At 42.9% G+C, this 144,179-nt stretch overlaps 2 protein-coding genes across 15 annotated transcripts; both read right to left on the bottom strand.

Moving 5' to 3' along the window:
• Window positions 1-3,231: 3,231 nt before the first annotated feature.
• LOC117265035 (NACHT, LRR and PYD domains-containing protein 3-like) lies at window positions 3,232-29,524 on the bottom strand. Of its 13 annotated transcripts, XM_078162850.1 has the most exons (19): window positions 29,382-29,524; window positions 26,935-27,170; window positions 24,907-26,767; window positions 22,877-23,053; window positions 21,527-21,700; window positions 20,611-20,784; window positions 18,487-18,660; window positions 14,578-14,751; window positions 12,462-12,635; window positions 11,510-11,683; window positions 10,509-10,682; window positions 8,853-8,899; window positions 8,366-8,475; window positions 7,846-7,901; window positions 6,555-6,772; window positions 5,927-6,198; window positions 5,550-5,663; window positions 5,300-5,441; window positions 3,232-4,374 (listed from the first exon to the last, which is right to left on the bottom strand). In XM_078162850.1, coding segments are annotated over exons 2-19 (4,551 nt in total). In that variant the 5' UTR covers window positions 26,936-27,170; window positions 29,382-29,524; the 3' UTR covers window positions 3,232-4,039. The 13 variants fall into 13 exon arrangements, 11 of the variants coding, with proteins under 11 accessions (XP_078018976.1, XP_078018978.1, XP_078018977.1 ...); XM_078162852.1 differs by lacking the exon at window positions 11,510-11,683; XM_078162851.1 differs by lacking the exon at window positions 12,462-12,635.
• Window positions 29,525-35,306: 5,782 nt separating this feature from the next.
• On the bottom strand, window positions 35,307-127,697 carry palmdb (palmdelphin b). 2 transcript variants are annotated; one of them, XM_033638172.2, is made up of 8 exons: window positions 127,548-127,697; window positions 103,240-103,290; window positions 101,279-101,359; window positions 98,260-98,390; window positions 94,523-94,637; window positions 41,040-43,362; window positions 40,828-40,919; window positions 35,307-40,547 (listed from the first exon to the last, which is right to left on the bottom strand). In XM_033638172.2, exons 2-8 carry the CDS (start codon window positions 103,282-103,284, stop codon window positions 40,464-40,466), a joined length of 2,871 nt encoding a protein of 956 aa, XP_033494063.1. In that variant the 5' UTR covers window positions 103,285-103,290; window positions 127,548-127,697; the 3' UTR covers window positions 35,307-40,463. The 2 variants fall into 2 exon arrangements, with proteins under 2 accessions (XP_033494063.1, XP_033494062.1); XM_033638171.2 differs by lacking the exons at window positions 94,523-94,637; window positions 98,260-98,390; window positions 101,279-101,359; window positions 103,240-103,290; window positions 127,548-127,697 and adding an exon at window positions 66,825-67,030.
• Between the last annotated feature and the right edge of the window lie 16,482 nt (window positions 127,698-144,179).

The following is a 144,179-nucleotide window of genomic DNA, read 5'->3' as shown; positions in this document are numbered from 1 at the left end:
TGCTATACTATGACTTTTTTTCATGATTTTGGACGACATGCTATACTTTGACTTTTTTTCATGATTTTGGACGACATGCTACACTATGACTTTTATTCATGATTTTGGACGACATGCTATACTATGACTTGTTTTCATCATTTTGGACGACATGCTACACTGTGACTTTTTTTCATGATTATAGACGACATGCTATACTATGACTTTTATTCATGATTTTGCACGACATGCTATACTATGACTTTTATTCACGATTTTGGACGACATGCTACACTATGACGTTTTTTCACGATTTTAGATGAAATGCTACACTATGACGTTTATTCATGATTTTGGACGACATGCTACACTATGACTTTTTTCATTATTTTGGACGACATGCTATACTATGACTTTTATTCACGATTTTGGACGACATGCTACACTATGACTTTTTTCATGATTTTGGACGACATGCTATACTATGACTTTTTTTTCATGATTTTGGACGACATGCTATACTATGACTTTTATTCACGATTTTGGATGACATGCTATACTATGACTTTTTTTCACGATCTTGGACGACATGCTATACTATGACTTATTTTTATGATTTTGGACGACATGCTACACTATGACATTTATTCACAATTTTGGACGACATGCTATACTATGACTTTATTCACGATTTTGGACGACATGCTGTACTATGACATTTATTCATGATTTTGGACGACATGCTATACTATGACTTTTTTTTTCATGATTTTGGACGACATGCTATACTATGACTTTTTTTTATGATTTTGGACGACATAGTATACTATGACTTTTTTTTCGTGATTATAGACGACATGCTATACTATGACTTTTTTTCACGATTTTGGACGAGATGCTATATTATGACTTTTTTTCATGATTAGAGACGACATGCTATACTATGACTTTTTTTCACGATTTTGGATGACATGCTATACTATGACTTTTTTTTCATGATTTTGAATGACATGCTATAGTTTGACTTTTTTTCATTATTATAGACGACATGCTATACTATGACTTTTTTCATGATTATAGACGACATGCTATACTATGACTTTTATTCATGATTTTGGAGGACATACTATACTATGACTTTTTTTCATGATTTTGGACGACATGCTATACTATGACTTTTTTTCATGATTATAGACGACATGCTACACTATGACTTTTTTTCATGATTATAGACGACATACTATATTATGACTTTTTTTCATGATTATAGACGACATGCTACACTATGACTTTTATTCACGATTTTGGACGACATTTCTACACTATGACTATTTTTCAGGATTTTGGACGACATGCTATACTATGACTTTTTTTTCATGATTTTGGACGACATACTATACCATGACTTTTTTTTCATGATTATGGAAGACATGATATACCATGACTTTTTTTCACGATTTTGGACGACATGCTATACTATGACTTTTTTCATGATTATAGACAACATGCTATACTATGACTTTTTTCATGATTATAGACGACATACTATATTATGACTTTTTTTCACGATTTTGCACGACATTTCTACACTATGACTTTTTTTCATGATTATAGACGACATGCTACACTATGGCTTTTTTTCATGATTATAGACGACATACTATACCATGACTTTTATTCACGATTTTGGACGACATACTATACTATGACTTTTTTTCACGATTTTGGACGACATTTCTACACTATGACTTTTTTTCATGATTTTGGATGATATGCTACACTGACTTTTTTTTCATGATTTTGGACGACATGCTATACTATGACTTTGTTTTCGTGATTTTGGACGACATGCTATACTATGACCTTTTTTCACGATTTTGGATGACATGCTGTACTATGACTTTTTTTCATGATTTTGCACGACATGCTTTACTATGACTTTTTTTCATGCTTTTGGACGACATGCTACACTATCACTTTTATTCACGATTTTGGACGACATTTCTACACTATGACTTTTATTCACGATTTTGGACGACATACTATACCATGACTTTTTTTCATGATTTTGGATGACATGCTACACTATGACTTTTATTCACGATTTTGGACAACATGCTATACTATGACTTTTTTTCATGATTTTGGACGACATGCTACACTGTGACTTTTGTTCACGATTTTGGACGACATGCTATACTATGACTTTTTTTCACGATTTTGGACGCCATGCTACACTATGACTTTTATTCACGATTTTGGACGACATGCTATACTATGACTTTTTTTCACGATTTTGGATGCCATGCTACACTGACTTTTATGCATGATTTTGGACGACATGCTATACTATGCCTTTTATTCACAATTTTGGACAACATGCTACACTATGACTTTTATTCACGATTTTGGACGACATGCTATACTATGACTTTTTTTCACGATTTTGGACGACATGCTACACTGACTTTTATGCACGATTTTGGACGACATGCTACACTATGACTTTTATTCATGATTTTGGACGACATGCTACACTATGACTTTTATTCACGATTTTGGACGACATGGTATACTATGACTTTTTTTCACGATTGTGGACGACATGCTACACTGACTTTTATGCACGATTTTGGACGACATGCTACACTATGACTTTTATTCATGATTTTGGACGACATGCTATACTATGACTTTTTTTCATGATTTTGGACGACATGCTATACTATGACTTTTTTTCATGATTTTGGATGACATGCTACACAATGACTTTTATTCACGATTTTGGACGACATGCTACACTTTGACTTTTATTCGCGATTTTGGACGACATGCAATACTATGACTTTTTTTCACGATTTTGGACGCCATGCTACACTGACTTTTATTCACGATTTTGGACGACATGCTACACTATGACTTTTATTCACGATTTTGGACGACATGCTATACTATGACTTGGCCAAGACACAGGCAACATGACGGGACACAACAATGTGTCTGTAGCTGTGAGTAAACTTGTCTTATGAAGACAGTTATGTCTAGTCAGCTGTTAGCTATATTATCTTTCAGGTAACTACACTGAATAAGATATCGAGGATTTATTAGCTGTTAGGTGCGTCATCTGTCAGCCAGTTTCATCAGCTCTTGATGCTAACAGTGAATTATGTACGACCTGAAAAGAATGCAAACTGTACTCAACAAATTATCAGGAGAAAAGATGAATTCTTTCATTGTTGGCAGCTCATATTATTTTCTCCGTGAACTACAATCAGGAACTGTTTATTGTGAAACTGGTTTGCACATACACAGAATATGGTGCAGAACAATACACTGTGCAAAAGTCAAGAGACATCAAATATAAAAATATGACAAACAATAAGAAATACATGATGTTTTTAAAGTGAAGGAGCCATGCAGTTAAGACAGAAATATGTGGCTGTGCTTTGCCTCACTGACAGAGAATATTTACCCCCTCAGAATATCTGAGTGTCACATCACACAGTCTTCACACACAACTAGTGTGTGCTGAGAAATAATTACTGTATATAAAAGAATAAACACAAAACAAGAAGGAAACATTTCCAACTATCAACACACATAAATGTTTCAACACTTCCCCAGCTGATCATTCGAAACATTCAGCATCAGAAACAGGCAGCTTTCAGTCAAACCCAGCTATGAAGGTTTCTGTCACCCCAAGAAGAACGACACACGTTAAAGACAAAACACAACAATATGATACAGAACCAAGAGTCCTCAAGGCTGAAAAAGCCAAGCTGCATTAAACAATATTTGTTTCTCTTTTTATCATTGACATCAGAGGCTGTAAACATGTCAAAGGATGTGAAGCAGTATCTCTAAATATCAGGTGTATAAGCTCCACTCAGACATCTGCTGTTTTTCTGATTCTCACATCTGCCTGATGCTCCAGCTGCAGCTTCGAAAGCTTGAAAGTCCACTTATTAAAACCTTTCATTCAAAGATGACAATAAGTAAAGTGAAACAGTCAGCTCTTACAGAGATTCATCATCACACTCCTCAGTTTCTTGTTTTTGCTTCAGCTTAATTTCAGCACTCTGGAAAGATGTGGATCCACCTCACAGAGAGCAACGATCAGAAGTGAACTGGCTTCAGTTCCCTTGTTCCGCACCGTGTCGATCACATGTCGTGCTTTGTCTGCTCTGAGTTTTGCTCTGGCCGACTGCATTTCATCATCATTTATAACCTGACGCTCCAGGAGTTTATCCAGAAGCTGGTTCAGATTAGGATCAGACACTCTGTTTACAAACTGTGTCCGAACTGAGAACAGCCTCTGCTCTGCTGGGACCCTGTCCTCTGCTGGGACACTGTCCTCTGCTGGGACACTCCTCTGTAGAATTTGCCCTCTTAAACCTGGAAGATAATCGAGGAAAGACATTTGTTTAATTGTAAAGCTTCTTGAGACACATTGTGATTTGTGATGTTGAGCTATATAAATAAGATGGACTTGACTTGAAATGTGACTTCAGTCAGTTTAGATGCTGGTGTGGTCTGTACTCCTCAATAACACTAACAAGTGTTTCTGCCCGTGACATGGAGGCCAAGTTTGTTCACTCTGTCTCTCGTTCCCTACGATGTAACACTGGCACTCATGTGTTAGCTCATCCTGAAGCTTCATTAATCTGCCTCACAAACACAGAAAGAAGCTCTGAGTCCCTCTTACTATGAAACTGATAACTGTCCACAGGAAGGAAGTGAGACGTCAGGGATACATCAACTTCACAGCTTCAATGAGCTGAAATGTTTTTCTTCCCATTCAGAGGTGTAGTGCTGCTGGAGCGCAGCAGAAAGACGCTCTGACACCTTTTTTCTTCAAATAAGGAAACAGAATATTCACAGTTCATATAATCAGGCTGAAATTCAAGCACCTGCAGATTTAATCATCACTCAGTCATAAGGCACGATTCAACATTTTAAGAACGGCATCACGTGGCATAAAGTGTACAGACTTGATCTCAAGGTTTATAACCAAGAAACAAGAACACATGAACTGGATCCAAGAAGAAATATTTCACAGGAGCTCCACAGACAGTTCTCTCTGGAAATAGATACTAAGTCCTTCTTTGAACTGTTTTCATGGGGAAATATCTGGTGTTGTGTTCTACTGCCATGTTTCAGTCTACTAAAGCACAAATAAAGATGGCAAGTGTTAATCATGACCCACTGATCAGGGCTCATTTCCACTTCATACTAACATCATCTGTGTTGGGTCTACTTTATTCTTTTCCGTTGTATGTGTATCAGATGGAGTGATGCTGCAGGTGGACGAAGACTTTACCCATCAGATCAACGTCATGCTCCCAGACTCTTGTCTGTCTTTCGTCTTGGACTGTTACAGTCACTTCTGGTGTGTTTGTAGGCAGGCGGATCTCAAACGTTGGGTGATAATTTGGTCCAAACTCCAGGTCGAACTCTGCTTTCTGAAAACCAAAGTGTGAGTATCTCCACGGTATCCAAAGTGTGAAGGTTTGATGAATCGCACCAGCATGTTACGGCACTAACAAAGACTTGAATTAAAAAATCCTCACCTTAGGCTGTACTTTAATGGCCTGAGGACAGTGAGCAGTGTAACTTTGATCTTTGATGAGTTTACATGTGGAAGGAGCCTGGATGTTCTTGCAAAGTTGTTGTTGTGGGCTCACCTACAGAGACATCAGAACAGCTTCACATTAAATGAGTCATATAATACAAAGAAAAACAGGAAATCTGTTTGAGACGTTACAGCCAGAGAAAGTTTGAATTATTCTATTATCAAAACTTGACTGACTTTGTGACACTCAGAGTTTTAGTATAAACTGTTTCAGGGTTCATATGAACATCTGACTGTTGTTTTTAGACAGACTTGAAAAATTGTGAATGTGTCCTTTCACAAAAATCAGCTGACAGCTGTAACATGAAGCTTCACCTCCGTCAGAGGGATGTTTCTTGGCAGGAGAAGCACATTGAGTTTTTGCCTCTGTGTTTCTGGGATTGGTGGTCCGAGGAACAGCAGAACTTGGCCGCTGACTAGTTTTAGGTTGCTCAAAAACCTCGTGACAATATCCCAGACCAGGCCAAAGGCAGAGAGGTGAGGAACAGTGACAACCACATGAGTGTCTGTAATCTCCTGTGACTTGAGGACACTCATTCCATCGTCAGTGATGTGGACAACAGACAACAGGCCATCAGGGAGCGGAGCTGTGAACACACAGAGTTGTTAAACTTTTGTTTGGCTGATAACAACCTCAGGACAATGTTACTCCTAATTTTAATGTATTCAGTGAGTCTAGTCGTTGTGGAAGATAACTGTTGCCCAGGTTGAGCAATTGTTGGTGGATGGGAGCCAGAGAAGGAGGCGGAGAGAGAGGGCAAGAGAAAGAGCAGCGTTCCTGGCCGACCCCTTCATGTTCACTAAGCAGCTCCTTGGCCAGAGGAGGACCGGCCGCCATCAATGATCACCTCAGGTGCACCTACAGCGACACCAGGAGAGACCAACCACCAGGACTTCAGAGATTTATCATTGTTCTAACAAAACTCTCAAACTCATTTTTTACCATCCATAATTTCACAGTGTGGGAGGTGGAGCTGACAGACAGCAGCTTCCTCTGAACACTTGATTTCAAACAGCGGCCCTGCAGCCATCTTGCCAGCTGACTGGAGGACGATCTCGTCCCATTGGACAGTGTTGTACAGCAGCTCCGCCTCCTGAGCCATAACAAACACCAGTCCAGTCAAAGCACACTGGAACACACCTGGACCAGGACACCTGAACCTGTAGGACACAGAAGGACTGATTACAACAAGCTTTCAGTCTGTTGGTCAATGATGTGTTGAGTTAAGCCGTGCAGACGCTCTGTGTTTTTATTCATCTTGTACGTGGTGTTTAACATGATGTCATCTTCCTTTCTGTGAGGTCACAACCTGCGATCCATCCCATCGTCCTACAGACACATCATTGATTCTTTAGGTGATTGATCAGGTGTCCTGACCTCAACCTGAACATTAAACAAAAAACAATCTTGCTGATTCTAAAAAACCTCGGTGGAACAAATTTGGGACTAAAGTCAGGGTTAGTGCACACAGCATCTGCCAGGCAACACAAACACTAAATCCATCCAGCTTTTGTCCTGGTAAGAATTCAGAAAAACTACAGATGTGATTGTTGCATCACTTAAAAAGTTGGAGACCAAACTGACTTTGTGCACAATAGAGAGAAGCAGCAGCTGCAGAAGTATGAAGTGTATGAGTGTTCAAAGTGAACAGTATACAGCTGTTGGACCATCTGACTTGCAGTTCTGATGCAGTATACTGATGCTTTAAGCAGGGTTATCATAGTAAACTAAAACTAAAACTAAAATCAGCAGTGAAAATATTTGTAATAAACTGAAACTACATAAGAACTAAAACTAAACTGGAAACTAAAACTAAAACAGTTTGAACTGCTTCAAAAACTAATACATGTTAAATAGGTTAAATAGTAGTAGTTAGTAGGTTAAAGTGTGAGTGATAAAAGGAGATGAAGTGTAGGTTAAAGTGTGAGTGATGAAAGGAGGTGAAGTGTGGGTTAAAGTGTGAGTGATGAAAGGAGGTGAAGTGTAGGTTAAAGTGTGAGTGATGAAAGGAGATGAAGTGTAGGTTAAAGTGTGAGTGATGAAAGGAGGTGAAGTGAAGGTTAAAGTGTGAGTGATGAAAGGAGGTGAAGTGGACGTTAAAGTGTGAGTGATGAAAGGAGGTGAAGTGAAGGTTAAAGTTTAAGTGATGAAAGGAGGTGAAGTGGAGGTTAAAGTGTGAGTGATGAAAGGAGTTGATGAGGTTGAAGTATTGTGCATATTGTGATGTGGTCACCTGTATGAAGTCTTTCCAGACTCTGTCAGCAGTTCAGGTGTGAAACTTAACGTGTCCTAAAGTTTAAAAAGGAACAAACAGAGTTCATTAGAACACATTGAGACAGGAGCAGAAACTGGCCACCCAACTCTCCCAGTTATGTACAGGTGACAGGATCCTCACTGCTTCACTTTCTACTCTACGTTTACTCTTTACTATGTATTCATCACTTCACTGCTCTGTGTCAAAATGACTCCATTATTGTTATTATTCAGTGAAATGATCCTGCACAAGTGAAGCCTGCAGGACTCTGTTGGACAGCAGCTGCTGGTTTCATAGATGAGGAAGTAGAAATGAGTTTGGAGGAGTTTCTGATGGAAGAGGAAGGAGCAGAGAGTGAGAGGAAAAGGAGGATGAAGAAGAGAAGGAATATTAAACCCTGGAGGGGGTAAAACTAAGAAACCCCAGTCTGATCACTGACAAATTAATAAAACTGTTCAAGTGAAAAACTGATATTTGTGTTCAGATCCTCTTCACACACCAGCTGCTGCTGCTGCTGCTGCTTCAACCTCTCTGGATCCTCTTCATCCACACTGTCCTCTCTTCTGTCCTCAGACACATCCAGGTTTGTCTTTGACGTGGACGCATTAGCTGGGTGATTAAAGACATCAGATGGACAGAAGAAGACACACAGCACATGTCAAACTCACTTTTGGACATCCTGGAGACCAAACATTCAGAAACCTGAAACAGCAACGTCCCCAGTTCAAGACGAGCAGAGCCCTTTGTAGCATGTCTCTGTCCCCATGTTTCCTGTTGGTATCTACTGACAAACCCTCCAATAAAGTCCAAATGTAGAACAACATCATGTTTAAGTCAAGACCAAGTCTAAAGGGGGTCGATACCAAGGTAAGACAGAGATTCAAGACAGTGGTGCAACAAGACATCATGTTTCCCAACATGCAAAGCAGAACAGAACAAAGACAAAGACCTGCTGTGGTTACTGGGATTAACCAGCTTTTACTCACCTCCTTCATGTCTGACAGGTGTAGCTCTGTATACTCTGCCAGTTAGCCTGAAGGAACACAAATACAGCAGTTATCTTATGAGCAGAGGTCAAATCTTCCTCCTCATCTTCTGGACTCCAGTCAATGTGACAGACGAACCTTTAACAGTGAAGAACTGAGACGTATATACACCAACACATTTCAGATACACTAACGTCAGTGAAGTGACCATTTATAGCAAATATTCACACAGTTAGATCAGTCAGAAAAGGCTCTGCTGTCTGAGGGAGCTCTCAATGAATCTGAGCAGTGACGAGGAGAACCAATCCCCTCTTAACGAACATACATGAACATTCAATCTGAAATCAGCAAGACTAAAAACTTGGTGTGAGCGTATCAGAGTCAGAGCATCAGTGAGAAGTGTCAGGTTATAATGGAGACACTGTATGAATATGATTGGATGTTACTGGTCAGCTGGTAGCCAAGAAGCTGATGGATGAGTCACTGATGCTCAGCCTGAACCGACTCAGAGCTCCAATCTGCTCTCACACCTTCAACTCTTACTGAGCAACGTATCTCTGGACCTGAAGATACTGGATCTCTGATTGGATGCTCACTGTATCGTCCAAAAGACCACCTGAGAACAACAGACAGGGCTCTAGTTTCCCGGCACAGCGCAGGTGGCGCAGGGTGACAAACCCCACGCAGAGCTAGTTTCGAGCAGCGCAACCTGAGGCGCGCTCAGTTTGGTAGTTTGGCAGACCAAGGTGCACTGAGATGGGTGTGACGGCGCAGCAGGGGGAGGTGTCGACAGATCCAGCTTGGCGCAGTGACAGTTTCGTGCCAAAAGGCTTTGCCGAAGGTGCGCTAAAAGCGCACCATCTGAAACCAGGTCTACTGTCAGCGCAGGGGGAGCGCAGCCGGTGTAAGCCGAAGTTTGGCTGACCGGCGGACAGTGCGCACACGTCACCAAAACCCTCACAGGCAGGTTTCCAGAATATCAGGCACATTAACGATGCAATCAATACCCACAAAACCACTATTCAATGCAACTATCTGCAATCAGCACATAAATGTATCTCTATATCGACTGTCCCGTCACATCTGATGTCAGATCAAAGGGGATCAGATACAGCATCAGATAGGGAGTATATATTCAGCATCTGTCATCTTAGAAAAGTCAAAAGAAAAGAAACAGAGTGAGACTGCGAGAGAGAAAGAGAGAGAGCGCGCGCACACGAGAGAAACGTAACATTGATTTACAATTGTGGTGACCTCCTCCCAGGCTACCTTTGCATCATCAGCCCGTGGAGGTCTGCTCGCAGTTCCGTATATTCGGACACTGCGAGCAGACCTCCCGGACCAAAACATAAGTTTCCTCCTGGGAGGAGTTTGGCCGTCTGACGCTGCTGTTCTCTTCTGCCATGGCGAATTGAGTAAAGTCTCATTACACCTCAAAACCCACTCCACGCCTTCTCTCTTCCCTCTGTCCGACTTGCGCCGGTAGGAGGGACGGAGGTGGGAAAGAGGAGAAGCTGCGCCAGGGCGCACGGTGTGCCAAACTTACAAAATCCGCCTGGCCACACCCAGTTGGCAAAGCGCAGGTGCGCCGCGCCCCGTCTGCGAAACTAGAGCCCATAGGCTCATCAACACTGACTGACTGCACCATCTACTGACCTCAGAGTCTCCAGTCTACAGTGTGGACTCTCCAGAAATTCACACAGCAGCTTCACTCCTGAATCCTGCAGCTTGTTGTCACTCAGGTCCAGCTCTGTCAGATGGGAGGGGTTGGACTTCAGAGCTGAGGCCAGCGAAACACAGCTGATCTCTGACAACCTGCAGCCACTCAATCTGAATAAAGAATAAAAGATAAAACTCCATTAATAATCCAATCAGATGTGTTTAGGTTTTAAATGTGTAGCTCCTCCAAATGTTTGTTTATGCTCTCCGCCACCGTAAATCACTGTAGGCCTCGATGCTGCACTGATGGTCCTGCAGCGCACTCACTCACCTCAGCTTATTTGGATCGAGCAACTGGGTGATTTATTCATGCGTAGTAATGATTATGCCTACTGATTAAACGCATGCGTCATTTTCAATTTTTTATTTACAGAAATTAGGCTGATGTTTGTATCAAAATAGGCTATATATCATGGATTACTAGAAAACAAATACATTCTGTGTCAAATCAAAATGTTCAGCAGCAGTGAGCACTCCCATATAATCAGAATGGTACAGTCTTGTTTCATGACCACATTTTGCGACGATTCGACAACGAGACTGGCAGTCGAATCAGACTTCTCTGAATCGAATCACCGAATCATCGACTATTCGGGGTCACCCCTACTAATGTGTGTAAATGTTGTGTTCATTTCACACACAGTTGGTCCTGTGTGATTATTACTTTATTTGATTCTATTCTGTTGTTTAATCTTTGATATTCCACTTCTGTGTTTTCTCCTGTAAACTGCTGTGTTTGAGAAAGATTCAATAAATCAACTGTTAATTAAAGAAACACAAGTCTTTGTGACTGCAGACTACATTTATACAAGAAACATGAAAATATGAACAAAAGTTCATTCACAACTTTATAGATAGAAGTTATGTTTGCACATAAATTAGCTTCAATTGTTAAACATGTAAGATCTACAACAGTAACAGAGAGTCAGTGAACTGACCTCAGAGTCTCCAGTCTACAGTGTGGACTCTCCAGAAAATCACACAGCAGCTTCACTCCTGAATCCTGCAGGTTGTTTCCACCCAGGTCCAGCTCTGTCAGATGGGAGGGGTTGGACTTCAGAGCTGAGACCAGAGAAACACAGCTGATCTCTGACAACCTGCAGCCCCTCAATCTGAATGAAGAATAAAAGATGTAAGTTTAGAAGACAATGTTCCTGCTTGAAATCATTCAGTGTTTAATAATGTGTTCAGAGCTGAAGAAGGTTTAGAATGTAGAAGTTTAGAAAATGGAAACTCCAAACAGCTGAACTCAACAGGATGCAGCTTAAAAACTGTAAAATACAAAAAGTGAAAAAGAGCTCTCATTAACATTAATGACAACGTGCTGCTACTTCAATAAAGACGCAGTGACTTTGGAGTGAATGATTCAGTGTAGGATTTGATTTGTTATATTAAGGTTTTAAATCTGCTGCATTGACATGAATTAGAGGTGTTTATTAAATGTAATACATTTACAATAATTACACACAGTAAGAAGTGATTTGATTGAATGAAATGTGGGATTTTGACAGGTTAAACAGGATCAAGTCATTAAAGGCCAGTTTATTGTGATATATGAAGGAAGTGTAGGTTGTCTTCACTAACATCCTGATGTTTCACTTAGAGCTGAGGCTTCACTTAGTTCACTTACTGTACAGCTCAGTACAGCTCCACATTGGAAGTCTAAACTGTAAATGTGACACACAAATGTCATTTTCAAATGTTTAAATCCTGTTTTTCAGTTTTAAATTAGGAGTTGACATTTTAAAAACTCAATTTTAATGACTTAAATCTCAGTGTAAATGTCATAAGTTATGATCTGACCTCATAAATATCAGCCTTATGTCTTAAATTTAATGCCATTTTCACATCATATTAATCTCAGTACAGAAGTATGTGATGGTGTCTGACCTCAGAGTCTTCAGTCTACAGTGTGGACTCTCCAGAAAATCACACAGCAGCTTCACTCCTGAATCCTGCAGCTTGTTGTCACCCAGGTCCAGCTCTGTCAGATGGGAGGGGTTGGACTTCAGAGCTGAGGCCAGATAAACACAGCTGATCTCTGACAACCTGCAGTGACTTAATCTGAATACAGAATAAAAGATGAAGATGAAACTCCATTAATGATCCAATCAGATGTGTTCAGGTTTTAAATGTGTAGCTCAACATTACTATGTCCTAATCAATGAGCTTTTCCCTAAAATGAGTAGAGTGACTTTGTCATTGTGTTATTGTGGATCATCATAATGTCAGCCTTCTACAGACATCATCCAAATGTCACCACAACATTCATACACCTATTCATGTCAACACTGATTAATAACATGCTGCTGATCATTAGAGGATCAATACTGTATTGATCCTTTAAATCCTTTAACAACTAACAGTGGATATTTTTACCTCCGCCGAGGAAGTTATGTTTTCGCTGGCGTTGGTCTGTTGTCTGTTTGTTTGTCTGTTTGTTTGTCTTTAAAATAACTCAAAAAGTTCTAAAATGGATTTTGATGAAAGTTTCAGGAAAGGTTGATAATGGGACAAGAAACAGATGATAAAATTTTGGTGGTGATTGGTTGAAGCGAAGTGGATAAAATAATAAAATGGCGGGAAATCCGAGCTGCTTGGCGGAGGTCTGCACTCTCCAAGTGCTTTTCTAGTCTACACTTTCTTGAACAAACACAAGTCTTAAAAAACCCCAGAGACATTTTGTCTGTGAACTGTGTCCTATGTATTTCTTCATTTTAGTTAGATTATTTTTTCACTGACAACTCAGTGTGCTTCCTGTCGTCATTTATCTTTTGTTGTATTTTTCTGTTTAATGTTATTTTAGTTCTTTTGTCTATTTTTCTCCTGAAGTTGAGGGAAGGTCTGTTTCTATAAACCTGTGGCTTCTTCACCTCTCCTGATACATTTTTTTATTTATTTATTTTTTACTGTTTAGATTTAAAGCAGTTTTACGTGTGTGCAAGTAAAGAAATAAAATGAAATAAACTCATGAAAGAATTTCGGTCCTCACAGAGACTAAACTCCTAAACTTGAGGACCAAGTGGGAGCAGGAGCTGGAATGTACTTTTGAAGACAGTAGATGTGAATCAATATGTGAGGAAGCACTATCCTTCTCATAGAACAGCCGCCATAAGCTTTACAGTTCAACATTAGCCACAGAACCTATTTGACCCCACAAAGACTCTGTAGGATCAATGAATCCATTTCACATCTTTGCCCTCCATGTAAAACAGAGACAGGTAACCTTATTCACATCTTCTGGAAATGTCATAAATTCAGACTTTATTGGGGATCAATATTGGAGATTCTTAAAGAGATGATTGGCTTTGAGATCTGCCGTTCACCTAAACTAGCCTGACTAGGCAACATATCTGATATCCCTCTCTCCAAAAGAAACAAGCTTCACTTGATCAAACTGGCCATGATGGTTGCTAATAAATGTATTGCTGTATGATGGAAAAGTGCAGATCCTCCCCCTGTCTCCATGTGGCTCAAAGAAATGTCCTCGCACATGACATCAGAAAAAATCATCTTCAATCTCAAAAGAAAACCACATCTCTCTGATAAATGCTGCTCTGCTTTTAGGAGCTACATGGGAAATATTTCACAGTCTGTTGTGGGTTGATGACCACATATGTTTGACTAATGCACACATGCATCTGTGTAGACATGTGGAGTTGAACCTCTGTGTACTAATGTGTGTAAATGTTGTGTTTATTTCACACACAGTTGGTCCTGTGTGATTATTACTTTATTTGATTCTATTCTATTGTTTAATCTTTGATATTCCACTTCTGTGTTTTCTCCTGTAAACTGCTGTGTTTGACAAAGATTCAATAAATCAGCTGTTAATTAAAGAAACACAAGTCTTTGTGACTGCAGACTACATTTATACAAGAAACATGAAAATATGAACAAAAGTTCATTCACAACTTTATAGATAAAAGTTATGTTTGTACATAAATTAGCTTCAATTGTTAAACATGTAAGATCTACAACAGTAACAGAGAGTCAGTGAACTGACCTCAGAGTCTCCAGTCTACAGTGTGGACTCTCCAGAAAATCACACAGCAGCTTCACTCCTGAATCCTGCAGGTTGTTTCTACCCAGGTCCAGCTCTGTCAGATGGGAGGGGTTAGACTTCAGAGCTGTGGCCAGAGAAACACAGCTGATCTCTGACAAACTGCATTCCCACAATCTGAATGAAGAACAGAAGATTTAACTTTATGTTACGGGTCCAGGGATGTTAACCACAGTAACAAAATTGTAACACGTGTGAAGCAGGTAGAACAGAGGCAATGAGGATAAGGTATGCTGCATTTCCTTCCAGATTGCTTCTGCTTGTTGTTTTATTAACAAGCCACACGTAAATAACAGATTTCAGTTTCTTTTGTTCTTCTGAGTCTCCCCTATATTCAGTCCATCACTTTCAGTATCTCACGACTTTCACAGTTTCACTAAAGCATCCATTTCTGTGATAAACACAAAATGTTGACATTAATAATTAAAGTACATTTCTCACAGTATCCATCGATCCATTTTATAACCGCTTATCCTCTTGAGGGTCGCGGGGGGGTGGAGCCTATCCCAGCTGACACTGGGCGAGAGGCAGGGTTCACCCTGGACAGGTCACCAGACTATCACAGGACTGACACATAGACAGACAACCATTCACACTCACATTCACACCTACGGACAATTTAGAGTCACCAATTAACCTGCATGTCTTTGGACTGTGGGAGGAAGCTGGAGCACCTGGAGGAAACCCACGCTGACACAGGGAGAACATGTCGGAGCACCTGGAGGAAACCCACACTGACACAGGGAGAACATGTCAGAGCACCTGGAGGAAACCCACGCTGACACAGGGAGAACATGTCAGAGCACCTGGAGGAAACCCACGCTGACACGGGGAGAACATGCAAACTCCACACAGAAGGGCTCCCACACCCGGGATCGAATCAGGAACCCTCTTGCTGTGAGGCGACAGTGCTAACCACCACACCACTGTGGCGCCCTTCTCACAGTATACTACTGCTTAAATTATTTTTCACATTGAGTGTAACTCAGTGACATGAAATGTCCCCTTTAACACTGTATGCTGTACCTTTCATTAAACTTCTGTAATAATTACAGGCCACTGAAATGAATTACTATGAAATGCTTGTGTTACATGTTTTACCGATGTATGTTAAAAGGAAACACACTTCATCACATCATAAACAATCAACATTCAATGAACTATTTTAATCTTTAAATTTTAACCAATTGTATATTAAGTAAAGTGCATATTAATTACAAACAATATATTTTTGTAATATTCACAATGTGCAGGAGCTCTTAAACACTTGACACTTCCAGGTCACGTTTGCGGCACAAAATGGCGTCACCTCAATCTCCAATGAACTAACTTTTTTTTACAGCTGTTTTATGCATGTAAAAGTCACGATAAACACTCCATACTTCCAGCAAACAGTCACGTAAATAAAGCCTGACCTTATAACAGAGGTAGTTGGAGTTTATTTACAGTTTACCGACCTGTATGAAGCAGGTACAACAGAAGCAATGAGAACAAGGTGCATTGCGTTTCCTTTCAGATTGCCTCTGAGGATAACAGTGGAAAAACGCCCTCCATACAGGTTCCCCGGAACAACAAAACAAACACAAAAGTTCTGCCTCACTTCTGCCCAAAAAACGTATTCTTCACTCCATTAGTGCCATAACAATTAGCTTGGACCACAGTAATTTCAACAGATGAATATTAATATGAACATAAACGTGTACAATAAAATAAAATTATGAGAGTGGTAATTATGCTCACTTTTTCACCATACAAATGTGGTCACACTATTTCAGGCGCGCCACATTTAGAAGACAATGTTCCAACCTGAACAGAAATATGTGAAATGGCCGCGACCTCTTAACACTGCATTCCGTGGTGGCAGCACATAATGAGTTAAAATTACGTCCTGGTATGTGTGATGCTCTTACACTGAACAAAAATATAAACTCAACACTTTTGTTTTTGCTCCCATTTTTCATGAGCTCAACTCAAAGATCTAAAACATTTTTTATTTACACAAAAGACCATTTCCCTCAAATATTGTTCACAAATCTGTCTAAATCTGTGTTAGTGAGCACTTCTCCTTTGCCGAGATAATCCATCCCACCTCACAGGTGTGACATGTCAAGATGCTGTTTAGACAGCATGATTATTGCACAGGTGTGCCTTAGGCTGGCCACAATAAAAGGCCACTCTGAAATGTTCAGTTTTATCACACAGCACAATGCCACAGATGTCGCAAGTTTTGAGGGAGCGTGCAATTGGCATGCTGACTGCAGGAATGTCCACCAGAGCTGTTGCCCGTGAATTGAATGTTCATTTCTCTACCATAAGCCGTCTCCAAAGGCGTTTCAGACAATTTGGCAATACATCCAACCAGCCTCACAACCGCAGACCACGTGTAACCACACCAGCCCAGGACCTCCACATCCAGCATGTTCACCTCCAAGATCGTCTGAGACCAGCCACTCGGACAGCTGCTGCAACAATCGGTTTGCATAACCAAAGAATTTCTGCACAAACTGTCAGAAACTGTCTCAGGGAAGCTCATCTGCATGCTCATTGTCCTCATCGGGGTCTCGACCTGACTGCAGTTCGTGGTCGTAACCGACTTGAGTGGGCAAATGCTCACATTCGATGGCGTCTGGCACGTTGGAGAGGTGTTCTCTTCACGGATGAATCCCGGTTTTCACTGTTCAGGGCAGATGGCAGACAGCATGTGTGGCGTCGTGTGGGTGAGCGGTTTGCTGATGTCAACGTTGTGGATCGAGTGGCCCGTGGTGGCGGTGGGGTTATGGTATGGGCAGGCGTATGTTATGCACAACGAACACAGGTGCATTTTATTGATGGCATTTTGAATGCACAGAGATACCGTGACGAGATCCTGAGGCCCATTGTTGTGCCATTCATCCACGACCATCACCTCATGTTGCAGCATGATAATGCACGGCCCCATGTTGCAAGGATCTGTACACAATTCCTGGAAGCTGAAAACATCCCAGTTCTTGCATGGCCAGCATACTCACCGGACATGTCACCCATTGAGCATGTTTGGGATGCTCTGGATCGGCGTATACGACAGCATGTTCCAGTTCCTGCCAATATCCAGCAACTTTGCACAGCCATTGAAGAGGAGTGGACCAACATTCCACAGGCCACAATCAACAACCTGATCAACTCTATGCGAAGGAGATGTGTTGCACTGCGTGAGGCAAATGGTGGTCACGCCAGATACTGACTGGTTTTCTGACCCCCCCCAGACCCCCCAATAAAGCAAAACTGCACATTTCAGAGTGGCCTTTTATTGTGGCCAGCCTAAGGCACACCTGTGCAATATTCATGCTGTCTAATCAGCATCTTGATATGCCACACCTGTGAGGTGGGATGGATTATCTCGGCAAAGGACAAGTGCTCACTAACACAGATTTAGACAGATTTGTGAGCAATATTTGTGAGAAATGGTCTTTTGTGTGTATAGAAAATGTTTTAGATCTTTGAGTTGAGCTCATGAAAAATGGGAGCAAAAACAAAAGTGTTGCGTTTATATTTTTGTTAAGTGTAGGTCTCTCTTATTAAAGACACTTTATGAAAAAATGAAGTTGAACTAACTCAGTAACTTAAACTGAACATCGGAAGTCCAAACTGTAAATGTGACACACAAATGTCATTTTGAAATGTTTAAATCCTGTTTTTCAGTTTTAAATTTTAATTTGACATTTTAAAAACTCACTTTAAATTATTTAAATCTCAGTGTAAATGTCATCAGTTCTGATCTGACCTCATAAATATCAGTCTAATGTCTTAAACTCAGTGTAACATGCACATCATATTAATCTCAGTACAGAAGTACTGTATGTGATGGTGTCTGACCTCAGAGTCTTCAGTCTACAGTGTGGACTCTCCAGAAAATCACACAGCAGCTTCACTCCTGAATCCTGCAGTGTGTTGTCACCCAGGTCCAGCTCTGTCAGATGGGAGGGGTTGGACTTCAGAGCTGAGGCCAGAGAAACACAGCTGATCTCTGACAACCTGCAGCCCCTCAATCTGAATACAGAATAAATGATGAAGATAAAACTCCATTAATGATCCAATCAGATGTGTTCAGGTTTTAAATGTGTAGCTCAACATGAGTAGAGTGACTTTGTCACTGAGTTATTGTGGATCATCATAATGTCAGCCTTCTACAGACATCATCCAAATGTCACCACAACATTCATACACCTATTCATGTCAACACTGATTAATAACATGCTGCTGATCATTAGAGGATCAATACTGTATTGTTCCTTTAAATCCTTGAACTACTAACAGTGGACATTTTCTACACTTTCTTTAACAAACACAAGTCTTTAAAAACCACAGAGACATTTTGTCCTCAAAGCTCTTTATCATTGGAATTTATTAAAATTATCATTATAATTAATTCATGATGTCTAATTATTTATTTGATTGTATAGAAATGTACCCAATAAACAATATTTCCATATGCATATATACATTCACACACACACCACAGCAGGTTCAGTTACATAGGAACACAAGAATGGCATTTTTTAATGATACACCATTATAATACCGTCATTTACCACAACCTGAATCGATTCAATTAGATTACCAAATATAGCGTGACTTGAGTCCACCTTTGTTTAAAAGTGTCCATTTTCAGTTGCAGACTTGCTGTCATACGTTCCATTGCATAAACCTCTTCAAGTCTCTGTGTCCACTGGGTTATAGTTAGTGGTTTTGCGTCTTTGTCATTTATCTTTTGTTGTATTTTTCCTGTATATTTTCAGTTTAGCCCTGCTGTTTTTCTCCTGAAGTTGAGGGGAGGTCTGTTTGTATAAGCCTGTGGCTTCTTGACCTCTGCTGATACATTTCTTAAATATTCCTTTTATACTATTTAGATTTAAAGCAGTTTTACGTGTGTGCAAATAAAGAAATAAAATGAAATGAACTCATGAAAGAATTTTGGTCCTCACAGAGACTAAACTCCTAAACTTGAGGACCAAGTGGGAGCAGGAGCTGGAATGTACTTTTGAAGACAGTAGATGTGAATCAATATGTGAGGAAGCACTATCCTTCTCATAGAACAGCCGCCATAAGCTTTTACAGTTCAACATTAGCCACAGAACCTATTTGACCCCACAAAGACTCCGTAGGATCAATGAATCCATTTCACATCTTTGCCCTCCATGTAAAACAGAGACAGGTAACCTTATTCACATCTTCTGGAAATGTCATAAATTCAGACTTTATTGGGGATCAATATTGGAGATTCTTAAAGAGATGATTGGCTTTGAGATCTCCTGTTCACCTAAACTAGCCTGACTAGGCAACATATCTGATATCCCTCTCTCCAAAAGAAACAAGCTTCACTTGATCAAACTGGCCATGATGGCTGCTAATAAATGTATTGCTGTATGATGGAAAAGTGCAGATCCTCCCCCTGTCTCCATGTGGCTCAAAGAAATGTCCTCGTACATGACATCAGAAAAAATCATCTTCAGTCTCAAAAGAAAACCACATCTCTCTGATAAATGCTGCTCTGCTTTTAGGAGCTACATGGGAAATATTTCACAGTCTGTTGTGGGTTGATGACCACATATGTTTGACTAATGCACACATGCATCTGTGTAGACATGTGGAGTTGAATCTCTGTGTACTAATGTGTGTAAATGTTGTGTTTATTTCACACACAGTTGGTCCTGTGTGATTATTACTTTATTTGATTCTATTCTGTTGTTTAATCTTTGATATTCCACTTCTGTGTTTTCTCCTGTAAACTGCTGTGTTTGAGAAAGATTCAATAAATCAACTGTTAATTAAAGAAACACAAGTCTTTGTGACTGCAGACTACATTTATACAAGAAACATGAAAATATGAACAAAAGTTCATTCACAACTTTATAGATAAAAGTTATGTTTGTACATAAATTAGCTTCAATTGTTAAACATGTAAGATCTACAACAGTAACAGAGAGTCAGTGAACTGACCTCAGAGTCTTCAGTCTACAGTGTGGACTCTCCAGAAAATCACACAGCAGCTTCACTCCTGAATCCTGCAGGTTGTTTCCACCCAGGTCCAGCTCTGTCAGATGGGAGGGGTTGGACTTCAGAGCTGAGACCAGAGAAACACAGCTGATCTCTGACAAACTGCAGCCCCTCAATCTGAATGAAGAATAAAAGACGTAAGTTTAGAAGACAATGTTCCTGCTTGAAATCATTCAGTGTTTAATAATGTGTTCAGAGCTGAAGAAGGTTTAGAATGTAGAAGTTTAGAAAATGGAAACTCCAAACAGCTGAACTCAACAGGATGCAGCTTAAAAACTGTAAAATACAAAAAGTGAAAAAGAGCTCTCATTAATATTAATGACAACGTGCTGCTACTTCAATAAAGACGCAGTGACTTTGGAGTGAATGATTCAGTGTAGGATTTGATTTGTTATATTAAGGTTTTAAATCTGCTGCATTGACATGAATTAGAGGTGTTTATTAAATGTAATACATTTACAATAATTACACACAGTAAGAAGTGATTTGATTGAATGAAATGTGGGATTTTGACAGGTTAAACAGGATCAAGTCATTAAAGGCCAGTTTATTGTGATATATGAAGGAAGTGTAGGTTGTCTTCACTAACATCCTGATGTTTCACTTAGAGCTGAGGCTTCACTTAGTTCACTTACTGTACAGCTCAGTACAGCTCCACACTGGAAGTCTAAACTGTAAATGTGACACACAAATGTCATTTTCAAATGTTTAAATCCTGTTTTTCAGTTTTAAGTTTCAAGTTGAACCATTTAAATCTCAGTGTAAATGTCATCAGTTCTGATCTGACCTCATGTCTTAAATTTAGTGCCAATTTCACATCATATTAATCTCAGTACAGAAGTATGTGATGGTGTCTGACCTCAGAGTCTTCAGTCTACAGTGTGGACTCTCCAGAAAATCACACAGCAGCTTCACTCCTGAATCCTGCAGCTTGTTGAGGCTCAGGTCCAGCTCTGTCAGATGGGAGGGGTTGGACTTCAGAGCTGAGGCCAGAGAAACACAGCTGATCTCTGACAACCTGCAGCCCCTCAATCTGAATACAGAATAAAAGATGAAGATAAAACTCCATTAATAATCCAATCAGATGTGTTCAGGTTTTAAATGTGTAGCTCAACATTACTATGTCCTGATCAATGAGCTTTTCCCTAAAATGAGTAGAGTGACTTTGTCATTGTGTTATTGTGGATCATCATAACGTCAGCCTTCTACAGACATCATCCAAATGTCACCACAACATTCATACACCTATTCATGTCAACACTGATTAATAACATGCTGCTGATCATTAGAGGATCAATATCAAATCAGACATGTTGGACTACAAACTCTTCATTCTTTCATTTATTACATGAGCTTCTTCTTCCTGGATTTGGGAGCTCAGTAGGTTTATGTCATTTAAAGGAGAGCTCCACATTTGTTCCAGTGTGTCTTCAAACAACAGCCACATGTCATATGTACATTAACAGAGTCATTGGTGGACACAAGTTAGATGATTCTTAAATAGAGTTTGATTTGTTAGAGAACAGAAACTTTATAAAACTACATACAGTCTGTTGTTGCTCTGAATCACAAACACTATGACTGCTCTCACCTGACATCTTTTTGTCATCATTACAACAGAGAGTCTTTTTCTTCTGCAGCTTCTTTCTAAAGTCCTCAAACAGACCTTGGATGGTTCTTTGTTGGGACGTTTGGGCCTGTGTTAGGCTGCTGTTTATTACTCTGAGCTCTGCTTTAATGCACACCACACCACAGCAGCTGTAGCAGCCATATCAGCCTCTGACATCATCAACATCACCACACTTCATAACTTCACCTTTATTGAGCTTTGCATTCATGTCTTTCTTGTCTTTCTCTAACCTGTCGCTCTCTCTCTGTTTACACAGAAGCTCAAAGTGTCTGCAGCCTGTTTTTATCTGCTGTCATCAGATCTTCAACAACCTCATTCATATCCCTCACACACTCTACAGCCTCATCAGTACTGACATCATCTTCACTCACTGATGGACCACAAGCTGAAAAACTGTCCTGTCAAACTTTTCATCTCCCGAAATACCAAATATTCAGACATTTGGAAAAACTGAAAAGTCTTCAGATTTGTGTTCAAGCAAAATCCCCAAAATATATGAACCAAAAATATGAAGCTTCAGTCAGAGAGTTGTGTTGAATATATACAAAGAACATCATAAGCTACAGTCAGTGAACTGACCTCAGAGCCTCCAGTCTACAGTGTGGACTCTCCAGTCCAGCAGACAGCAGCTTCACTCCTGAATCCTTCAGGTCCCTGTTGTAACTCAGGTCCAGCTCTGTCAGATGGGAGGGGTTGGACTTCAGAGCTGAGGCCACGACTTCACAGTGAGTTTCTGAGAGTCGGTAGCCAGAAAGTCTGTCATAACACATTGATTACAGAATATGTTATTATGAAAGAGGACACTTTATATTGACTTCATGTATTTGATGATGAAACAGTTTGACAGATTGTGTTTTGATTAACATTTGCATGACGCCATCTTGATTAGAAAACCACGTTTTAAACTCAGTGAACAATTACAGTTGGAAAGATGATCTCTTTTTGTTAGCTAGCTGCTGCTGGCTAATGCTAATGTTAAACTTTACATAGATGTTGTTGTGTAACTGACGTTACTGATCAGTTCTCTGATCTGATGACTTTCTACACTTGTGCTGCCAAATCACTGTTAAAACATTCAACATTATCACATAAGTGTCACTTGTGGCCACAGTGGCTGATTCACTGACATATTCGATTCAATTAATAACAATAATAATGATGAAAATAACAAATAAACAACACTTTTCAAAAACAAGTTCACAAAGTGCTTTAAAGACAGAAAACAGAATAAACACATTTAAAATAGTTTCTAATAATAATCATAATAAAAAGAACATGAAGAATTCAAACTAATTAAAGCCAATTAATGAAGATTAGTCTGATGTTATTTAAACAATGTAAAGTCAAACCATTAATCTGAGCTGCATTTCTGCCGTGTGATATCGCCTAACATCCTCCATGTTCACTATGAAATGGCTCCAAAACCATCACCAAAAGAATCTAATGCACAAAAGTAATTCTCTAGACCTTCAGAAATCTCCTCTGGAAAATGATACAGATCTTATTTTATACTCTTCAAATAATCAGGTATCACCTGTATGTGTGATGATATCAGACACCTTGCAGAACCTACTCAGGTAATAATAACTTTACTGCATTCACTGATAACTGTAAAACACTGCTATATGTTGTGATGAAACCTCCAACACCACCTCTAAAGACCTTCATTAGTTTTATCAGGTTTGCACGTCGCCTCCATCACCCAAATAGGGATGGGTACCGAAACCCAGTATTAAACGGGCCAGGGCTGGAATTATTAAAGACCGTACTATTGATAAGCTCTGATGTTAACAGGTCTGCTTTTGGTATTGGAGAAATTCACAAGATATATTTCTTGTTCATTTAGGTCACATAAACGTTATCTTGTACCGTCTTTATCTCACCAACTCTGTTTCTCATTTGCAATAAGATTAAGACGTTCATCACTGATGCATTTTTTCTCTGATGTGGAGAAATGCAGCGTTTTCGACCTCCTACCTCGCAGTTCATCTCCCGTTACCCCGTCCACCTCAGGGATGTTATTGTCTATAATAGGAATTTATTCAGGTTTCTACCATTTTTCCCCCGTTAAAGGTTTTTTTGGGGAGTTTTTCCTTTTCTGCTGTGAGGGTCCGAGGACGGAGGGATGTTGTACGCTGTAAAGTCTCTGAGCCAAACTGTGATTTGTGATATTGGGCTCCATGAATTAAATTTAAAATTGGAATTAGGTTCTAAACAATGCTGTAGCAGAATGTTAATTTATACACTGTACTAATATACATAGAAAATGAAGCAATGTCAGTTCAGTTCTTCTGTTTGTTTTGAGAGACACAAAATAAGAACCGATAAGAGTTGTGTTAAAGTAGCGGATCAATAAGCAGTATGGGTAAGAGTGGTAGTAATGTTCAAACCTTGATGATAGCCATCCCTACACCCAAAGGAAGAGAAATAAGACGAAACTGACAAATGTAACAACTATTAGAAATAAATAGAATAACTGTGTTCAGTAACTTGACAGCTAGAAACACAACTAACTGAAACATCAACATTTGAAACAGTTCAGGAACATCTGTGAAGAACTGAACTACTAATCTACACTGATTTATAATGTTAATCACATCTGGACTTACTGAGCCTTTCTGCAGTTCCTCACAGCTGGAATCAGTCTGCGTCGTCCCTCCCATGATGTGTTGTACTTCTTCAGGTCCAACTCATCCAGAACCTCCTCTGACATCTGCAGCATGTAGGCCAGAGCTGAGCAGTGGATCACAGAGAGTTCCTTCACTGATCTGTTCTCTGACTTCAGGAACTCTTGGATCTCCTGATGAACTGAGTGGTCGTTCATCTCCGTCAGACAGTGGAAGATGTTGATGCTTCTGTCAGGAGAGATCTCATCATTGTTCATCTCCTTCAGGTTGTTGATGGCTCTCTGGATGATTTCTGGACTGTTGTCTGTCCGACCCAGCAGACCTCCTAACAGTCTGTGGTTGGACTCCAGAGAGAGGCCATGAAGGAAGCGAACAAACAGGTCCAGGTGACCATTTTCACTCTCCAGGGATTTCTCCATGGCTCTGCTCAGGAACTCATCCAGAGATGGGTAATGGTCTTCACTCTTTCCAAAAAACTTAGAAATCTTCTTGAAGAAAGACTCTGGCTTTGAGTCCCTTTGACTGAAGACTGTACCCAGGAAGTGCTCCAGTACCTCTGTCTTCCTGTTGGTGTAACAGTGGAACAGGTAGACTGCAGCCAGAAACTCCTGAACGCTCAGATGAACAAAGCAGTAGACTGTTTTCTGGAAGATCACACACTCTCTTTTGAAGATCTCTGTACAAACTCCTGAGTACACCGAGGCCTCTGTGACATCAAGACCACAGAGCTCCAGGTCTTCTTGGTAGAACATGATGTTTCCTTTCTCCAGCTGTTCAAACGCCAGCCTCCCCAGCTTCAGAAGAACGTCCCTGTCAGCCTCCGTCAGCTCCTGTGGACTCGTCTTGCGTCCCTTAACATACTTTTGCTTCTTCCTCTTTGTCTGAACCAGCAGGAAGTGTGAGTACAGGTCAGTCAGGGTCTTGGGCAGCTCTCCTCTCTGCTCTGTAGTCAACATGTGATCCAGAACTGTAGCAGTGATCCAGCAGAAGACTGGGATTAGACACATGATGTGGAGGCTCCTGGATGTCTTGATGTGTGAGATGATTCTGCTGGACCGCTCTTCATCACTGACTCTCCTCCTGAAGTACTCGTCCTTCTGGGCGTCAGTGAAGCCTCGTACTTCTGTTACCCTGTCAACACGTGCAGGAGGGATCTGATTGGCTGCTGCAGGTCGGGAAGTTATCCAGACCAGAGCCGAGGGAAGCAGATTCCCCTGGATGAGGTTTGTCAACAGCACGTTGACTGATGACTTCTGTGTGACATCAGACACGACCTCATTGTTGTGGAAATCCAGTGACAGTCTGCTTTCATCCAGGCCGTCAAAGATGAACAGAACTTTCCAGACAGCGAGCTCCTCTGCTGTGACCTTCTGTAATGTTGGATGGAAAACATGGAGCAGCTTGAGAAGACTGTACTGCTCATCTTTGATCAAGTTCAGCTCCCTGAACGAAAGCAGAATCACCAGACTGACATCTTGGTTTTCCAAACCCTCGGCCCAGTCCAGAGTGAACTTCAGCACTGAGAAGGTTTTTCCAACGCCAGCGACGCCGTTGGTCAGAACCACTCTGATGTGTCCCTGTTGGTCAGGTAAGGCTTTAAAGATGTGGTGACACTTGATTGGAGTGTCATGGAGGGTCTTCTTCTTGGAAGCTGTCTCCAGCTGCCTCACCTCATGTTGGGTATTAACCTCTTCACTCTGTCCCTCTGTGATGTAGAGCTCAGTGTAGATCCTGTTGAGGAGGGTTCCACTTCCTGTTTCATCACTTCCTTCAGTCACACGTTCACATCTCCTCTTCAGACTGATCTTATGTTCATCTAAAACCTCCTGCAGACCAGCGTCCACTGGAAGACAACAACAAGGCCTCATTATAAATAGTCTTAGTTATACATCATTAAAAAAGGAATGAAAATGGAAGCTGAGATTTTTTTTAAATGTAACGACTGTTACAACACAAGAAGAATCTTGTTTTCAGACATGAAGACATCAGCAGACAGATGGACAGTCTTACTTTGTACAGTGCTGGTCTGACTGTCTGTCTGCAGTCCAGTTCTTGTTCTGGATCTTTGTCCACACTGGGGACAGGAGGAGTCTCCTGATGAAGCAGACTGGTCCCAGTATGAGGTGATGCACTGTCTGCAGAACCAGTGTCCACAGCTGGTAGAGACTGGATCCTTCAGGACGTCCTGACACAAAGCACAGCAGGACAGCTGCTCCTCCACACAAACATCACTCCTCTTCTTCTCTCTGTGGACACAAAGACATCTCTTTATGACTAAAATGTTCACTGTAGGTTTTTTATTTTATTGACACAAACTCAACACTTTCTGCAGCTGCTTCACAGAACAAACCTTCCATTAAAGTGCTGATCATGCTCTTCACTGTTTTACAGTCACGTTGAGCAGCTTAGCTTCAGTTAGTTTGGATTGAACCGAGGTAAGAAGTGCTCTAAATAATAAGCAGCAGTCTGAAGGCCCAGACACACCAAACAGACATCAGAGAACTAGCAGCAATGAGACCGCCCTGCTGCGTCACATCACGGTGTCGTGTCTCAGCCAAAAAGTTGCACGTTAACACGCCAATCCGATGACCAACAAGCACGTATGTCCTGTGCCTGCATGAGAGGAAATAACTCTCTACACCAGCAGATGATGGACGTCTGTAATCGACATTCAAAACTAGAAACTGGAAGATGATGCTAGCTAGCCAGTTAGCACATGAACAACACAATCAGAGCATATTAACTGTACACCAGTGAACAACAACACAAACCATCAGGAAACGTTTCTGCTAAAGAGAAAAATAATCTGACTTGATGGAATAAGTTGGTTTTGGTCTCACTCCCTCTGGACTTTAGCTCTTTGTTCACATTCTTCACTTCCGTATTTTTTCTTGTGCGCTGAGCTGAACTGTCGATCAGAGTGATGTAATGTGCCAGTAGGCTCCACTGTGGGAGGCGGCGATTCAGGAAAAAAAGCACACTAGCGCCAACAAGGACCGAAGGTGCAGGACACACTGCAGCGACGAGGGCCATGAAAGCTCACCAAAGGCCCATCATTGATACACAGCTGACCGTCGGCTTGGTGTGTCAGGACCTTAAGACACAAAGTTTGTGACAGTCAAACGTGGCATGCCGATTCTTGGAGCAGACACCAACTGACCACTGTAGCAGGGCCCATGCTCACAGGTACCTGGGGGCACCAGAAGCTCAAAACAAAAGTCAGTAGCAACAGCAAAAAAAGCTGTTTGGCATTGGCAGAGAAGATCTGGCAAATTTTTCATGGGCGCAACCCACATACTCAGCTCTGCTGCTCATCCCACAAATGATCCTTACAAATTCTGCAGTCAACATAATCAAATCATGTCTTGTATGACTGTATGTATGATTTTCAGGTTTCTCTTGAGTCACATGTCCATGGTGTAAGCGTGTTGTGCCACAGTAAGAGTCATCACAATGCACTGTATATAGTTATATGGATGAGATGAAACTTCAGTACATATCTGAATCTGAATAATTTGTATCAGTGATTTTCAGTTTCAGTCCTAAATGCAACACAAAAAGATTCATAAAATCCTTCTTCCTATGTCGTAGCATTTGAGAGACTTTTGAGAGATTGATTTATTCTTAGATTAATGACAGTAATGCCTTTAAGACTTTTTAAGGATCCACAGGAACCCTGATTAAAGAAGGACTGAAGGAACAAATGTTGGACATTGAAAAAGTGTCTGAACGTGACAGAGTTGATGATGTTGTGGACGTTGTTTCTGGTGAAGAAACTCTGTGGTGCCAATGAAAGAGTTGTGTTTACTTCAGCTGGAGTTTATAGATGTATGTTAGGATCAGGGTTCTGCTGTCAGTCAAGCTGAGAGATGAACAGTAATGCCGTCTTATATATATAATATTATTAAAAGATTTTTTGTTGATGCTATGTGAGAGCAACATTTAACTTTGTATTGTTTTAGGTGATTTACAACAGTGTATATTGACCTTTACTGTGTAAGCTTCCTACACAAAGGGGGAAACATGTTGTGTGTTAGTTTCCAGGTTCATCACTAGAGGTCACTGTAGACCACAGGATGTTTGACTGCATGTGATGCACTGAAACTGAAAGAAGAAGCAGAACCTGGGTGAAGTTCATGGCAGCCTCTCTTTTTTGTTGTTGACATACAAACACAACATTTAAAAGACAAAAATCAGAAACACAGTCAGAGGAAACTGAAACTGAGTCAGTGGTTCTCTGAGAGGAAAACAGTAACACTGGCTGAGAGCTCAGGAAACATGTTTACAGAAGTTACACGCAAAACTCAGAGAACAGCAAGTAACACACACATACACACACACACACACACACACACACACACCCCACTGTCACATGTCTGTCCTCTACAGTCCACAGAGACAAAGCTGACTCACACACTTTGACAGTAACATCATATAAATGTTGGATCAACACTCACCCTGCCTCAGCCTTCACGTTTCCTCCTTCTGCTCCGTCCACTCAACATGGAGTCTGAACTGTCTGAACACGTCAGTGTCAGGGTTCCTCCCTGTCCTCATGTACCTGGATAACATGTTCAGTGTAGCCCCGCCCCTCTGCATTTACAGGAAACCAGCTGAGTTTATCTATGTGTGTGTGTGTGTGTGTGTGTGTGTGTGTGTGTGGTGCTTGCACAGATCAGGCCACGCCCCTGTTATGGTGCAAACATTGTGAAGACTGTACTGTACTGCTTGTGGGAGGTTTGCAGAACCGAAACAGTCCAGGAACTTAGTTAAAGTTAAGCTCAGTGTGAACAAATTGCTGATGGTGGTAATTACCTAAAATTAAATGATGTTGATTTAAATGTTGTGGTGGGGCTTTAACACCTGATGATGTTCACAGTGTGCAGATGTGATCCACTCCCTGAAAGCACCCTGATCAACCAGTGGGAGGACGAGAAGACTCATGACAGGTCATCTCACTATATAATGAAGAAAACTGTGTGTGTGTGTGTGTGTGTGTGTGTGTGTGTTCCACGTTTTTCTCCTCACTGACTTGGTCAATCCATGTGAAATTTGGCACAGTGGTAGAGGGTCATGGGAGGATGCCAATGAAGCAATATTACATCAATTGGCCAAACGGGGGCGCTATAGCAACCCATTGAAATGTCAAACTTTGAATGGGCATATCTCATGCCCCGTATGTGGTAGAGACATGAAACTTTGCACAGAGATGCCTCTCCTCATGAGGAACACATTTGCCTCAAGAACCCATAACTTCCGCTCATATAGATTTTCCGCCATTTTGAATTTTTTGAAAAACACTTCAAATGGATCTCTTCCTAGGAAGTTTGAGCGATCTGCATGAAACTGGGTGAACATAATCTAGGGACCAATATCTAAAGTTCCCTCTTGGCAAAAGTTGGAAAACTTACTAAAACTGAGCTTCTATAAGGCAATGAATATTGCGGAGGGCGTGGCTCATCACATAAAGGTGTATAACATCTCAAGGGTTTCAGCCATCACCACGCAACTTTGTAGGCATATGACCACACATAATCTGAGGGGACCCCTCCATTATTGAGCCCATCAAACAAAATGGGGGCGCTAGAGAGCTCATTTCTTATCTAGGCCTAACCGCCATATGGATTTTTACTAAACTTGGTAGATATGTAGAACAGGACGCCTCAAGGTGACTGGAGAAATTTAACTCTAATTGGCAACTGGGTGGCGCTATAACAACAGAAAAATGCTTCAAAATGGCTAAAATGCGACCGATCGCTGTGGCTCCCCCTGTGGACCAATGTTGGTGTTGTTTCTAATGTTTGGTATGACTAAGTCATGGTATGGTATGCTGTACATAATCATGGAAACTGTCAGTGTGTCATTCTGTCAGTCAGTCATTCTGTCTGTCCCACGTTTTTCTACTCACTGACGTGGTCAATCTATGTGAAACTGCACATAGGCATTGAGGACTGGCATAGGTAGAAGGTGACAAAGCTACCAATGGCTATGGACTAGTTATACATGATTTATTACCTTTTTCCCAACAGCCAATTATTTCCCCCAAGGAAAACTTGAGTTTTACGTGAGACAGTGTCTCCTGTCCTCTATCAGATAGTGTCCTGTTATAGTCACATATGAATCCACTGAGCTTGAAGTCCAGGCGTCACAAGTTAAATCCACCCTTCCTACTGTACTCAAAGGTTCCTCAGCTTTATGCTTCACTTCTCTGTAGAGCTTGGGTATGGCTTTGTTTTGATGAACTTCCTGCCAGACGCCACTGACTGAGACCTCTGCTGACCTCAGCAGAGAACAAACATTAGCACCATCTAGTGGAGTGAAAAGCAACTGATTTTATTATTCTGGCACCAAAAGTTGAAATAAAATGTGTATTTGCAGAAATCAATAATGCAAATTAAAAAGATCAATACTTGCCGTTTGTGTATCGATAGACTATCGGCATGTAAACTATTGTAACACTGTGCTGTATGTCTTTTTTCCCTCAGCCCTAATCACTGGTGCAGGAGAATGCACTTCTGCTGTGTTTGTCGAACGCACCCCTGCCATCGGTGCCGTTGTGTTTCCAAAAACTATGATGATGAACATTTGTAAACATCCTTGTTTCTATGATGAAGATGAGATGTTGACGAGCTAAAATTAATTCACTGATGATAAAAACGAAGACAAAATGTATGTTTTGTCTTTGCTGGCACGCAGGATGAGACTGATCATTTTCTTTAATGCAACATATCAGAAAAATGTTTCAAACTAGGAGGCCAAGATCAGCCGTGTTTGCAAGTCTAATACTGTTTGAGACTGTGAAATCTGCCTCATCTATAATAAGTTATTTACACTCTTTGAAATAACTGAAACTAATAAGCACCTTTGTCTTAAGACTGAATCTAAAATATCTGCCAAACTGACCACGGCCCCGGCACACTCTTCAGTACAGACTGTTATGTTGTCTTGTGTTAGCTGTGGATTAGTTATTAATGGCTGGACCTAACAGTTGGTATTACGTGTTTGTTTCAATTAGCGCTGAAAGCTGCTGCAGCCTGCAGTGAGAAATCAGTTGTTCTGTTCCAACGCATTAAGACTGAAGCCAAAATTGATTACAGCATGCGTTTGTGTGTGTGTGTCTCAGAGGTGGGTGTATTTATGTGGGTGTGTGAATGCTAAATAGCTTGGAAATGTCAACTCTCTTTTAATGACAGATCTAATATGAACCCTGCCATCATTTAAAAGGGACTGTGTTCTGTCACTGCGCAGTGACAAACAGGCTTCTGTACTGTGATGCTGCTGGTTATTTGAACTAAAACTAAATGTGCTGTGTGGTATGTTTATATTCTCTACGCGTCAAACATATGTGACTAAATATTGCATATGTATCCACAGCAAACAACAACAGTGACAATGAAGAGAACTTTAATGTGCTCAGTGCGACAGGCAGCAGCATGGAGAGGTGAGACTTTTTATTGCTTAATTCAGGGTTGATTTAATGCTCTTCCTCTTTTATTAATTCTTTAAAGTAATTGTGGTCTAAGTGTTTGTGGTCTTCCTGAAAAGCTTTACCAAATGTATATCTATCACAGATTACATATGATAATATCCTGAAATACAGAGACTTTTTTCAGTGTTCGTATTACTTGATCCAAATAGTTAATTTCAATAATAATTATTCAGTTAGCCCCGATGTATCATTCTATAATGCGTGGCAATATTCAAATGCGTAGCCAAGCTAATCTAAGTTTAGCAGTTGATGATTCTGGTTTCAGATTATTTTGCAGTTTTGTTCATCATTCCAATCAGAAATGAAACATTAAAGAATTAGGGCTGCCAAACAAATTAATGTTGAATAATTAATGACATAAAAAATAACCTTGAAGCTTCCGTGGTGCCCTTTGACCCGGTGGGTCACTGAAGGCCGCAGTCTCTTCATCACATGATGGAGGCAGATGAGACGACGCTGCTTGGCCCCATGAACGGAACATTAACATTTTAAAAATCACCCAGACTAGTCCATAGCCATTGGTAGCTTTGTCACCTTCTACCTATGCCAGTCCTCAATGCCTATGTGCAGTTTCACATAGATTGACCACGTCAGTGAGTAGAAAAACGTGGGACAGACAGAATGACTGACTGACAGAATGACACACTGACAGTTTCTGTGATTATGTACAGCATACCATACCATGACTTAGTCATACCAAACATTAGAAACAACACCAACATTGGTCCACAGGGGGAGCCACAGCGATCGGTCGCATTTTAGCCATTTTGAAGCATTTTTCTGTTGTTATAGCGCCACCCAGTTGCCAATTAGAGTTAAATTTCTCCAGTCACCTTGAGGCGTCCTGTTCTACATATCTACCAAGTTTAGTAAAAATCCATATGGCGGTTAGGCCTAGATAAGAAATGAGCTCTCTAGCGCCCCCATTTTGTTTGATGGGCTCAATAATGGAGGGGTCCCCTCAGATTATGTGTGGTCATATGCCTACAAAGTTGCGTGGTGATGGGTGAAACCCTTGAGATGTTATACACCTTTATGTGATGAGCCACGCCCTCCGCAATATTCATTGCCTTATAGAAGCTCAGTTTTAGTAAGTTTTCCAACTTTTGCCAAGAGGGAACTTTAGATATTGGTCCCTAGATTATGTTCACCCAGTTTCATGCAGATCGCTCAAACTTCCTAGGAAGAGATCCATTTGAAGTGTTTTTCAAAAAATTCAAAATGGCGGAAAATCTATATAAGCGGAAGTTATGGGTTCTTGAGGCAAATGTGTTCCTCATGAGGAGAGGCATCTCTGTGCAAAGTTTCATGTCTCTACCATATACGGGGCATGAGATATGCCCATTCAAAGTTTGACATTTCAATGGGTTGCTATAGCGCCCCCCTTTGGCCAATTGATGTAATAGTGCTTCATTGGCATCCTCCCATGACCCTCTACCACTGTGCCAAATTTCACATGGATTGACCAAGTCAGTGAGGAGAAAAACGTGGAACACACACACACACACACACACAGAGTTTTCATCATTATATAGTAAGATGGAACTGTTGATAGGAGCAGCGCTCTCTGCAGGTTCTGCACGAAGGAGTTTTTGTACCATTGGAGAACTTCAGGTCTGAAATATCACATCATCACAAAGCATTTAGCAGTGAGGTCCAAGCTAGCACAGCCTCTGATGCTAACACTAGCAGCCAGCCTCATCAAGCCTCACTGGACCAGGTGTTCAGACTGAGTCAGTCTACCTGTGACTCAAAATCTCAACATATGAGTCAAATATATTCAGCAGGAAAAAAAGGTGAAAAGTAATGTTATTATCCAAGGTGTTGTTGACATTCATCACAGTTTCAAGCATGTCATTTAACATGTCTGAAGGACAAAGTTTTCACTAATAAATGAATGATTAACTTATTTTGAAAGAAACAGAAATGTTCTCGGTCCCAAGGAATTATTAAGAATTGTTTTTTACATAAGCAGCAGACCTAAATTTTTACTTGTACACAAAGTTATTAAAATTTTTTGTTAAAGTTAGTAAGCACGTCCATCAACTGCCACTTTATTAGGTACACCTTGCTGGTACCAGGTTGGACCCCCTTTTTAACTCTTGGTGTCACAGATTCAACAAGGTGCTGGAAACATTCCTCAGAGAGTTTGGTCCATATTGACATGATGACATCACACAGTTGCTGCAGATTTGGAGGCCATCTGAATGTGGCAGCAGGAATCCAGACTCATCAGACCAGGCAATGTCTTTCCAATCTTCTATTGTCCAGTTTTGGTGAATTGTAGCCTCAGTTTCCTGTTGTTAGCTGACAGGAGTGGCACCTGGTGTGGTCTTCTGCTGCTGTAGCCCATCTGCTTCAAGGTTGGACAAGGTGTTGTTGCTTCAGAGATGCTCTTCTGCACACCTTGGTTGGAACCAGTGCTTATTTGACTTCCTGTTGCCTTTCTATCATCTTGAACCAGTCTGGCCATTCTCCTCTGACCTCTGGCATCAACAAGGCATTTTGGCTCACTGGATATTTGCTCTTTTTGGGACCATCCTCTGTAAACCCTAGAGATGGTTGTGCTGAAAATCCCAGTAAATACTCAGACCAGCCCGTCTGGCACCAACAACCATGCCACGTTCAAAGTCTTCACCATGTCTACATGACTAAATGTTAATGAGCTGCTGACACCTGACTGGCTGATTAGATATGTGTGTTAACGAGCAGCTGAACAGGTGTACCTAATAAAGTGGCTGATGGGTGTATCCACTCCCCAGAAGATGAGCCATTTCCATTTAGGATAACTCTGCCATGTTCATGCCACCCTCAGGCTAAAATATTTCAGCATGTAATCTCTAATCATGAGCAGAACACGCTGATGTACCTAAACAAATAACGCTGGCCAACATTCTTCATATATATCTTTTATTGTTGCACTAATCTCTTCAATACTTGCACGAGGAATACAAAGTAAAAAGCCCCCGCACAAAGTCAGAAATAGCCCAGTAAACCCAGGAAACCATGGGAGGGACTTCTTCACAGAATGTTTAAACATCAACAAGCAATCCTTGAGATCTGTAAGCTATAATTTAACAATGAAGCATACAAACATAACATGTAAAACAATGCTGTTTAAGGTCAGTTGAATCAAAGGTCAAGAAAGTACCAAGCTCTTAGAAGCTGCTTTTCAGAGTAGCTGGAAATATCAAGGCTTTGTAAATAATGATCGTAATTTCTTTATTAAAACCATCAAATAGCAGTACAGGAAGCCACGAAGAAAAGTGCTTAAACATGAATTCTGCCCCATGATGCCCCGTTACGTACAATTTGAAAAAAAAAAAAATCTTGTTGGAAGATAAATTCAGAATTTGATTGGACATTAAGGTTTGTGTGAATGTATTGTGGCTTCACAGTAAACAAACATTCATTTTATGGTTTTATTGCATAAAAAATACAATATTATCATTTATGGAGTTTCATTTCATCCAAACAATGGATGTCCACTTTTCATATAGTGTTGTTGGTTCTGTAGGTTTGAGCTCTGTGACGGCACAGAAACACCTGCACTTATTGGATTGTCCTACTGTCGCTCATTCAGCATAACGTGACGCTAGTTCAGGGTTAACTTTTGTGTGCTGAAGTATCTCAGTCACTCAGGGAGTGACCAAATGAAAAATAAAATGCATATTTATATTCACTCTCAATAAAATGTTCCCTGTGTGAATTATTTTATGTTCTGTGGATGGTTGTTCCAGTGAAAGGCATGAATATATTATAGTTTGTATACTGTGCTGTTTTATCCCGTCCAGCTCACCTCAAATATTATTTTGCAGCAAAAAAGCATAGTACGAAAATACAATTAATATACACTTAGCAATGTAGCATTTGCTTTATCAAGACGTACAATAACATCAAAATATGTTTTCAAATCTGAATTACATTTATGTCAAGAAAAGCTTAGCAAAGAGTAGACTCAATGATACATTTGTCTAACATTCAGGCATCTCAGCAAAAAACGACTTGGAATTTATTGTCAGCAAATTATCATCTTGTACATAAAGGAAAGGTTCAGATATTTTTCATCTATTTTAATAAAATAGTCAAATGTCATATGTGTATTAAAAGACTTGACTGTAATCGTTCCTCCCATCCATAATGGCCTGAAACCATCTTTTCATAGTGGGACCACACTGTAACAGAGTCCTAATCTGAGGTCAGTCTCCTCTGGTCTGTGGCTGCAGCACAGGAATACTTCAGCAGTTGCAAGCAGATTTGCTGTTGGTGTTGTGTCCAAGTGTGCCTCCACCTTATTAGTTCTGTTCCATTTAAAGCAGCACTAATCATCCCTTTATATTTGAAATGGATCCAATGACTGAGTGATATTTAAAGTGTTGCTCGTTGTGGTAAATCCACAGAGAAAGGTCACCAGCTCTGCGGCTCACTTCAGCTGTACAGAATTTTTTTCATCTTTAAGCTCGTTGTTTTTTATTTTTTCCGGCCTGCTACTCATTAACCTCAGCGGGCAGCTGTTTTCAGTCAGAAGGCTTTGATAAACCCACTCTAAACTTCCTGCCAATCACCGAACACGCGACAGATAAAGTTAAATACCAGCTAACACCAGTCAAGTGTGTTTCTAATGATTCAGTGGAGACCAAACCAAAGCTAAAAAGAGTGAATGTTGGACTTCTGGGGCCGTATTCACAAAGTCCTCGTACTAAGAGTCACGCCTTGTGACACAATTCTAAGAAAATTCTTAGAATTGTGATGTTTTCTTAGAATTTCCCTTTAAAGTTAAGACTAGGTCCTTGTGAAGATAAAAGTTATTTACAAAGTGTCTTAGCTCTTAAAGGGTTCCTAAGGTGAAAAGGTGTTAGGAGTAGAGAGGAGGACTTTAAGAGGCTTAACAGTTTCTCAATCAGAGGAGAAAATGACAGAAAGACGAAGAGGTCGGAGAAACATTCTCCAAACACTGGATGACAGTGAATTAATAAATCATGCAGGGAGAATATTTGTGCAGCGCAGCAGTGATGAGTTGAGTCTGTCCCAACCTTCCATCAGCAGTGATCACACTGACACTGTCACAGTCAGCAGTTCATCTCATGTCCACTGGGTGTCCTCACCTTACAGGCTCACAAAGGGGCGTGTCTCTGACAACCAATCACATCTGTTAAAGAATGCATCACACCTAGCAACAGGGCCGACCACACCTCCTCACTGAGGTTCAAGTTTCTGTCCCTTCCTTGCTCAGAGTCGCTCTGAGAACTTTCCTAAATCACTCCTAAGCGAGGACACCTCACTAAAAGTCTTTAGGCTGAGTTAGGAGCTCTGTGAGAGTGTTCTCAGGATGTTTGTGAATACGACCCCTGGTGGACACAAACACAACTTCAAACTGATGATACTGTTGATCTGTTTCTGCCAACCCAGTCATCTAATAAATGTTGGCATTATTCATTCTCCAAAGCCCACGTGTGTAACACTTGTACCTTGTGGATGTGATGACACCATACGTTTCTCTATATTTCAGCAGCAGTGTGGTTAATGTGGTTATGTTCACAAAAAACACTTTATTATGGTTAGGAAAAGATCATGTTCTAGCTTATAATAAACGGTTTTGGTGCCACAATCACCGCTGGAAATGTCATGGTGTGTGCCTAAAAAAAGCACTGAGTTTTGGTGCCACCAACGCCGCAGCAATGTGCCGCCAATTAACATCCGCTTTTGTTATTTATTGGTGTCAAATAGTGGTCCGATGCTTGGCAGCAGTCTCGTGTGAGTAGCTATAGCTAGTGATGGCCAAATGAAGCCTCATGAAGCATTTTCTTTATTTTCTGAGCCCACTAGATGGCACTCATGGTTTAAAGAGAGCGGCTCAAAGAATGGCAATTCAGTGTGCTTTCAACCTTTTGTTGAGCAAAAAGTGCCATCTAGTGGGCTCAGAAAATAAAGAAAATGCTTCATGAGGCTTCATTTGGCCATCACTAGCTATAGCTGCAGCTGGGGCAGCTACATGACCCACGCACTGTGACCACCACATCAGTCCACGAGAAGCCCCGTTCGCTCCTCGGCACAGAAGCTGAAGCCATAATGAAAATGCTAAGTTAGCAATTAGCTAGCTATAGAGTGTAAGGTTAAGAGAGAGGTGGTTAAGGGTAGGGTAAGGGTAATGGGAAGGTAACTTCACATTACATATAAAGTCACCACATCTTCATTACAATGGATTATAAAGTAGATTATTACTACTGCAGTTACACAGTCTCGTCTCATGGTTTTCACAAATCACCATCCCTACCTCCTCTGGATAGTGGAGCGGCATAGCTATAACATCGTTCATATTTGTGATAATAGCACCAAATTTGCCAGATGTACTGACAAATATCTTTAAAACAATTCTGGATATTGAGGCATCAGAATCTCGCCCCCTGGTGGCCAGAGCAGGCAATTGAATCCTACCTGCCCATGGACCCGTCCCGTTAATTGGATCCACTCCAAAATGTGATGGCTTCTAAGTTGGACTATGCTACGTGCCTCCACCAAGTTTTGTGAAAATCGGTCAGACAGTTTTCACGTAATCCTCACCCAAAAAATAAATGGAAGTGAATGGGCGGCCCGTGGACACGCCCCCTGAGTTGGATCAACACCAAATGTGTTTGAACATATGATATCTAACTAGTGCAGCCATCTGCAGCAATGTGGAACCTTAATAATAGAGTTGACAGAATGATTTCACATTGCTGCAGATGCAACTTAGAAGCCATCACTTTTTGGAGTGGATCCAATTAATGGGACGGGTCCATGGGCAGGTAGGATTCAATTGCCTGCTCTGGCCACCAGGGGGCGAGTTTCTGATGCCCCAATATTCAGATTTGTTCTAAATATATTTGTCAACACATCTGACAAATTTGGTGCTTTTATCACAAAATTGAACGATTCTAGAAAAATATTGAGCTCTGCTGCCGCACTAGGATGAACTCAGCCCATCTGCATGTAATCTGAGAAGCATCTGTTTAGAAAGGTTGATTTGATGCATTTGAATTGTGCAAATCTAACATCTCTGGTGACCTGGTGACCAGGCTGGTGTCTGCTGGATGTGTGAATAGGTAACCATTTACTGCGTAAGGTGATAAGGTGTTAATGTTTTGTTACTAGGTTGTTTCTGCTGAATCAATTCATGCAGCTTTAATATCAGCACAATCTTAGCCCTAACTCCAACACGCCATCTAGTGATAATTTCAACTCTGCCTGATCCTCAACCTCAGAGGGAAGAAACACAAAGGAGAAACACACTTTAACACAAGACCAACACACAACACGACCAGCAGCATTACACTAGTGACTGATTTCTTCTGACTCACTGCTGAAGCCTACATATGACATTTGAGTAATGTGTTAAGATAGGCCTGTCCTTTCCTAGTATCGTCATAAAAAAGGCCAAATGCTGTTTTCTTCCTCTGGCATTTTTTGAGTTTCAGTGATTGTGGATAAGATCTTTTAAACAGTTCCTCAGTAGGCAAGTAATAATCCACACAGAGGCATGAAGTTATAGAAAATTATTGCATGACACAAAAGCTGATAACCTGGCTTTGCCTCTCTTTTATACCATCACCACCTGCCACAGTTAAAAATATCAGTATTGTTTATTCATAATGAATTTAAATGGAAACTGGGTGTTGGCACCGTCCGTGTCAATATTGTAATAAACCTTACTTTACTACTCCAGCAAGTTGTTAAAGCTGTAGCCTAGTAAGAGCTGAAACCAGCAGCCTTCCAGCTATGAGTGTCAATTCAAAAATGATGAGGACATTTCAGTGTTGTGTGGGCATCTAAAGATGTTACTAATGTCCACGGTACAGTCTAATTCTGTGTGTCTGAGTTCTCTATTGACTTATTCCAAAGTAATGTGGCCACAAACATTCTTATTGTCTTAGTTTTGCCCAAAGCATCACAGAAGCAGAGTTTAGGTTATGTCACAAGATGAAACAAACAATCGCAACACTGCATTTCACTTGAATGGGTATAACACTGACAATCAATGCCCTTAAATGGCAAACTTTTGACTTGATCCTCTTTAGTCGTTTTTTGTAAACTCGCCCGCCTCCCAGCGCAGAGCCATGGCACTCTTGCGTCTTCCTCCTGTGTAGACCTCTGGAAACTGAGAAAGACAGCTGATTGTTTACCTGCTTTCAAAGCACTTCCTCCACCTCCACCTCCACCTCCTTTACTTTCACCTCCTCTCTCAGGTTATTAGACTGAAGATGGGATAAGTAAATCAATGTCAGTGTTATGATAATATATGATAAAATAGATTTAACATCGGAATGAATGTTGTTTTTATTAGGCGTAATACAAAAATATTTTAAATGATCTTTTTTTGATGATTGTATCTGCAAACTAAGATTTTTACAAAAGGAAATATTTGAGCGAGAGCTTACTCTGTGATCACAGGATAGAGCGGAGCGATCCATCCTGTAGGCTGTTTTCATTGGTGATGATGGAGAGGACTTGCACTTCACTGGTACATCAACTAATAAAGACCAAAGATCACCGTTAGCTTAAACACAAAGAGGAAGAATGAGAAAAAAAGTACATGTACAGAGTGTTGTAAATAACGTAGTGTTCTGTGGTCATTACTTTGCTGACGTACCTGAATTGTCAAACGCCAAAGTGTCCATGTGATTTGACAATATCCTGTCTGTATTGAACCTGTCTTTGCCATATAGATTTGCCCTCTCCTTCCTCAGCTCATCCTCCCTCTGCTTCACCATCTTTATTTCTTCATCCACCAGTGACATTGTGCTCCTTGAACGCAGCTTGAAAAAGGGGTTGTTCAGGAACATTTTTTCCTGGGGCTGCTCACTGGCTTTATTGAGTGAGAACTCGGAGGTACTGCGAATAATCAGATTGGATGTCTCTAGGATGATGAGGTTGGAGCTGCTGTCCTCGGAGCACCACTCTCGGGACTGAGCTGCCACACTGTCTTTGTCACGTCTGGGGCTGGAGGTGAAATCATTGCTAGGGTCTAGAATGATAACATTGTTTGCTGATAATTCATGTTTCAGTGGTTCCTTAGTGGGTGAGGAGGTGATGATGAATGATGGTGTCAGTGGAGTGCTTATGGATCGAGGCATACTTCGTGATGGAACACAATCAGTTGATTTGCCCATCCTGGAGAGGCCCCTCTCTCTCTTGAAGTTTTCCTCCCTCTCCATTGATATGCGAATCTCCCTCTCTACTGGTGTTTCTGGGTCATCGTAAGGAGACCTGTAACTGGAATCATCCAGGCCAGAATCCTCTGAGCAGGGGCTGAATTGGGTGTGAGGATAATCGCCAACTAGATTCAAGTTCTCCAGATCGTGTGCTTTCTTGTGAGTCCTTTCAATGTTGCGGACAGGGGTGTACATGAAGCTGTGGCTGCCATGGAAGCTGGGCTGTTTGGTCGTAGGTAAGACAATCTTGTTCATGGTTTGCTCTTCCATTTCCCGCCACTGTTTACGAGCCAATTGGAAGTCCACATGCTCTGTGCTAACATTCTCGCTCATGGTCTCTTGTATCACACAGAAGTCTTTGGGTAGCTTCTTGTTAGAATCTGCACTGATGTGCTTTTGGTGGTTGGCTTGGTTATGATTGGCATCTCTGCCATTTTCACTGTCATCTTCAGAGATTTTGGACAAACCTTGAAGGCCTAAAGGGTTGTATTTAACCTCTTGTGGAGGGTTAGGAAAGGAAACTATGTCCTCAGGTTGTTCTAGAACTTCTTCCACTTGTGGAACCTCAAAACGGACCTCTTCAAAGTTGTTGTTGCCTTGTTCCTCAAAGTCTGTCACCTCAACTTTCTGCACAAAGAGCTCTTGGGCACTAAGCTGAAGACTGTCCAAATATGAGTCATCATCTTCTTTATTTATAGAAGAAGAGAATATTGTTCTCCATTTTTCATCCGTCTCACTGTCTGAGGAAGCTGCTGCAATCTCAACTCTTAGGCATTCATCCATTTCATCAGGCTCAAGGTCATGGCAGGATTCATTGGAAACATCTGACATTGCGTCTTCTCTAATACGCTGCTCCAACATAGACTCCTCTGTAATAGGAGGTTCGAACAGGATGTCATGGGCCTCTGGGTCCTCTTCTGTGTCTACTGTCACATTTTGATAATCATCATCTTTGAGATTCAGCTCATTATCCTCAGCCTCAGGCTCCGGCTCAGGGTATAACTCTAGCTCAGGGTATTGCTCCGGCTCAGGGTACTGGTCTGGTTCAAGGTCTTGTTCTGGCTCAGGGTAGTGCCCTAGCCCAAGGTCTTCGACTTGCTCAGGGTACTGCCCCAGATCAGGGTATTGCTCTGGTTCAGGGTCTTGTTCTGGGTCAGGACACTGCTCTGGTTCAGGGTACTGCCCCAGATCAGGGTCTTGTTCTTGGTCAGGACACTGCTCTGGTTCAGGGTCTTGTTCTGGGTCAGGACACTGCTCTGGTTCAGGGACTTGTTTTGGCTCAGAATCAGACATGTCCTGCCTCTTACGGTGAGCGTCATTCTCATAAACACTGTCAGCACTGGAGGGTGTGTCGGACACAGATGAGGCGATTGACTCATTCCTGTTGAGCTCTTCATGCCCTGATTCTAATATCAAAGCCTCCTTTTGATCTTGACAAGGCATTTCAGTGCAAACACTGGTCTCAGAGCAGTCAGGCCTGTCAATCTCAATTGTGCCGCTTGGCAGGTCAGTTAATAATTTGCCAGTTTCCCCCTGGAAATCTGATGAGTCCATCTCTAAACAAACTTGCTCATCATCTGCACTGAAATCCTTTCCCTGATCAAGTGAATCAGCCACAGCAACCTCTACTACACAGTCCATCGCCAGCTCTGATTGCTCAGTGGTTTCCATGGTTACGGAGAAGGAGTTGTTATTCTCAGTTGTGCTGCAACCTTCGTTCAGGTCTTTTCCATCTGCCTCTCTATCCATCAAGGTAGCTTTCTGAAAAGAAAAAAAAAGAGAGAATAAAGAAAACAGACGTTCATCTTCTGGGAGGGAGAGAGAGAACTGTACCTTAGGAAAATGCAGAGCTGAGCTGGGAATCAATAGCAGCATTTTCACAGCAGCCCTCACCCTGACATTATTTGCAGTTTCTTAAACCTTGTCTTCTCCCAGTGTCTCCTGGATATTAAAATGTCAGTAATGTCTGTAATGCACTACAAGCACATTATAATTCATTCATAAGGATTAATAAAAAAAGTGTTTCTAGTTATGCATGACAACTTATAGCAAGGTTTATAAAGTTACACAGCACATTATAGACCGAACCACAATGTTTACTGACAAAAACTTCCAGGCAGTAAATCTTGTACACTTTTTTAGAATATTTTCGCTGCTTTACGTCACTGTCAGACTTTAAAACTGAAGCCATTATATCAAAGCCACCAGACTCCACTGACAAAAACGGCTTTTTTGCATAGCAGACCATTGTTGCTGATCTACCGCGGCCTCACCTGGTTAATGTGTAAGGTAAAGCAGAGCAAATGTTAAATCATAGCACACGCTCACACTGATATTTATTTTTAGGTGGCTAAAACACATTTTGCTGCGGCACTGTCCATAACAGCACACTGTCTACCTGCCACGCTGGTAGATTTGGTTTATCAATCATGACAACAAAGCAACAAAGTAGATCAAATAAACACAGCCGAAACGTCAGACAGGTCAGACCACTGTGTTCTACTACATATCTTTGAATGTTACGTTACAGCTACAGCTGAAAATGACAGAAATCGACAAGTTTGCTGATTTTACACGCCTCCACAAATGTAATCAATTGGCAGCTTTCTACTCAGAAGTGACTGTTGTTAGAGTGACGTCACGGTAATTCTGTGGATAACTGACGGAACGTTTGCCAGTTATAAAGACACATAGAAACCTGTTCTAACATATCCTATCAGACGCTAAATACTACACTTGTGAAATGGAATAATGTCTAATAAACATCACTAATATGCTAATATGATAACCGCTCCGCTTGGTTCTGCGCATTCTTCGCTCTGCTCCACTCCATCATAAATTTTATCCCGCTCCACTCACTCACCACTCCGCTCAAAAAAACTGCGTCGTACTACCCTAACCTGTAATCTTCTATTCACAAATAAAACATGAGCTTGGTAGATTCTCCGGGGAAGCCCTCTCGCCTCTCCCCGCAGTTAGGGACCATTCTCCAAGGTACCGCTGCTTCTCTTCTCAGTTTCTTTTCTGAAGTACACCGTAAACTCCATAGTTTTGAAAGAAAATAGTGTGGGTGTGCGCAGGTACAAAGATGCATTCTGGGTGGGGCATGAGCGCCCGGAGCAACATTGGAGCGAGAGATAAGGCTCCGCTCCACCTTTAAAAAAAAATAGCCGCTCCTCGCTCAGCTCCACTCACATGCTCTGTCTCTCTCCCCCCTTCACACTTGGCTGTCCTATCCATTAAAGGCTAAAAATGCCCAAAAAATATCTTAAAAAAAAGAAAGAAATGCTGCCAGTAATGATATGACATGAGGAGCAGGGACGTCTGTAAAGGGTGGGCGGAAGGGGTGGCTGATGGCAAACCAATATGTTTTATTTTTTTAAACCTAACCATGTACTTTTGTTGACATCCTGGCGTTGTGTGGTAGCATCCTGAAATGTCAGCAGTAGACGGAGAAGGACACCTAGACTGTAACATGTAGATGTGAAAGGCCACTGTGGCAACATGTGACGGCACCGTGGCTCAGCCTCCCTACAGACGTAAATACAAGATTTAAAAAGAAAATCAGCGGAATCCCAGTTTAAGGCTTTTATCCACTGGAGAGGAACGTTTGCAAAGAGTTACCCAGGCTTTACTATGAACTATGAACAGCATATTTCCTACTGTCCTCCAACAGATAACATTTTTTATATATTTTTTATTTAACCCATACTCAACCAGGCGGGTCCGTCGAGACCAACAACATCTTTTACAAGGGAAACCTTTCCAAGACAGCAGCACACAAAAACTTACAGCCAAATGCACACAAAATAAAAACATTAAAGATCTACAGTAACATGTAGAAATATTTACAAGAACCAACCGATTCATTCATCATGGTACTTACGAGAGATTTAAAATCAGGCAGAGACCAGTCCACGTAGTTTCAACTCTTTCTGAAGGTTTTTACCAGGTGAGAGCAGCAGAGCACATAAAAGCTCTCTGTCCCAGCTCAGCATGAGAACCAGGAACAGACAACAAACCTAAGTGTTGAGATCTCAGACTGTAGCTACAGTCACATCTCTGTTATGATGGGAATTTACCCAGTATGGCTTTATAAATGAACAAATACCAGTGACTGAGCCTACGAAAGCTCAAAGATGGCCGACCAGCCCTGGACAAAAGCGCACAGCCATTCAACCACTAACATGAAATCTCTGTTCTGTGTTTACTGTCCATCCAGCCTTCAATCAGCCTTTACATCGAAATACTCTTTCACCTATCTGAGACCTCGTCCACATGTACATGGGTATAACTGAAAGTGTAACTTTTTTTTGTCAGGGGGGCAAAAGGTGACAAAGATACAAACCCTCTCGGGGTCTGTGGAAGATATATCTTAAAAAAACAGGTTTGTGTATTTCCAGTCAGTTTGAGCATGAACATATGGGATCATGTAATATTCATTTTACAAAAGTAACGTAAATGGGACACCAGTTCAGGGTTAAAAATACATAAATAAATAAAGAGTTGAGAGAGCGCAGAGCCAGATCCAAAATGATTTGAAAGTACACTGTGTTATGCTGCGTTCCCACCAAACGCGATTTCGCAAATTCGCGCGTCAAAATTACATACAAAGTCAATGCAAAGACGCGATTAGACGCGAAATCGCGCCGGGCGGGGCGTTGGACGCGTCTAGCGCGACGCGATGGACGCGTCTAACGCGGCGCGATAGATGCGAAAATCGCGTCCAACACCTCATCGCTCGAGTTGAAAATATTAGGCTCGTTGGAGATGAACTGCGCCTCGCCTGGAAAGTAGACGAGAGCAGGCGGCCGCAGCGGGGGGCGGTGACAGAAAGCTGCGGTGAAGTCGGACAGTTTCCCGACAGTTTCCAGCAGCCTTCAGTCCGTACAGGAAGTCACAGACACACTTACATCCTGTCTGGAATGATGTCAATTCATTAAAAAAGTGATCAGACCCATATATCAGTTTGTTTTCACCATCAGTCACACAACATGTTTTCTATTCACAGAATAAACCTTCAGATCAGACAAATACAATCTTAATCTCTAAAATTTAACAAAAATGAGTAGTTTATCTAAAACGTCATATTGTTGAGTCGGCATCTAAACCAATCAGCTGTTACATCAGGTGAGAGCCAGGCGGTGCAGTCGGTGGAGACCAACTGCAGCGCCTGGCTCTAAAAACTGCAGCCGCCTCGCTCTCGCGGCTTTATCGCCGTCCACTTTTGTAATACGTCAGAGCAAGTCGGGATGAAGTCGGACACAAAACTAACCGGCATGCATTGTGCGCCGATCGCCGGTGATCGAATCTGCGCAGGACTGGCTCATCTCGAACGAACCTAATATTGAACTTTTGAGGCGAATTCGCGTGACACTGTGCCGCGAAAGCCAATCAGCGTTGAGATTCTCCCGACGTCACTGGCGTGTGTCAACAACGTCCAGTTGTTGACACAACAATAAACTGCTACTCACCAGGGAGACAGATGGACAGACGCTCCGCAGCTGAAATGGAGCGCCTGTAGTTGGTGTCCTGCCGGGAGATCCTGGCGCCAACCCTCGCCAACAGGTCCTCAAACTGGGCCCCAGTCAGCCTGAAGTACCGCTGAAAGCGGCTATCATCCAGACGGAGTTCCTGGAGGAGGTGGTGAAACTCGCCGAGCTGGATGCGCTTCTGCAGGACAGGGTGAACCCAAAAACGACGGCGTTTGGCCCTCCGACGCATCTGGGACTTCCAGAGCAGGTACAATCAGCGATGGTGGATGGATATCTCAGCCATGGTCGTCAGTGGCTACCCGGAGCTATATGATACTGCGTGTCTACTCTACAGAGGCCGCAACAAAAAGGAGCAGGCTTTGGTGAAAGTCGCCGAGGAGACTGGTCTACTTGGTAAGTTCTGTTAATATGTGTCTTTAATTAGTTTGCAGAATGGTTGTACTATGAACGTTAGCACTAGCTTAGCTCCAGTTAGCACAGCCGGCTTCCCCGCTACTCGCGCGAATGACACGATAACGCGAATTAACAAAATGGTCAGGTGTCGAAATTCGGGCGTTATGGGCGGTGCGTTACTCGCGTTACGGGCGATTAAATCACGTTCATCGCGTTTGGTGGGAACACAGCTTTACACTGTAGAGAGTAAAAATGAATGAATGTTTTTGCTCTCTACAACTAATGCGACTGCTGTTCGGTCACTTCAAAGACGGGCCTATCCGCTGCGTGCTCCGCCGTCCGTCAACACCCACCGGCTGCGTTTGCTGTGTGGAGCGGTGCAGCTCAGCCGGACAGCGGGAGTCACGAGGACCGGCGAGATCTCGTGAATTCACGCATAATCTCGCGATATAACAAGATGTAGTTTCTATAAACAGAACCACAAAACCAGAGGAGTAGTAGGAAGACATCTGGGTGCACCTCCATGATTAACATCTCCTCGTCCATGGTGTCAACGGGGTGAAATGACGCCTGAAAACCTCTGACCTGTTGACTTCAGGCCTGCCTCCGCCCATTATGACATTTTCAAGGTGTAGTGCAGGGAAATATGATCCGCCGTGAACACTGTGTATTTTATTTTGAAAATTAACCAGATGTTTTATTTTGTTTCTGTGCACGACTTCCTGCCCCGCACGATCTGCTCTGTGCTGAATTGCTGCGTTGTGCTCCGGCGTCCGGCAAAAATAGAAGTCCTGCGTATCTGTTGCGGAGGGCTCCGGAGCGCCGCAGCTGTGACGGAGCTGGAACGCAGCACAGCCGCAGCCGGTGGAAACACACACATTGACTAGAATTGAAACGTATCAGCTCTGCTGCCGTTCTGGAGCGCAGACGCAATCAACACGCATCTGGTGGAGTTTGTGGGTTAGCAGGCGCCCAGGTGGTGTTCAAGCACCTGCTGTTTTGCCTTCTGACGAGATGGTCTCCCTTTTTAATATTTATAATATTTTAGTGTTTGAATTTGGCCCATGGCATTATTCTCCATTCAAAGTGTGTTCTAACACCTGACAACCACATTTAAGTTTTCATTCTGCCAGATCACAGGAGCCCTGCCCCTCCCTCATCAACATCCCTTGTCACAGTCACCACAGCTAACAGACTTAAATCGAGCATCCTGCAGAGCAGCATCACATCTCCCTGTGACCTGCCTTCATGGAGAGCCAGGTAACAAGTGTTTGCCCTCAGCCTCAGTATTGTTTGTAAGTGAAGTGAAATTAAACTATTTAAACATCTCATACAACCAGACTAATTTAGGCAATAACCCACCATTTAGTTTAACAACAAGCTAGCTAATCTGGCGTGAAATCACACCGTCTCCCTCAAACCCTCTGGCTGCCCGGTGCAGACGGGGGAGACAGACGCCAATTAGCTGTCCCACTTCCACATGTCTTTAGAAAACTACACTCAACTTGAAATCATGTTCATATCTCCCACACCGCGGCTCTGGTCATTCATTTAAATAAATCTGAAATGCGGTTTAGTGATGCACATCTCTTGTGCCAAGAGTGCAGAGGAGGAGCGCGGAGCTCCATGAATATTTAAAGCTCATTCAGAGGATCATTTCAAGTTTTAGTACATGACTATTTAATGAACTCCCTGTGTTTTTCTCATATACACAAACTTTATTGTTTACAAATTCTTACAAAAAAACACGGGAATTTAATTTTATTTCTGAACCAACAGGAAATAAAGCATTTAGCTGGATCACAGGTTAAATTAAAGGTTTCTGATAAGAAAGTAACAACAAGAGAAAATATAAAATCAGCCCTGCAGCATTTAAAGCCTGAAGAAAAGAGTCGTGTTTGTAAGAAGCTGAATTCGATGTAGCTGAATCAAACTACCCTCCAAAAGACTCTTTCCTCTTCAGCGCTCTGTGACCTTCATATTGAAGAACTCTGAGGTAGAGATCACTGTCCGTGTGTCGGAGCAGCTTCCACTCTGAACTTCCAGAACCATTTAAACCTCACTGCAGAACACACGCCCTCATTTATACACAGTAAAACACACACAGCAATGCTTGAAAACAAAATTACCTTGGTGTCTGCATTACTGTATGGGTAGTAACACAAAGATGTAAGTAAGCTAAATGTGTTCCTGTATATATGAGAGAGCACCTGCCGCCGGAAATGTCTGTGTGATGACTGGGGCCAAGACAAGATGTTCACAAACTGATTTCATAACCACAAGAACTAAAAGAAAAACTGACACGAGGTGATTTTAATTCAGCTTCTGTCCTTTTCAGGGAGCTCGACATTTGCGCCCTTCTCAGGTAACATCATGAGGCTAATTTAACAAGCCTCCTGCTGAACTACATCATAGTGCACGTCCCTTTTTTCATTGATTTTGAAAAGTTTCAACATTATAATGTGGTTTATAGGCCATATTTCGTATGGCATCCTGTCAATATTTAACAAAATAAATAAGACAAATATAGCCTAATGTAAGACTATGACCTGTCACTGCTGAACTGCAGCTTGTTAACACTGTCAGAAAACAAGAGTGTATCACAGCCTCTACAGGAGCGTTCAGTGCAGTGTGTGTGAGTGTGTGTGTGTGTGTGGCGAGGGATGAGAGGGAGACGGTGTGTCTGCACTCGGGACAGGCAGCTGAGCTGGTCGTCAGGTTAGCAGCAAACCATGAATGTAACAATGAGCGTTCAGTGTGAAGCGGTTTCATCAGTGCATACAGACACTGTGTGGTGTTTTAGGGGAAACACTGGTTAGTGTTCACTAAATCAACCTCATCAGGATGAAGAACAGTCCACAGCTTGACACAAGTTTATCATAATAACGCGTTATAGACATGAACTTGATAGACAGTGTTACAAAATCGCTCATGAGTTCAACCTTGACAAAAAGACCCTGACTTGTCAGATTCTCTGTTAGGACAGAGCTCATCATCATCCTCACTGCCATCATCATCCTCATTGCCATCATCAGCAGCACACACACGAACACTGGACCGGCTAAATAACACTCCATGATGTTATTGTGAATGTAATCACCACAGTGTGACTTTGGCAAATCCTCTTCAACAAGTCTCAAAGTGCAAACAGCAGACTAAAGTTGTCAGGTGGAGAAACACCTTCTGATGTCTCTGCAGAGGGTGGGGGTAGCAGTGGAGGGTGACGGTGGTGGGGGGTGCTTGCCATCGCTATGTTTCCCTGAGTCAAGTGGGTTATGTGCAGACAGAAAGAAGGCACATGAAAAGCAGCTGAATTAGATGGCATTATGTCTGTTCTTATGTAAGACTGCGGGGCTGGGTCTGCCTCCCACACACTGCCGAGTGTCCCTGCAAGATGATTGGCTGAGCGCCACAGTCCCCATGTTCACACTTGCACTCACGTACTCACAGACATTTAAATTACTATTGCTTTTCAGCGTGAGAACAATCACTGGCTACATTCATTCCTTGACATTTCAATTTCAAGATGCACTCTCTGAACGCCAACATCTGCCCAGTGACTGAATCAAACTCTGAACAAAAAACATACACACGAGGATGCTTATTACATGATTTATATCAGGACGTATTCTGACGGACACAGAAATATAGAAATACAAAACGATGCAGTTGCACACAGATGAAATAGTGGACTGGTGCCTCTGCTTGTTTCTCTGAGCAAAATGTAAATAATTAAATAATCACCCGAGTGAGTACGATGAAGGAGAAGAAGTCTCAGAGAAAAAAACACATCTTCTGACACCGCTGGGTGTAAACGTGCTCTGTGGATGGCAGCAGCTCCGCCTGGTGAGGTGCCGAGCGGCTCACCACCCTCTGTACAACTGCAACTGCAATATAATACCAGGCGACGATGCAGCGAGTCAGGACACTGACTGAGGTCTCTACGAGGCTGGTTCATCAAGGTGGTTAAAAGGCCGGTCTGAATACATATACATATCTAGAGAGTATTAAGCTCATGTCAACAGGGACGAGAAAACATGTCTGAGTCTACTTGCTGGAGCAGTAAACTAGCTGTCATTACATACAGCAGTCAATCTTTTCCAGCTGTTAGTCAGACCCTTTGTATTTCCATGGAAACAGAGACAAAAAGTTTTTTTTTTATTTTGAGCTTTAACTGCCCCTCAACATGAACACATTTTGGTTATGTATTTTATTTTGTTGGTAATAGTTGTATAATCACAATATCACACTCGAGGCTGAGCTTTGACGTCATTTCACTGTCATGCCACAAACGACATGAACGCACAGCCTTGAGTGTGATATTGCTTAAATTTAAAGTCAGTCCTGTATCTTTCAGTGTGGCTGCTTTTAATCAAGCTGACAAAATAATATCATTATTTATTTCCTCAACATTTTTATAGTGTTTTTATTATGCCAACATTTAACAGCTATAGATAATAATATATTAGAGACTGTACATGTATCATGTGTTTAAGATGTTTCTGTGACTGTCTCTTTATTTACTGAGGTGTCACACTTGAGGAAGGCTGTGTCAAGTTGCATTGAATTGCCTCTGCTGTAGTTTTTACATAACTTAGTTTTAAGTTAAGTTAGTTCATAGGTTAGCGGCAGGTTCGCCCTCTGCGGGCTGGGGGAGAGTTACTAAACAAAAGAATTGATGTGCTCGACTAACAGTCTGAAAAACGCTGAGGAAAGCCCAGTGCTGAAACGCGTCCGTTTTTGACACTGCTGTGTGTCATTAAAAGACTGATATATATGATATTTGTGAGTGCTGACCAGGGGTCACGTTAACCGGATATTCTCGGTCATTGACCAGTTTTTTACAACAACGAGCGGAAAATCTGAAGGCTGTCGGTCATTTTGACCGGTTGCAATTACCACCCCTGCCCTCTTGGTGGCAGAGTGCACAGTCAGTGGTTTTAGTGGCTGCCGTTTTCACACCGCAGATAGCGTTGTTGACATAACGCCCTGGACACACTGGATGCGGAACCGAAGTGCAGCGCCCAGCAGCGGAGGCAGTTTTCAGTCAGCGCCCATGTTAACCTATCTGACTGTCCACACAGGCCGCTGAGCAGAGCGGAGCGCCCGCGGAGGCAGCGCTTCAGTTCGGCGTCTGGTCTATTTTTCACGCGAGCGCTTCTGTCAAGCTGGATCGAGCGGATTGTACCAAACAGGAAGTCGGACACAGAAAAGACGAGAGAATCCGGCCAATTTTCAAAATAAAATAACCATAATCACTTCATTACAATTTTAATTTTGTGTCACCGAGCCTACAGACATAACTACTTAACGCTCTGGACACACCGGACGCGTTAGTGCCGTCCGGTGTGTCCAGGGCGAAGCCTAATGGCACGGGTGTGTGGATGTCTGTTCATCTTTTCGTTCATGTCCTTATTAATGCACACTTTATAACTTGCTTGTTTAATTTATTAAAAACGAACGAATGAAAACTAAATGTCTTTGAATATCTTTATTATCATTTAAAAACGAAAATTAAAATAACTGGTAAAAATAGATTATGACCGGATTTTTATGACCCTGGTGCTGACATTTTGATCTAGTCAGTGGGGGGGAGTTACTGCCCTGTCTTGTTCACGAGTGAGGGTAGAATGGAGCGTGAGATGGATCGGCGGGTCAGTGCAGCTTTTGCAATGATGCGGGCGCTGCGCCGGTACGTTGTAGTGAAGCTTTCAATTTGCTGGTCCATCTACGTCCCAACCCTCACCTATGGTCATGAGCTCTGGGTAGTGACCGTAAGAATGAGATCGCGGATACAAGTGGTGGAAATGAGTTTCCTCTGTAGGGTGTCTGGGCTCAGCCTTAGGAGTAGAGCTGCTGCTCCTTCGCGTCCAAAGGGGTCAGTTGAGGTGGTTCGGGCATCTGATCAGGATCCTCCTGGGCACTCCCACTGGTAGGAGGCCCCGGGGCAGAGCCAGAACACACTGGAGGGATTATATATCTCATCTGGCCTGGGAACGCCGGCACAAAAAAGTGGAAAGTGTTGCCAGGGAGAGGGACGTCTGGGGTGCTTTGCTCAGCCTGCTGCCCTGCGACCCGGCCCCGGATAAGCAGATGAAAATAGATGGATGGATGGATGGATGGATAGTTTTATGTCACAAGTTACACAACATTTGGGCACTAAACATGTACTTTGGCCACTAAATTTAGAGGCTCGTTGGCCTGTGGGGAAAAGTATCAGCGTGTATCCTTGTTGGTGTTTGATGCCTGCGTCACTGTCCCACTCTATGGAAGGCTCGAGCTGAATCCACCTCACCCTGCAGTTGAGGTCATGAGCTCCTGCTGCCAAGTGTCAAGGCAGCAGCTAACCACGGCCTGGCGGCTCTATTCACTCCAAAGCTGAGAGTATTTAACAGGATATCCACGGCTGCTGACTCCAAACATCAAACACAACCAGCACCCGTCCAGTCTGCACCAAGTTTCTAATCCTCTCGCTGTCCTCGTCCTCCACATCTCTTTTTGAAACAGCCACAGTCGGCACATTCCTCTCATCAAGCCAACTCTTGCGTCATGTGATTAAGCAGAGTCTAACCAGAGTCTGACATTAGTGTTTAGATGCAGTGGTAGTTATGATAATGCTTCAATCTCCCACAGATCAATATAATCATCTTAGTGTGTGAGTTCCTGCAGCAGAGCTCTAACAGTACAGAGCGTACCGCCCTCTGCTCAGGAGGACTTGGCAGCTTTAAAGCAGCACTAGGTGATATTTGAATATTAAAAACTAACATCGCTCCATGTTTTCACTGAGTACATCTTGTTCTCCACTAATTATAAGGCCAGATTCACTTTGTTGTCCCACATTTAATTCTATGGTCGGTTACTGGAGGAATCTCCAACCACAAAATACTACATCAAAAATATAAGTTGAGTTTCTTCTCGCAGCCTTTTCCAGATCCAAATCCATCCAAGGAACAAACAGCTGAGTAAATCCTCATCCTCAGTATCTGCCTGTTAGATGATGACTCATGATTGTAAACACGACATGTGTAAAACATCACCTGCTCACCAGGAGATGACTGTTTCTGACATTCTGACATCATCATTGTGCAACTATCATTCATGGACACACACACTATGTGTGTGTGTGTGAAAGATGATGTAATATTTTTATCCTATTCAGCACTCAGTCGCTTTTAACTTTTTCTCCTGCTTCTGACTTTTGACCTGCTGTCACATGTGAGTTTCCCTGCTGTGGGATTAATAAAGTCTAATCTTATCTTATCTTATTTTATCTTATCTTATGCGGCAGCCCTAAAAGTGCCATATAAGGCAACCTGTTGTGCTCTGTCTGTGGGTCAGTGTTAGTAAAAAGAGCTTCACATCTGACAGTCTGAGATCAGCAGACAAAAAGACAACATGTTTAGCTGTTCTATGAGAGGAGCCACAACAATTAATTAAACACAAATACATTTACCAACAGTTTGTCACCTGAGCAGCACTTTGCTGTGACAGGAGGAGAGATGTGACGATGTGACGTGAAGTTAGATGCTAAAAAACATCATCGTGGTCTGTGACTGATGTGACAGCAGTCAATGACTACGTTTACATGCACACCATATTCTAATTAAGGTCAATATTCTGGTTGAGGTAATGTTCCGAATAAGGTGTTCATATGTGCTGCAGCAACTGGAATATTCCGTTTACATGTTAATTGACATATTCCCGTGTTTCTGTGTATTCCATTAAAAACACCCCGGGCTACTGGCCCACCAGAAACGCTCTGATTTAATACAACACTCAACCTGTGGGGGGCAGCGATACGCCTATAGTGTCTGGTCTGCCAGAAATACAGAAGAAGAAGAAGAAGACGAAGTTGTGTTCACAATGAACAGAAGCTGTAATGTTTGTTTCCCACATACCCCTGTGTCGTCCTACTTGCGCTTTTGCACCACAACTTAACTACAACACTCTGCTGATCCATTTTGTCCTCAACAATGGAAGAAGAGAGCGAGAAGAAAAGGCGAACGAGTGTATGGACCTTTCCTTCCAGCTCATGCCGTTCACGCCAGCCAGAGCCCCCCCACAGTCTGTGGATGAAGGTGCGAAGCCAGTTCTGCTGTTCTCCCTGATCGCCGTAACCATAACAACACCGACAACCCAGGATTTCTTGCAAATCGAGCATGTGCAGACGTTACTGAATATTCCGGTACGGGACATTTTCCGATTAAGGCGTACACATGTCACAATATTCTGGTTAAAACAGGCATATGCCAGGGGTCGTATTTGGAATATTCTCCAACCGGAATATGACCATAATCAGGTTATGCACGTGTTGACAACGCAACAGGAATATTGAGGATATTCTGAATAATACAGGAATATGGTGTTCATGTAAACATACTTAATGGGACATGACAGTCTCAGGGATATTGACTGACTGATTCTTCTCTAGTTTGGTCTTCTGCTAGTGTCCTTGTCACTACTGGTAGCATGAGGCCGTACCTGCAGCCCAGTCAGGTTGCACAGGTTAGTCCAGCTCCTCCAGGATGACACCTGGTGCAGAGGGCCCTGGGTTCCTCCTGGTGCAGAGGGCCCTGGGTTCCTCTTGGTGCAGAGGGCCCTGGGTTCCTCTTGGTGCAGAGGGCCCTGGGTTCCTCTTGGTGCAGAGGACCCTGGGTTCCTCTTGGTGCAGAGGGCCCTGGGTTCCTCTTGGTGCAGAGGACCCTGGGTTCCTCCTGGTGCAGTGGGCCCTGGGTTCCTCCTGGTGCAGAGGGCCCTGGGTTCCTCTTGGTGCAGAGGACCCTGGGTTCCTCCTGGTGCAGTGGGCCCTGGGTTCTTCCTGGTGCAGAGGGCCCTGGGTTCCTCCTGGTGCAGAGGGTCCTGGGTTCCTCTTGGTGCAGAGGGCCCTGGGTTCCTCCTGGTGCAGAGGGCCCTGGGTTCCTCCTGGTGCAGAGGACCCTGGGTTCCTCCTGGTGCAGAGGGCCCTGGGTTCCTCCTGGTGCAGAGGGCCCTGGGTTCCTCCTGGTGCAGAGGGCCCTGGGTTCCTCCTGGTGCAGAGGGCCCTGGGTTCCTCCTGGTGCAGGACCCGGCTTCATGTGTCCAGAGTGTGTAGGCAGTTCCTGGATGATGAAGGCAGTGATGTCATTGACTGGCCCTCTCGTCCCCCTGACCTAAATCCAGCTGAGCACCTATGGCACGTTATGCATCGGTGCGTCCACCACAGACTGTCCGGGAGCTCACTGATGCCCTGATCCAGGTCTGGGAGGAGATCCCCCAGGACACCATCCTGCGACTCATCAGCAGCCCAGAGGTTGTCTGGAGGTCATACAGGCAGGCGGGGGCTGTGCACACTGCTGAGTCACATGATGAGCTGCTGTGATCAAATTCACACACGCTGAATCAGCCCTCAGTGGGTTGATGATTTTGGTTTCCATTGACCGCTGTTACGTCATTTTGTTCTCAATAAATTAACCAATGTACATCAGCATATTCAGAAACTGATTTTAAAAAAATGATAAAATGAACAAGGTAATTTGTTTATGGCGATGTATTTTCTTTGTCTCTTTTCATCCACGACCAACCAGTCACACGTCGGTGTTTGCCAGTGGAAGTTTTTATAACACACACACACACACACACACACACACACACACACACACACAAACGCCTACAAGGACACATGAAAGCGACAGACTGAGTGCCATGGTAACCATCAACAGGCCTGACACTTAGTCCACTGCTCAGCTGTCACCGCCTCCACCTCCCTCTCACCACCTCATCAGCACTGTTCAATGTGACTGGAGGCAGTGCTGCATTCATGCCGTGTGGGAAAAGGGGTAAATACAAACATCCTACTTTGAAAGTTCTCTTTGTCACATTAGCAACATCTTGGCCGTATGTTTAACACACTGGATCGACCACACACTGCACAGAAGTACCGGCGCTGCTGCCTGCCAGCCCTGTCGTCCTGCATTACATTTGTCTTTGATAACGGCCGTCAAGATTTTACAATAAAAGCCTTGTGTTAACAAATGAATGGATTCTCTCCACGGAAACACTTTGAGGCCTTTTAATCTTAAACAGAAACAAGAAGAATTAAAAATCTACATATATATTTTTTTCATGTCTGAGACATATTCTACAAATTGAAACTGTGGTAAAAGGTGTTGCTGGTATGATATCAATATAAATACCAACAGATCATTCCAACTTTTCTTTTGACATGTTTTTGCAAATTCCCGAGAGATGTTAAATTGTAGTCACCTAAAATTTTTTACCAGTGGATAAAATGACCAGCATGCACTGGGACAGTTTGCACCCGTGTGTGAAGCGGTCAGAGAGTCAGCACCTCCAACTCTGAGGGCACGTGTCATGGACTGTTTCCTCTGGGTTGGGAGAGAGTTACCGCCTCAAGCAAGGGAGTGAGGGTAAAATGAAGTCTGAGATGGATCGACGGTTTGGCATAACTGCAGTGATACAGTTGTGGTTCAGAGGGAGCTGAGCCAGAAGGCAAAGCTTTCAATTTCCTGGTCCATCTCCGTCCCAACCCTCACCTATGGTCATGAGCTCTGGGTAGTGACTGAAAGAATGAGGTCGCGGATACAAGTGGTCGAAATGAGTTTCATCTGTCGTGTGTCTGGGCTCAGCCTTGAGCCTCTTTCACACAGAGAGTGATTTTCGCGGCGCCCACTGCGGGGTAGGGCACAGAGCAAGTGGAGAGCGAGGCGCGCAGGACGGGATTGGGGGGGGTACAGGCTTGTTCAGGAGCTACAGCTCCATGGTGACCGCTTCCGGGTCTACTTCAGGCTCTTCTCTGCTATTGGACGCGCCGAGGTGTCGTCACAGCGTGTTGCAGTGAAATTAAAAAATTTTCAATTCGAGCACAGGCTGTCAACGCACAGACGCCGCAGCATGCGCCCTCTCTCGCACCACTCAACTCGGCAGCAGAGCGGTGCGCTCTTGCGCCGCGGTAGCACATACACAATGAATGGGTTCGTCGGCGGAGGTCTGCGCTTTGCGCGCTCTGTGTGAAAAGGGCTTTAGAGATAGGATAGGGAGCTTGGACATCCAGAGGGAGCTCGGAGTAGAGCCGCTGCTCCGAATAGAAAGGAGTCAGTTGAATTGGTTTGGGTATCTGACAAGGGTGCCTCTTGGGCGCCTCCCACTCGAGGTGTTTTGGGCATGACCCACTGGTAGGAGGCCCTCGGCTATAATCAAGGCCAGAAAATTAAATTTTGGAAAGGCCACACCGCTCACACCGTAATTCTGATTGACTTGAATTTCACACACAAGTCCAGCTTAATGTGTTCTTCAAAAAAAGTATTAAGAAGCATTAGGGTCCGCAGGACTTGATTTGCTGCAATTTTGAATAAAGAAAATATATATATTTAAATTCCATTTGTACAGAATTTTTCTGTGGTTCAGCATCAAAAGTTATGAACTTTGGGTAGCAATTTAGTGCATTTAGTGCAGTGGTGTGTCTGTGTCACTCTGCAGTTACACCTTCAAACACTAGTCGGCCGCAGAGGTTTCTGTGAAGTGCTGTAAAGTTTAGTTGATTCAAAACACACATTAAACACACATTAAACACACGTTAAACCCGCGTTAAACACACAAACACACGTTAAACAAACATTAAAAACACACTAAACACACATTAAACACATGTTAAACCCGCGTTAAACACACAAACACACGTTAAACACACATTAAACACACGTTAAACACACGTTAAACCCGCATTAAACACACATTAAACACATGTTAAACACGCATTAAACACACGTTAAACACACGTTAAACACACATTAAACACATGTTAAACACGCATTAAACACACGTTAAACACACGTTAAACACGCATTAAACACACATTAAACACACGTTAAACACTAAACACGTTAAACACACATTAAACACACATTAAACACATGTTAAACACATGTTAAACACATGTTAAACACACTAAACACACGTTAAACACACATTAAACACACGTTAAACACACATTAAACACATGTTAAACACACGTTAAACACGTTAAACACACGTTAAACATGCATTAAACACACGTTAAATGCACATTAAACACACGTTAAACACACATTAAACACACGTTAAACACACGTTAAACCCGCATTAAACACACATTAAACACATGTTAAACACGCATTAAACACACGTTAAACACACGTTAAACACACATTAAACACATGTTAAACACGCATTAAACACACGTTAAACACACGTTAAACACGCATTAAACACACATTAAACACACGTTAAACACTAAACACGTTAAACACACATTAAACACACATTAAACACACGTTAAACACATGTTAAACACATGTTAAACATACTAAACACACGTTAAACACACATTAAACACACGTTAAACACACATTAAACACATGTTAAACACACGTTAAACACGTTAAACACACGTTAAACATGCATTAAACACACGTTAAATGCACATTAAACACACGTTAAACACACATTAAACATACGTTAAACGCACATTAAACACGCATTAAACACATGTTAAACATACATTAAACGCACATTAAACACACGTTAAACACACATTAAACACACGTTAAACGCACATTAAACACACATTAAACACACGTTAAACACGCATTAAACACACGTTAAACATACGTTAAACACACATTAAACACACGTTAAACACGCATTAAACACACGTTAAACATACGTTAAACACACATTAAACACGTTAAACACACATTAAACACACGTTAAACACACATTAAACACACGTTAAACACACGTTAAACATACGTTAAACGCACATTAAACACATGTTAAACACACATTAAACACACGTTAAACACGCATTAAACACGTTAAACACACATTAAACACACGTTAAACACGCATTAAACACATGTTAAACACACATTAAACATACGTTAAACACACATTAAACACACGTTAAACACACATTAAACACACGTTAAACACACGTTAAACACGCATTAAACACACATTAAACACACATTAAACACACATTAAACACACGTTAAACACGCATTAAACACATGTTAAACACACATTAAACATACGTTAAACACACATTAAACACACGTTAAACACACATTAAACACACGTTAAACACACGTTAAACACACATTAAACACACATTAAACATGGCTTAATAGAGACAGTTTCAAACACAAATCAGCTTCACTATAACTCGCAGCATTCACAGACAAACACTTGTCTTTATCTGGACACATTTTCACCACAAATACAACATGCTAACGTTATTAGCACAAGCCTATGGCATTTTACATTGTATAAATTAGCCTAGCAGCTAGCAGAGATTTCCTCTGCTCATATTTCAGCCAGGATAAATCACACACAGTGTGTGGAGGCTTTATTGTCTTCACAATTTATTGTTTCTTATCTGTGAAATTAAAGTAAATCAAAGCTTTGTTTCCACTGAGGGAAATGGTGTCAGCTTACAGAGACAGACAGGAGGTCTGCGTCACTGCGACGTGTAGGTACATTTCTGGGAAGGTGCATGTCAGGCTTTGGTGTAGGGTATGGCGTAGGTACGGCGTTGATTCAACACAGAAGTATAAATTCCACCCTAGGCCAATCATGATGATACGTGCAGGAAATGACCACATAAGTACCTGAGACACACCCTGAAAGTTTCATGTAGAAGGACCTCTAATGGGTGCTACATATACAACAAAATGGACGTTGCATAACACAAATCAGACAGTGATTGAGAAACTGGTTGTCCAAATATTACAAATGTGGCCCGAGTGTCAGTAAGGTGACAAACACATGCATCTCCCTACGTGATGAACTCTTCCTCTTGTTACATCAAACAGAGTGCGAACACTTCTCTCAAAACACCTTGGCAACACTTCACCATGTCTGTGACGTTATTCACTTTGCTGTAAAACTTGGAAATATATAATGTCAAGCTCTTCCTACAAAGACTGAGAGAAAAATAAGCAGATAATTCAACACCAAATGTTTTGATATCAAGTTCCACTGCTGGTCCTGTGAGGTTTGTTATCAGCATTATACTCACTGTAATAGTTAGACGGGGGTGAGGCTCAAACTGCAGATATCTGACCGATTCTAATATCTTTAAAACAATGACTAGAGTATTTTGAGTGTAAACCAACCAAAAACCAATAACAAGACCAAAGTCAACAACGTATGTACCCTACAGACATGTTGACCAGACCAAAGCCTGATCTTCAGGCCTGAGCTGCACTGTTGTCCAAAAACAACTTAAAACACATCAATGAGCCACAGTGGTGCACAGGGCACAGACCATAATGCTAACCTGTACGTACCGTAAACAGGTAGGAGATCATCCACAAAGAAATCATGTCCAGGGAACAGCTTCCAAACAACACAGACAGACGAAACAAATTACACTGCTACTGTTCGATACTGCACATCTGGGAGGGTCGTGTCAGAGTAGGAACTGAGTGAAACCAAACTCTGGTGGCCTCGTGTACGGACAGTCGTGTTTAACACACACACACAGTATTGGTCGAACTGTCATTGAAGCCAAGTGACGAGATGAGGCTCCCTGAGGCTGTTTCCTATTGACACACACACACACACACACACACGCCCCTAATAAAGAGTGTATGTCCTGTCTGTGAAGTGAGAGCCGTGACAAAGGTTAAAAATTCAACGTTAGTGTTTTAAGTTTGTGTCATTGTGTTCAATTCCCAAACACTGGAGGACTGAACAGTGCACAGTACAGCAGTGGCCCGAGCACATTTGGTGACCTCGGCAAGCCTCCCTCCGTGTCCCTAAAATCTGTACAAGCTCAGCTCAAAGCTTACGTAAGGCTGTAAACCATAATAATACATTTTTTGTTGTAGACACATAACGTATTTCTCAACACTTTGTAAGTTATTTGAAGTTATTTTGCACCGCACCTTACGAAGAGCAACACACAGAAGACAACTCCTGACCTTGAACTAATCAGTAAGAAGAAATCTGGACCCCATGGCTGGACTAGTTCGCAGCATTAAGATTTACACACACTCTGAGGACAGTTTGGGAAGAACTTGATGGATGACACAAACATTATTTCAGCGAAGAGAGACGGTTGAACCAAAGAGAAAAGGATGCTTTTACAAATTAAACTGGGTTAGTGTGGATGTGCTCTTAGTGAAAGTCCTGAATACAAACTTGTGTCTTAAAGTCCTGGAGACAAACTTGTATCTTAAAGTCCTGAAGACAAACGCGTGTCTTAAAGTCCTGAAGACAAACTTGTGTCTTAAAGTCCTGGAGACAAACTTGTGTCTTAAAGTCCTGGAGACAAACTTGTGTCTTAAAGACAAATGTCTCCAAACAGCCATAAAATAACAGGATCATTTAAAACAAGTCTCAAACTCAGCTCAGTAACAACTGTCAGGGTTCACAGACACAACTGTTGTTTTATGCTGGTCACCCATTATTAGCTTTAGCATGTTTACATTACATAAATTAGCCTAGCGGCTAGCAGACTTTTCCTCTACAAACAAGTTGAACAGATGACATGTCTTATTTATACTTCTTCTTCCTCAGCGTTGGTTTCAGTCTCTGCGTCTCCTGACAGAACAGCTCGGTTGAATTTCAGCCTGCATGAATGTTTTTTAGCCGAACATTGTTGAAACAGCAGCTGATGTTGCTGCAGTGAGAAGTTAGCGGAGTGAGACGCTCGTCCAGGCAGGTAACGTCAGTGGAGTTTATCTCATAACGTCATTGTTCACATACACCATGTGTTCTGTCTGCTGACCTGGATGTTCTCTAAAATCCAAAATATTTCCACACTGCTGATTTATTCCTGAGTCAGTATGGATCTATGTTTTAACTTTGCATCGATGATACTGGGTCATTAATCATGAAATCGATATATCAATCCAGATTGATGGATCGTTACACCCTTACTGCGCAGACGCTGTTGTCAAATTGTGATTTATAAAAACTATTTGGTCAGAGTTAGACAGAACGTGTGGCCATGTTGACTGCCTCTAGATATCCACAGTGGCCTCCAGTGTCAAAGACCGACATCCATTCATCCATTTGTGCTGCTACACCATTATTATCTCATCATGAGATAAAAAAAATCCCGTCAGTGTCTTTATTACTGCAGCATGTGGGGCCAGTGTGTACACCAAATAAAAGATATCAAAATGAGGCAAAAACATGCAAAAACCTTGTGGATTTTCACTTGAATGCCCACTTCTTTAAAAATAAATATCTCCAAGCTCAGTGAGGAGCACGGAGACATTTAGCCCTTCATAAAATGTCACGTTGAAGTTGCGGTGTTGGACACGTGCCAGCATTATCAGGAGGTCTTTATCCTACAAACTGAAGGTCTGACAGGTTCAGGAGAACAATATGGATCTTGAAATGAAGTGTGTCTTGTGTCAGTGGTATGGAGTGTGTGTGCAGCATGTTGCATTACACACATACCTCTTTCAACGTTTTTATCTCAACTGGATGTGAAAGTCTTTTCACTAAGGAAAACAAAAGACAGTCCAGTCTGTGATCGTTAAAGGGAAAGGCACTTACGTCTGCTCCGAGTTCATTCCATCTAGATTTAGATATTTCAAGATTAAAACTAATGAATTAAGTGTGTGTTTACCCTCCATGGTTACACCGCCTGCTTTATTCTGAATCTATAACACTAAAGAAAAAGATGAGCGCTGTTGAGGCTTTCTTTGTCTTTAAAACAACAGACACTCACACTATTCTATTCTTCAGTCTGAAGTCCAGTTCAGACCAAAGATTCATGACGAGACGAAACCGTTTTACAACGTTGCACAGAAAAGTGTCGGCGGTGTGAACTGGCCGGTCTGAGCTCGACTCAAGCTGATGGTGTCACCTGACACTCAGCTGGTCAGATGATACGCCGTCTCATGGTGGTCACTTCCTGTCGACGTTACAGATCAGAAGCACAGAGAGTCGTTGACTAGAGATGATACGCCGTCTCACGGCGGTCACTTCCTGTCGACGTTACAGATCAGAAGCACAGAGAGTTGTTGACTAGAGATGATACGCCGTCTCACGGCGGTCACTTCCTGTCGACGTTACAGATCAGAAGCACAGAGAGTCGTTGACTAGAGATGATACGCCGTCTCACGGCGGTCACTTCCTGTCGACGTTACAGATCAGAAGCACAGAGAGTCGTTGACTAGAGATGATACGCCGTCTCACGGCGGTCACTTCCTGTCGACGTTACAGATCAGAAGCACAGAGAGTCGTTGACTAGAGATGATACGCCGACAGGTTTAGCAACATTGCAGAACAGCACGTTGCGAGTAGTTGTTTCAAATCTTTGGTCTGAACTGGGCTGAAAAGATGAGACAAAATGACAGAGGTGTTGGTGGTTTACTTAGAGTGATACAAATTTCTCTAAAAAGATACAGAGGCTCTGTGTGTGTGTGTGTGTGTGTGTGTGTGTGTGTGTGTGTGTGTGTGTGGCAGCGCATGGGTAAGTCTTTGTCGCAGCTACACACAGACACTGACACATTTCTGTTTGTGAAAGCCTTGAATACTCTGGCTCCATCCCCCTCCACACACTCCACACACTCCACACACTCCACACATGCAATCATTGCAGTGGACTGTGTAAGACAGCTGCAGGTTAAACTGAAAATATAGTGCCATAATTTATAATGTCTATTAAGAAACAGTCATCACTGAAAAACATATTGGGCACTTATTAAGTATTTATGGAGCGAGGGTGTCAATAATTTGTATTTCCCAAACTATGGAAAACCCATCAGTGAGCCACACTGTGTCAGTCACACATACATCATCTAGCTGCCCAAATACTCACAACAGCACCATCATGTAGATCAATCCGCCGATGAAAATAGTTCCCAACAAATGCACTATTTCTTTGTGTTTGAGTTGAGTTGAAACTGGAGAGCCACAGAGACAGTAGGAAGGCATGAAGCACTAAGAGACAGACAAACACATTGGTGGTTTGAGGCTCTTCATGATAATCACAGACAGTACAAAATATGGAATAACATTAGTCGTACCCTTTATGCACTTCACAACATACAAATGACTGACTGACTGCACTCCATGGTAAACACGGTCTCACACCAAAGTTGTTGAAGACTGCCGGCGACAGACACCGATAAAAGAAGCCATCCTTTCACATTGGCATAATATTTTAACGGTGCCCAGTAGCATCAGGGGGAAATGCGGCATGACAACAACAAAAGTAAAGGCAGCGGAAGTCCAAGTAGGGCAGGTGGGAGGGGTCGTGGATGGGTCCAACAACCACCGACTTTCATCCGGGAGGCTGATGTTCGCTTCCTGTACAACACAACCATGTGTGTGTGTTGTTGAAGGAAAAATAACGTGAATACGTGGTGTTGTACCAACGCAGTGCTTTTATTTTGAAAGAGACTGTATGCAAACTGTACATTTCCTGTGAAAACAGAAGTGTATTTTGAAAACAGACAATGCATGTAACAGGCTGAAGTTGACACGGCGTCCCAGAACGTCAACAACCAACACACCCAGGGTACCTTGGACGTCATATGTGGACGTGGAAAGTCCATGACCAAACGTGGACATGTGACGAGGTCACAGTGAGGATGTGTTGCCATGGTGCCCAGCCTAGATGAGCTTATGAGACATTGAGACAACTGAGATGATCACGTAACACATGATGATGATGATGATGATGATGATGGCATCTAGTTTCACCAGCAGTACAGAACAACGATGCCTCATTGATTGACACGTGATTGGACTTTGTATCTGGCAACCTCAGTTGCTCATCTGATCACTGAAGGGCTGGACAATACCTGCTGGAGTTTGTTTGGTGGATAATAATGTCTACACGCTTCTCACCGACAGATGTCTCCAAACCTGGACACATCCAACCAAAGCTATCTGCACGGCCAGGTGCCACTAGTGAGATAAAACATTTTCATTTGGCTCAACAAACGCTCTCAAAGTATTTTCTAATCAGCTAATATCAGCATCTTGGGTCAAAACTGAAAATGTTATCTAACCACAAATGTAAGCATCTATCCACTCCATGCAAGGACAGTCCAACCTCTCAGCTTATTCACACCATCCAAGCCTCGAACACACACACACACACACACAGACGACTGCAGCTAGTCGATACACAGCATATTGTCAACCCAATAACTCTGCTCTGCTGGGAGGCATGCAGCATCCCTCCGTCCGCGTCAATACCAAACACATGAGCTTATTTCCATTTTAGCAGCTGCAGCAGATAATGCAGTATGGATCTATACTCTGACACAAAGGAAAATCTTTGCAAACTTTTGGATGTGTGTGTGTGTGTGTTAATGGACCTACCTGAGACAGTGTAGCGTGCTAACGCAGAGGGCTCTGCTCTGTTTCTGAGTGCAGCCTCACACTGGCAGCTCTGCCTGGCTGATGCTGCCTCTGATTGGACAGTCAGTGGCAGGGGGGTGTACAGGAACGAGCCAATGCTTGAGCTTCCTCTCATGAACCCACACTCAGGCGGAGAGGAGCTCATCTTGTGCTCAAACACACTCTCTATCCCGTAGCGGGATTGATTTGAACCACAGCTTATTTCTCTCTGGATGGAAGAAAATGCTCAAACTACACATTTACATATTTAACTGAAGACACTGGGTTACTGCTGTGAAATCTGTTCTTTGTCTCCAGTTTCACTGCTGCCTACAACACACACACACACACACACACACACACACACACACACACACACACACACAGATATGTAGCTTCTGCCTCATCAGCAACCTGTTTGGCAGCACTTGTTAATGCATTTGGCAAGGACGTTGTGTACCCGCCATGTGTTTAAAAGCTGTGCTTCAGTTGGGATCACAAAATGTTGCTTTACATGTTTACATGCTTTATTCATTCATTCATTCATTTTCTGTAACAGCACAGGGTGATGGGGGGGTGGAGCCTGTCCCAGCTGACACCAGGTGAGAGGCGGGCTTCACCCTGGTCAGGTCACCAGACTGTCACAGTGCATTACTGTTGTTGCTCTTTGTTAGTTTGTGTTTGACTGACTGTCTTATCTGGTTTTGTAAAGTGTCCTTGTGTGACGCGAGAGGTGCTTATACACAAAAACATTTTTATTATTATTGTTGGAATTACCGTGGACGGACATTTACATGCCCACACCAAGCAATGATAGTCCCAGTGGGTCCATCATGCTGCTAACCATCACTCTACGTCCACTCTGCTGGTGAAGGCCTGAACTTAAGATAAGGTCAAATAAGACAGGACTTTGTTTATCCCAGAGGAACCGTCGTGCAGCTGCTGCAACAGGAAGTTAGAGGAGTGTAAATACTGCTTGGGCTGCCACCATGTCCCACTTACCTCAGTAAGATGTTTCTGATTCAAAATACATTTTTGGCCCCATATAATAGGGAGGATGCAAATCAACATATTTCTAATACAGAGTTTGGGACTGATGTGTTGCACAGAGAGTTTATCGCAGCTCTTGTCCCTAGTTGGGCTTTTTACATGTAGACCTAAAACATACAGTTTAAAAATGAATAATATAAAATAAAGTACAATAAAATCTGAATTATTGGCTTCTCTCTTTAGAAAATATCAACTTCAATCCATTTTTAATGTGAACACATGACAGACTAATGTATCATATATGGCCCTAAAATAATATCACAATATTTCAGGGTATTTCTGTGATAACGATATTTTTTTGACAGTATGAGAAATTAGTAAAAAAACATCATTTTTAATTTAAGAACGTAGAGTTGCAACAAAATCAGTGATAGTTTCACAGTTTGCTTCAAATCTTCAGTAAAAACTAAAATGATGTTTCATGTCTTCAGTTTGTGAACAACAACAGTAACTCAGAGTCAGATTCAGATCCTGTCACAATATTAAGAGTTCAACTAAATCAAATCTACCACTAATTACACATTTAAACAAATGTCCCCTGGGATCTATATATATATAAATCAACAGCTGATTTCCTTCTCTTTATTTATGCTCTGCCATTTCTCCTCTAACCATCAGGCTGTAACCTGTGACAGGCTGTTATGACACAGTCACATATATGGAGTTTATTCACGTAGGTTTCCATCAGCAAAGGTTTGTGACAGAATCAGAGAGGAGAGGGAGAGACGCTGTGCTGCTGCCAGAGGAGCCGCTGAATGAGTTCCCTCTGAGCGCTAAGAGAAGGAAAACATTCAGGACGTCACACTTTATTCCACACTACTGAAGCTGCTCCTCTTTTTACTGGAACCACAGAGGGAAACCCACACCGACACGGGGAGAACGTGGAGGAAACCCACACGTGCAAAACATCCAAACTCAACACAGAAGGGCTCCAGGCGGCCGGCAGGTTTGAACCTGGAACCCTCTTGCTGTGAGGCAACAGTACAGCTCACTGCAAGTGCCTTCAAAAAACATGTTGCCAGTTTGGATGATAAATAAAGTATGGTTGCATGGTAAATGGTGAATAGGCCTGCACCTGTATAGCACCTTTCTGGTCTTCTGACTACTCAAAGCTATTCTTACACTACCAGTTACATTCACACACTAGAGGCCGAGGCTACCACACAAGGTGCCACCTGCTCCTCAGTTTTTAACACACTCACACACCAGTGGAACAGCCATCAGGAGCAATCTGGGTTTCAGTATCTTGCTGAAGGATCTGTCTACATGCTGACTTGAGGAGCAGCGGATTGAACTGTCGATCTTCCGACTCGTCCTGCAGAGGAAGTGGTCATTGATGGTCTTTCTGGTGACCGTGGCCACAACGGCTCTGCTGGCTCTGACCCTTACTGTCCCGTCTCTGTTGCGTTTGAGATTTTGACTGTAAAATACCAGTGACATGCTGTCAGCAAGACATGTCCCTGGTATTTTACAGTGCATGTACTGTGGTTTATTTTAACAGTATTCACAGTATATTGGATCACAGTGAAAATTAAAAAGGACAAGAGAAGAGACGATCAAATATTGCTGTAGTTTAATATAAGTCATCGATCTTTTGTCCAGCTGACTGTGTTCGACTCATATTTGGAACATCTGTATCAAATCAATGAGAAGGAACTGTCTCCAGTAAATGACTGAATCATGAGCATAAGCTGAGAGAGAGGACACGTCTGCAGCTGACGAGTGTGAGGATCTGGTTTTAATGTCGCTCCTGGAAATAACACGCTGACACTTCTCCATCTGCTGAGAGACACACGTGAGTCGTCATTCTCTTTTCAGTATCTTCCCATCGCCCGTCTGCTGTCGTACAGTTGGCTCTCTCACAGCACAAGTAAACACATGTTGGCTACATCTTCACACTGTCAACTTCACTGCTTATTTTTGAGTCAAACGCGCGGGTTACACTCCCTGTGTAAGCAGTGTGTGTCAGCTATCTTGCTGAGCTGCTGTGGCTCGCCTGCGTGCGGTGTGCACACAGTGTTGCTGCTGCAGAGCTGCCTGTAACTACTGCGCCTCCAGGATTAAAAGCTCCACTCATTTGTGGAGCCGTGCTGCCACTGCATCGCCATCAACACGGACATGCAAATATTTCACAATAAAATGCCCTGTGTGAACAAATGAAGGAATTGCGTCCACAGAAATGTTGTCAGTGGGCTTTTATTTTGAAAGGGAAACTGGTCTGTGACAGATACAGAGATTGAAAAGGTGACATGATGTCAATATAATCATCAAAAGACCATTGTCACTGTGTGTTTCCGCTAAACCGTGTGCACCGAGCGGCAAAAAACACAAGGCTCCCATTCGCTAGATGTTGTGCAGCTGAGCAGAGCTGCTCACACACAGCTGGGTGGCTCTAACCTGTTGTGAAGAGGTTCTGCGGTACACGTGTGCTGCACATACAGGCAGTGCGGCCCGCGTGTGAGGACATGATGTTTAATGAGTGTGATGTTACTCAGAAGTGTGGACGTGAGGCACATGACTTGGATTTGAAGTCACAAATTTGATGACTTTAGCCTCGACTTTAACACCAGTGACGTGTGACTTCACTTGGACTTGAACCTTTTGACTTGAAAATACTTGATACCTTCCCAACAGATCAAAACGTCACGTCAAGTTATTTAAAAAGTGTGACACCAATCAAAGTATTTCCTGCAGTGTTTCCTGTATATGTAACTACAGCTGCTACGTGACATACATTAGCAGTGCAGCGACAGGATGTGAAAACATCTCCCCGTGCACAATTCACTCACTATCTCAGGCTGCCAGACGAGGTGACGAGCAAGGACTGAAAAATGATCGTTACCAGCAGGTATTTGTTATAAACTCTCTGAAGACCGATCAGATGAGGCACATGGAGCTGCCACCTGTCCCATGTAATACGGGATCGTCTCATATCAAAAGATAAAATGTCCCGTCCTTTACTGATTCAACACGGGACGCACTTTGTCCCGTGTTTCTGTGCACACTTTGCTCTACTGCATAAACTATGTTATCTCCATTGGCTTCCAGTCAAATACCGCATCACTTATAAAATCCTCCTTCTCACCTTCACGGCCATCAACAGCCTGCCCCTCAGTATCTTGCTGAGCTCCTTCACATTAACATACCCAGCCGTGCTCTCAGGTCCTCCTCCTCCATTCAACTCACCCTCCCACCTGCTCGCTCATCCACCATGAGGTCGAGAGCCTTCAGCCGCTCGGCCCCACGCCTCTGGAACTCTGTCACCTTCTTCAAGTCCCGCCTCAAAACTCACCTTTTCAGACAGGCACACTCCCTTTAATCTGGACTGGAATGACCTCACTGCTGCACGTTACTGCAGTTTCTTGACTGTCATGTTTTACTGATTGTTTTATTATTATTGTCTTTTGTACGGTGGCCTTGAGTGTCCTGAAAGGCGCCTATAAATACAATGTATTATTATTTTTATCATGAGCTCAGAATGACATGAGAAACATTAAAGCAGAGGAGCTTCACAAGACAAAGTGGAGAAATACTGAATCAGAGCTTGTGATGGAGAATGTCACAGAAAGACAGGTCTGTCACTCAGCTTCATCGTTGCCATGGTTACAGGGACTCTGACACTCTGACCCGCTGACTGGCTGCTTGTTAAAGTTATCTGAAGGTCCCATTACGTCTGAGTTTATGGATTCATAAAGTTCTACAGTGCGCTGGATCCTGTTTGACATACCTCTGTCACTGTGGAGCTGGGCGCACGTGCACGAGCTTTGTCTACTCTCCCACAGTGAGACATAAACTGATGCAGAAACACCCATCAGTCAGTTTGCTTAGTGATATCTGTGCCCGCTCCACCGCTCATCACACCTGTCACTTATAAATACGGCAGAGAAGGAGAAGAAGTGCAGTTTTACAGACTGTCTCACTCCGACAGAGCAGCTGTCATTACGCGCGACCATTACACACAGCTTTGGCTATTAATAGCGCCCACACCACTAATTCATCACATGCAGGCCCACCTGCAGACCATCACATTTCAGTCATTGTTATGAAACATCACACAGGTTACTGACGATTCATTTACAGCTCTCATGTTGAAACAAACTGCTGCACGATTAAGGATAAAATCAAAAGATTAAGAACATGCAAATAACGGTTTGAATGAAAGCTAATTTACACATGGGCAAACTAATTAATTAGCTTCAGCCTAATGAAGTTTATGAATGTGCCTACGAGCAATATTTTACACAACACTGTGTAGACTGCAAAATAATAACACCATCATTAATATCAGCACAGCTACAAACAGGCCTGACTCAAAGTCTCTCTCTGTGTAGTTCATGTCCACCTTATCCCACCCTGTCTATCTGAATCACGTTGCATGGACACAGCGGTTTGATGGCAGTACTAATCGTGTGGCTGCTGTAACCAATCAGAACTAGAAGTGGTGACAAGGTCTTAAAATGTAGGCTGTGAAAAGTTTCTTTAAAAAGTTCTTAAAAGGTTTGACTTCAGGGTTCCTGCTTAAAGCCTGCTGTGTCTGCTTCTGCTACATTTACCAGAGGGTACAGATGACCCTGGTCCAAGGTCAAGAGGGGGCCAATGATCTGATCTGTAGTTGACCCTCAAACTGGATCAGTTTACTTACTGACTTAAATCACTGACAAGACAAGTTCTACGTATTTACATGATAAATAAATGCATCTTGATCATTAAAACACGTCAACGTGCCATCTTTCAGTTTAGATTTCACAATTTACAAGGTACACCTGAATGCATCATGATCAGCCACTTCAGTGGGTCACTAGCCTTGACATGCTGGGTGGCAGCCTCGTGAGCTAATGGCCAGCCGATCCAGTGGGTCGCTCCGTTGCACTTGTGAGTTACCACCATGGCTGAAAGCAGAGGCGGCCTTTGGCATCAGGGGGCCCGTTTCAATACTTAATATGGGGCCCTACCACTTAAAACATAAACATAATTATGTTTGCCAGCTACGCGTCCTGCGTCCGTGACGTATTATAAGCTGAAAGAACGCAGTAAAGTCATCCATGCGTCCCAAGGACGCACATATTTTGCCATGTAAAACGATACATTGTGACCAAGTGTTAAAATCATAACCAGGACAAGAAACCGGGACTCAGCAGAAAAGGCGAGGATTCAGGTTGGTTTGCAACAAATAAGGATATGGATACTTTATTGTCCCTTACAATCCCCTCAAATTAAATTAACAACAAAAATAATGAGTGCTCCGCGTTATTTTTGTCCAGTTGTGGTCAGAGCACTCTCTCAGTCAGAGAAACGGAAATAAAAGAGAAACAACTTTCTACAGATTTGTTTTCAAAATTCAGCCAAAAAATCAAAAATTCAAAATTCTCAACTTAAATTAACAACAAAAATAATGAGTGCTCCGCGTCATTTCAGCACCGTGGACAGCTCACCACCTGCATGAAAAGACAGAGACAGACGGAGGAAAAAAAGAAAGGTTTCGTTCTGCAAGGTGACAGACTATTGCAATTATCCTTTTCATGACGTCGTTCCAGTGTTTTTTCTCCAGCATTTGTATTTCTTGGTATGTTTTGTCAATGGCACTGTGCGTTCTTACACGCGTCTCCAGCTTGCGCCAGCTGTCCATGTTGGAACGGTGTGCATTTGATTTCTCATGATCCTGGAGTGTGAGAGTGAATTGTTCCCACATTCTGAAACCCCCGTCAGTGAGACTGTGATTTCGCTTGCCACATAGGGTACAGCAGAAACAGAAAACTGAATCTGATGATTTTGAATACACTAACCATGACCTGCGTATTTTTTCTCCATTTTTCATCCTTATGAAATATCTGTCATTAGTAAAACGGCGGCATGTTTGGCTCTGTGGGAAGTTAAAGTCCTCTATCTGAACAGGACCTCTCCGAACAATATCCATCCGTTGGTCACTGGTAATATGCTCTGGCCAACATGCCGGGTCTGTCTCTGTGAACGGCAGTGGGACTTTCTCCCTGGCTGCAGTGCTGGTGGTGGCATCTCCCTCACCTGTCTCAGTTGTGGGACTATCATCATGTGGTGCTTCAAACGATAATGTTTGGTCATCATTATCACCAGCTGTTTCAGTAGAAAGGTCTTTATTTTCACCTTCTCCCGTATTTGGTGTTTGGCTGGCGTTATGTGAGTGGGCGGCAGCCGCTGCTGTAGTCGGTGCAGCTGTTATAGATGCAGGACCAAAGAAAGAGGTCACTTTTGGAAGACTACTCACAGCTTTCCTGTTGATGTCTGCTAGTTTTCGCTTTTCAGCACCACTCTGGTATGTGCGTTTCATTTTGTAACGTTAGGGATGTTAGCTAGCTAGTTAGGTGATGGCGGGCAGTGATTTATTATTGTGTCTTCCTTGCGGCATTTATTTTTTTGTCAGTCAGTTGGGGGCCCCCTGGTGGCCGGGGCCCGTTTCAACTGAAACGGTTGAAACATAGGTAAGGCCGCCTCAGCCGGCCTCTCAGGTCACCAGTGCCGGCTTGCCATTGGCCAGATCAGCAGCTGGCTTCGGCTTCTCAGTGGTCCTATGTTTGTCCCTTTCTCTGTCTGCTGCATTTGTTTGTGTCAGTGGTGCTGATCCACAACGTGTCACTGACTCTAGTCCAGGATGAGTAAATCATGAGTCAGCTTATCAAGCAAAAAACAGATCTCTCAGTTAACAAGGCACACCGTTCCTGTTAGAGGAGGACAGCAGAAAATATTCACACAGTGGCGAAGTCCTCTTCCAACAAACAGAGAGGCAGATACACTGTGAATACTGAATACTGGTGGTAGTGATAACGATGGCTGGCCCCGAGTTTCTCACTTTCCAGGTTTTTGTCTTACACGAAACTGCTGTTATGTAACTGAATGCTTTTATGTGTAATTAACTTCACTCAGCTGTCAGTCTTTGTCTCCGTGCAGGAGATTCAGAGCAAACCTGCTCCGCTGGCTTATTACAGGAGATCTTGTAGCTCACTGTGGAAATGAAGCTGTTCACTAGACTGGGAGCGTGTAGCGTATCTGCTACACACTGCGCTGCGCTGCAGTGATTGAAATGGGAATCTGGTGGGTACGCCAAGCAAGATGGCAGCACAGAGGACGAGCTCTGCTCACCAGTGTTGGGCAGCAATGCGCTACAGTAATAATCTGACTTTTCCCTGTAGTGTAATCGATTACTGATACAATGTCAGTAATAATATCACAGTATATTTTGCTTTGGAAAGCAGAGCTAGATGGTAAACAAACATGGCAGCACACCGGTAAGGTAAGACAACACGTTTACATGTCGTTTTCTATATGTTCTCTGACATTTATCCTAACGATATGAGGCGGTCTTTGTGGAAAAAAAGCTTGTTTAGTGGACTAACTTTGCACTTGAAGGTTGCCCGTTCACTTACGTTTTAACAGGTCTGACGCTACTATGCGCCCCGGCTGTATCTAGGCTAACGGCTAACATGCTAACTATTATTTTTATGTCACTAGTCACTTGAAACAAATTTAGGACGATAGGAGACAGGTTGAAATAAACTGAAATTTCCCTTTAATGTTATTACTTCATGTCATCTGGTGAAAATTCTTGTATTTATTAATATCGCAATATACTGCAAAATATATATATATATATATATATATATATATATATATATATACACAGTACAGGCCAAAAGTTTGGACACACCTTCTCATTCAATGCATTTTCTTTATTTTCATGACTATTTACATTGTAGATTCTCACTGAAGGCATCAAAACTATGAATGAACACATGTGGAGTTATGTACTTAACAAAAAAAGGTGAAATAACTGAAAACATGTTTTATATTCTAGTTTCTTCAAAATAGCCACCCTTTGCTGTGATTACTGCTTTGCACACTCTTGGCATTCTCTCCATGAGCTTCAAGAGGTAGTCACCTGAAATGGTTTCCACTTCACAGGTGTGCCTTATCAGGGTTAATTAGTGGAATTTCTTGCTTTATCAATGGGGTTGGGACCATCAGTTGTGTTGTGCAGAAGTCAGGTTAATACACAGCCGACAGCCCTATTGGACAACTGTTAAAATTCATATTATGGCAAGAACCAATCAGCTAACTAAAGAAAAACCAGTGGCCATCATTACTTTAAGAAATGAAGGTCAGTCAGTCCGGAAAATTGCAAAAACTTTAAATGTGTCCCCAAGTGGAGTCGCAAAAACCATCAAGCGCTACAACGAAACTGGCACACATGAGGACCGACCCAGGAAAGGAAGACCAAGAGTCACCTCTGCTTCTGAGAATAAGTTCATCCGAGTCACCAGCCTCAGAAATGGCAAGTTAACAGCAGCTCAGATCAGAGACCAGATGAATGCCACACAGAGTTCTAGCAGCAGACCCATCTCTAGAACAACTGTTAAGAGGAGACTGCGCCAATCAGGCCTTCATGGTCAAATAGCTGCTAGGAAACCACTGCTAAGGAGAGGCAACAAGCAGAAGAGATTTGTTTGGGCCAAGAAACACAAGGAATGGACATTAGACCAGTGGAAATCTGTGCTTTGGTCTGATGAGTCCAAATTTGAGATCTTTGGTTCCAACCGCCGTGTCTTTGTGAGACGCAGAAAAGGTGAACGGATGGATTCCACATGCCTGGTTCCCACTGTGAAGCATGGAGGAGGAGGTGTGATGGTGTGGGGGTGTTTTGCTGGTGACACTGTTGGGGATTTATTCAAAATTGAAGGCACACTGAACCAGCATGGCTACCACAGCATCCTGCAGCGACATGCCATCCCATCCGGTTTGCGTTTAGTTGGACGATCATTTATTTTTCAACAGGACAATGACCCCAAACACACCTCCAGGCTGTGTAAGGGCTATTTGACCAAGAAGGAGAGTGATGGAGTGCTGCGGCAGATGACCTGGCCTCCACAGTCACCGGACCTGAACCCAATCCAGATGGTTTGGGGTGAGCTGGACCGCAGAGTGAAGGCAAAGGGGCCAACAAGTGCTAAACACCTCTGGGAACTCCTTCAAGACTGTTGGAAAACCATTTCAGGTGACTACCTCTTGAAGCTCATGGAGAGAATGCCAAGAGTGTGCAAAGCAGTAATCAGAGCAAAGGGTGGCTATTTTGAAGAAACTAGAATATAAAACATGTTTTCAGTTATTTCACCTTTTTTTGTTAAGTACATAACTCCACATGTGTTCATTCATAGTTTTGATGCCTTCAGTGAGAATCTACAATGTAAATAGTCATGAAAATAAAGAAAACGCATTGAATGAGAAGGTGTGTCCAAACTTTTGGCCTGTACTGTATATATATATATATATATATATATATATATATATATAGATATATATACATATATATATATATATATATATATATATATATATAGTTATATAGCAATGTCAGTTTTTTCCTATTTCGTGCAGCCCTACATTCTACTGTAGCCTTTAAAATGTCTTTTTTACCAAATTGTGTGGCTGCACTTTAATCTGTGTCTTGATCTGTGTCAACACTGGATGATAATAATAATAATAATAATAAAGTTTTATGGCATTCATTCTACTATTATGTATTTATTTCTTAATATTTTACACAGAGTTTTAGGAGTTGAGACATACAACAATTCATATCCCATCCATTTTTATTTTACGCGCTGGTATCAGATCGATACTCGGTATCGGGAAGGAAAAAGTGGTATCGTTACATCTCTAGCTGCAATGCACCATCATATCAGAGGACTCGTTTGTGTAATTGTCGTGCTGTGCAGGCACACCATGAAGCAGCGAGCTAATCATGAAAACAGAAACACTTAAAATATTCCAATTGCTTTAATTTCATTGAAAGGAAAGACCATCTCTGAAGCAACAACACCTTGTCCAACCTTGAAGCAGATGGGCTACAGCAGCAGAAGACCACACCAGGTGCCACTCCTGTCAGCTAACAACAGGAAACTGAGGCTACAATTCACCAAAACTGGACAATAGAAGATTGGAAAAATGTTGCCTGGTCTGATGAGTCTAATCTGGTGGTGTGTGGACCTGACGTGTGCAGGTCTGTATTTAATGTCTGCTCCCTGTAAGATAACTGGCACCAGAGAAATGCAAAACATCAGTTCATGTGTTGGCATTGGGGAGTGCTTAGGTTGGAAGATAAAGACAGTATGATCGCTGTGGAGGCAGGGGGAGAGAGGTGCAGTGGTCTCTGCAAAAGATCATGATGGTCAGTGATGTGACGGCTGCAGACAAGCTTTACAGCTCAGACCTTTATATACTGAATAACAAGGCCAACATGTGGAAAATATTTACAGTTAAGGTATTATTCAGTATGATATATGTGTGTGTGTGTGTGTGTGTGTGTGAGATAGCCTGCAGGTCAACATGACATACAAAACATAGCAAAGCACTGTCCTCTGTGAATCACAGCTGTAGGCGGAGACTGATATTCTGAATAACTACTCGTACAACACAACCACAGAAGGGTTCGCTTTTAATGGTGTAAAATAATGTCAGTGACAGGGACCCACATGAAGATGATGCTTTCAGTTTCTTTAGCCATTTTCTCAGATGAAAGACAATCAGGTCCAGACATCTGGTCTCATTCATGAAATGTTCCTAAATCTGTGAGAAGATCTGGACTTAAAGAACCTGGGTACTAAAACCTACGCTGCATTCATGAACGCTGCAGATTTGATCGCAGGCACGTGTTTATGTTCATGAAATGAGGCTCAGTATAAAAGGGAGAAGGCAGGCTGTGCTCGTTAACTGCTGGTATGTTTTCCCACATAAAGCGATGCACCCAAATTCGTACATATTCCACATGATCATGGGCCAGTATTCCTGAATGGAAAGCTGTGATCACATGACCAGTGCACTGACGGGAACAAACAGTGGTCCCCAACAGTCTATAGTAAGGAGGTAGGTTGGGGTGGTGGACAGGCCACAACTTTCAGACTTCCCCCTAGGGTGACCATATTTTGATTTCCAACAAAGAGGACACTTGGCCACGACATAGCCTACTTAAATGATACTCGCAGTTTACTCAAAGATGCCTTATAACTTTAATATATTTAAAATTTATATGTATGGATAGAAAATTCAGTTATATTACAAAATAATCTCTCTCAAAGACAGAAATTCAGATAGGCCCCAATAGGGGACACATACACACACTAGAGTGTGGCGATCCGAGCCCGACGGTACCTGACGGGTCGGGCCGGGTTTGGTCAGAAATGTAGCTATAAATTGTATTCGGGCTCGGGTCGGATTCAGTCAGCTTTCAGTGAAAATGTAGTGTAAAAATAAATAAAATCCTATTGTCTGTCCTGTTTATTGCTTGGGCACTGTTATTTACGTGACAACACCTGAACATAACACACACAGACACACTTCAGGTTTGTTCGAGATGAGCCAGGCCTGCGCAGATTCGATCACCGGCGATCGGCGCACAATGCATGCCGGTTAGTTTTGTGTCCGACTTCATCCCGACTTGCTCTGATGTATTACAAAAGTGGACGGCGATAAAGCCGCGAGAGCGAGACGGCCGCAGTTTTTAGAGCCAGGCGCTGCAGTTGCTCTCCACCGACTGCACCGAAATGGTTTGTCTTATTGGCAGAAATCAGCACGTTTATATTATCGTGCATCTCTAGACGGAACCCAAACACACGACATATCAAATGACAAGTTCCTGTGATCACGGTAGGAAGTATATTAACTTAGCTGCTGGAGAACACCCACATGTCCAGAATTTAAAGAATGGACGAACACCAGGATAAAGACGGCTCAGACAAGCCTGTGCTTAATAAGTTACAGAATTAAGAGTAAGGAACCAGTCTGGGAACTAGTGTTTTGTATCCTGATACTAATCACTCTTGGCGTATGTTGCATGAATATACTATAATTTATTTTGTATTTATTATTTATTTATTGACACTGATGACCTCACTTTAAATAACAGCAGTTAGTTTTATTAACATGAAGGGAAGATGGTCAAATTAAGAGTCAGGGATCACTGCCAAAAACAACACCGTCACCGTTAGTTAATGGAGGAATATTTTTAATGGTAGAGAAAATAACAGCACACAGGCCCGTTAGTCGACAAAGTTAAATTAGAAATTCAGACAAAAGCAGGTCTTGTTTACTGCAGCATGATCCACACTTTGATTTGAATGAAAGGACCCCATACACATGGCTTCATTGATGCTAAATGACTGATTTACTTTTTATACTCAATAACAAAGTTCTGTGAGAGCACCTGAACATCCCTCATGTGATTCTGGCGCAGTGGGCATTAACGTGCTTCAATCATTCTTCTGGTTTCAGGCTTCCCACCACATTCTGGAAGCTGGCTTCAGGGACGTTCACCCATTCATAAACAAGAGCAACAGTGAGGTCCACTGCTGCTGCTGAGTGATAAGGCCCGGCTCACAGCTGGCGCTCCAGCTCATCCCAGAGGTGTCAGCTGGGATTGAGGTCAGAGCTCTGCGCGGGACAGTCACGTTGTTTTGCACCAAACTGGGAAACACTTCCTCTGTGAAGCTGGCGGGGGCACTGACACGCTGAAGCACAAACTGATCCTCTCTGTTCACTCTGTATGCTCATAAAAGTTCAGCTTGGACTCACCAGCGTTTGTTTTTCTCAGTATTTATAAATCAGGGACTATGTGCAGAAAAGGTTCGCTAACTTTCCAACTATCTCTCCATTGTCCTGCCTGGATTCTCTGTTGGGGGTCAATATGACAAACGACACAAACACTGAAATGAATCATGATGTTCATTTCTTCGTCACCACCCTGGGAACGTTTAAAAAACACAGATACTTTTTCCTGCTTTTCAGGTGGTTGACGCGACATACTTTCCCACGCACGCTCTCTGTCCGCTCTGTCCGCTGGTGGGACGGGTCGGGACGGGTTTGGATAACAAATCAAAAATTTGGCTCAGGTTCGGCCAATATGACATGCTGCTGTTTGTGCTATGGCCTATTCAAGTGCTGAAATTTGTTATTTATGTGACAACGCCTGAAGGCAACACAGACTCCGCTCCATTTGAGTGTGTGTCCAGAGCCGGCGTGTTTGTTGTTAGTCTCCAGTATCCTTTATTTTTTTGGACATAACTGCAACGTGTGACGACATCGTGTGATGATGTCTAGTATCTCTATAAATAAAGTGCTAAAATTAATGTCCACATACTTTTGGCCACATTGTGTAACTCAATAACATGGCATCAATAAATATGATGTTTGGTTTGCCTTCCACTGATTTATATCTTCCTGCAGCCTAACTTTCTCTGGTAAAGTGCCGCAGTCGCATCAAAATCAATTTAACATTTTATTAACACTTAAAATTACAGGCTTGATGAGTCGGCTGCCTGCTGGGCGCTTTTTTTTTTTTTTTCTAGAGTGCCGAGAGCTGAAAAATATTCAACTTGGAGCAAAAAACACGGCGCTCGTCACTGCCACTTCAGCTGCTCAATCACACGAATGCTGAACAGCAACAACGGAGGAGAAGTCTGTTAGTATGCGTCTCCTCTCATGAATTCACACAGACTGGTGAGTGTGTCCTCTCACCCAGCATGCTTCAGCCCTCCCCTCACCCAAAGCATGTACTCTGCCTTGTGCCAACACGCTCCGTATCATAGCAACGAGACGCAACCAACGCGTCTCAGCTGAAAAAGCGCCGCACCTCCAAAGCGCTCTGCAGTGCTCCCAGCTGGGCGTTTCCTGAGGAGCGTCTGGCCTTTAGTAGCTGGGTAAACACACTCAGGTGGACACAGGGCCTTAATGATCACAGATTTAACTACAAGGTTTGCCGTGAGGAGGCCACGGGTTACTCTCTGACCACAGTAATAAGCCATCAGGTCTGATTAAGTGAGCATTAGGAGGATCTACGTGTCTCTAACAGGTGTCTCTCTCATGAACTAAAGCGATTCTGCAGAAATATTAATAATATCTGAGTTAACAACCAAACAAAGTTCCCATGTGTGCTCCCTCAGAAGCTCCAGTGTTATTTATCGTGGTGTGACTCCATCCTCTTGGGCGAGAACGTGGAAGAGGGAGATAAGGCAGCAAAGTGTTGTTGTTTGTTTCCCATTTACACAGCCAGAGCTGAGTAATACATTGGATGCTTTTTTTTTCTCAGCATGCACACAGAACAGACAGCTAGCGGGCCATGAGGAGGTATTTGCTTTGACAACGTGTTTTGGATTAAACTGTTGACTGCACCTTTAATGTACTCCACCCCCACTTTGTAGCAAAAATGCCTAAAATGACATACCCAAATTAAAATGACTGTAGCTTCTGAACCGCTCTGACTACATGCATGCATGAGGTCTTGCCAGAAAGAAAACTCTCTGAAGTTTCTTGTGAAAGTGTCAGAAACACTCTAGGTGATACAGAGACAGAGTAATGGGCCTCTGAAGTCAGTAAAAAATTGAAGATTTTGCCTAAAATAAAATAAAAAATGTGTTTCAGGATGAATAACTGTCTGTGGCTTCATCTGAGCAGGTAAATGACACTGTGGGGCTGTAGGCACACTATCAATGAACACTTGTTTCAAATTTGAAGAAGACTGCTCAAAGTATGACCATTCTACAGTGTTTTTACCATGAAAAGATCCAGGCGGAGCTCCAAATGACAAGTGGGTCACTCTGCTTCAAAACAGTCCTATCAGTGATCAAACAACACTCAGCCAGCTTCAAACATTGTACCTTATTGAAATCAGGTGTGATTATGATAGCTGATGTTGTTTATGACACAGAAACACCATAAAATATCACCAAATAAAGCCATATGAAACGTGAAAGTTATGATCCCACTTTCTAGACGGTATATCTCAGCCAAAAATAGTGGTAGGAGTGAGACTCTTACCTTTTATAAAACAGCTAAGTGCTCACTAACAGCTCCACATAAGATCGCGAGTAATCCTTTAACTTTTCCCGTCAAAAAATGTCATGACATGACTTGACACCACTCATCGTGATTTTGGACTTTGTGTGTTTAGGCTGCTCTGGTGCGAAATAATTAATAAATAAAAGAAAAATGATGTTATGTTTGAAAAGTCGAGAGCTTCCTGAATCCGGCAATACCAAACATCATATGGTTTGATGACGTAGTGCGCCTGGGAGATACCATTTAACAGAGGAGGGGGGGGGGGGGCGAGGACGTTGCCGTCCTGGCGGAGTTAGAGAAGTTAAAGCAATAAAGCAGTTTGTTAACGACCAGGTTGAGAACACAACAGATCATTAAGCCAAAGCTCAGGCCCTCAGGGATTTTTTCCCCTAGTGGTGACTCGCGATGTCGCAGCGTAAAAATCCCCCCACAGAGCACCATCACAGGAGAGACGTCTGTGAAACTTAACAGGACACCTTGAACTGCAAACAAGGTCAACTACGGAACTTTGTAGTGTGAAGTTCTGAGCCATGGTGATTTTATATTTGTAAAACTTTCCCCAAGCTGAGAAAAGTGATTCAAATAGTCTGTCAGCCAACAGGAACTAGAGGGCGGGGCCAGCAGGAGAAACATGACTGCACATATTCACTGGGCCACATACTGCATAAACCACCATTGCTTGCACCAACACTGCAAAGTTAAATAAAGTCCTTATTTATCATTTATACATTTTCTCTGCACAGCCGATAAACCACTGATAAAGTTTATTATCTCAAACAGTGAAACAAATATTTCAAACTGCTCTGGTCAGGCTTTGACTTTCTCTGTGCCGATGTTGACATGACTGTCTGGTGAGAGGGCTCTTCAAATTCGAACAGACGTCCACTTGGACTGAAGAATGAACTGTTTAGAATTTGGTGGTCAAAGGTCAAAGGTCACCCTGACCTCACAAGACGTGTTTTTGGACATTACTCAAGACCTTATGAGCCAATCATGACCAAACTTGACACAAATGTCTAACAGGATAAAATAATGAAGGTCAAAAGGTCAAAGGTCATCTTGACTGTGACATCATCATGTTTTAATGTCAGAGACACTGGACTGGTGGGCGGAGTCAAACAAGCACAGGGTGGGCTGGTGGGCGGAGTCATACAACTGCAATAGGCGATACAGGCGAAAATTCAAGTTCTCAATCAGGACAAAGCACAGATGTGGCAAGGTGAGGCTCTCTGCAGTAAATGTAACGAGAGGAACCAGTCGTCACCTTCCTGTTGCATAAGAAAAACATCTGGAGAACAGCTGAGAAGCATGTTATGTTGGACTGGCAGCATGTTACACATCTACACACAGCTATTGTATGTTCAAACCCATGAGCCATGGCAGGACAAGAAAAGAATCACTTAATAAAGCACCTATCCTTACATTTCCTTTTCAAGACCCAGTTTCTCAGGAGGTGGTAAAGTTCCATCTTATCTTCCTGTTGCACAGAGCTTCATCTCCATGTTTATGCTGCCTGTGTTTGCAGACTCATCCCCCCGCTGTCCCTGCAGGTAGTGACTGTGCTTTCTAGTCTTGTGGATGAATGTTGGCTTGTGGAGCCCTAAGTCGTCCTGGTTTGTGTAGGTGTCTTCGATAATGTCTCTGCAGCCTGTAACCTTGGCTATACCCATCTTGGGTTGAAAGACTTTGCTCTTGTATCCCTCTGGATGGTATGACAGTTGCTCTCTTTCATATCTACCATGCTGGGCCTCGTCATCATTATCATCATCATCATTATCATCATCGCTGTAGCCTACGATCACTAGCTCAGCTTGGATGTCTTCTTCGTCCTCGTCCTCGGCATTTTCGTAGCCCATGAAGATCATGGTGACACTTTCTGATTCTAGCTCCTCTGGCAGGGCGTTGACGAGGTTCAGAGTGGCGACACTCTCTGCACTGAAGGGTGAATGTCTGTTAAAATCACCCAAGCTCTCTATCAAGGCATCGGGATCAACTACGGACTTGTGGCTGGCTAGCGAAGGACTACAACTATCTGCACCCCTGTAGACAGGCTGAATGGGTTCTGGCATTCCTTCAGATCTGGCTTTCACCGAGACAAGAGCTGCTGAGCTTGGACTGCTCACATCAGTCTCGCTGTTGGTGAGTCTTAGTGGAGTTTTAACAGCAAAGTGAGGCTGTGAAATGAAATGCCTCTCAGCTTTGGACTGCCCTGGAATGTGGAAGTAGGGCATCTTGGTTTCTTCTCGCAGTCTCTGCACCGTTGATGTGGACTCTTGTTGGATGAGGCTGGGGCTGGGTGTTTGGCTCGGGGTTTTCCACCCGTCCAGGTCTTGGCTGAGCTGGTTTTCCTCCCCAAGGATCTGAGCTTCATTTCTCGATGGGACTGAGCTCTGAAAGGGGCTGGAGCTGGGTGTGGGGGTTTGTCGCTGCGTTTTATTTGGTGTCCTGGGTGTTGAAGGCCTGCTGCTCCCCGTATATGGTACAGAGTAGACAGGCTGATGGTACTGCACCTCAGTGGGCACGTTCATATCTGTGGCCTGATGCAACAGCTCCTCTACCTCCGTGGGCGTCATCTCTCCAACTGCTCCACTGGGCATTTTCCCCCCTTCTGGGTGCAGTGCATATACAGACTTGTGCCCATCATCGTACACCTTTAACCCCCTCTCCTGGATGGTTTCTGGGGTGACGGTTGCTGTAGAGACCACCTGACTTTTGCCTGTTCTTTTATCGTGCTCCACACTGATCTCCATCGCAAATGTAGCTGGAATGGAGAAAAGACTTTAATGAAGGTCTCTGGTCAAAGACTAGAAACAAATATTGTTTAATGTCGCTGAAAACTTCCTCTAATTAAATTGTAATTCCACAAAAGGTCACGCTTGGAAAATGCCATCATGCTGTCTCACTCAAATACTTTTAATATTGATCAGTGTGATGCAGCAGCCTGTCACAGACTTTATACATTACATGATATTCTGCATCAAATTATATTATATTCTAGCAAAAAGGCAAACATCCACTGGTGCCAGCCTCTCAGTTATAAGGGTTTAGTTTTTCTTTGTCATATGTTACACTGAGCCGAATATTTTGGGGTTTCAGACTGTTTGGATTTTGAGAGAACAGGATCAGGGAGCTCAAGTGCTTCTTAGAATAATGACAACAAATTTCAGAGGGGAAAAAAAGACTGGAGCACAGTGACTGATTTGTCACTGGACAGCAGGCTGAACAGTATTTCAATCTGTTTTAATCTGCAGAATAACTGACCCTTTGCTGAGCCCCACCCCTTTTGGATGGTCCGTCAGACTGTCAGAGTAATCATGGAGCCCACACTGAAGAAATATGATCATATTTTGGTAAAATGAAACAGTGATTCCAGGGAGAAGCAGTCAGAGGGGTCTACAGTGTGCAGTTCTTTTTTTTTTTTTTAATAGAATTTCTTTGGATGCATAACCCCTGGTTGTTGGCTACCTCAAATTATGTGTCCATTCCTCGATTACCCTGTGAGTTATTCACATTCCTTCAGTCTGTAAGGGTCCTCAGATCAAAAGAACCAAAAGGGTTTTTCATTGACATTAATCCAAGTTGTGAGGATTGTTGTAAAGAATACAGAGGTGTTGTGTTGCTATGTTGGGTGCCATAACGCTCTCTTCTGATGTGCTGTCTGTCGGAGCTAGATCAAATAAAATGATTCATAATTGATAAATTACCTGAAGTAATATTCACATTGGTTTAAATAAATAGTCTGATTGATTATTATCATATTTCCTGGTCTTTGCTGAGCAACAGTTTTTGGGGAAAGGAATTAAAGGTCTGTTGATTTCAGTGATTTAAGCAAACAAAAGCCCGGGCTGTTTGACAGTGTGTAACTTTCTTCCTCGAATCCTCTGACTGAATATACCTCTTTATCTGGAAGCCTGTACCCCAGTTTATCTTTACCTATATGTATTTTCATTTATGTAGACCTACTTATGGAATATCCTGGTTTAAGTACTACTATTGATCTTACTATATAATGATGAAAACTCTGTGTGTGTGTCTGTTCCATGTTTTCCTCCTCACTGACTTGGTCAATCCATGTGAAATTTGGCACAGTGGTAGAGGGTCATGGGAGGATGCCAATGAAGCAATATTACATCAATTGGCCAAAGGGGGGCGCTATAGCAACCCACTGAAATGGCAAACTTTGAATGGGCATATCTCATGCCCCGTATGTGGTAGAGACATGAAACTTTGCACAGAGATGCCTCTCCTCATGAGGAACACATTTGCCTCAAGAACCCATAACTTCCACTTATATAGATTTTCCGCCATTTTGAATTTTTTGAAAAACACTTCAAATGGATCTCTTCCTAGGAAGTTTGAGCGATCTGCATGAAACTGGGTGAACATAATCTAGGGACCAATATCTAAAGTTCCCTCTTGGCAAAAGTTGGAAAACTTACTAAAACTGAGCTTCTATAAGGCAATGAATATTGCGGAGGGCGTGGCTCATCACATAAAGGTGTATAACATCTCAAGGGTTTCACCCATCACCACGCAACTTTGTAGGCATATGACCACACATAATCTGAGGGGACCCCTCCATTATTGACCCCATCAAACAAAATGGGGGCGCTAGAGAGCTCATTTCTTATCTAGGCCTAACCGCCATATGGATTTTTACTAAACTTGGTAGATATGTAGAACAGGACGCCTCAAGGTGACTGGAGAAATTTAACTCTAATTGACAACTGGGTGGCGCTATAACAACAGAAAAATGCTTCAAAATGGCTAAAATGTGACCGATCGCTGTGGCTCCCCCTGTGGACCAATGTTGGTGTTGTTTCTAATGTTTGGTATGACTAAGTCATGGTATGGTATGCTGTACATAATCACAGAAACTGTCAGTGTGTCATTCTGTCAGTCAGTCATTCTGTCTGTCCCACGTTTTTCTACTCACTGACGTGGTCAATCTATGTGAAACTGCACATAGGCATTGAGGACTGGCATAGGTAGAAGGTGACAAAGCTACCAATGGCTATGGACTAGTATATATTTATAAAGAATATTTACTTTAAAATCTGAAAAGCCCTCAGGAAAATAATTCACAGCCTTCTGTTTTACTGTGGTGGTTTAAATGGTCCCCAACTGGTCCAACACTGGGTCCAACAGAGGGGGGACCAAAATGGGGACAGTGAGGAACGCTTCTGTCGTACCATCCACAACTTTTCACTGTGGAAACAGACAAAAAGTGCACTGAACTGAACTGAACTGCTTGGTGGAAACAGGGCTTTTGTGTGTCTGCCTCAGGTCTTTGACCGTCTTGACTCTGATGCAAGTCAGTTTGGGGGCTCCAGTCTTTCCCCCTGATAGAAACATTGCTGTCTTTGATGTTTAACTTCTGCAAAGTTGCTTTATAATCTCCATCCTGGTGAAATGTAAAATTACAGCTTTCAAAAAGGCATTATAGAACCACGCAGCAGACAGCTATGTCTAAAGAGCACAAAATGGATGTCTGCGTAACTATGGAGCTGAGGGCTCTGTGAAATTACTGGTAAACATCAAAATCTGTCCACAGTTTAAATTACACTTATTTTGTATCCCATTATGTACCACTGTGTCTTATCATATTTAAAACAGATTATCCTGACAGCTGTGTGATCAATCAGCAAAGCTGGATCTCCAGTCTGTACCTTTCTTTGGTGCTTCACTAGCAAGCTCATGTGTAGGAGGTTTTTTTGGTGTCAGCAGGATGCATGATGGGATATCTGGGAGTGACAAGGGGTCATGATGTGTCACATCTGAGGAGAAAAATATTACCAGTGAAATACAAGAAAACACTGTAAATGCCAAGAAATGTCACGTTTAGTGAGACTTCAAAAGATGATCATTTAAGAATCGCTACTGAAGCTTTAAAGCATTATTATGGTATGGACTATGTCCTAGTTATGTGTAGATAACTATACACATCACATGATGGCTGTTATATTTTTTAAGCCCATTATCACAAGATCATTCAAGAGTATTGAGTAATATAGTTATTTGCTTTCTTTCTGAGACGTTCAGATGGAAGTCGTGTGTCTTAAAGGTCCAGTGTGTCAGACTTAGGGCGACATATTGGCAGAAATGGGAGGTAATAAAATATTTTCTTTAGTGTATAAACACCTGAAAATAAGATTCATTGTGTTCTCTGTTCCTAAGAATGAGCCGTTTATATCTACATAGGGAGCAGGTCCTCATCTACAGAGATCACCTTGTTACAGCACCATGGACAACAACATGGAGAAATCTACATCCAGAGCCGTGACTTTTTGGACGGACCAAATGTACAGAGCTGTAAAGTTGTCCACCATGGTAGCAGTTAGCTGCTAGCTAACCGTAGCTAACTTGTTTTTTCCATTGTTTGGTCTGTGACGTAACAGGTCAACAGGAAAAAGGTCCAGTACTAACAAGCTGAAAGGGGGCATATCTCCACCTATCGTAGAGGAGTCGCACATACTTGGCTCAATAAATGGATTCCCCTCCCGTGCTTGTATACTGGGACAAGGACAGTAGGCCAGTTAGATGTCCTCGTCCAGCTGGGACTGTAGAAACACTTCACTGTGACTGGAAACATACTAGCTGGCTTCACGTAGGACCTTTCGTGTTTTCAAGTAGGCCACCGTAGTAAAGATGCCGAACTGCAGTGAGCAGTGCTGGAGTAACACTGATCTGTGTGTCCAGCAGTTTAAATCAGGTTGTTGTTGTTCTTTGAGAGGAGGAGACCTCTGTGGATAATTGCATTAACTTTTTAGAGAAAAGGAGTGAGCACACAGTAGCATGTTGCGGGCGAGCCGCTCGTCTCCAAGATGCAGAAAAGTGTCGGAGATGCACCGGTTGGTAACGTGAAACTGCTTTATTTAGTGTTCAGTGTTTCTCTCTCTCTCTCATTGTGTCATACGGATTACTGTTAATTTATTATGCTGATCTGTTCTGTACGACATCTATTGCTCGTCTGTCCGTCCTGAAGAGGGATCCCTCCTCAGTTGCTCTTCCTGAGGTTTCTAACGTTTTTTTTCCTCCGTTGAAGGGTTTTTGGGGAGTTTTTCCTGATCAGCTGTGAGGGTCACACACTGAGCGAGCCGCCTGTTAATGACGCTGTGGGCTAATGGGCATGTAGCTACTTCCATGTTTCAGATGATACGTCATGTTTGTAGTCGACCAATGAAGATGAGTTTACATATCACCTTGGGTTCGTCCTTCACCTTCTCAAAATGATCCCACACTTTGGATTTCCTGCCCGACATGTTATTAACTAGCCTGTGGAATAACCGCAGGTACCAGCCCTGGAGATTAACCTGTTTAACTCTGGAGGAAGTTTCAGCCAGATGTAATCTGCGATTCATGGCTAGAAACCACTAAATTCTTTTAAATCTTACACGCTTCAAGTACGCTTTACATACGAGGACGTGGTTAGGCTAACTTAGCGAAAGGCTGGGAGCAGGAGGAAACAGGTACAACTACCAACACTTAGCTCACTGATTTACATGTTATCTTGTACATGAACAGAGCGGTACAGAGAAGACTTTATGCTAGGAGGAGCAAACTACAGTTCTGTCCATCAAATAATAAGTCTGATATTTAACTCCCACATTATGATGTATTCACATTCTTATATGAATTTAAAAAAATAAATAAAAATACATTATTAAATACATGAAATTATGATCTCGGGATAATGGACCTTAAAATGAACGACCAGTCATTGGTGTCTGACAAACAATAAAGGTCAGTAGTAGCCTACATGAACAATACATCATGTTCATTCTTGACATATGTCCAATACTGTCACATCTGTTAATACTGCGGTTGATGAGAGAATGAGACAAAAAACACTGTCACACAAAAGATGTTAGAAAAAGTGTTTACCTGGCTGGAACTCTGCGTTTAGCTCCTATGTGTGAAGACAGAGCAGTTGAGGGTCAAAGTGTGGAGAGAAGCACCAAGTCAACATCACAGCAGTGCTACACATTAATGGTGCATCACGAATAAGTCACGTTACTTCACTGTACCTTCCCGTCCAGATACACACAGCAACCAGAAAGCAAATTATGCAGATTAGTCCTTGCACACTGCACGCCCACCATGTCAGCAGCCCATTTACCTGCCTCCTTCCTCACTCAGAGCAGCCTCTAGTGAACCACAGCACACCCACACAGTCCTCAGTGAGTGCGTCTTGTTAGAAACGAGCACAGATTAGAGGAAGAGCCACAGGCAGCAGGGGGTGAGTGGAAAACAATGATATTTGAGTTCACAGACTGATTATAGATTAGACTCAAAGAAAATCTTAGAATCTGATTGGTCCTCCTGTGACCCGCACGTCAACTTTGTATAACCTCTAACAGTGTGACTGAGCTCCAGTGTGCACCCAGCTGAGCTGCAGCTGTGTGTGATATACACATGTAGCTGAAGTGATATCGTACCCTGCCGTGCTCTGGGTGAATACTCGATTCTGATTGGCTGCAGGGTGTCCCTAAATACCTAAAAATGGACACGTACCAACAGTTCCAGTGACACCGTCTGATCACTGTTCTAAATTCATGCACTGCCTACATAATAGTATGAGTAACCATAGCAACAGGCACGCAGCCTCATCCTCCGACCACCACAGGATGGAGACTGTGACACACAAGCTGCAAGAAGCAGACTGGCCCTCTGACGTTACCGACACTTGTGTCACATCAACGGCCATCTCCGGCCCGTTCTCACTCCAAAGTCGTCAAATATCGCCGCTTTGTCAGTGATTTGAGCTTCAGACTGACGCCAACAGCCACCTTTCCAGGAGGTACGCGGCTGCATGGCGTCAGTGCATAACGCCGCTGGACAGCACCTGTCACAGCAGGATGATACCCAGATGGAAGGTGTCAGGTTGAAACGCTGCCTGTAACAAGGTACTATAAGGAGCTGGAAAGTCCCTGTAGGGCGGACGGAAGGGGGCTTGAAGGATCCAACAAGCTGGGGCGGTAACGACTGTCCCAAGTATTAGATAAACCCTGAGTTGGTAACCGAGTTATGGCTTGTGAACAACTTAAGATTTGAATTACAAAAAGAATGAAAATGTAAATGAATATCCTTTTTTGTCTTTGTAACGTGATGATGGTATAAGCAGGACAATGCTCCTCCTTCACATCGGCCACTGATTCCTGATATTCAGGTCCTCAGGAGGCGCCAAGCTTTAAAGCCAGTTTTTGTAGTGGCCAGACGGAGGTACTGCAGTTTCTGGGGTCACTCATGTGATAAGAGATGTTTTTCCATTGCCCGACTTATACTGAGAAAGAGGCTTCTGTAAATCAGAGTCAATACCTCCACGAAATGACTCGTTTCACTATCAAGGTTTAATCCATTCAGTCTGGTAACTTTTGGAAACTGTACAAGAGCTACAAGATTAAATTATTTTATCCCCATTCAAATTAGCAGGCTCAGGCCATAAGTCTCTAGTCAATCTAAACTGATCTCTAGGATGTAACATCAACCTGCACTAACCAATCACATATGCACAAACTTAATTCTAAAAATACTTTCTCATGTAAACACCATGATTCTGCTTCATCACAGAGATCATGGAGACAGAAGATAAAATGATGCAACTGTCTCTAACTGTGCAGGGTTTTGGCGTCTGCTGACACTTTGAAAACGGACCTCCCATGGGCAGCCGTAGGGAGGTCATAGTTTGCACCATCCTGTTTATAAAATAAGAAGCATAAGAGTTGAAGCGTTCACTGTTTTGCAGCAGACAGCGAAGGCTCCTGTCGTCCCCGTCATCACGTCATGACCTTATCTTATCCTACATGCCATGCTAACGTGGTATTTTGCAGTAATTATGCTGCTATTTCCTCATAATGGCTGTGGGAGGTCATTGTTTGCATAATCCTGTATATATATCAATCTGTAATAAGAACCATGATAGCAAGAACATCCATTCAACAGTAAGCGGAGGCCTCTGTCCTCTGTGTCAACATGTTGAATGCTTGTAATGATATGACTGTGCTGCAGTATGTGTGCTCCAAACCTGAGCAAAAATGCACAGCGGTGGCAGAAAAATATATGACGAATATTTTACTTTCTTTTCACTCTGCTCATAAAAATTAGTGCATCTCCAAAACTAAATAATGTACCTGTTAAAGGGTTTTTTGGGGAGTTTTTCCTGATCAGCTGTGAGGGTCGTAAGGACAGAGGGATGTCGTATGCTGTGAAGCCCTGTGAGGCAAATTGTGATTTGTGATATTGGGCTTTATAAATAAAATTGATTGATTGATAGCAACAGAGGAGCACAAATGAAACGGCCCCTGGCCCTGATCACACAGAAAGTGTTTTAGCAGCTGAAGGCGGCTCTTTGTAATAGAGATTGGAGCTTTTTGCTCGTGGTTTTTGCATTGCTATGCTCCTGGCGTTTCTGCCGAAGCGCTCTGAACTCCTGGAGTTAAAAAAAAAACCTTCAACTCTGAGTGGAAAAGCGCACCACATCACCTCTGTGTTTGTCATCTTTTTTTCCCGTTGTCCAATCAGATGATTTCAGTGGTGGGCCATCCGTGATGGTCACGACAACTAGTTAACAGTTGGTAAATTATGGAGGGGAAAATGCTGGTAGAGGTTGCTGGATAGTAGTGACGGCCAAATGAAGCCTCGTGAAGCATTTTCTTTATTTCATGAGCCCATCAGGTGGCGCTTTTTGTTCAACAAAAGGATGAAAGCACACTGAATTGCCATTCTTTGAGCCTCTCTCTTTAAACCATGAGCGCCATCTAGTGGGCTCAGAAAATAAAGAAAATGCTTCATGAGGCCATCACTACTGGATACCCAGAGCTATACGGCCTGACGATAGACAGCAGGTTGTCAAACTGCCCCTGAGTCATCCTAAAATCTGCCTGTAAACGTCCATGATGGAGGAGAAGCTCCTGGACCAACTGGTGGTACTCCCCATGATCCAGCCTCTTTTTTAGGGTCTCATGTACCCACACAGATCTCTGTTTATCTGCTGACAGCCTCTCACCCTCAACCAGAGCTACAGACAGCACCCTCTGCCTCAACATGGCAGCAGCTACACACTGATTACTGTGAAATAAATAAAACTAGAAAAGCACTCGGAGAGCTCAGACCTCCGCCAAGCAGCTCGGATTTCCCGCCATTTTATTATTTTATCCACTTTGCTTCAACCGATCACCACCAAAATTTTATCATCTGTTCCTTGTCCCATTATCAACCTTTCTTGAAAATTTCATCAAAATCTGTTCAGAAATTTTTGAGTTATTTTGCAGACAACCAAACAGACAAACAGACCAACCCCCCATGAAAACATAACCTCCTCGGCAGAGGTAATAAATAAAAAGCCAACTGATTACACTAGAAGGTTAGGGTTCAGGGATGATAGTGTGGTTGCCTGGCGACAATAAAAAGGCGCAGCAAGCATACTTTTTCCCACTAGTGCCATTCAATAAAAAAAAAACCCTGCTGCCTGCAAAACACTTTCTGTGTGAGCAGGGCCTTTATGCGCCCAGCGCTTTGTGCCTCATTGTCTGTTCACTTCTTTATCTAACATCTATTAGGAGCAATGTTTCAAATACGAACCCTTCTATTCACATCAGGAGTTAGTGATTTATGTTAGATAAAAGCAAAAGGATTATCAGACATTATCGTGATTCATTGCCTGGAGGTTAAAAGTCGTACACAGCAGCAGAATTAATCAGTAAGCAACACACAGCAGTGTAAGAGCCAGAAAAGCAAGCACAGTACCCAAAGGAAGCCACTTTATGTGAGCCTACCTTGATGATGTCCTCAGCCGTCTTCTCCACCTCTTTCAACTGTTTCAGAACGACTTCTTCGTTGGCGGAGATGACGAGCTCCTGTGTTTCCAAGGCCTCAATCTCCTTTTCTATTCTGTACAAGAGAGTAATGAAGTGTGTTGATTACTGAAACAAGCACTCGGCTGAACAGACCTTTCAGCACTTCTTAACTAACAGAACTTGCTTTAGTTTGTTTTGGGTTTTTTCTCTTGTCAAACACGGCATTCTGGGTGATATTCAAGCAACATTACACAGGAAGGTGTGCTTAAATGTCATTTGGGTCACAACAGTGGTGATGTCAGCGCCGAGGTCCGTACGCATCACTGAAGCGCGAGTGTATACATTCTATAACAACCAACGCAAAATATATTCATGTTGAGGGGCACTTAGCTCTCAAAATAAAAAGCTTTTTGTCTCTGTTTCCATGGAAATACGTAGGGTCTGACTAATAAGGTTGACATGACAATGACATGTTTTCTCATCCCTGTTGAGTCCGCCAGCCAACAGCTTACTTTCTAGAGATCGTCAGGTTTCTCAAACTGAATAAATACCCCACACATTATCACAAATCTGCTCAGCTAGCTCAGTCTGGTCACGACTCAGATATCTGCTGAAAAAAAATATTTTTCCATAAACAGATTTAGCTCTGACATCACAAACGTCACATGTATTTATAAGCTAGTGGCGCCATGTTACTGGCACAGCTGATGGAGGATGCCAGAGGATGCCAGACGTTTCCAATCCCTTAAGAGTAGTGATGGCCAAATGAAGCCTCATGAAGCATTTCTTTATTTTCTGAGCCCACTAGATGGCGCTGTTTGTTCAACAAAAGGTTGAAAGCACACTGAATTGCCATTCTTTGAGCCTCTCTCTTTAAACCATGAGTGGGCTCAGGAAGTAAAGAAAATGCTTCATGAGGCTTCATTTGGCCGTCACTAGTTAAAAGCATTCGAAAGTCGAAATGAATTGAAAAAAAAAAAAAAAACTACATGTTATCATTTCCCAAATCCAAAACATGTTTTTATCTGACGACATATTCTGCTTCAGTCCATATCTGATAACATTCAGCCTTTCAGACACAACTTCTTCACCCAGTCAAACTCCAACTGCCTGCACTCAGGAAGGCTCCTGCACTGACGGGCGGCCGAGCAGAAAACAGACAGACAGGCTCTCTGACAGACAGACAGGCTCTCTGATTGTCTTCATAGTAACAGTCGATGAGGGAAATAACAGATTGTTTCTAATAAATGCAGAAAGTCGTTTGTCTCTTGTCTCGTTCAGATTTTGAACTCGATGAATCAGAAATCAAATATCAAACTTGTCAGTGACACATTGAGTTTAATCTCTTATGGGTCTTCACTCTGTACGAAACTGATGTTTCAGATCAGTCTGATCAGCTGTCTAATCAATAACTGATATCCAATCAGGGGGTAAAAGACCTCTGCTAAGGTTGTACTCGTGTAGCCTCCTCTCTCCTCGACTCCTCCCATCGCATTTAACAAATCAAGACGTCCTACAAGATGAGTCGAGGAGTCGAGGAGGGATGCTGGGATGAAGCCAGGGAGACAGCCCCTGGAGAGAAGATGAGGTGAACATGTGAGAGAGAGGCAGTAAAGAGACAGCAACAGGCGTGTGTGTGTGTGTGTGTGTGTGTGTGTGTGTGTGTGCTGAAGGAAGGGTGTTGGACTGTAACGGCTGATTCTCAGGATGAACGTTTGCTGTGGTAACATTTACAAAGGTTGCCAAAATCAAACAGACACACCAACATGATATGTAAATGCAACAGGCACCAATGAATATTAAACTGTGAGGCAAATCAAATGCTCCTTGCTGCCCTGTAATATTGGTAAAGTGCGCCCTCTAGTGGTGAAATCCACCATGACTTGGCACAGACCGATGACGCCGCCACCTTAAGAAACGGACTCTGAATTAACCTGAAATCAATTAGATGATGAATCTCCAGGGAACAGGGAAGCTGAAAATAAACTTATTAGGAGCTGGGTGGAGAAATGTCTTAATACAATCAGCATCATAGACTCATGAGTCATGAGTTATGGAGGGCTCAGACAGGAACACAGCATATGTTGTACATCAATATGAGAATGCAGTGAGAAGACACACTTCACCTGTCAAACTATGACGGGGGAATAACCCTTCCACGCTTACTTTATCATGGACGCACATGAACATAAATAAAGTCCACAGATTGTCCAAAAACCTGGGTCCACATTGCCTGTACGTCTTTCTGGAGAAGGTCCCACAATGTTCTGTGGCTGTGATGTCATCATTGTCTATCACAGGGCGGCAGCTTGTTATTTCTGGGCCTTTCTTTACAGTGTGTGTGTCGTGAGGAGAACTTACAATGAACATTTTCATCATGAAAAACAAGAATGTTTTGGCTGCTTTATCTTCCAGTTAGCATCTTTTCCTAAACATATCATGATGAAAATAATGTGGGTTGCACAAGGTAGTGTCCACAGTAAAATCAGACTATCAGTGTTTACATAGGTTACTTAGTGGCTTTGCAATCTTTGCAATAAGCTTCTGCCCCTGGGGGCAAAATTTCATGGAAAAAACCTGCTTTACGGCAGGAAACACGTCATGTGTTGTGAAACTGGTGGGTCAGCCAATCAGGGACTGGAGCTGGTCCTTATGAGGAGTTGGACATGAGATAGTTGAGTCACTAGCACAATGGCATAGAGGTATACTGGTATATGCAGTATATTAAGTAACTAAAGTTTGGCAGCTAAAACACTAACCTAATGTACACATTAAGGGGCCGTACACGTGCTGCCTCTTTAACCGCCTGCGACGGCACATTTCTGATTTCTGTCTCCGGTGCCTCCATCTTTGTTTTGATGAACCTCTGCTGACCGCACCAGAATAAAAACATCAGCACCATCTAGTTGAGCGAAAAAGCAACTGATTTTATTATTCTAGGACCAAAAGTTGGATTGAAATGTGTATTTGCAAAATAAATAATGTGTATAATAAAAAATCCACACATAGCGTCCATGTACGATTCCGCCACTCAAGATATCACACGATACTATGATGAATCATGTTTTGCCCTGATCCCTGTCAGACAGTAATGTTCAGGTGTATGATGATGTGAACATGTGAGAGGGGAGGAAGAGGATGTGGGAGGACAAATGTAAGACACAGGCAGAGTGCGGTGACAGGAAGGTACGAAAAGCAAATGCACTGGAGTCAAAGTACAAGATGTCTGTGCTTTAATAAACACCATATCATAGTCTGCCTGTGTCTGTCCTTTCAAATTAAAGTCCCACATGGTCCAGTCATATAGGTTTGGATTTATTCTGACAGGGTGCAGCTCCTGATAGAGTTTCACGTTTGTCTATTTCTTTATTTTTTCTGCAACAACACGACCAATGAAATCTTGCTGACTCATAAACTTTCTGGTCGACTAACGTTTGGTCGACTGTTCGGGGGCAGCCCTACTGTGTGTCACAATTTCTCCAGATGATGGATACTAAGAAAGTGGACTACGTGTGCAGAGTCTGTCACTACTGGCCCCTGCACCTACTGATTTCACTCGCTGGGATGACTGAAGTTTCAACAGTCTTGAAATGATTCAGTGCAGCTGAACCAAATATAAACGCCTTCACCCACATGCTGTGTTAGTTCTGCCAGCTCTCTGCCTGTTGTGTCCAGTGTGGGATGTACTGTGGGATTTACTGCAGTTTCCAGGTTACCTGAGGATGTTGCTCTGCAGCTCATCACTCTGCTGCTGTACGTCCTGAGCCTGAAGCCTCATGGCTTCCTGTTCCTCCTCCGACTGCTGACTCAGACCATCCATCAGCCACTGCTCCCTCAGGGCTTTCTTCTGTCAGTCAAACACACCAACACACAGGCATCTCAGTTTTAGCTGCCAATGTTATTTAGAGTCCCATTCATATTTCAGAAGTGCCCCCCCCCCCCCCCCCAACACCGTCACATCCCACCTCTCCACTAGATGCCCTCAGAGTTTTCCATCCTTCAGTGACAGAGCAGTTATACAACTCTAATCATTTCATCAGTTCATGAGTGTTCGTAAGGTTCACAGTTTATCACCATTTAACAGGTAAGTAAACTTTAGACCTCAGACGGATGGTTTCCAACTATCTGAAAAACTATCAGCATTCACTGTCTTCAAAGACGACATGAGGTCCGTCTTAGTGCTGCACGATTAATCTAATTGCAGTTGTAATCATGATGTCAGGCTGTGCGATTACATAACCGCACACAAGGCTGTGATTTGTGATTTAATGTAAATAAATGTTAACGTGTGTGCCTGTGAATATGTGACTACATCTGCTGTAGTGTGTGGAGTTTGTTGACATCACGCCCACAAGCTATCCTGGTGTGTGCAGCACGTGTGGTCAGGTGACCAGCCGACGTGCAGCAGTGACCAATACAGACGCTGAAGAAGAGCATGAGCACGACCATGAACAGGCTGAGTTGGTGGCAAAAACACGCAACATCTATCACAAGGCAATACTTTGGATTCAGGTACGGTGACGCTGAACATTAAGACGTGCTGTGTAAAAGTTTAAAAGTTAAAGTCGCCACGTCCAGCAGCAACACGACCAACCTATATCAGCACTTGAGACAGCACAGAGAAAAGTAGGAAGAACGCATGCGAGAGAAAGACAAGCCGAGTGACGATAAAGACAAAGAGACAACTGAAAGACACCAGAGCCTCATAAAACAACATCCAAGCACAGTTACACAAACATCTGTAAGTGTCACGCCATACAACAAGACCTCAAAGTGTCACGGGGAAATCACAGACTCCATAACAAACTATATAATAACAAATGAAAAACTGAGCAAAATTTGCTTGGGTTCAGCGCATCTGACATGCTGCTGTGTTGTGCTATGGCCTATTCACATGCTGGAAATTGTCATTTACGTGACTACGCCTGAACGCAACACAGGCGCTCCACTGTGTGTTCAGTGCCGTGCTGTGCTGCTTACACACTGTCCATAACAATAACTCAGTTCAGGTCAGTGCCCCCCTCATATAATGATGACCCCATTTATGTATTACATTGTAATCGCAATCGCACATTTTTCTCAAATCGTGCAGCACAAGTCTGTCTGTCTGTCTGTACACCTGGATAGTTCAGTCACTTGTACTCTTAAATGTGGGCGGGGTTGTTGTCACTCACTGCTCCGTCCAGCACTCGCTGTATTTCCTCATCAGCGGTGACACAGATGGAAGTCTGCACCTGGTTTATCGTCCACAGAACGAGGCTGCACGCCCACATTTTCACAACAAAATAGAACAGGCTGCAGTGAGAGTCTCTCTCCATGGGATATTTAAAAATAGCAGCTTTGTGCATTTAGTCCTTCTCAGGCAAGCTCAGGGGTTTAGTGTTGCTGTAGCCCACAGGAAGTGAGGATTAGAATATATGACCTTCACATAATCCGCTCCAAATTAATCTATATAAACTAGTGGTGGGACGTGATTAAAAAAATAATCTAACTAATCAGAGGCTTTGTAATTAATTAATCTAGATTAATCGCATTTTTATCAAATAGCAATATTTGAGAAAATAAGCAAAGTTTTTCAGTTCAAATACATTTTGGTTAACGACTGAATCAATAGCTTACCGCCTTCCCGACCCGGAGTGTGGATATCACCATGGAGAGAGGTGCGCTACGTCAGACTTAATTCGAACATAACTGTTTCCATCCCCCGTTTTGTGAATCAACATTTTTTCAAATCAACCAAAACCCGGCTAAAGCGAGCGTATTTTAGTTTGTGCGAATCAGGGGATTTTAATTCGAATTTTGGAGTTTCCATCATAATTTTCCGATGCGATACTTCTAGATGCGCATCTACACAGGCTGATGGAAACATGGCTACTGAACAGACGTGAACTTAAACAACAAAAATGTTTGTTTTTCATTTCATCAGAGAGTTTGTTAATTTGTCAGACGCAGACTTATTTTGGCTCTGAGCCCGTTATCTGGTCTACTGTGGGCTGGCTACACCGTTAGCCTGTAGCAGGACTGTCGTAGCTAACGTTAGCTCTGGTATCTGTGCTCGCAGCAACATGTTTTGCCTCGCTATGATACCGTAGGCTTGAAGTGCTGCGGTGATAAGAAAACTCTTTGTTGCACAACCATGCTCTCACCCAAGCTGCCATCCAGAAGTTTTTTTAAAAAAACTTTCCGCCCAACAAACCAAGCAATGCGGCCTCATCCTCCAGTACTGCTCACAAAACACTCTCGTGCACTGTGTCACTAGAGACATCCTGTGCATCTTCTTTGCAGCTGGCAAACAAACTTCAGGTGCATTACTGCTCAGTGGAAACGGGGCATAAGCTGCATGTGTGACGGGTTACCTTTGGCTCCAAAGGTACCACACTGAAAGTGTTGGGTGGAAACGGGCTTATTGTAAGTGTTGGAGTGAGACGGCTCTGGGTAGAGTCAGAACAATAAAGTTATGTAATGCTGGTGCAGAGGGCCTTCCTTCAGACTGTGTCAGAGGTTGTGCAGAAACAAAACAGAGGTCGCTGCAGTGTTATTAACACACTAGAATAGAAGTACATGAAATCACAACACCTTCGTCCCACAGTTCCTCCTGGGAGTCTGTTTGCTGGAGACACTTTTCTACTCTGTAGTGTTCTTTATTTAAATGCAGTGAGACAGTAGAACCACATCTCACACAGCCCCTGCAGTCCATTTGCTCCTGGATGTTCTTCTTATCGCAGCAAAGAGTACCTTTATGTACTGGAGTTTTAATTTCTCCTCTTCAATCTGTCTCCGTTTCTTTGCGATGTTCTCCTGGATTCTTCTTTTGTCCTGTGGGGGCAAATCAAACATGTTTACATCACATGTATGTCGCAGCATGGAAACTATTCCACCTGTTGTTCTTTAGTGCTGACACGTCAACCTTGAGCTGACAGCTGGACAGACAGAAATAGCTAAAAAGCAACACAGCCTTCACGACCTGTTCACCACAACCACTTTCCCTGCTAATAAGCAACTTCCTATCGAAAAGATAATTCATCTTCAATAAAGTCTCTTTATAATGGACACATATTTGTCACACGCGCACACACACACACACTGGTGGCTGAGGCGACCACACAAGGTGCCACCTGCTGCTCAGTAAGCACTCGCACACCAATGAAACAGCCATCAGGGACAATCTGGGGTTCAGTATCTTTCCTAAGGATACTCCGACAAGCTGACTGAAGGAGCCGGGGATCGAACCGTGGATCTTCGGATTAGTGGACGACCCGCTCTACCTCTGAGCCCCAGCCGCACACAGAGTACTTAATGCCTTTATGCCTTTGAACTCTTAAATCTGTAATCTTTCCCTCAACCCCAAACTTTCCCTGAAAAAGTACCTAGTAAGGGGGTAGGACTTTTCATATTCACCGTGACTTGAGGGGCGGAGCTGTGTGCTGAAGAACGCCCATTGGTGGAACACACACTTGGAGCGTTTCGCACTTCCGTGTCAGTGTGGCTCCAAACTTTATTTTATTTCTCTGAGCTTCACTTCGGTTGTGTTTTGATCATTTGGAAAACTGAGTGAAAGAAGAGACGCTACGAGAAGTGGACGGACGACGAGGTCCAGACTCTTTGAGAAATCATACGTCATCAGCCTGATTTGAAAAAAAATAGGGCTTTTGTGTCTGTGGTGCAGAAGTTCAGTCTGTTGTTGGAATCAGTGAAAAGTTTTGCGTCATCCAGCACATTTGAGCTGGCAGAGGGTGTTGGCAAGATGCAGAGAAGTTTACCAGAGTTCATTAACACATGCTACCTACACTGTTTTGATACAAAGCAGGTTGAAAACTGGCAAAGAGTCCCTTTAACTCAGCATGAAAACACAGGCCGTGGGTTGCTGGATGTCACACTGAGGGGGTCACTGTGGGCTAAGATTAGCTCCTGGATCTTGGATCAGACTAACGCTAAGCTCCAGTGAAACGGGATCTCCCTGATAACGTCTGCTGGTATTTATAGTGCTGTCTCTGTCTCTGTCTGACCGTCAAACTCAGAGACTCTGCAGCCATGAGAATTTCTCAAGATGTTTGTTTTCCACTCTCAGAAATCTGCAGTTTAAATGATGATGTTCTGAATCAGAATATCCAGGCAGATTTTCAGGACTTCTTAAATTCAACAAGTAAGGGACTGTTTGTTATTTACAAGGTGGGCGGTGCAGAGAGGGAGAGGCATGTCAAATACTTTAGTAAGCACTAGGGAGGAAACTGTTTCATATTTTGGCTTTAGGTGGGGCATACACATTTAAATGGTTGTGTTTGTGTTTATGTTACCAAAGATTTTTAAAGATGGTCACATCATGGACCCAAAATCGGAGCTTTAAACAAAAATATTTCACCAAAACCACTTTATTCTGCGTCTCATTTGAAATTTGGCCAAAAATAAACCCTTCGAACAAACTAACCACAACAGGAGAGAAAACCGCCGCTCGTTCTCATTCCAAAGTTGTCAAATACCGCCGCCCTAAATTGCTCCCGATGGCTGCTCCTGTGGTTGGTGGACCGATTTTATTGCAGCGTTCAAAGGCGTAACGCCATCAAGCACGATACAAGTGCAGGTCCAGTTACCATGTATGACTTTCAGGAAGACCACCACGGCAAAGCAGCACTCAACATGTGACAGAGACAGATTGTATACGTGTTTCCTACTGCCAGGAGCACGGGACTGGTTCTTACCGTTATCGCCTGGAGCCTCTCCTTCAGCAGGTCAGCCTCCTCCATGATGGTCTGCAGGAGAGACACATTATGACAGTGAATACATGAGGAGGAGGAAGTGCGCTCAGTGCGTTCACACGGCATAGTACGGGCTAATGCAGTGACGTCACAAACTTCTCAACTGGCAACAAGGAGTCTGTTATGTAAGTCATGAAACGGTGCCATGACTTGGCCGACAGACATGACACACTGCACCATGGTCCACACCAATCATCACTGAGCGTCTTTCACGACGTGTGTGATGTCATCAGGTTATTCTTGTCCTGTTTTATAACTAAAGTGCCTCTGCTGTTTCCTTTTTACTCTGTGTGCTAACGTCCCTACAGAAAATATCTAAAAGGCTGGGCTGTTGTTGTCCTACAGTTTCCATGGCAGCAGATCGCTCTGTGTTCCTGTTGGTCAAAGTGACGGCTGTAATGGGAGAAGTTGTGAACGACAAAAAGAAAATCAAACATGCTAGACTTTCAGTCGGGATGTCGTGAGGCCTCCTAGATGCTGCGTCGGTTGTCGTCTACTATGACACACTACAGGAGATGAAACAATGGATTATCGTGTACGACACTCATTGTCGTTCATGATTCCAAGCCGTCACCATACGACACTGCTGCCAACTATAGTCGGGCTGATATTGTGTAGTGTGAACCCAGCATTAGTTCGACATGTTTTTTGCACTAAGTAGCAAAACTGTTGTCGAATAGAAGCCGTCAGTAATGTTTGTTGGGTCTGTAATGATTTGAGAAACAATAATGCCAGTGCTAACGTTTGCTAGCTAGCTAACTTGCTCCCAGCTACAGCGACACATTTTAACCAGCACTGACGTTGTGGTATAAGTTTGGATAATGTCAGGGTGGAGACAGCGGTCAGATCTTGGTGATGGAGCAGCGGCTCTACTCCGAGCTCCCTCCAGATGTCTGACTCCTCCCCCTATCTCTAAGGCTGAGCCCAGACACCCCACAGAGGAAACTCATTTCAGACGCTTGTATCTGCGATCTCATTCTTTCAGTCACTACCCAGAGCTCATGACCACAGGTGAGGGTTGGGACGGAGATGGACCAGTGAATCAAAAGTTTCGCCAAAAACCAAGAAGGTCACAATAATAACGAAGCTTTGGGTAAGACGTTGAGCTATTCAGATCACTACAGAAGCTGCCATCAGCAGATGAGAAAACACTTCAAACTTTTTACTTCTTTTAAACTTTTACTGAAAGAGACATGGACACTGTTACAGTAAACAGTAGCTGCCCCCTCACAGCTGATCAAACGTTAGTCGACCAGAGAGGTCAGTAGTCGGCGAGATTTCATCACTTTGTTGCAGAAAAAAAGTGAAACTCTATTATGAGCTGCGCCTCGTCAAAATACATCAAATCCTATATAAGTGGACCATGTGAGGATTTAATTTGGAATTTGAATTTGGTGCTCCAGATCAGTGGTTCCAAAATGTTGTGCCGTGATGCCGATCCAGGTGTGCCGTGGGATTTTGTGATAACCACACATTATTATTATTATTGCAATATTCAACTGAGCCTTTACAATAAAGTATGAATACATTTTTAACTGACGATCAGTCTGTTGTGCACGCCCACTTCCTTATAAAGAAGCAAATTCTGCTAAAAATGAAGTGTACAAAAGCCGTTAATGCGACTTTTCCCTTTTTGATGTGTGTGCGTAATTAAGGTGCGAAGCCGCCTGTGTTTCTCCAACTGTAGGGCTTTAAGTTAACATGCCAACTTTTGTGTATTTTCCAGTTTGCCTTTGTTAATGAAGTGCTGCATCACATGTGCAACCTTACACGATCCTAGGTTATATAAATTAGATCTCTTAATTACTCCCACCACGTGTAATATTAACGTGAGTGGAGAGTCGTCATTTAGACTTATTTAAAGGAGTAAATGTGGATGAAATGATTTAAAAAAAATGTATATTCTATTCTGTATATATGTATATTCTATTGAGTTTAGAGATATTTTCCTTCATTAATTTTCAGAACCACACACTTCCTGTCAGTGTTGTAAACTTCCTGCGTTTGGAGATTAAAATATCCTCTCTAATCCGACTCTATGGCTTCAATCATTCACTCCATAGTTGACCAACTCAAACCAGTGTGTCCCTGAGGTCCCCGTCCTCACATGTAGTCTCATTTATTAAGCCCCGTTTGGCAGCCACTGTGAGGGATGACAGCATTTAAAAGGAGAAAGCCGTGAGTGGAACGATGGATCACTTTATTGTATGGGGCAAACTTTTCATTGCCTTACGTCTTGATGAGAGTGATAACACACGTTACAGAAGCCGTTGTGCACAGATACAAATACAGCTGTGCCTTCAGATTTTGGCTTGAAAGTTTGAACACCTCTGCTCCAGTGGGAATTTGTGGCAGCTGGATGGCGTATGTGTGACTGAGTCAGAATAAACCACAGTGTGTGTGTGTGTGTGTGTGTGTGTGTGTGTGTGTGTGTGTTTGTGTTCATGATAACGTAGGAACATGTCACCAAGTGCAGCAGTGTGGCTCAGTGATGTGTTTCTGGACACTGCTGCTCTGTTACATGGAGGCAGAAGATACTTCAGGCTTCGACACACTACCAGAGCGTGTCAGTTGGTACATTCATTGACAGAAAAATAAAGACAGTTGCCAGAATTATCCTTTAAGGGTGTGATGATTTTGACACTTTGCTGTAAAGCTGTTCATGCGATTCTCTTCTGTCCTCACACAGTGGCACAGCTGTTGTATACACAGTAAATTCACACAGACATGATGTGACATGGTGTACACACTTCCAGCTTGTGAAAATTTAACTTAACAGTTTGTGAGCCTGCAACCAGTAAATTAACTGCAGCCATGACAGTGTGGGGGACAGAGAGAGAAGTAGCAAGTCAGTGTCACATGTCAGATGAAGCCTGAGGAATGGCACGACGACACGGCACAGGGAATGTAACATGGCTGTGTTGGCACTCTGATTTACTGTCATGCATTATAACACGGAGGAGAACACTCAGGGTTGAGATGCACCTGACCCTCTGCAGAGAGAGGGCAGCGACCTCTCACAATGCTGCTTGAAAAGAGGGCGCTGGGGTCACGTCCACAGCCACGTGAGGCAGGACTCAGCTAGACAAGCGCTCTGCAATAATGTGCTGCAGGACGAAAGAGAAACAAGGGAAACTAGAAAGACGAAAAATTTTGTCAATGACCTCTTTGCCATGACGAAAAAAGGAGACCAGCGGCGCTTGTATCAGATGCCTGATTATCTTCAGATGCCCGATGAGCGAGAGGCTGGTAAACTCCAGTAAATAGTCTGCACCAGCATGTTTGGGTTGGTGCGAGTTGTGAGCTGTAACTCAGCAGTAAATAATCAGCCGTGTGTGTCTGACTGTGGATGGTGGAGCTGCTGAATGGATTTGTGGAGTTTGTTAGTTGCAGCGGTGGCTGTTAGCAGCTAGCTCCACTCGCAGAGCACACACTACTGGAGACATGACACACACATTATTTATACAACCTGTCACCTTGAGTCGTTTCTGATCCATGATTCAGCCTCACTGGATTAGTTTGAAGAGAAAAACACATACAGAAAACATCAGGACTAAAAACCGAACTCCAGACTAAAACTATGAAGAATAAAAAAGGGCCAAAATGTGAATAAAACTAATAAAGATTTTCATCTTCAGACGAAGACTGAATCTAAACTAGCTGTCAAAACCAACACTGGTACAACCATCAAGCTCCAAGGACCAGCTCTCTCTTTAACCCCTCAGGAATGCTGCTGAGATACCCTGCAGACACCAGTGATGGACATACGAAGAGCCCTATGCAAGTAAAAGAATCTGTTTATGTAATAATGGATCACCAAACACAGGCTGCTATATTTTAAACGAAAGAGAAAAATAAATCATGTGTTGGACTCAAACATTCTGATGCACTGATAATCGTTTTATTATCGAATCGTTCCCCTCTGAATCATGAGGTGCCTGGGGAGTCCCACCCCAACCACTGACCCAAACCACCTTCGGTCCTCAGAGACCTCCAAGATTCAAAGACCAACTCACACCCCTGGGATGAACTTTCAGAGCCACTTAGACAAACACATCCCCACTACTGGTCACCATGACTCACCTCTAAGAGCCAGTCCAACCTGATCTCACAGAAATACGTGAAATGACCACGACCTCTTAACACCGCATTCCGTGGTGGCAGCACGTAATGGGTTGAAATTACGTGCTGCCACCATGAAAACAATGCCAATGTAAAGTCAATTAGGATCCTCTCCCGTGGTGGACACACGGATTCCCTGATTCAATCACGTCACGTCAACCTCGTTTTCCTCAATGATATCTTTAACATTCCTGTATACACACAAAAACGCGGAAGTGTCCTTGATAACTCAACAATATGACAGGTTAATGTCAAGGCCATAAAATAAAATAAATGTATTTTGCCAGCTTTTGATAGTGTAGGGCTTTAAGAGCATTGTGCTGTGGGCGGATGGGGCGCGTTCCACTACTGTTTTGTAGCTGCTGTCCGCCGTCTGTGGGCTTCATTCCATTTCAGATTGCCATCCGTCTGCTGTAACTGAATCCAAACGGCAGTAATAAATAAATAAATAAGAAGATAAAAATAAGGCTGAGCACGGAAGAACCAGAGAGGAAACACCATCACATGGAGCCGTCTGCCCCTGGCAACCCGGCCACCCTCCACTCCACCAGGGGAGAGCGGACCCCAAGCCAGCGCCACAGAACCAGCGGCTGCCCCGCTGGTTATACCTCCGACCGTGGCAGCTGTCACACAAACCGCTGCTGAAAATTATACATTTTGATACAGGTAGGCTATATACATATTGCAAAACTCTGTGAAAGTACACCAACGCATATTTTCGTTTCCAAATATTTATTTGAAAACGAAACCATTCATACGGTCAATATAAAACATTTTGTTAGTAATAAAAAACAAATGTAATCTCAATGTGACCACGCCAGCCGGCGGGACTGTGGCTGAACCACTTCCAATGTTCATTCATTCATTCATTCATTCATTCATTCAATCGCGTGTTCAATGTGTGTGTGTGTGTGTGTGTGTGTGTCAGAGAGGGGTATCAATAAAAAAAAAGTAATTATTTCGGTGTTTATTTCTTTTATTCTTCCGTTTTTTTAATTAAAACTACTTAATCTAATTATTATTGTAGAATGTATTTAGCAAATCACCTCTCTCAACTGGAGACAGCAGCAAAAAAAAAAAAAAGGCATTATAAAAAGCCGACAAATCGTATTAATTAATTGACGTGAGACATTGAAGAGGTTGTCTCCTATAGTCTGTAATTTTTTTTTTTTTGTTATCATAACTTCTCGGAAATTACTCAAAAGTAGAACCTGCTAAAAGTAAATACAATAATAGGCTAAATAGTATCTAAGCAATAACAAAGTGTCTAAACAATAATAAATATTATCTAAGTTATCTATTAGGCTACCATTCCACTCTGTAAATAGATTTTAACATTTCAATATGATTTTAATATTATTTTTGCTTATTTCATTATTGTTATTATTGGTTTTACTTTTCAGTAGTATTGTATTGTCTGAGGATGACTCATGTTAGTAACTATCTACAGTAAAAAGAAACAAACAAAACTCATTTTATACACGGGGCCTTCAAAGTGCTCTCTGAAACTACACCTGGCATGGCTTGTGTCCAAAAAATGAAAAAATCTAAACTTTGTCGTAGAGCTAAACCAAATACATCATTGGAAAGGTCTCAACCTGGAGAGTGACATATGTCAGTATGAAGATTCTACATGGCTCCTGCTTTCAGCCATTGACCTTTGAACCTTGACCTCAGTGCATGTTTGAGGGCTTATAACTTAGCAACTAAAGGGGGTACAGACATGGGACCAACTGTTATAGAGAGCTCTTGACCTCAGCTATCATGTGAGTGTAGTCAACAACTGTGGGTGCTGTCAGATATGGATAAAATATGGATAAACTTAATTTTCACCCATTTAGAAATTAGATATTTAAAATCTGATTTCACAAATGTGTTTACCATCCCCTTAAAGTCCACAGTGTACTCTCAATTCAATATTTACAACTTCCAAATCTGGGAAAAACAGTTAGATTTTTAAAAAACTACAATTCCCTGGGACTGCGCCATGCAGTTTGATACATATCAGCAACATAGTTGTAGTTCTTCTGATTTGCAAAGTAGGGCTCTAAATAGGGTTGTAAAAAGATATATCTACTGAATATATCTAATATCAAGTAAAGCCGAACTAGTTATTACACTCCACCTAGATGAACTATGTTAAGAAAAAGTAAAGATGTCGGCTAATTTTCGATATTTTAGCTAATACACTAGAAACGGCGTTTTTGGGACAGTAGGTTCGTTTGCGGCTTGCTGTAAAATAGGGTTGTAAAAAGCTAGATCTACTGAATATATCAAATGTCTAGTAAAGCCGAAGTAGTTATTACACTGCACCTAGATGAACTATGTTAAGAAAAAAAGCAAGGATATTGGCTAATCGTAGTTATTTTAGATAGTACTCTAAAAACGGCGTTTTTGGGACTGTAGGTTTTTTGCGGCTTGTTGTAAAACAGGGTCGTGAAAAGATACATCTACTGAATATATCAAATGTCTAGTAAAGCTGAACTAGTAATGACACTGCACCTAGATGAAATATGTTAAGAAAAAGTAGGCATGATGGTTCATTTCAGATATTTTAGCAAGTTCTCTAGAAACGGCGTTTTTGTGATTGAATATTTGAATAGGCTATAACAAATATCTAGAACAGCCGAACTATCACGTTATTATCATTATTATTATTATTGGTGGGAAATTATAACAGAGGAATGTATTTGCCGTTTTAATATCAAGGACACTTCCGCGTTTTTGTGTGTATACAGGAATGTTAAAGATATCATTGAGGAAAACGAGGTTGACATGATGTGATTGAATCAGGGAATCCGTGTGTCCACCACGGGAGAGGACCCTAATTGACTTTACATTGGCATTGTTTTTGTGGTGGCAGCATGTAATTTCAACCCATTACGTGCTGCCACCATGGAATGCGGTGTTAAGAGGTCGTGGTCATTTCACGTATTTCTGTGAGATCAGGTTGAGCCAGTCACCCACAGACACTTTCATCCCACTGTGAACTCTAATCTGTGGTCTGGATTTAGTCACATTAGACATTTAATATAGTGTATACAGCGATATGTGTTTCCCTTGGATGGACGTTTGTTCCTCTACCTTTAAACCAGGACGTGTGTGACGAACATAATCTCACCATCTTTGATAACACTGTCGTGTTTCACTCTTCAAACACTGAAGCTGTTATCAGAAATGCAGGATCAGATTTAATATGAAGAGTGACAGCATTCAGGAGTCGACCCTGCATGAACCCTGATGCTTTTACAATGTGTAACCTGGCCAGCTGGAACTAAGCTGTTGTAACATTGATTTGACCTGCTGCCTCTCAGGTAACAGTCATCAGATGCCTGTACGACGAAGCCAGGTCACCTTACCCATCTTATCGTTATCTGGTCTGATTAACTCATCACGTCAGCCATCTGATAACCGGTGCTACAAAGCTGGTTATCAACCAGTTCACTCAACCAGCTTCGTAATACTGAAAACCCAAAACCCACCCTGAAGTTACTAGGGCTGTAGTCAACCAAAGAAAATCTTGGTCGACTAAAGTCGCACATAATCTTCAACTAATCGATTAGTCGTGGAAAAAAAATCTGCATGTTATTTTTACTTGTGCGATGGTGTGTCTGTGTCACTCTGCAGTTACACCTCCAAAACACTAGTCAGCGGTGGAGGACTGTGTTAAGAGCTGTAAAGTTTAGTTCAAATCAAACTTTATTTATATAGTTGATTCAAAACACACAGTAAACACACATTAAACACACATTAAACATGGCTTAATAGAGACAGTTTCAAACACAAATCAGCTTCACTATAACTCGCAGCATTCACAAACACTTGTCTTTATCTGGACACATTTTCCCCACAAATACAACATGCTAACGTTATTAGCACAAGCCTATGGCATTTTACATTGTATAAATTAGCCTAGTGATCTTTTCCTCTTCTCATATAAAACCAGGAACAACAGCAACATGTAACAAAGGTAACGGCACATAATTTGGCTCCATTTCAACTCACAACATTCACTGACAGAACAACTGTCTGATACTAAACACGTTTTCCAAACAAAGACAACATGCTAACGTTATTAGCACAAGCCTATGGCATTTTACATTGTATAAATTAGCCTAGCGATGAGCAGAGATTTCCTCTTCTCATATGAAGCCAGGATAAATCACACACACGTCTTAAAATGCTATTTTAGTGGAGGCTTTACTGTCTTCACAATTTATTGTTTCTTATCTGTGAAATACAGTAAATACAAGCTTTGTTTCCACTGAGGGAAATGGTGTCAGTTTACAGAGACAGACAGGAGGTCTGCGTCACTGCGACTCTGAGCGTGAGGGTGGGTGAGTTCAACTTTCTGTCAACAATGGGGGTGTTTTGAAAACACCCCCATTTTCACAGGTAACTTAGCCTGTCCCCCCGCTGCAGGAAATAATGGATTAATCCTGGAAAGCTGTTGATGTAGCACTTTTCTCCTTATGAAAGTAACACGGCGATTATTCAACCAATGAGAATTTGGTCGGACGAGAGCATAGGGACCAAATAATCGACTAGTCCATCAGGAGACTACAGCCCTAGAAGTTACCTCGCTAACATAAAAGAAATCTGCACCACATTTCGATCCAGCTACAGCCTTATGCACCGGTCCCTGCTTCCCCTCTCATGTCTTGTTTGTTTAGTTGTGCAGCTGTAGTTTTATAATAAATGTGCACTTGTTGCTGTTTTTCTTGTTTCGTCTCAGTCACTGCAACTTAAAAGCGCCGACACACCAAGCCGACAGTCGGCCGTCGGTTAACGTTGGGCCGTCGGTGAGCGTCTGAGCGCCGTCTAATCGCAGAGACGTCTAATCACGCATCCCTAATTAAAACATGACCAAACATACTGAAACAGAAATAAAGTTGTGTCTGTAATATAAACCCGACACCCTCTGCAGCTGAGGTAAATAAACAGTTCACACTGTCTCGCCTAATTGTTCGGAGAGAGCAAATGGAGGAACTGAGACACTCGAGGAGCAGCGATGTAACTTCATCGCTCTATCACTCGGTCAGGGACAGACTCACATTTACAGGGCTGACCCTGCTGAGCCAGAAACAGTGACGATGGTTAAAGGCAAAAACACTTTTACTGAACCATAACAACTATCATCAATAACCCGACTGTAGCTGCCACAGATGCTGAAGGAATAACTACTTAAAAATGTTGGCCATGAACTTTAACAGCAGCATTAAGTTTTCAACATGATTATTATTGAAAGAGACAATCAACATATTTCTCACAGAAGACTTTGTGCCATCTGATTTCAATCTTCAACACCTCCCAATAAAATAAAACAAAAAAGACGCAGATCCATCTGCTCCTCAGACGCTCGCATGCAGGACTGTTAGTTCCTGTCTGTAAACACACTTGCCAGAAAAGTGAAGGTAAAAGAAAACTCAAATCCACTCTCGTTTCACCTCGCTATACACACGTGTTTTTCGGCGCTGTGTCTCTTGGACGCCTGCTACTTACACCTCATTTCCACTGAGCAGTTCAGTTCAATTCAGTTCACTTTTTTTTTCATTCCCACAGTGAAAAGTTGTGGATGGTCCCAACAGAAGCGTTCCTTAGCGTCCCCATGTTTGGTCCCCCCTCTGTTGGGGTACCTAGCACACAGATCTGGTACTAAAAGGTGGAGCTAGAAACCCTGCAGTCTGATTGGTCAGTAGAGGACGCTCACTCTGGTTTTATGTAACCTCTGTTCATACATCAGTAAACTACAACTATAAAATGAAAGAGAAAAAAATAACTTCATTCACTGGGCCGACTGCCGGCAACTTTTAAGGTGGAACGTTAACTTGTAATGTTACTCAATGCATGAGTTGATGACGTGAATCCATCAGCACACCTTAAATTTCACTGTGACAACTTTGACCATCACTTTAGTTTTTATATGACACACACTTTTAGTAATGACTTTAAAAATATAGATTAATTTGGAGCGGATTATGTGAAGGTCATATATTCTAATCCTCACTTCCTGTGGGCTACAGCAACACTAAACCCCTGAGCTTGCCTGAGAAGGACTAAATGCACAAAGCTGCTATTTTTAAATATCCCATGGAGAGAGACTCTCACTGCAGCCTGTTCTATTTTGATGTGAAAATGTGGGCGTGCAGCCTCGTTCTGTGGACGATAAACCAGGTGCAGACTTCCATCTGTGTCACCGCTGATGAGGAAATACAGCGAGTGCTGGACGGAGCAGTGAGTGACAACAACCCCGCCCACATTTAAGAGGACTGTCTGAACACACCGAGGGTCTAGGTACCATGTCTGAAGGCTTACTGCTGGTTCCAAAGGTGGTGGACTGAAAGGGTTTGGTGGAGACGGGGCTTTACTGAGTGTTGTTGAAAGATAAGATGGGGTGTCCCAACTTAATCATAACGTGCTGCAGAATGAGTGTAGATTAACAAAAATCAAAAAAGCCTATCAGTTAAATATATTGTCTGTGGACTGTATGTAACTGACTATAGGTCAAGAAAAAGTTTTTAATAATCGTATTCAGTGATTAGTTGCCTGACCTTAAACATGCCTTGACTTTGGTTTGTTAGTTGTAAGTAAACTGAGTCATTCTCAGGTATTTTCACACCATGTTCGTCCTCTCCCAGCCCCCGTCACATATTTACAGCTCTCTTCATCGCTTGGGGAATACATTTTAACACTGTTTTATTGTTACAGGTATTCTATGACACTGATGCGACGTCTCTGAGAACAGAATTGGTTGCAGACAGGTGCACTGCAATCATCATGAAGTAAACACTGAGGTGAACTGTGTTTTCTAGAGAGATTTTAATAACATCAGTTATGAGTAGAACTCTCAGGTGCCAACATCTGCTGCTGGTGAACTTGTTTATTGAAATGGGATTTAATGTTTCTGGGTATAAATAAACCAGCGATGGGCTGATTCGTTTCACCGGCCTGTCGACACATCAGCAGCGAGCACAGAGTTTAGCTCTGCCATGACCTCGCCAACTGAGTGAGTACACACCTCCAGCTGCAGGAGTTTCCTTCACACAACCACTTTTCTGTGTTCTGCTACAAAATGGTGATCACTGCAGAAGAGTCAGCTCTGCACAGATCAGCTGTCTGGCAGGGTAAGGACAAGCTCCTGGAAATATACTGTGGGAGGTAACATGATCCTCAGAGATAAATAAGCAGGGACATGTTTATTTATGTGGTGCTGATGTTCACACTGCTCGTAGCACCTGAGCTGACTAAATGTCATCCTGTCCAATGTTCACGACTGCCGTCTTCCTCAGAGGAGACACGTGGGTTCATGTGCAGCACAGCTACAAAGGTGTTGGAGTTCATACTGACTTCATCAAAGGTGCTATCTGTGGCATTTTCAACATCTCCTTGTCAAGCTAAATGTAATGCATGAAGCTGTGGTGTAAAAATGACGGCCCCTGTCTCACAGCTGTGGGGGAGTTGGTCGGGATGTGCCCACACACAGCGGCCCTCATGTTAGAGTACGCATGTAATTCATGAGGAGTTCTTATCTCACTGATGTCAGTGTAGGAATGATTGGGCGTTGATACAGGTGGCAGCTGAAAACAATCCTCATTCAATTCTAATCTTGACACTGTGCTGATTGTATAGATCTTCTGTGTGTGAAGCATCCATGTTTTCACTGACATGGATGGAGACTGTCAGAGACACTGGACTTGGTGCATGGAGGCGTACGACCTCTAAATTTCCACCTGTTAAGCTGTCTTCAGGCACTAAGACTAAGTCACACGTGCAAGTCACAAGTCTTAACCTACATGTCCTCAGTAACTGGTGTGAGAATCAAGCAGGTCATGTTAAGTCCCTGCCATAAATCAAATAAGTCACAGGTGAGGTCGTGTGAAACTCTGATGTTTCAGTAAAAAGACACATTCACGTTACTTCCTCTGTGGGTTTTGTGGTGATGGATGAAGTTGGATGTTGTGGTACTGCTCTTCTCTTCTTACCACCATCACAAGGCTTTTCAGTGAAGGCTGGGACACGCTCCTTGACCCCATGACGGCGAAGGGGTATGACACATACAGTGTAAGGGCTCATTTATGCTCCCTTTACATACGAAAAAGTATACGTCCGTTTCAAACGATGTTACCGTCACTGCCCACATACATCCATGCATCCTTTACGTTGGCATGGATGTTAACCAATATATCCACCAGGAGGCAGCCCAGAGTCAAAAGTTTATGACAACAACAAACTCAAAAACAAACATGGCGACTGTGGAGGAGATATTGACAATGTACGTCCTGCATAAAAGACAAAAACAGAGGCAGCGTTGGCCGTTAAATACATCGCGACTGGAGGACGGAGAATTCTTTTCTCTAGTACTGCCGATGAGAGAAATTGAATTGTTATTTCTTCTTCGTGTCTCACTAGAGCTACGTATCGGATAGTGACAGCAACACTGCCCCCACGGTTCCCGGTGGTACTGCTCCGTTTGGCCCGTATCCGTAAGCTTTATGGAAACATGCAGAAAAACGGACGAAATGAACGCGGAGCACGGACAGAAGGCTCCGTCCATATCTGGATCCGTATTTAATGGGCCCTAACTGGAGCTGTGGTGTTGGAGAGAAATGAAGGGATGGTGTCAGATGCTGAGACGATAAAGTATCATTATACCCTGAAACACTGTAATTTAGGGCCATATCACCCATCCCTAATACGGCCAGGCAGAGAAACTGAGGAAGAAATGGGAATGCTGATGTCCCAGGTCCAGTTCAACCAATACTGTATATACAGTTGTGTTTGACAGCCTGAAAAGTTTCATCAGAGGAAGTCTGAAAAGAAAACACTGCTGCGGCCAGCAGGGTTGCAGTGGACAATCAAACTCAAGGTTAGAATATTTAATTCATACATCCATGATATGTACCAACTTATAGTCTACATATGTTAATAGTATTTATACTATATAATATTCATAACTGACCCAGTCTGGTCGCACCTATTAGATCTGCGCCACCTTTGCCCAAGCCGGACAGCAGTAAAAAAGTAATTATCCATAGGTTAAGACCGCCCTCTGGTTGTATGACTCCGCCCACCACTCCAGTGTCTCTGATTAGTGATGGCCAAATGAAGCCTCATGAAGCATTTTCTTTACTTTCTGAGCCCACTAGATGGCGCTTTTTGTCCAACAAAAGGTTGAAAGCACACTGAATTGCCATTCTTTGAGCCTCTCTCTTTAAACCATGAGCGCCATCTAGTGGGCTCAGAAAATAAAGGAAATGCTTCATGAGGCTTCATTTGGCCATCACTACCTCTGACAGTCTCCATCCATGTCAGTGAAAACATGGATGCTTCACACACAGAAGATCTATACAATCAGCACAGTTTCAAGATTAGAGTCACCAATTCAGTATCTGACCAAATGTCTCCCCTTCTGTTCCTGAGATATGACGTTAAAACATGATGATGTCACAGTCAAGCTGACCTTTGACCTTCATTATTTCATCCTGTTAGACATTTGTGTGTGAATTCTTTTCATCATAAGTGCAAAAATTCTTGAGTTCTGACCATGTGAAGTTACACTGACTTTAATCTCTCAATTCAGATTCTGCAATTTACATTCTAGAATCTGTCGGCAGCCCTGTGTGAAAGACGACTACGGGGGGGGGGGGCTTTGAGTTTGAACGATGCTGCGCTTTAGCCAATCACAATGGAGGGGGCGTGGCCGAGATGTGCAGGTGTCCCCAGGAAATGTGTACCTACAGAAACAGCAAGCTCCACGTCCATGGCGACCGCTCCACCCAAAATGCTGTCTCGTCAACATGAAAAAAAAATTTTTTTCCAGCGGATGTCTTAGTTACAACATGATTGAGCTAACTGGAGTAGTTTCATGTCGTATCCGACTACGGGAGGCTTTTAACAGACGACGTCCTGATGTCAGCTTTGCTAACTGTTCCTGTCAGCTGCAGCCACTGATGCTTTCTAGACATTGTGATTCCGTTAATCGATAAACTCCGGGCTGTGCCTCCAGAGGTAAAGGAAGAAAAAAAGGTTGTTGTTTTTTGTTTTGTTTTGTTTTTTACCGATGGATTTCCAGATTGCACTGACTTTGACCTTTGACTTTCGACCTTCAAGCACCAGATGCTGCTCAGTCGATCGTTGAGTCCGGGGGGACGTTTGTGCCAAATCAGAAGGAAGTGGACACAGGAAGTGGTACAGAGTGTGAAATTGCTCATTCCAGTGTCCACACTCTTTGAAGGATATAGCACCTCACTCCTGTGTGCTGTGTCCGACTTTCACAGAAATGAACAGCCGTTGTCCCACCAGGACCCCCGAGATGTGCAGAGGTGTGAGGGTCCATTCATGGCTGCTTGCAGCTTTAATTTTCTTCATATTGTCTGTGTTTGGGATGTTCATGGGCACGTGCCTCTGCTGTGCTTGGACCAGGGGTCTCATTTATAAAACAGTGTGTAGGACCCTAACCTTCTGCATTGCCAGTTTCTCTTCTCCAAAATGTTCATAAGCGTGGGTCAAAGTTTCTCCCATCAAGTCTGTTTTTATAGATCACAACGCAGATGTAGGATAACGAAACGCCAAACAAGAGTGAAACTGGACTTGGCTTTTACTTCCAATTTTGCTGGTGAGCGTGTTCACAAACACTATCTGCACAGAATACCTCTAACTGATTCAGATATTAAATATATAATGATTCAGTATGTTAAACTGACTCCTGGTTGCTTAAGGGTAAAGAAACTATTATACACTGAACACATGCAGACAGGATCGACTGACATGTCCTTGACAGTCCACAGTGTACGCTGTTAGCTGAGAGGGGAGCGGAGGGATCACATGAACTCCAGTCATGTCAGTATACATCTGTTCTAAATACCATATTGTCTGCAAGTAGGCGCTTATATTTTTACACGTTTGTGCTCAGCCCCCTCACACACCCACACACATAGCAACTGAAACCAGCCTCTCACCCACTCATGGCCCAGGCACAGTACTCATGTCACACAGGGAGAGACAGCAGATATTCATTTGTCAGCTTATAGTCAGAAAGTCCTTCTCAAATACAGCTGCAGAGAATGATGTCATTCGTGCTATAAAATACATAATCAAATATGACCGAGGCGTTTTTAGTCACAGCTCCTAAAACACCAGTGATATTAAAGCACATGACTGTGAGATTCATCACAGTCACATTAAGAACAGTCCATCCTGACCTCCTTTATGAAGCCTGCTGTGGTGTGGGCAGTACAGGCGAATACTTAGTGTGCCATCATCCATAGGGGGCGCCACATAGGAGAAGAAAAATCTAAGTGTTTATCTTTTAAGATCTTCATTTTTAGACTCCTATGTGGCCTACAGCCCTGTGGGGGAGAGGCAGCTTTACCTCTAGGTGATAACATGATGTCCTGTGCGAAGTTTGCATGTTCTCCCCGTGTCAGCGTGGGTTTCCTCCAGGTGCTCCGACATGTTCTCCCTGTGTCAGCGTGGGTTTCCTCCAGGTGCTCCGACATGTTCTCCCTGTGTCAGTGTGGGTTTCCTCCAGGTGCTCCCACATGTTCTCCCTGTGTCAGCGTGGGTTTCCTCCAGGTGCTCCCACATGTTCTCCCTGTGTCAGCGTGGGTTTCCTCCAGGTGCTCCCACATGTTCTCCCTGTGTCAGCGTGGGTTTCCTCCAGGTGCTCCCACATGTTCTCCCTGTGTCAGTGTGGGTTTCCTCCAGGTGCTCTGACATGTTCTCCCTGTGTCAGCGTGGGTTTCCTCCAGGTGCTCTGACATGTTCTCCCTGTGTCAGTGTGGGTTTCCTCCAGGTGCTCTGACATGTTCTCCCTGTGTCAATGTGGGTTTCCTCCAGGTGCTCCCACATGTTCTCCCTGTGTCAGTGTGGGTTTCCTCCAGGTGCTCTGACATGTTCTCCCTGTGTCAGCGTGGGTTTCCTCCAGGTGCTCTGACATGTTCTCCCTGTGTCAGCGTGGGTTTCCTCCAGGTGCTCTGACATGTTCTCCCTGTGTCAGTGTGGGTTTCCTCCAGGTGCTCTGACATGTTCTCCCTGTGTCAGCGTGGGTTTCCTCCAGGTGCTCTGACATGTTCTCCCTGTGTCAGCGTGGGTTTCCTCCAGGTGCTCTGACATGTTCTCCCTGTGTCAGCGTGGGTTTCCTCCAGGTGCTCTGACATGTTCTCCCTGTGTCAGCGTGGGTTTCCTCCAGGTGCTCCCACATGTTCTCCCTGTGTCAGTGTGGGTTTCCTCCAGGTGCTCTGACATGTTCTCCCTGTGTCAGCGTGGGTTTCCTCCAGGTGCTTTGACATGTTCTCCCCGTGTCAGCGTGGGTTTCCTCCAGGTGCTATGACATGTTCTCCCTGTGTCAGCGTGGGTTTCCTCCAGGTGCTCTGACATGTTCTCCCTGTGTCAGCGTGGGTTTCCTCCAGGTGCTCTGACATGTTCTCCCTGTGTCAGCGTGGGTTTCCTCCAGGTGCTCTGACATGTTCTCCCTGTGTCAGCGTGGGTTTCCTCCAGGTGCTCCGACATGTTCTCCCTGTGTCAGTGTGGGTTTCCTCCAGGTGCTCCCACATGTTCTCCCTGTGTCAGCGTGGGTTTCCTCCAGGTGCTCCCACATGTTCTCCCTGTGTCAGCGTGGGTTTCCTCCAGGTGCTCCCACATGTTCTCCCTGTGTCAGCGTGGGTTTCCTCCAGGTGCTCCCACATGTTCTCCCTGTGTCAGTGTGGGTTTCCTCCAGGTGCTCTGACATGTTCTCCCTGTGTCAGCGTGGGTTTCCTCCAGGTGCTCTGACATGTTCTCCCTGTGTCAGTGTGGGTTTCCTCCAGGTGCTCTGACATGTTCTCCCTGTGTCAATGTGGGTTTCCTCCAGGTGCTCCCACATGTTCTCCCTGTGTCAGTGTGGGTTTCCTCCAGGTGCTCTGACATGTTCTCCCTGTGTCAGCGTGGGTTTCCTCCAGGTGCTCTGACATGTTCTCCCTGTGTCAGCGTGGGTTTCCTCCAGGTGCTCTGACATGTTCTCCCTGTGTCAGTGTGGGTTTCCTCCAGGTGCTCTGACATGTTCTCCCTGTGTCAGCGTGGGTTTCCTCCAGGTGCTCTGACATGTTCTCCCTGTGTCAGCGTGGGTTTCCTCCAGGTGCTCTGACATGTTCTCCCTGTGTCAGCGTGGGTTTCCTCCAGGTGCTCTGACATGTTCTCCCTGTGTCAGCGTGGGTTTCCTCCAGGTGCTCCCACATGTTCTCCCTGTGTCAGTGTGGGTTTCCTCCAGGTGCTCTGACATGTTCTCCCTGTGTCAGCGTGGGTTTCCTCCAGGTGCTTTGACATGTTCTCCCCGTGTCAGCGTGGGTTTCCTCCAGGTGCTATGACATGTTCTCCCTGTGTCAGCGTGGGTTTCCTCCAGGTGCTCTGACATGTTCTCCCTGTGTCAGCGTGGGTTTCCTCCAGGTGCTCTGACATGTTCTCCCTGTGTCAGCGTGGGTTTCCTCCAGGTGCTCTGACATGTTCTCCCTGTGTCAGCGTGGGTTTCCTCCAGGTGCTCTGACATGTTCTCCCTGTGTCAGCGTGGGTTTCCTCCAGGTGCTCTGACATGTTCTCCCTGTGTCAGCGTGGGTTTCCTCCAGGTGCTCTGACATGTTCTCTCCGTGTCAGCGTGGGTTTCCTCCAGGTGCTATGACATGTTCTCCCTGTGTCAGCGTGGGTTTCCTCCAGGTGCTCTGACATTTTCTCCCTGTGTTAGCGTGGGTTTCCTCCAGGTGCTCTGACATGTTCTCCCCGTGTTAGTGTGGGTTTCCTCCAGGTGCTCTGACATGTTCTCCCCGTGTCAGCGTGGGTTTCCTCCAGGTGCTCTGACATGTTCTCCCCGTGTCAGCGTGGGTTTCCTCCAGGTGCTCCAGCTTCCTCCCACAGTCCAAAGACATGCAGGTTAATTGGTGACTCTAAATTGTCCGTAGGTGTGAATGGTTGTCTGTCTATATGTGTCAGCCCTGTGATAGTCTGGTGACCTGTCCTAGGTGTGCGCCACCTCTTGCCAAATATCATCTGGGAAAGGCACCAGCTTTAAAATGGATGATCAGAATCAGTCAACATGCTTTCTCTTATTTTGCACAATGAATGAATATTACGTAAACTGAAAAGTATTCATGACTCCATCTGCTGGTGGGCCGTCACGATAAGAGTATGCATGTATAATATAATGTTAATTCCACTTCAGAAGAGACGTGATGATCACTAAAATGAGATGGGGAAAAAGAGTGGATGTATCGATATTGGTAGCAGTTATTAGTCAAATGAGTTGTTCCATATCGGCATATGAGATATCGTGCATTCCTAGTGTATGGATAAGTCAATACAGTATGTGACTTTGACATAGGAAATTGCTGTTGGCTTCCTTTTTCCTTCCAATTGTTGTTTTCTTGGAACCATGTCCCTGATCATTTCCTCACCTCAAAGAAAGCACTTCTTGTCCCTAACCCTGACCAAACATGGCCGATCAACAACTAGTCCAGTAGGTTTTTGCAACAGTCATATGTGAGGGTGTTCAGACAGAAAGCAAAATGGATTTTCATCAACATGCACATCTGAACGCTGTGTGTTAGCTGTTAGCTTGCAGGAGTGTGTGTGTAAGATTTCAGATTTGTCCTTCAGTCTCTTGATCGGACACACAAGGAGTAATATAATATTCATCTTCTGATCTCTGTAAAAGAGCAAACAGGCACACAGCAGCATATGCTGACGTGTGTGGACATTACAAAGTGTGTGTTGTTAGCATATCATGGAGAGCTGCCTCACTTGTGTGTTCAACATGCTACATTTCAAACATTTCACCTGAAGGAGGAAGGAGAAGAGGCTGAAGGTAATGCTGCTGGTTAGCCCGTCCACCTGTTGACACCATGAAGGCCTGATCTCACACTGCTGAAAATAGAGACGCTGCCTGGCTCACAGCTGGACCAACCTGACACTGTGTGCATCACAGAGTCTGCATGTGTGTCTGCAGCAGATGACACATTCCTCCTGAAAAGAAAAGCTGATGGTGGGAAGGAAACCCTCAACACCTGTCAGTCACACTGAATAAACATGTGGTCAGACAGGCGCTCCCTGCCAGATATGACCTGCAGTCAAACACGACTGGACTTAGACACAATCTGGAAAGCAAACAGAGAGCTAAAGGAAAGGTGATGTCGAGTTTATCTTATACTAGAGAAGCGGGGAAGCTCTGCAAGATCAAGCAGGAACACCGGGGAGGAAAGTCCAAAATAGGCCTGAATGTGATGAGGACAGTCTCAGAGGTGTTGCACTACGCTGTACAAACAGAGAGTAATGGAAGCAGTTGATGTGGCCATATGTTATCAAAACACAGGCGCCACATATCAAACTTAAATTATTATCATTATTAATTCTTGCTAATACACATCTTAATAAAACTTTTGGTACTAGAAGATTAAAAATCGCTTTTCACTCCACTAGATGGTGCTGATTGTTTTCTGCCTGCTGAGATCAGCAGAGGTCTCAGTCAGCAGCATCTGGCAGGAAGTTCATCAAAACAAAGATGGAGACACCGGAGAAAGAAATCAGAAAAGTGCCGTCAAGGTCTAAATCAAACGTCTGGACTTATTTTGGATTTTTTTTAACAAAGAAGGAGGACTTGAATATGACACGTGATTTACAGCAGTGTCATATGACAATAAAATACTCACAACATGAGGGCTCACCTCACAGGCCACCATCCAGAGACACTGTCTCACATCCTCCGAACTAGAGCGGGACATTATCTGACAGAGGACAGGAGACACTGTCTCACGTTCTCCAAACTAGAGCGGGACTATCTGACAGAGGACAGGAGACGCTGTCTGAAGGGTTACTGCTGGCTGTACTGAAACTGTTTGGTGGAGGCGGGGCTTCAGTATGCTCCACTTTGTATGGAGTGTATTTTTCTGTACCACCCTGAGTGATGCATCACTTAGATACAGTGACTGCATACTGTGAATGTCTCAGGACCATGAGAATGTCATGTCATCAGGATGAGCTAAACCTGCAGTGCCTTGCCAAAGTATTCACCCCCTTGGTATTTTCCTATTTTGCTGCATCACAAGCTGTAATTTAAATGGTTTTTTGTAGTGGATCTAAAGAAAATAGTTAAAACTGGTGAAATAAAATAAACATTAAGATAAGTTTAAATTTTTCAAAAAAATAAATACTGATTTCAGTATATATACACCTGCTCTGAAAGGCCCCAGAGTCTGCAGCAGCACGAAGCCATGGGTATCAAAAAGCAAGCAGCACCATGAAGACCGAAGACAATCCTGAAGAAACTGGAAAGTATCTGTCCAGAGGACGAGAGGAACACATCCCAGAGAAGAGAACACATCTGGAGTTTGCCAAAAGGCATGTGGTCGACCTCCTAAACATATGGAAGGAGGTGCTCTGGTCACGTGAGACTTCAGCTGAACTCTGGCGGCTCGTTCATGAAGCTCAGGTTGGTGGATTGTTCAGGTCATGATAGGAGTGTGACGATCCATCTGTCTGGATCAATATATCGATTCAATGATCAACAATGCCAAGTGAAAACATCGACCCATGTCACCGTCTTTGGGTTACGCTTTTATTATTACCTCTGACTTTTTTGTCTCCAGGACTTTAAGACACAAGTTTGTCTTCAGGACTTTAAGACACAAGTTTGTCTTCAGGACTTTAACACACAAGTTTGTCTCCAGGACTTTAACACACAAGTTTGTCTCCAGGACTTTAAGACACAAGTTTGTCTTCAGGACTTTAACACACAAGTTTGTCTTCAGGACTTTAACACACAAGTTTGTCTTCAGGACTATAAAAAGATGATGGTTTGGCTTAAAATGAAAAGATTTCTTGCAGAAAGGTGTCTCTGACAGAAAGGTGTCTCTGACAGAAAGGTCTGTCTGACAGAAAGCCCTGAAGGTTAACTGATCCCATGTGCTGTTTCCTGTGTGTTAGTGGAGTCAGATTAAAGTTAACTTTACTGAACTTATTGTTTATGTTGTTTATATATATATATATATATATGTTTTTAAAAATAAAGCTGCAGCAGCTTCTTCTGGAACAGACTGAGTTAAACGATCAGATAATATCGGCTCATATTGATCACAGGCTTCTGAATCACATCAAATCAAAGTCGTATCATGGCAGCACTTTGGAATATCTGCAAATATGAAATCAATATGATATCGTATTGTGATGAAACAGGTGATTTACAGCCCTATGGACAGATAACTCCAGTCTCTGCTGAGCCTTCCTGCTCCTTCAGGGTTATTTCTGGTCTCTGTGCTCTCTCTGGTTAATGCCCTATGCTGTGGTGGGCAGGGCTCTCTCGGCAGGTTTGGATGTCTTGTATTTGTACCATTCACGTCCAAACATCAAATTCTGAAAAACAGCTCTTCATATCTTCTGTTAAAATAATGTAACCCACAGTTGACCCCCACAGTGGGGAAAATGGACCTTCTACATTAGGAGGCTACCTCATTCACTGTCGTCCTGTAGCATCTTCTTCTGCCCGTAGAGTTTGTGTAAAATCCCTTCAGGTCTCTCTCTCAGAGCTCTGTCCATGATCCATGCCAGACTCCAGTCCCAATGACATGACCCCAATACCTCAGTGTCTGTCTGGCCATTCAGCCAAGGTCCTCCTGACTTCTAATCCCTGCTCCTCCTTCCTTAATCTCATCTCTGATGGATTAGCAGCACACAAGCTAACAGCAGATGCCTTCACTAGCCCACAGCATGGTCTGCTAGACACCAATTTATCAAGGTGACGTTGGCCTTTAATTACCACTCAGATGTGTTTCATTTAAAGTTATCGACTTCTAATGGATATCTGATTCTATTTTACCATCCTGGGGTGAAAACATCAGCAGCATTACCACATCTAACTTCCTAACCTCAAGTGTCCAGAATTCAGTCATTTCAGAGTCAGTCATCGCTTCATGAGCCAGAATAACATTTTCCAAACACAAGCTTATTGTACTTTTTATATTTGCTCAATAATTTCGACAGATTTTTGGAAATGTGCATATTCACTTTCTGAGTGCGTCACATGAGCAGACTGATGTCCATCTCACGTCATGTGTTTCTGGCCTCTCTCTGAAATATTTCCACCTCTATAAGCTGACTTTTATTGTTATCATCTTTGTAATGTGTCAGCCAACAGTTGCCTTTTTACACATCCAGCAAACACACAGCAACGTGACGTCTGAAGTTGTGCATGTTGCCACTTTCTGAATGTCCAATATTCACTCTCCTTTTAGCCCCGCTTTGGTCCAGACCCACACCTGAGAGAATGATCTGGCTCTGCAGGTGCTAAATACTGGCGCCAAGAAATAGTTCCAGCACTGAACTCCCCTTAAAATCATCAACTGTCATTTTTACATATCTGTTTATGCACACATTTAACAAACAGATGCAACATTTTCACTACTGAGCTTTACAGGTGTTGCTATGGGTATTTTTGAACTCTGGATAGAGCCAAGCTAGCTGTGTCTTCCTGCTTCTTGTCTTTATGATGAGCTAAGCTACCCACGTCCTCACTCTGTATTTAAAGGCCCTGACGCGCCAAGTCGGGCCGTCAGTGAGCGTCTGTCGCCCTAGTTTTTGCGGTGTGTCCCGCACCATCGGCACTTCGGCGTTGGCAGCTTTTCGGCCGATTGAGCATGTTGAATCGGCGGCGGAGCTTGTCGGTGAGAGAGATCACTCTGATTGGCTGTTCAGGTTTTATTTCCTCGCCCCTGTAGCGAGTGAATCTGCCTGTAGTGAAACCGGGGCTAACCGGTGCTTCCTCCTCAGGCTCCACTTCACTCAGCTGCCCCACAGACCCGCTGCTTCTTCACACTTTAACCTGAATAACAAACCGGAGCTAGCTGGGAGCGGCTAGCGGAGCGTTAGCCGCAGCATGACCGGAGGGAAGCACAGCCAGTTAGCCTCCGCTAGTCTCTGAGCTAGCCCCGGCTCTCCGTTTGGATCCAACCAGAGCACCGAGCTGCACAGATAGGAAACCCCTCAGCTGACAGGATGTACCACTCTCTCACTCCGCTCTCTCTCACGCAGGCGCAGAACGTACGTGCTACTTGGCCGTCGGATGTAGTCCGTGTAGTGTGTTCAAATGCAACTGACACAGGGCGACGTGAGGCGACGTAGACGACGTGAGGCAACGTGAGGCGACGTAGACGACGCAACAGTTGGCTTTCGTTGCCACTAGTTCTTTGATGTCAGTTTGGTGTGTTTGCACCTTAACAGAGACTGATATCTTTCCAAACATGTCGCTTACAGAGAAAGCAAATAAGCATATTCCCCAACACGTCTACCTATTCCTTTCTCTAGAAGGGAGTCCTGGAATAGCCTATGCTACTAAATATCTGAAGCAAAAACACCCACTTTCTTTATTAAATAATGAGTCACTAGAACTTTGGTTCATGCTGGATGTTCCTCACATGAAGACAGATGTGTGAAAATGAGCTCCCTGCCTCATTAGCATCTTCCCACCCCAGCTTTGCCACGTGCTGAGCTGTTGAGATGACTGGGATGAGTGGGAAGGAAAGGACATGAGGTGACTGGTTTTCTGCAGGCAGCCCACAACAACAGCACGTATGTGCTCGTCAATGTGTGGACACTGATTACACCCAAATATATGCAACGTTCAGCATCCTGACAGCATGTCAGCTTTAAAGACGTTCATTCTTGTGCTCTGAGTGTCATTTCCACAGAGCATGAAAATGATAGATGTCATATGGTGACTTTGTGGGCTCTTTAACTGCTGTTTGTGTGTGTGTGTGTGTGTGTGTGTGTGTGTGTGTGTGTTCTTGTGTGAGTAAAAGTCTTGTTAGTTAAAGCCAGACCCCCGCTGGGAGGCTACAAGCGGCCGACAGCTTAAAGGAATTAAAAGCTTACACAGTCAAAAGACCCTCGTGGCTCATTTTAGCTCCTGTGACAACAAGGTACCTCTGGATAACTGACTTATGGTAGAAAGCATGCACACAGAGTAGTTGACAACGCAGTAGTAATCCCTGGACATAGTAATCTCTGATCTGATGGGAGTATCTACTCTCTGACAGCCCTCAGCTTCAAATAGATGTTCTCCATTAGTGTGGCAGAGGCTAACGCAAACAGTAACAGTGATACAGAGGTCTACTCACCAAGTGTGTGTGTGCTGTGTGTGTCCTCGAGCAGGTGAAAGCAGAGCGTGCAAGGAAGGTAGAGCTCACTCTCACAGCATATTCAACATCACTGAGCCTGAGGTTGTGTTGGGAGATTGTGTAGGCTGAGAGAGATTCAGACTGACTGGGAAGACCTCCCCCTTTCTCTCTCACTCTCTCTGTGTCTTTATCTGCTCACTGTGAGTCTGTCACACAGCCCAACCATGTGCCTGAAATGCCTCTGCCAAACAATTGCTCCACAAATGTGCACACACACACACACACACACACACACACACATACACCACTGCACCCTGGCATGAAAGTCTCCCCCCCGGTCCCACCTGCTCCGTCCTGCTCGGCCCACACACTTCATATTGTGGTGACGTGACGTCACACACACGAACATTACATTACATGTCACACATATATAAACACTCAGGGTTTCTAAAAGTTTGCACAACATTCAGTACGTTTACATGACATTACAGAAAATGGATTTATTGTGTTAGTCCGACTGGGAATGTTCAGGCACCTCACGATTTGATTATGATTCAGAGGATAACAGTTCGATAATGAAGTGTTTATGGATGCATCGCAATGGACCAGAACGTCTAATCTCAACACGATTTAAAATACAGCAGATATAGCAGGTCCCTTTCCTCTCCAGCCTATCTCACATTTGAACCAGGGGCTGCAAGTCGGATTGTATCTATCTGCAGATGCTCACACTTGTGCACTGTGGCATATACACTCAACTGCCAGTTTATTAGGTACACCTTGCTGGTACCAGACTGGACCCCCTTTTTAACTCTTGGTGTCACAGATTCAACAAGGAGCTGGAAACATTCCTCAGAGATGTTGGTCCATATTGACATGATGACATCACACAGTTGATCCATGATGAGAATCTCCCGTTCCAGCACATCCCAAAGGTGCTCTATTAGACTGAGATCTGGTGACTGTGGAGGCCATTGGAGTACAGTGAACTCATTGTCATGTTTGAGATGATGTGAGCTTTGTGACATGGTGCGTTATCCTGCTGGAAGTAGCCATCGGAAGATGGGTACACTGTGGTCATAAAGGGATGGACACGCTCAGCAACAATACTCAGGTAGGCTGTGGTGTTTAAACCATGCTCAGTTGGTACTAAGAAAATCTCCCCCACACCATTACACCACCAGCAGCAGCCTGAAGCGTTGATACAAGGCAGGATGGATCCATGCTTCCATCTGAATGTGGTTTTTCCAATCTTCTATTGTCCAGTTTTGGTGAATTGTAGCCTCAGTTTCCTGTTGTTAGCTGACAGGAGTGGCACCTGGTGTGGTCTTCTGCTGCTGTAGCCCATCTGCTTCAAGGTTGGACAAGGTGTTGTTGCTTCAGAGATGCTCTTCTGCACACCTTGGTTGGAACCAGTGCTTATTTGACTTCCTGTTGCCTTTCTATCATCTTGAACCAGTCTGGCCATTCTCCTCTGACCTCTGGCATCAACAAGGCATTTTGGCTCACTGGATATTTGCTCTTTTTGGGACCATCCTCTGTAAACCCTAGAGATGGTTGTGCTGAAAATCCCAGTAAATACTCCACCTTACAGACTCCTGTATGTGTTAGAATGACATGAGGGGGAGGCGGAGCTCTCCACCGCAGCCGCTGACTAACATGTAAACATGTTAGTTGGACTGAAATCGTACTAAATGGAATCTCTCAAAGTTGGACTAACTCACCCAGATAATGTGATTGGGAGCTGAATTCATCTGCATGTATAGAGTCTAGAGTTGCAGCAATATCCTGGTTTCAATGTATACCGTGACAAGTTTGCAGTTATCATACCGTCTACACTTGTTTAAGAACATGAGAATGTGCCTGTTATTAGAGGTATTTTCTGAGGGGAGACTTTTTACACAAACTTCCATGAACAAAATGGTTTCAATTAAAGTAATAAAACATTTGTCCTACCAACAATAACCTTCTCTTTTTATTCATGAAGACTCATTCTAACTGATCATAAGATCAAATCTGCAACAATGCGACACCGGGATATTAGTTTAATATTTTAAAATACATGGACAAGAGGAAAACATGGAATGGCAATCATTTAGGCTCATGGTTTAAAGAGAGAGGCTCAAAGAATGGCAAGTCAGTGTGCTTTCAACCTTTTGTTGAACAAAATACGCCATCTAGTGGGCTCAGAAAATAAAAAAAATGCTTCATGAGGCTTCATTTGGCCATCACTACTGACAACCAGAGGAAATGTGCCAGTTGGAAACAGGATGTTCGCATTAATTAAAAAGACTGATCTTCTCGTGTTGCCGCTGTGAATGCAGGCATAGTTGCAGAGGTGTAATGTAACTAATCACATTAAGTCAAGTACTGTACTTAGGTACAACTCTGGGGTAAACCTCAGAGGCAAATACTGCACTTCTTTACCTGATTACATTTATCTGACAGCTTTAGCTCCACGTTACTTTACAGATTTAGATTATTAAATCAACAAAATTAATTATTATAGATTAAACTACCAGCAATATATAAAGTAACTGAAATGAGCTCCACCTTTACCAGCTCAACGTATCCTCATAGAACGGCTCATATGATAGATATCCTACAAAAATGCAGACACAAATTAGCGTCACATGGAGGACGTTACATCCTTACCGTACAGTTACATGATTAACGTAAAGTTAGGGAGGTTACGTTCAGACAACTAAAGTTACTGTGGTTAGGCGCAGGCATTGTGACTCTTAGTTCACACGGATCCAAACGCGTCTCCAGGGGAAAGACTGCATTTTTGTGAACCAACCACCACCCCCATCTGCCTCCTCTCAAGACCACTACCTTCTTTACTCCCGTCAGCACGTGACTGATCACGTGACTGCGACCTTTCAGAAGACGTGGGATGCTTATTAATTCGGGCGCATTACTTTTTAGAGGAAAACATAGAGCTTCTGAGGCCAGCCTGACCAACTGCAACGCAAACGCGCTGCATCGATGATTATAACCCAGTAATTTATACTCTTCTGACAGTTCTGCATGACGGGTACTTTCTGTACTTTAAATATATTCCGATACCTCTACAATAGTATGGCTTGGAGTGCAGGACTTTGACTTGTGACAGTAAAAGTTCGGAGGATTTCTTCCACCTCTGCGTACTTGGCTGATAACCCAGCTCTGTCTTGACCTACTGTTGACATTGTTTTATATTGATGAGTCTAATATTCTGTTTACTAGAAGGAGGACACTGCATTTACGATTTGTCGCTGTCTGACTGTACATAGGCTTAAGTTACATAAATGTAGTGGTTCATTAACTCAAAGAAACATCTGTGAACATGACCCAGGCAGTGATGCATTGTCACCACATAGTTATGAAAACAATACAAACATTTATAACTAAATAGACTGAAAGGTGAGGTACTGGTACGTAACCATGTTTTGTTGTTTAAAGACTATAGAAGTACAGAGTGGTCTGCAGCACACAGCAAACTTCTATCTGAATGTGTGTGTTCAGCTGTCCATGCCCGGGTGTGTGTCCAGCTGTCCATGTCCATGATGGACATGCACAGACATCAGCGCTGACATACAATTAGTGCAGCACTCCTCCATATTTAGCTTCAGAGAGTGCGAGCAGTGAAGTGTGGATGGTCATATATCTGTCTGTCTGCATGTCCCTCTCTTTGTGACTCCACTTACCACAGGCCAACAACACAGCTGACATTACTGCTCCTTTAACAGTGTAAGGCACACTCGCTGCGAGCCATCAGGTTGTCTGACGTCCATACATGTTACGCAGAAGCCGTGAGTCAATCTGACACAACTTCTCTGTTAGCAAATGGTGATTTATTTTCGAGTCCCTTTTTGAAATACATCTCCACCTAAAAGCTTTAATTGGAGAGGCTGCTGTTGCTATGGCAACATTACCCACTCCAAATTTGTATGTGGTGGGTAGACAGAGAGAAGGAATGCCTACCACAGATCTGCTCTTCAGGCAGTGTTTCCTCAGAGTGGCAACACGGCTGTTAATATCACACAAAATTTACCGTCACTGTTTAACCACCGTTTCGAGAGGTGACATCACTGGACTCCAGTGTGTCCAGTTTGGGTTTTCTGGCAGAGGGCTGACTGTGTCATTAATACAATCAGCTGAGGTGTACACAGCTTTTTGATAGAGAGAGCATTGACTCAGCTGCAGGATACTGCAGGTGACCTTTTATTGCATAATGGAAAGTGGGTCAGGTGGTTGAGTTGAGCTCTGAGACCTGCACAGACCACTTTTATTTATTTATCTATTTTTGTAACGATGCACCATATCGGATTTTTGGCCGATATCTGATATGCCAACACATAACAACTTATTTAGCTGATACCAATATCAATATATCCACATCTTTCTCCACCTAATTTTAGTGATCATCAAGTCTCTTCTGTAGTGAGTTAACATCATATTATGTAGGCATACTCATCATTATCATGACGGCCCACCAGCAGATGGAGGCATGAAATACTTTCCAGTGTCTGTGATATTCATTCATTGTGCAAACTAAGAAAAAGCATGTTATTCATTTTAAAGCTGATATCGATGACAAGTATTTTTGCAATAACGATATTCTTGACAAATTAGTTAAACAATAATTTATTTTTAATTTAAGAACGTAGAGTTGCAACAAAATCAGTGATAGTTTCACAGTTTGCTTCAAATCTTCAGTGAAAACTAAAATGATGTTTCATGTCTTCAGTTTGTGAACAACAACAGTAACTCAGAGTCAGATTCAGATCCTGTCACAATATTAAGAGTTCAACTAAATCAAATCTACCACTAATTACACATTTAAACAAATGTCCCCTGGGATCTATCTATATATAAATCAACAGCTGATTTCCTTCTCTTTATTTATGCTCTGCCATTTCTCCTCTAACCATCAGGCTGTAACCTGTGACAGGCTGTTATGACACAGTCACATATATGGAGTTTATTCAGGCAGGTTTCCATCAGCAAAGGTTTGTGACAGAATCAGAGAGGAGAGGGAGAGACGCTGTGCTGCTGCCAGAGGAGCCGCTGAATGAGTTCCCTCTGAGCGCTAAGAGAAGGAAAACATTCAGGACGTCACACTTTATTCCACACTACTGAAGCTGCTCCTCTTTTTACTGGAACCACAGAGGAGTCGGTGATAATTTCACTTTCAGCCATGTTTGTTGTTGCTATGGGTAACAGTATAATGCATATGTCAACAAGTTGAAATATCGCAAGTATCATGATATGAGGGCTGTAGTCTCCTGTTCGACTAGTCAATTATTTGGTCACTATGCTCTCGTCCGACCAAATTCTCATTGGTTGAATAATCACCGTGTTACTTTCATAAGGAGAAAAGTGCCACATCAACAGCTTTCCAGGATTAATCCATTATTTCCTGCGGCGGGGGGACAGGCTAAGTTACCTGTGAAAATGTTGACAGAAAGTTGAACTCGCCCACCCTCACGCTCAGAGTCGCAGTGACGCAGACCTCCTGTCTGTCTCTGTAAGCTGACACCATTTCCCTCAGTGGAAACGAAGCTTGTATTTACTGTATTTCACAGATAAGAAACAATAAATTGTGAAGACAATAAAGCCTCCACTAAAATAGCATTTTAAGTCGTGTGTGTGATTTATCCTGGCTTCATATGAGCAGAGGAAATCTCTGCTCGTCGCTAGGCTAATTTATACCATGTAAAATGCCATAGACTTGTGCTAATAACGTTAGCATGTTGTATTTGTTTGGAAAACATGTTTAGTATCAGACAGTTGTTTTGTCAGTGAATGTTGTGAGCTGTAATGGAGCCAAATTATGTGCCGTTACCTTTGTTACATGTTGCCGTTGTCCCTGGTTTTATATGAGAAGAGGAAAAGATCGCTAGGCTAATTTATACAATGTAAAATGCCATAGGCTTGTGCTAATAACGTTAGCATGTTGTATTTGTGGGGAAATGTGTCCAGATAAAGACAAGTGTTTGTCTGTGAATGCTGCGAGTTATAGTGAAGCTGATTTGTGTTTGAAACTGTCTCTATTAAGCCATGTTTAATGTGTGTTTAATGTGTGTTTTGAATCAACTATATAAATAAAGTGTGATTTGAACTAAACTTTACAGCTCTTAACACAGTCCTCCACCACCAACTAGTGTTTTGGAGGTGTAACTGCAGAGTGACACAGACACACCATCGCACAAGTAAAAATAACGTGCAGATTTTTTTTTTCCCAGACATACATCGGCTGAAAGCAGAGAATCTGAAGATTAAATTAAGATGCAGCTCAGTCATGTGTGTCAACTGTATCTAGTTATAAATCTGTAATAAACATTGTGTTTGGTTAGGCGCCTATTTAAACTTTAAAGGTTTAGAGAATATAGACCAGGGGTCGGCAACCTGTACTATCAAGAAAGAAAAAAAATCTGCCTGGAGCTGCAAAACATATTTGAGCCTCATGATAAAGATAACACAGCCTTTGACGTCGAATTTAGCCTGTCAGCGTTACTAACAGATCTAAATGAGCATTTATTAATATGTTTCAGCACAAGGTAGCTCCTCTGCAGTGAGCTTGTTGTTGATCATTTGGGACTTTAACTTTTCAGCGTTGCTGATAAAAACAAAAAGACTTTTTACTTTTTGTTTTTGGAATCTACAGCTAGCCTAGCTACGAAGACTGAAGACTACGTTAGCCATCGCTAGTCATGTTTTTAGAGGAAAAAGTACCAGGCCAGACGTATAAAAAGGAACAAATGATCCGCACACCGATAGAGCTCCCATTAATCCATTGAATTTTCTGTCAAGTGACGCTTCGAGCAACGCAGGCTCTTCCTCAGACTTGTAATAGGATATAAACAGAAACACCATCTTTAAATACCCACCGTAATCAGCTGTGTGCAAACCAGACATATAAAGAAATGAAAAAATACAGACAAAGATGTATTAATATAAATACAGTCGTCCAACATAAACATGAAGAGTGACCTTAAGTACACGCATATCTAGAGTACACATATATGTAAAAAACGTCACCCTACATAAATATGAAAGTACACATCATATAGTACAAAACCAGCGAATACAAAATAGACGTATGACGTAGGCCAGACGTATGACTCAGATTTAAGATGATGAAATGTTAAATCATTTTTTTAAATCAGTGTGTAGGCACCACATTTTGACAGCTGAAGAATGTAAGAATCACTTTAGGCCTACAACAAAGAATAAACATTAAAATGTCAAAAAACAAAAAGTTATTCACTTCCATATTATTTTCTGTCAAAGCCACAGGGAGCCACTGGAGAGAAGCTAAAGAGCTGCATGTTGTTGCAGGATGTCGACCCCTGGTATAGGGGCTTGGAACATTACGATGGGAGTATTTGATGGAATCAAAAACTTCTGACATTTCTGTAAGACCTGCATCATCTGGCGATTAGATGGAGAGCACAACAACAACCCCCCTTATTGTCTACTTGTGAAAGCCAAACATCCTCCGAATGCCCGAGGTCTCTAGTTTGTGGCTGTAAAGTTTCATGAAGCTGTGATTATCCTCAAGGTCACTATAGGTCATTTTATACAGTCATGGCTGTTTAAGAATAATGCTCTGACTACAATGAAATGGCTACATGAATACAAGTGGCTCACTGAATCTACAAGAGTCTCAGCTTTCCAGTCAGACCCAATATGCGACTGCAAGACTGTTTATGGACCCCAGAATGCAGAAATATTCAAATACAACAGGCAACAGCAGCACATTTATACTGCATGCAAAAAAAACTCCATGGGACAAGCCCAAAGTGGGCACATCTATAAAGGGGAGACTTGTGGGTACCCACAGAGCTCATTTTCATTCAGATATCTTGAGATCAGAGGTCAAGGGAACCCTGTGAAAATGGCCATGCCAGTTTTTAACTTGCCAAAATTTAGTCTAACTTTCAAGTGCTTTATATCCCCCTTCCTGAGAAGCAAGCATGACATGTGTTCAGGTCTTATAGTTTCATATGATACCAGTAACATCACTCTAGCTTGAGAAAGACAGGACTGTAGGCCAGGATCGACTCCTGGTAGTATTTTTACTGCTGCCATGAGTTGGCTGCCAAGAACATGTTGATTACATGTTGGACTCTGGTGGCTCAGTTAAGGTTCAGATGACTGGAAAGCAAAGATAAAAGCATCACTGACAATCTGGCAAAGCGCTGGTGGAAGTGGGCTGGTAAATTTACTGCTAGGCTAATCTGGGAGATGGGAAGCAGGAGAGTACCCAGGCGAGGAAGGGAAGGTGATGGGTATAAAGGGGGCACTGCAGGGCAGGAGGGAGTGGTTGAATGAAAGTGACGGGACAGATGTGAAAGTCTGAGGGCATCTGGTGGACAGATGGGGAAGTGAGCGTGTGATTCCTTAGCAGAATCCTCTGATCCCAGCATTACAGGAAGTGATCAACTCTCACAAATGGTAAAGGGACACACATTGTGTAGCGCCGTTCTAGTCTTCTGACAACTAAAAGCACCTCCAACATTCACAGACACATTCATACACCGGTGGCCAGGGCGACCATACAATGTTACGGGCATGTCCATTGGTAGGAGACCCACAGCACACTGGAGGGATTACATACGTCCTCTGGCCTGGGAACGCCTCAGGATCCTCCAGGAGGAGAGGGATGACTGGAATACTTTGCTCAGCCTGCTGAGACCTGACTTCAGATAAGCGGTTGAAAATAGACGGACTGAAATATTCTCAGTGAATACGCCATCCTTCTTGAGAAAACTTTCTAAAATACTTTGACGCCTGCTTGATGTTAAAGATTTCTAATGGCAAAGCTCCCCCACCACCCTCTGCTTTGTACAGCCTGTGTGCATGAACATATTTAAAAGGATTCTTGTTCTGGTCCTATTTCTTTGTCTCATTGGTTTTCGCCAAAGGACCAGTGTTGGGCAAGTTCCGTAATCCTGTCGTCTTCCTCTGGAACTGTGAAAGACGTCCACGCCAAGACATGTTTTGCCCTGTCCAATTACAGTGCATCTTTACTATGGAATGCAGTTACAAATAAGCCATCTGGCTAACACTGTCACATTTACAGAGATGCTGGGATAAACAGTGGAAATAGAGGTTTGCGATACAATCTCACCACAAGGTCTACTCAGCAGCTAGCTTTTCATCATGTCAGGATTGTCTTCAGGAGATGCTGCCTAGCTGTCATGGAGTGGTAGATTTCCACTTCTCTGGGACTGTGCGGCAGATGAGAGAACTCGAATATTGTGTTTGAAAGCTTTCGGGTTTTGATGTGCTTAAAATAATCTTGTGAACATGAGCACAATCTGGTCTAAAGATACTATCAGAGCACGTACGACGCCAAGAGCAAAGTAACCCTACTTCACCTCTTCAATCGTTCACAGCACAGCCATTTTCATTTCATCATGCTCCTCATTCTCATTACCATCACACCAGTGCTACTCTAGTGCCGTTAGGCTGGCACTCCCGTTTCCATGGCAACTACTCAAGTGAAGTGGAGTGTCTTAGCTGCTCCAGTCTAAAGATAGAGCCCTTATAAACACACCAGTTGGGCAGCTAAACCTCAGTGATCATTTTCAGCGGAAGAGTGGCTGCACCACAGAAAGAATGACACTGAATGTGGCACACACTGGAAGACAGAAAGACGCTCTTTTTTCACAGTCCAGTACGATCATCCTTACGGGCTGCGTGCGATTCTCTCAGGCAGGTTTCGCACTTAAAGTGGAGATGAAACACTGAACAATATGACTGGTTTGTTTGATTTTTAACTTAGGCAAGATATGACACTGCAGTCTGACTGTATATCCACATAGATCAGCTACAGAAGTCGATTGTATTTCACATTTCTGCCAGCAGGGCGCAGCAATCTCACAACAAGCCGGCTGGTGACGTCACTGGGATGGTTGTTTACTACGAGCGCTAAGCGCAACACTGTACTTCAGGCTACTGTGACTAGTTTTTAACTTAGTAAGTGTGGACACCATGGAGTTTGAAAGTCCTGATGATGAGATACAAAGATCCATTAAGACCAATTATAGTGATAAGACAGAGTGAAGAGCTGCCTGACTTTGACTTGTGATAAATTCAGTGTCAAGTTGCTGCAGCTGATAAACCACACAAAGCACATTTCCACATCAAATAAGTGCTCTACCACCGTGTTCAACACGCTGTCTGACCACAACAACAACGGCAGATGCTTATAATGTTGCAGTAATGTTATCATGTTGCAGCTAACAAAGCTAACGTCAGCCTAACCCAGCGGTCACGTCCATTAGCCACCTTATATCACCATCAACATCATTCCCACTTAGACGCTGAGTCAGATGTCGGCATACTCTGCATCACGAATCATCAGTAAAATAAATCAACTGTAGGACTCACCATCAGAGGAACTGTCGGGGTTGAGCACTACTTAGATTTGTCCTTGTTAACGTTAGACACCTAGCGCTAGTTTGGTTTAGCATTCCTGCACCTATCCGCTCCTCAGTGTACATAATAGACTGTTTTCCTTGACATGGAGACATCGCAGAGATCCTGCTGGCTCTTAGGTGAAATACCGGAGAGGAAGAGCTCCCTCCGCAGCAACAGAATTATAACGTCAGGCTGGTTGACGACTTAAGCTTCCCCTCAGATCATAAACCAAAAGTTTTACTCTGTTTACTCCTCACCACTTTCATAACGGCTCCTCTTCTGGTACGGTATATCCATGGAGGTAATCCCAGACTCCGATCCTTCCATCGAAACAGCGAATAAGGTGGACCTGCAGCAGATGCCTGCACCGCCAGCGGGGGACACTGTTACCTCCCTGAAAAGAGGGGAATAAGAATCATGAGGCTGAAAGTGATGTTTCCTCAGCGACAACTTTACTCTGATGAAACACCTTAGCTCAATAAACTCTTATAAAAGTCACTAAAGTGCATGAAAACTCTTACTATACCAACAGCAAAATATACCACAATATGTGTACATGCAAGTTCATAGGGGTGGGCTGACTGATACCAAAATATCAACACTCCTAATGCTACCCTTTCATTTCAAAGATCAATCCAAGGGTCAAAAGGATTGATACCAAAAAGATATTAGTTTATGTCTTCCATCCATCCAGTTCTGCTTATCCAGGGCCGAGTCGTGGGGGGCAGAAGGCTAAGAAAAGCCCCCCAGACGTCCCTCTCCTCAGCGATGCTTCCCAGCTCCTCCTGGAGGACCCCGAGGCGTTCCCGCACCAGATGTGATATATAATCCCTTCAGTGTGATCTGGGTCTGCCCCGGGGCCTCCTACCAGCTGGGCGTGCCTAGAACACTTCTAATCAGAGGCACTGAGGAGGATCCTGATCAGATGTTGAACCACCTCAACTCTTTGTCTCTACTACGTCTTAAATACTTGTATCTTGGGAGTAAAACCACTGTCATCTCGTGCATGTACTCTCTGCTTCTCCACTGCTTTTATGCTGTCGGCACTCAAACAAGTTACTCCAGACCCAGGAGCATCTACTTAGTTTCACTTTCACCCAGTGTCAGCAGTAGGAGGACAGTAAAGCCCTCCGTCGAAATAAAAGCACCAAGCTAATAAAAATGTAGTGAAACTTTTTAATTTAAATAATATAATTTACAAGAAAAGTCCCAAGCCATTAAGTTAACCTTTTCTTTTATTGTATTTAATTGTATTACAAGTTATTGTCTATTTCAGTTGTCTGTTGCCTGAAATCGATTTTACTTTGGTGAACACGTGAACACTCGGTGAATTCCAGATCCGTTCTCTCGACCAGAACCAGAATCCAGACAAAATTCAGAGTGAATAGAAACCAGGCTCTTCGCCTTACGTGAAGAACCTGGTGACGCGAGGCTACACACAGGAGATGGCAGAGTTTTTTCCCACCTGCATCCTGCTTCTAATTGGCTCTGACCCTGATGGCAACGAGTACTAGCCAATCAGAGGCAGAGCAGGGTAATGTGTTTTTTTTCTGGTTGGGAAAACGTCAGATGATGAGTGCATAAAAAGCAATAATAAAAAAGAATTTGTGAATTCAGGATGATATTTATTTGTGTGTGCACATTTTAATTATCAGAGGTTTACTGTGTATATAATGTACTTGGTACATCAGTCTATATTTGATATCCCATCTGTTTTCTAATGTTAAATCATGTTAAAAGGTGGTTTAACTCCCTCTTGTGGTCGTTGTCCTGAAGCTCTATGGCAAGCCGTTTTAACATTTAATCGCTAGACTGGATATTCATTACTGATATCTGCAACATAATTTTGCCTAGTCAGAACTCTAATTACAGATATGTGTAATTCAGTTTTGACTAATAAGATTCAAACTATTTTTGCCATTCATGTGTATGGGGTTTGTCATTACAGATATCTACAATTGTTATTGTAGATATCTGTAATTCCAGTTTGAGATATCTACAATTTAATTTTGACTAGTCATAATTCAAGTTCAAGATATCTTTAATTATCATCAGTTGAAGATATCTACATGGTCCTTTCTAGATATCTTGAATTGAGTTTCAGATAGTGAGAATGACGTTGTAGATATCTGCAACTGGAATTATAGATAGTCATAATGTAATTGTAGATATCTATAATGACAAACTCCATACACATGAATGGCAAAAATAGTTTGAATCTTACTAGTCAAAACTGAATTACAGATATCTGTAACTGTAGTTTTGACTAGTCAGAATGACGTTATAGATATCTTCAATTAAAATTCATACTAGTCAATATGACATTACTACTAGTCAAAATGACATTGTTGACATCTATAATGGTAATTCTGGATAGTCAAAACAAGCGATTAAATGTTAAACGGCTTGCCATAGAAGCTCAGGGCGGAGAAAAATAAATAAACTGCGTACAGTGGGTACAGTTTTAAAAAACTGCGCGCAGTTTACTAATCTGTCCACATGGATGTAAATTGACAATCTGTACCCACAGTTTAAAATCCGTCCCCACGGATTGTAAAACCGTGCACACAGTTTATTTATTTTATTTATTATCACCGGAACCTCGGGGGGCTCCGTAGAAAAAGTCGCTTGTTTTGGGCTTGTTTTCACAGGTCTGGTTGCTTATTTGTCTCGCGAGATCTGGCAACACTGGCGGCGACACGCGGCCCAGCTACGGGTCGGGCTATGCTTCAAAGCGGGGGCTTCACTCACACACACTTCACCGCACTCTAAAAACTCTACTCAATGTGTCAATCTAATGTACTCTAATGTCACACACACACACACACACACACACACACACTTGAAAGCTCTCGACATGTTAGTGAGTAACTGCACCATGTTTAACTCTCTTACAACCACAACATACCTGAAAAGAGGGAACAAGAGTCACGGAAGTTAAGTGTTGTTTCCGCTGCGGAACTAATGAGGAAATTACCGCGAGCTCCCCAGGTGTGTGTGTGTGGGGGGGGGGACAGAAGCAATCGATCTCAGCATCTTAGATGAAGACCATGTTTGCAGAGCACAGAAAAACACATTTACATCTGAAATTAAAGGAGCAATAAGCGAAATTCATCATTTCTAGATTGAAGGAATTAAAAATTGCTATGTGAAGAACTAGAGGTGTAATTTCATCTGGAGTATAGCATGACCTCACACACCCTCTCTCTGTGTTGATCTCCAGCCCATTGTTTACAAGCCGGTCCGGCTGCGCGTTCATGTACGTTATGTGAATGGATGGGTCGGGCAAATTTTACACCGCCTTTTAGACGACCATCACATCATATTGAAGGTGACAATGGCAGCCATTACTAGCCATGTGGTGAAGGTCATGAGACCACATGGTGTGCATTCATTAGAGGCTTATATCATGTTATTTATGTACATTAAAAATTTCTAACAAATGTATTTTTAGCGTGTCCTGTTGTGGAAACAGGGCTGACACAATAAGCTTGTCCTCCTCTGTCAAACATTATATAACTCTAAGAAAAATCATGCAAAGAAGAGGACACTTATTTGTCTTTTCACCAGCATGTTCACAAAAGGAAGCTGATTTCACTCCCAGGAAATTCATTAAAAGTAACAGGGTTGACGACTACCTGGCGACCCGACTAAATCGATGTTTTTTACAACATTTTACAGATATTAAGAATAAAACCCATTCATGAGTAATGAAAGGACACTTGAGGCTTTATATACAAGTTTATGTTTTTATGATAGTTTGACTTTTTTGGGCCTTAATAGCTAGTAAAAATAGAACAATCATATTGAGTGACAGGCCATTTTTACAGCTTTTGAATGATGCTTCGTACAAAAAGGTGTTTAAAACTCTCAAAATAAATAAACATTGTTTTAATGTTACAAGAGATATTATGGAAAATAAATTCTAGAATGATTACAGTGTATTTATTGTTTATTGACATTTATAGCACAGTTTTGTTCGAGAGACACAAAATGGCACGTTTTCGTATAATGACCCTACTACTGCTAACTCTGCATCTACTTGTAGTAGTACTGCTTCTCCTACAGTCCTTCTCCTAATGAGTGTATGTTTAACCTCCATGTTGGTGAGCGTCCAGAGGATGGACATTGAGATGGTGAAATCTTACAAGTACCTGGGTGTTCACTTGGACAATAAACTGGACTGGACAGACAACACTGATACACTGCACACACCTGCCTGAAACTTGACTTCACATGTTCCTGAACAGTCTCAGCCTAGACACATGATATGAGTTTTGTCAGTAGGCGTGGGAAAATGGTTTGGCCAGGCCCTTTAAAGAGCAGCCCCCAGAGCATGTTTCACCAACATGCACAGAAACTGGTACGCACATGTATCACGCCCTGGCGCACAATAAAGCCTCTTGGACCCAGAGGCCAATCCCAATAGAAAGTCAGCCATTTTGAATTTCACGGTTAATGTTGGCATTTTTCACGCTTCACATTTTAACAAACTCCTCCTGCAGACATGATCCCATTGACCCCAAAACTGGTGTGTACCATCTAGACAACACTGTGATCAAAACTTATTACAAGATTTGGTCAGCATTGATTGGCGTGGTGGTGGCGTGGCATCAAGTTTTGATGTCTCGCCATAAAAAACGAAATTCCTATAACTTAGGCGTGAATGGTCCAATCTGCACCACACTTGATATGTTTGATAATAATCCCGCCCTGAACACACCTATCCACCTTATTTTTCACGGAAACACGGAGGCAAAACAGAACGCAGCCAGCTTCCGTTTTTTTGTGCGACTCTTCCGGTCCAGCACTCTTAGCACTGTGTAAATGGGAATCCCCTTGTTGTTTACCTTGCTGAGTTTAGCTATATATATGTATATATCACATTTTTCACGTCACTATATCACCGTTTAGACTAATCTGATGTTTGTAAAGTCTATAAACACAATGACTGAACAAACATTAGTATTTTCTCTGTGTGTAATTAATAACATGGTTATCGTAGATTAGCTGGGCTAACCGTTAGCCGTTAGCTGTGTCTGTAATAACTCACTAAACTCACAAAGTGGCCCGTGAAAAAAATATTTTCTCCAGCGGATGTCTTAGTTACAACATGATTGAGCTAATTGGAGTAGTTTCATGTCGTATCCGACAACGGGAGGCTTTTAACGGATGACGATCCTGATGTTAGCTTTGCTGCTAGTGTTAACGTTAGCTGTCCCTGTCAGCTGCAGCCACTGATGCTTTCTAGACATCGTGATTTCCCAAAACTGAATAAATACCACACATAGCAACACAAAACTGCTTTGCTAGCTCAATCATATTGTAACGGCTGGATGGTTGATGCGTACATGCTGATTCAGGTGCTATCAGAGCCGATCCGCGCATCACTATGGCTTAATGATCAACTCAGTCAATTAAAACAACCCGTCCTGTGTTAGGAGTGTATGTCGCTGACAGAAAGAAAGAAAGAAAAGGGAAAAAAGATAGAAAAGCAGCGTAAACCTCACATATTTATTTCTCACAGTTGTGCACACGTGTGGCTGGCATGCAGAAGCACCGTCTGTGTGTCTGTGTGTCTGTGTGTCGAGGGTGTGAGCCGCAGCTTCAGCTGCTCAGGTAGAGAGGCTGTGTAGCCCGCTGTGTTTTTTCACTGATTCGGTTCTGCAGGTTCTCTGCTGGTACACTGGAGACGGGGATCAAGCAGTTTGTCTCACTCGGGATAGATTGTGCTTTTTTGGTTCATAGTTTATGATTGACGTGCGATTTATTCGCGTTTAGAGGGAATAAATTTCCGTTATAACGGAAATGTGGGCACAGTTATCTATATAAAATACACAGACTAACTAACTGATTGACTAACATAAACAACTGAAAATTGAAAAAGAAATTAGCTTGCACCGTTAGCTCCAGTAAGGGAAAGCATGAGGGAAAGCGGCTGACCGGAAGTCACGCACAAAAAAACGGAAGTTGATCACTATTTACTTCCATGTTTGAAAATAAGGTGGATATGACAATGTTTTTTATACTGTTTGCTTATTGTTCTGCTTCTTCTGATGCTTCCTGTTTGCACTCTGTCCCTTTGCTGCTGTAATGATAAAAAGAATGAAGGCTTATCTTATTACTTATTAAGATATGATGATAATGAACCTGGGTATTTTTTTCACTCGTCACAACTCCAGTGATGCAGCGTGTGTCCCATCTACTCTCCTCAAA

Source organism: Epinephelus lanceolatus, chromosome 20, assembly GCF_041903045.1.
Source record: "Epinephelus lanceolatus isolate andai-2023 chromosome 20, ASM4190304v1, whole genome shotgun sequence".
Classification (NCBI taxonomy): Eukaryota; Metazoa; Chordata; class Actinopteri; order Perciformes; family Serranidae; genus Epinephelus; species Epinephelus lanceolatus.
Note: the sequence above shows the minus strand (reverse complement) of the source record. Positions and strands in the feature narration are given on the sequence as shown.

What these genes read in the sequence shown, in the direction of transcription:
- LOC117265035 (XM_078162850.1), bottom strand. An exon ending in ACACTGTGAAATTATGGATG is followed by an intron (nt 6,199 to 6,554) that starts GTAAAAAATGAG and finishes GTGTGTTCACAG; the next exon opens with CTCCGCTCCCTGATGGCCTG. An exon ending in CCATTAAAGTACAGCCTAAG is followed by an intron (nt 5,442 to 5,549) that starts GTGAGGATTTTT and finishes TTTGGTTTTCAG; the next exon opens with AAAGCAGAGTTCGACCTGGA.
- palmdb (XM_033638172.2), bottom strand. Translation starts at nt 103,284, where the DNA reads ATGGAGGAGGCTGACCTGCTGAAGGAGAGGCTCCAGGCGATAACG. An exon ending in CTGCAGAGCAACATCCTCAG is followed by an intron (nt 94,638 to 98,259) that starts GTAACCTGGAAA and finishes TCTCTTGTACAG; the next exon opens with AATAGAAAAGGAGATTGAGG. An exon ending in CGGCTGAGGACATCATCAAG is followed by an intron (nt 43,363 to 94,522) that starts GTAGGCTCACAT and finishes TTTTCTTTTCAG; the next exon opens with AAAGCTACCTTGATGGATAG.